Here is a 144,179-nt window from a genome sequence, read left to right as displayed (position 1 = left end):
CTGCAATTTCAAGGGTGTATATGTGAATGTAGCTGAGGAAGTTCTATTTATCTTCAATGAAACTGCAAGGCTAAAGGTTCAAGCATTGAAAATTTACCCAGAAATAACTGCTGCAGTGAGGTCAGAAATATACTTGTCAAATTCCTTCTATGTGCTATCTTGTTTGGAAACTGAGGATCACTGGAGGTTATTTATTTTTCATTAATTTACACTATTCATTTGCAACAGATGGACTGATTTGTCCATAAGACAGCATATTTTTATGCTCTCTTAAATTAGAGGTTATTGTGTGAGGATAGTGATCAAATAATAACAGATGAAGAGGAAAAGGAAAAATTACACAACAGAAAAAAATCTCACAATGCCAGTCCCATGCAATGAAAATTATTCTAAAAGAAAAATAGTATGGAAAATTAAAAGTATATTCTACTACACAGTAAAACCTGAGAAGCAGCGTTGAAGACAGGTAACAGCTTTCACACAATCAAGCTTCCTTGACCTCAGTGATATTCTGCAAGTAAATTACTCTGACCCATGGGTAAGTTATAAATAATAAAAAAGAAATATTTATAGTTTGCATACTGCGGCTCTCAAAAGTCTCCACCAGTCTGGCCAGCAAGCACTGAGGAGACCACAAATGCAATATTCATTTACAGGGCTCATGCTCATTTGCTGCTGTGCACATGGGCATCACTTAGCCATTTAGGCTTTTTGTCCCTGAAGTGTGAGCCTCACAGAAGCCTTGCAGCATTAACTGCTCACTTCTGGTAACAGCTTCCATTAGCGCTGCATTTGTGATGCCATCTGAGACACTATTGATTTCTTAAAAGGAATTGAGTCCTTCTGTCAACAAATCTATCATTTTATTCGATATCCAGCATTGTTCAGCAAACCTGACTCTGGTTTCTCACTTTCATTCTTGACATCATACCACTTCTAGGAAAGTGGACTAGAGATTTCAGGAATGAGCTCTCAGTCCCCAGCTATGAAGCAACATAAAAGCCAAACCAGGAATTTAATAAAAAATACCTAATGTCCCCCAGTATAGGTGATGGTACCTGTACAATCCTCCCTTGGCCAGAATCTTCTCAGTAGTTTCAAAAGACAGAAAAATCAGTACATATTCAAGTTCAACTCCAAGTACCATTCTTTAAATACGCCTTTTCCAACAGATGCATAGCAGCCTGTCCTTATTTTACAAAAAGTGTTTTCAAAAAAGAAAAGCAACCAAAAATTCTTCTAGCCAAACAAGACACCTCCCTGAGCACAGGCTAAATGGAGACTCAGCAGTGTGTGGCAGAGCTCACTTATGCTGCCCAGATGAAAACAGCCAGCCGGGGTAGTTGCAAGAATACCCCTTCAGGAGCACATTTCAGGGCTCAGCTGCACATATTGAACCCCAACCATGGTAGGGTCATGTGGGAACAAATACACCTTTGCTTCCACACCAAGTGGGAGAGAAGGACGGCTTAAAAGAAGCTATGAGTAGTGTGGGGGAACCCCTGCAAGCCTTGAGTGGCCCCTCAGCTGATCCCCACATGTTTGTCACCTCGGACAAGGAAACACATCTTGAACGTCTGCAAGCATGACACAGGATGTGCATGCACTGGTGGGAGGAATGGAGGAAGAAATGTAAGATCATGGAACATAATCCCTAAAGGGGATGAAGTAATGCCCATTTGAAAGGCTATTAGGCTGATGTGGACGGCTAAGAGCTTATATAATGAACAGAATATACAACTAGATATCGCAGAAATTTGATCCATCACTCTGTGGATTATTCCAGAATCACAAACCGAGCTGTATAGTCATTGATCTGGCAATATCATCTCTGGAGAACACCCAATCACGACAAGTCCTGCAACTCACAAATAATGTCTCCTGACAGACAAGACCCTCAGTCATGGTGAAGAAGTCACCAGCTCTCAGTGAACCAGCTGAAAATGCAACTCATACACTAACCTCATGTGAGAAGGGCCTAGATAAAATTTTTGGTTAATTGAGGAGTCCTCACCACGCTATGCATTTGAACTGTCAGATAGATATATGATATAATTATATCATTATGCCTCAGAGGACACTTGTCAAAATACCTACTCTGCATCTTCAAAAAATGCACATTAAAAAAAAAGTTTTTATGAAAGAGGATGGGGATAAACACAAAGTTCTCTCACCTTCTACTAATTTAGAATCCACCAACACACATTTTTTCAACTATTCATCCTGCTTACCTGCCTTAGGTAAGTAACTCCTTTCTATCCATCTTTGGTAATATGTCTGAATGCTTAATCACTTTTCCTATGTGCTCTGACTGCAGAAATTTTGTAACTTCAAGGATCATGTTGGCTCATTTCCCACTCAGCAAAGTGCTTCATTCCTGTACTTTCTTTCAGCAGACTGTAGGAATAATTTTACCACAAGAAACTATTTCCAAGCTGCTCAACTAGTGCTTTATAGACACATATGGTTAAATATATTTTCCTGTCAGAAATAATTACACAGTAAAGAATCTTTCATCAGTACTTTTCCCCGCTCATAATAATCCCAGTTTTTAAATGCTTGTTTTGAAGGAAAACAAACATTAAATTTGTAAGATTTGACATTCAATCTTCAAAAGAGCAAATCAATGGTGGATTGAAAACACTGAAGAAAGAAGTCCTCCAGAAGATTTCCTTGGACATGGTGCCTACACCAAGGCCCCAATGGTATTTAGTAAAAGCCAGCTATTGGCATCAGGGGAGAAACTCATTCTCTGTGTCATACAAATTTCTGTCTCCTTGCCAAAGAAAAACTCCCCAGCTCACAAATTTTTTGCATTTTGGGAAAGCTGGATTGATTTTTTTCTTTCTTTCTCTCTTTCTTCCTGGAGGTCATTCAGTCCCTGAAAGACATACAAACTGCCTCATTAGCACTACCTAAAATAAAACCTCCGTTTCATAGCATAGCTATGAACTACCCTTGCATTTATAATCATCACCTCACAAAATTACAACTGTGGTCTTTTTTTTCCACTCTTTAAAGAAGTACTTATAAGAGTACAGATTGAAAACAACAAGTCTTTCTGAATTTCTCTTAACTATCATCACAAAAACCCAACACACAATAGAAATTCAAACAGAGAGCTCTACAGACTTATTCCATTAACCACAGCTGCAAAAAAAAAGATAATGAAGAAATGCATTTTACAGACTCTATAATTGTTTCACCTTTACTAGACTTTATTTTCTCCCTTACTGTGTCAGATTCAGCTTCATCATTCCATCATGTGCTCAGACTTCCTGTTCCCACACACTCAGCAGAGATCAAAGGCAAGCTGACCTCACTTTTTGCTGTTTCAGTAATTGGTCTGTTTTCCACATTTTTTAGTTGGGGAACATACTGACACACTATTAAAATGCATCCTTTTTGACTGAGTTGGGAACTCAGCATACTTTTTTTCTTCTTAGCAGTAGTTACTCTCTATCTCTTTTAAGATGGCCTCCCCCAAAATAAATCCTAGGATGCTGCAAATGTGTCTTCCCATCTAGTAAAAGGAAAGCAAAGTCCTGAATTACACACCAAATGTATGTAACTCAGTTTTCCCAACCGTACAACAATACTATTCTGTCTATTCTTTCCTATCTATTAAGGGCAAAATTTGCTACCTTTGATATTTATAAAATTTTAGTTTTGACTGAAACTGAATGAAAAAAAAGACAGGGAGGAAAAAAAAGGACTAGAGATTATGTGTTTATATATTGGAAGTTTTCTCTCCGGTGGCTGGCATTTGGGGAAAGCCTTGAAAAACTAGTGGATGCAGAGGATGTTTACGCACATTGATCAATTTCCCTTAACCACCCACATTGCCTGTTGCAACTGAATATAAAACCCAATAAACCAAGAAAAAAAACAGAGGATGATGCTTAATAGGATTGCCTGTATTCATTTTACTATGTGTAGTGGCAGATAAAAAAGCCATGCAATGGAAGCTACTTCCTGTACGCAAACGAGCACAGTTCTCCTAAGCAAATTTTTAGGGAATGTGCCTTGTTAACAGGCATTTAAACATCAAACCACAACTTTTTAAATAAACTCCTGTTCTCACACAGGTGATTTCAAAGTGGAAGGAGACCTGGCAAAAAATATAACATACAGTAACTTTCATAAACAGAGAGTACAGCTGGTTCCTAGGTCATTGTTTCATCAAAAAGGTCTCTCTTTAAATTCTTGTCACATTTAGAATTGAAGAAGAGCAACAGAAAATATCAGGAAGACAACTAAGGAACTTGAAAAAGGAGTGAATGGCTTTGAATATTATTGCAAAATAAAAAGTAAAGTAAGATTTCTTATTGTCCTCTGAGAGTAGAAAACCTGTACTTAACCTCTTGTAATCTGGGAGCAAACCAAGGCTACATTCTCCTCACCCCAGTCATCTATGGGTACTACAGGGTTATGTGAAAGAAAAGAACTTCTTTAAAAGTGTCTTAGGAAAGAGCTAGATGCAGTGCAAAGCTGATATGCAGATTCTAAGAAGCAAAACTCTGACAGCTTTGTAAATGCTTTGCCAAAACCGACTGCAAAACCTCAGGATGAAATTATTTTATAATGAACCTCTTTTTCAAAACTGGAGAAGTTACATAAATGAGCAGACGACACCAAAGAATAAAAGGTATCTTGTCTTGCAGCACAGGGCAACTTTTCAAATTTCTCTTTCTGCCTGACACATCAATGCAAAAAGAACTTTTGAAAAATAAAGCAAGAAATAAGCCGGCATGGAAATTGGTGAGAGAGCACTCAGACACTTCAGTGGCCTTGCACCCTTCCTTGTGGGATGCAGCAATCATCCTTAGCCATGTGCCCTAAGTACAAGGAAAGCAGCAAGCAGAAGGAAAGCAGGGAGCAGAGGAAGAGCACTGGGGTTAGCTCGGTTAGAGCCTGCTAATGTCAAGGTTGTGGGTTCATCCTCATATGAGCCATTCACTTAAGAGCTGGACTTGATGATCCTTGTGGGTGCCTTCTAACTCAGAATTTTCTGTGATTCTGCAAATCTCTGAAGATTTCACTATCAAGAGCTTCTGCTGCCATTAACCAAAACCCACCCATGTCCATGTGTTCTCTGAAGACCCTTGAAGAGTAGACCTCATTGAAAACTCAATTGAGAATGCACCAGAGTTAAGCAAAACCATATCAGAGACACAAGAACCAGTAAACCAGGATATATTTTTCTAGAAAGGTTCCCTTTCTTACAAGTCATTTAAACTTTATTTTAATGCAGGAATGACACTCTGCTCTTATGCTGCCCAGACTCACCACTTAGTCTTCTTTAACCCTTCCCAGTTCTGCCTATCTTCCTCTTCACCAGGCAGTGGGTGGCCAGCCTCAGGCCATGCAGGTAGGTATCACACATCCAGGTACCCAGCAGCCAACCCTCTGAAGCTTTGACTTCATCACCTTCTCTCAACAGCAAACAGAAACACAAATATAAACTCTGTGTATTGGGTTGTAGGCATGGCAGGAGAGCAGCACAAGTGGACAACAGCGCACAACTGTCAGAAAGCACCAACCTACTGAAGGGCACAGTTCCACAGGATGGCTGAAAGGCGTTCCAGTAATTCCAGACATTACTACCTATTTAAAACAGACTCCTCTGAACCTCTGCAGTGCATACTCATACATGGTTGAAGATATTAGTCTTGAAATATTGAATAAAGAATCTCTCATAGCAACTGCCAATAGATTTAAAATGCTGACCATCATCATGCATTTAGCTCATCAAAGGCATTTCCTTTTCTAGCTTATACTGAGTCTTTGCTACATCTCACACATACACACCCCGTATTGTTTGTGCATATGTGTCTATACATACATATACAGGCACACACTTTGTATATAAATACAAAAAAGGGGTCAAGAAAAAACACGAAGGGATTCATTCTAACATTAGAGAAGGCCATTAGATGATTTAGCTATCTACATAATCTGGAACAAACACAATTTTATCCAATTAACGTCTCATACTTGCCAGCCTTATCTTTTGTATAATGAAATAATTGCATTTTTTTTCTACAGCATGTCTTCAGACAAGGCAGTCAATCTTGATTTAAAGCTTTTTAGAAGAGAGATTGAAAATATGCAGATTCTGATGCTGGTTAATTCTACTGCATTATGACCTTTACAAAACAAACTTGGAAAAAAAAATCTTTGGTTGTACTGGCAACATAGCACCACTGAGCACCATAATTTCCCACAAACATTGTTACTAAAATGAAAATGCTAAAAAAGAGAGCTACCTATCTAGAACAATCTCTTTGCATCAAATGGATTTAATGAAGGACTATGATCTATTTGACAGCATTCAAAAACTGTTATTTTAAAATGTATATATGCTGTCATATTTAATAATACTCACTTTATCACAAGCCAGAACACATTACAAAGTTTTAAGCACAGCTTTCCTCAAAAAGTTTTAAGGTGCAGTTTCATCCCTGTTTCACTGAGTCCCTAAAACAGTTATGACCAGTCAATTTGAAACATCATATTGGGTGAAATTTTTTGCACATCATTCAAACGAAGCCTTAAAATATACCTGCACAACAATTTATGTCAAACATCTACCTTGTTCCTCAACATCCCCCTTGAAAATTATGCAAAATTTCACAATTCCAAAAGCTCCTCATGTACTGAGCAACTGTAGGGATTATAAGCATCCTTTCCCCCCAAAAATATGAAAGGAAAAAAAGCATTTGAAAATTGGGAAAGTCGCCTCTGCCTTCCAACAGCAGATGCTGAGCTAGCACCAAGGAAAGAAAAAAGGGGATGGATATAATTTTTATCCTTTTTATATTGGCACTGGAAACACCCAGTCAGTTCATAACAGACTAATGAAACAGAAGGAAGGTAGGCAGCTTGCCTTTGGATGGAATTGTGCATTCCCTACCATGAAAACACAGGAAATCAGATGTCAGCCCTGGCTCTGTTACTGTCAGGATTCCTGCCTCACTGTCTCATTCAAATTTCAATGTTACATTATATCAGGAGGAAAAATAGGCATGGCTCCTCCCTCCTGGCAGAATCAAGGGAAATCCTCAGAGCCATGCACTGAATGCTTAAGCTAAATTTGATATTTGTCAAGGTTGTCAAAAAAATCTCTGCTATGAAAACAAAGAAAACAGATCCTACTTACTGCAGGTGGCAATTCCATACACTTTAGACTCCTTGTGGCCATTTCAAACTCTTCTCTCTTTTTATTAGAATATTACCCAGCTGACTTCACTCTCCCTCATCTACCACTTGGAACTATGGGTTCTGCCAGAGATCTTTGAAATTACCAGAAAGCTAAAACATTAATATTCTTATGCTGCAAAATTATTATTGGTTAACTACATTGTGCACATGAAAAAAAAAAACTACCAAAAAACCTCTGACAGATTAAGATAGAAATTCACATATTTTTTCAGCTTCTTTTTCAAATCACCAAAAAAAAATTACAATATTGAATATTCCAAAACAAGTTGTACAACAGAGGCAGATCTCCACCTCTCAACAGCACAATCAGATCACAGCTGTCATACCCTTCTCTTGTTTCACACCACTCTCTGTTTGGGGGATACCAGAAGATGACAATGACAGCTCCTGTTATTGCACTAAAATTGTTGTGATATTTGATCTACTCCTGAAGGAATCATTTGCTACAAAACTGGGCAGTAATCTCTGGTTGAACTTAAAATTTTACATGGAAAACATGAGACGCAAGCTAAGGCAAGTGCACACATCCGCTCAAAACACCAGAAAGTGAGAAAAGAGGGAGACATATTGTGTAAATGCAGTTTTCTTTTCTTGAAAGACAATCTTCCCGTTTGGGGAGTGATTTGTATATGCTTGGAAAAGAATAGCAAACGTGCTGTGTGATATGCAGCAAATGAAATACTGCAATCGAAACAGTTATAAATAAACTATTAGACTTCAACAGTGTCCTGCCAGGACTTCATAAATGAGAATTCAACTCAGCTTTTCTCCTGAACATAGAGATATTAACCTGTGTCAAGGACAAAGTTTCGGCTTTCCTAGTACAATACCATGGAAAAGCAAACATCTAAAGGTCATTTAAATCACAGGTTTCAAATTTTAAATTGCAAAATTAATCCCTTTATTACAGAATTATAGCTGATCTACAAATCAGTACAACACATTCTACTGAAATGGCTTCATGAATCCAGACAATAAAACATAAACTGCAAAAGCCAGTTTGTTTTACTGTGAAGATCAACATTGTGTTTAACTGCAGCTGCAAGAGAACACAGAAGAATATCTTCCATCTGAATTCTACAACAAATGTATAAATAGACTTTATTCTGATAACCTATGACAGGCATCTGACAATCTGGTAATCCAAGGTTTAATAACAAATTGTCTCGATTTAATGAATTATGTTTTGACAGTTTTCTGCCTTACCACTTGATTTCCTATCATGTGAAAAAATACCTGTATTATACTCTTCGCATCTTGATGCCTATTTTGCTACAGTGAGGCATTAGGTACTGTCAAACTCTATTTTATCGTACTGTTCTAGCATTGAACACCCAAAACACAGCAAGAAAACCATCTGCATTATTCAGCTTGATAATCTAATCATGCATCCATTCCATCCACTTAACAACAGTATTTCAGTCAGGAAGACAGTCGTTCTCCAGACTAGCCTGAACAATTAGCCCCTCTGCAGAGGGCAATTTCTTATTAACTTTTCATCTTAATAAGATGACTGTTTCCTGGCAATGTACAAAAACATAGGTATAACATAACTCCGGAAAGGAGCTGCATTAAGGATGTAAAAGGAAATTTGTCTGGTAATAGCAGCATCTCAGTTGCTAGAACATTCATGGAAAACATCTGAGTAATAAAGGTATATATTTGTTTTCCTGTTAAGAAAGGTAAAGAGCAGCGTCAGTGAATGCCAGAGCATGTCTGCCCTCAGAAACTTGAATTGGGGAATACACTAACTCTTTTCTAGATACATCCTAAGTTAATAAAAGCCCTGCCCTTGCACCTGCCAAAAGCATCACAGGGCAAATAAAAAGGCAAACTGGAAACTTTCTTGCCTATACTGGCTTCTCAGAGAAGCTCACAGGTAGTTCAAGGTCTTATTCAGACTATTAATCATAATCCAATATATCATAAAGACCACATAAAGGAAATATGGACAACATTTTTATTCCCCTGACAGCAATTTTTGTTACAACCCTGGACAGGCAGATGATTCCAGTGGTGAGACACTATTGTACATGGTAAGGGAAAGCAGAATCATCACAGAAATCAGAGGAGGAAAAGATTACTATGGGATGTATCCAGCAACTGACTCAGCTTTGTCTTGGTAGGGTCTATTGTGGCTGGCTCTACACCAGCTTTACTGGTGACATGCAAAAATAACATTCAAACATTCAATACTAATTCACTTCAGGGTGTGCCATGACTAAAGTATGTAACAGTGAGAGTGACAGTAGAATCCGCATAAAACAACATACTACTGTTGCCTCAGTAGCACCAGCTTCTGGGCTAGCAATACAGACATTCAAGTTACCATGACAAATTTTTCATGGTTTCTAGAAATGTACGTGTGAGAAGAATGTTGATGAAGAAGTTCATTAAGTGTTTCTAAATCAGTAAGTATTATAGCTAAATACACATTTCAGTCTTTAAAATACTAGCTGAAAATATTATTTTAGGGGATTCCTCCTGCAAAAAGTCATATTTTAAAGTTATTTACTAGAAATCTTGGATCCCACTCTGAAAGTCTCACCAGGTTTTTAAATAAAAAAAGAGTCACAGCTTAACTCTGCAAGGGTCCAACTTTACATTTGATGGAGTCTGAATGAGTTAACAGCTAGGCAGAGGAAAAAAGAAAAAGAAGTATTCACCACGCAGCACTTTGCAGTCTCAGGCTAGCATCTCAGCCTACAATGCAAGCTGCTATTCACACATCACAAAAAGGCTCTTCCTGTTAATCTGTGGAGCTCACATTCACACACAAATATGAAGGTCAAATATAGAAATCAGTGCCCAAATTATCTTGTCCCAGTCTCAATAAAATTCAATGTATATGTAGCATGAGTAAGCCAGTGTCATCCTTTCTCATGTTTCCCTTTGTACAAGCTTACATATTTTTGTTAATCTCCATTTTTGTTTGTTTGGTTGGTTGGTTTTTTGGGGTTCTTTTTGTTTTTGTTTCAGTGTGTTAAACTGCAAAATGGCAGCACTGCCCATCACACAGGCCTCCAAAGGTCTGAAACACATGCATATATCATGGTAATGCTGCATGCATACATCATGGGTTCTCAGGAGAAGGTATGAGGGAGGCAGATTTGCAAAGGGAAGGCGTGTGCCTAGATTACACTGCTCACTAACATGTCCTCTGGGCATGGCAGTAAAAACCAGAAAAACTGTCAGCAGGCACCAAACTCAGTAGTAGCACAGTGAAAGCACACTTGAAAGAGGCAGAACAAAGGCATAAAGCTTTTTATCAGCACCTAACCAACAGCTAGGACAGGTGTGAAGGTTCAGCACTCAAGATACGCATGGATGTGTAGCATCCCAAGATATACATGGATCTACCAAGGATACGCAGGTACTGAGTCCAGACTGCTGTATCCCTTTAACCTCCTTGCAGCAGGAGCCTTTGAAAAGTTTACCATATTCCCAAAGGCAAGCCAGAAAAAGTAGGTTTGTTCTCAGTATCAGTTGTGCAGTCATGGGAAATTACATCAGAGCACTGTTCAGCAAAGGTATGAAATGGAACCAGTAGAACAAGAGGAACAACATCTTCAAGGCAAAGGGATTGAGTAAATTATGCAATGAAACAAAATGATTAAGCCTCATTTCTTCGCTCTGCTTTCATGTTTTCATGCTTTCAAAGACATATGTGTATTAATTTCATTATTATTAAGTTTAATTTTAAATTTTTCTAGAGATGAAAAAGCTGATTAATTACTGCTCCTTTTATGTTCACTAGTTCAAAGGTAAGCTGACCAATAAGTTTCATAAATCTTAACTATTTTTAAAGTAGCAGGGCTTGAAATTTTCTTTGAAATTCCTTAGGAAACTGAGTAACACAACGGATCTCTATTTTACACAATCCTTACATTCTTTGATCTTTCCTTCCAGGAAATTCCAATTCCTCTTTATGTTTTATCACACCTAATGCTACCAAAGACACTTCAAATGAGAGAGTGCACATTCTAAAAAATCAGCCTACAGGAACTTGATATTGATTTTCTTTATTACAAAAATTAGAAGGTAAGAAAGCTCTTTGTGTTTAGCACTTTGATGAATTTAGATAATCCATCACTGAATATTTATTGAACAATCATTGCTTAAAGTCAAAAAATAAAGCCATTTAAATAAAATAAGAGGAACAGAAAATCCAACATTTAGAATCACCTAAATCAAAATCTAGCATCTAGAATCAATTCTTCCTCTGGTAAACAAACATGAAGCAAATGGGTTTTGCATGTATGATCTATACAGAAAAAATAGCGAGTGAAATGCTTTCCCAGCTCAAACTAACATTCTGGCCACTACTGCAGCTGTGCCTCCAGTGCACTGCCACAAACAGGAATTGCCTCCCAGCTTCACACATCTCAGTGATGATCTTACAACTTCCTCCTCAATTCTCCTCTGTATCTCATTGCACAAAGAGCTAACAGGGAACAGCACATGCTCTACAGCTCGTGGCAATTAAATACCTTGCTCTGATCTCAAGAGCAGGTCTCCATATCTTTCAGTGGAGACTTGATGCTTGTAAATACCTTTAAGAAAAACAAGAATAAAACACACACAGAACAACAAACCGACAAGGAAAAGCAATCAAAGAAACCCCTACCAAAAAAAAAAAAAAAAAAAAAAAGAGAGAAATCTGAAAACTAGAACAAGAAATCTGAAAACAACAAGTCAAAATAAGGAATACAGCAAATGCAAAGTCGCACAAGTATGGGGCAGATATTAGAATTCTACTTGGATCCTGTTTTTCTCTGTCCATTCCTTGTGCCTATTCATTGCAGGGAGGTTAGGGAGGTTGGATTACAGGGCCTTTAAAGTTCCCTTCTAACCCAAATTATTTCATTATTCTATCATGCTGTGATGATGATCTATGTTAAGGATCTCTGCTTATAGCAGAAGTGACCACCATGGACCGTTTTGAATTGAGCTGTCTATCAAAATCAAGCACATTCTTCCCTATTTCACTAACCTGCAACAGCAAGATTTTCTTCTCTGCTCTTTTAGGCAAAATTTGTTATGGACAGCATTGCTGCCAGAATGGCCTCCTTCCACATTTTCATGCTCTGTTATTACTGAACACTGGCACATCACTGATCAGTGATGACTTGACAGTGCTTATACTTACAAAATCACAGGGAAACCTAATTACAATATGTATTTACAAGTGCAGATCAGAAATACTTGTTCCTTTCATAGGTACTGACAGTTCCAAGCATTTTTATAGATCACATCAGCACTAAGGGGAAGCTAAAAATGAAAATTGTGAAAATAAGGGCTAAAGATGATTTTAAAATCTATCAATCAGATAAATCAGAAAATAAAAACAATTATTTCTCAAATTGTTAAGACCTTGTATTGAATACATATTGCAAGTGAACATAAAAAAGCAAAACACCTAATGCCTTACTGGGGGTTCTAGAAAGCCTAAAGCAACAGAAAGTAAAAGTAGGGAGGAATTCTTAGTTTATGCTCCCTCAGGGTGATAAGATGAAGAAGAGAGAAAAAAATTAAACACCTTTATGATTCATCAGAAAAACTCAAATATTTTCTGGGCAGGAGTATTTCTCCTTTTTCATGTTCTCTTCTCCTATCTACTTGTGTATTCAACAATCTAAGTTTATCTGTACAGAGAGAATGTTTAGTATTTCCTGCAACAGAAAAAGAAATCAATTAAGTGATTTCTAATCTTCCTACTTACAGGTTGTGCACTAGATTCCCTTTGATCTGTCCTGCAGTTCACAGATTTACAAAGTAAGGAGGTGAAATCATTGCTGTTGATGGAAACTGGTTTTAATAAAAACATAATTTTTTAAAAAATATGGAAAAAAGGCTGACCTCTTTTTAAAAACTATTGCTTAATTCATGGAGATACAAAATGAATGGACAACTACTAAAGGTGCAAAGAGTAAAGGTGCAAAGAGTTGAATGGAAAGAGTCTTTATGTACACCATTGAAAGTTCACCCCTTAAACTTCTACAAGAATGGTTTCCTCAGAGATGAAGTGTTCATCATTTGCCTCCAGCTTCAGCAGACTGTGAAATATGAGCATCCAAGGTAACAGCAATCTGTATGACAGCATTCCTTTGAGGGATCTGAACACATCTTTTTGCAGAAGCCAGGTAAAACAACATCTCCACACTACCTTACCAAATTGGCCATATATCACAACATTGCAAAAATGTGTTAAAAAATTCTACAGTCTTTCATTTTACATGCCCCCCATCTTTGTCACATAACACTTCCAATAAATATTAACAGACACAATCCTCTTGGAGCAGCTCTGTGATGGTAATTAGTACAAGGCTTCCTATTTCAGCCAGGAAACTAAAGCATTTTGAGACAGTTGGAGAAACTGAGTTTGGGACCTGAGACTTAGAATTTTAATGACTCCAGAGAATTTTAATGGTGAAGGCAAGTTTAATACTCTGCCCACATAAATATATATCCTAAGAACCTGTGAGTCTCCAGTTTTGAAAACCATAGCCATGGTACTTTTAAATTTGGGGGGTTTTCCTCTCTTAGGGGCTTTCCTATACTTAATGTAAGTTCAAAGATACTCTCTCTACACATAAATAAATCCTTCACCTCTTCTGTCTCCACTACAAACCACTTCCCAAGGAACTACTCAAACATTTCCAAGAGGATGCCAATGGAGACAAGTCCCTTGCTTGGCAGTCTAGGCTTATATTTGCTGTTCACTTCCTGTTTCTCATCCTTCTGCATACCAATTTCGGACCTGACCAGCTCAGTGCCACAAGACTGTTAATACTATTTAAAACAAGCCCCAACAGACAAACATTTTGCCAAAATGGTATTTTGTGTGCCCATAAGACAATCCCGCATTTTTCAACACCAACCTCCTAGCAGAAATACTATGTGGCATCAGCCAACAGCTATTATTCATCTGTAAGTCATTTTTCTTCAGAAACATGCATGAACTAGGAATCTAATCCTTGTAAAAAATACCAAAGAGTTTGCATTAAACAGGATTAAAACAGAAGCCCACTGTTTTTTAAGGATGATAGAGGCATGTGTCCCATTTGTCTCATACATTGCTCTCATACAAGCTCTGCCAAATTGTTTTGGGGAGAAGGGAGAAAAGCTTCCCACCACTCATTCAGCTTCCCACTTACATACCAATTTTCAAGCGTAAGAATGAGAAATTAGCAAGTGTGACCCTGTACTACAGTGATGCCATTCAGTTCATGGAGAAAACAACTCAATTTTAGATAAATGCAAAATTTACAATTGCTTCAATTTGTACGGGTTCCTTTAAAATAAAAGGTTAATTACTATAACAGAATATTTACATATTGTAACACAGGACTCTACCACAAAGAAAACCTCTATAAAAGTTGATATGAAGAGGTAAACTGCATTCCTAAAATTTTCTTAAATAAACTTTCAGTAATAAATATTGGTGCCTAACAAGGAGAAGTTCACTGATATAACTGTGACAGTAGTACTCAGAGAGCTGTTTGCACATTTTAAAATACTTAGCTTCTTTCACTCCATACAATTTGTCCTTTTAAAAAGAATACTAGTATAGAATTTAAAGACAACTTTCAAAAGTAGGGTTTCTGTACATTTTGCAAAAGTACACGCTTGTAAAATATCCCACAGGGAATCAATGTGAAGCATGGAGTAGGATAAGGATGTGCAGTTCCACATCAGTAAGCACAAATTTCTAAAGGGACGTGAACAGCACATTCAAATCTGTAAAATCGTTGCTACAGAGACCCAACTTGAATAAATTTTGTGAGAGGTGGGTAAAAACACATGTAAAATGGAAGCAAAGACAAGGTAGCGCAACCATGACTTTGCCTTTTGCCGCTTGAGTGTTCTCCTTTAGGTCAAGTGCTCAAGAAAATGTGCACAATTTATGCTCTCACGAAGAACTGGAGGAGCAAAGATATTCACCTACACATAACTAAATTCTAAGAAGGGTATTGGTATGCTTAAATATTTATTAGAAGTGTCTCTCAGTTAACTTCTTTAGCTAGAGACCCAATGTTTTTAGTTTCTTCATACTTACTTTTCTGCCTCTAACACCAAATTCTAAATACAGTTAAAAGTACATCACATCCAAGTGAAAAAGACAGAAATGCACATAGAAGTAAAATACACAGTGTTAACACTAATCTCTCTCAGTCAGCAGTTCTGCAATGGATCATATCAGTAACTACCTATTAAAAAGGTTCACTACCTCTTGATCCTCCTAAACTAGTGCCTACATATTCTACAGAAGGTCAGTGATTACAGACTTCTATGGGAAGGAAACTGCAAGTTCAAAAATGCACAATACATAGAATCAAAGAATCATAGAATGGTTTGGGTTGAGGGGGACCTTAAAGATCATCCCATGGGCAGGAATGCCACTCACTAGATCAGGCTGCTCAGGGCCCCATCCAGCCTGGCCTTGAACACTTTCAGGGATGGGGCATCTGCAACTTCTCTGGGCAATTGTAATCCTAAGTCAAGCACTTAGTCTGTCATGCTTTGCCAGTGAGGTGGTTAACAAAAAAGCTGGGAGGGAACATAGCCAGGACAGGTGACACACACTGGCCAAAGGAATGTTCCACAACACAGAATATATTGCACAGTTTATAAAGTTAGGGAGTTACCTGGAAATGGGTCTGATAAGTGATTGGGAATGGTCTGGTATCTGTCAGTGAGTGGTGAACAATTGTACTCTACATCACATGTTTTTCCTTGAGTTTTATCCTTGTTCTAACAAAAAAAAAAACCAATTAATTTTATATATTTTACTTTGTTTCAGATGCTTAACTGTTCTAATCTCAACCTACAAATTTCCCTTTTCATTCTCCTTCCCATTCCACCAGGGTGGGGGTGCAGTGGGGAGTGGGAACAAGTGTGTGCCTGGTGCTTAGTTGCCATCTGGGCTTATGATAGTAGTTAAGCCAGAGATATAAAGATACAGAAATTTGGTAAATACTAAAATGACTTAAAAATTAAAAACATAAAGTGATAAAAAGTGATGAAGGGATAAGTGGTAAAAGATAAAGCGCATTTAGCTTTTCTGCTTGCAAACTCCACCTCACACTTCAAGCGTTTATACTGAGAAAACAGCATCTTGTTTAGTTCAGTATTTGCTGGTACTTGAATTTTCTTAGATAGATGAGCAGTATAGCCAGTTTTAAGCCAGTAGCAGAAACTTGAATTTCATCCAAGCAATCATTTGATTTCTGACAGAAGAATCCTGTTCCAAGTTGCTGGTGTTTCCTTACTTGGCACTGCATTGTGCTACTTTAATGTATGCCAAATGTAGAACTCTTGCTGCTACTGCTGGTGTAGCATTTGCTCCTAAGAGAAGAAGGTGCAGCTGCTAACAGGAGATGCTAGCAAAAACCAGGTTCATTATCTTCCTTCTTAGCCCCAGTATTTTCCCATTACACCTTCCTCTTAACTGGAAAATCAGGAAACATTGCTGTTAAATTATCATTGTCTCAAGTGTCTTGCTTATTTTCTGAGAAATGGCATTGCACTGTGACTTCCATTGCTCCTGAGAAGATCTGGGAGAACAATTCAATAATCAAAACATCAGAAAATTACTTATAAACCCACTGGAAACTGCTCTTATTTCAAAATTGGTCAGTAGGACTACTACTTCATGTTCTTGCCTTTGTAATTTCAATATACTTCTAGCTGATATTAGGATCTGAATCTAGAATGAGTGGAGATTAACACAGCATGTCATTTGAAAGCTGTGATTATACATTTCCAGTTGGAATGCACTTTTCCTTTAGTTCCATTAATTCTGCAAGAACAGACATAGGAAACAATGTGATGGTAGGAAGAAAAGAAAGTAGAACTGAAAATAAGAAATCTTATGTTGCAAAGCATATTGCCTAGTGGATATTGCTAAGAATAACTGTCACCTTAACATTCCAGGACTATGTAAAAATCTTTAGGGATTGTAGGTGTTCCAAACTGGTTTCTGGACTTAAAATCTCAAAGTCCAGCTATGCTGGAGATAAAAATGCTGACACCAAAAAGTACAGCACCTTTTAGAACAATCCTGGATATGAAGCCTTACAGTCTTAAAGTTTTTCTTCTTTATAACTCGAAGTATTACAGTAAAATGTGCATGACACTGTTAGTCTCACATTTCAAACTGCTTTCCATTTCCTTTGATTGCTTTGTTGCTTTTAACACATGCCAAAGATGAAGGGGAGGTTCAGAGAGAGAAATAGTGTGTGTGTGCCTGTGTGTGTGGACATATGTGTAGGGAGGATGACAAGTCACAGTTTTAAATCTGGAAATTTCTTCCAGACAGAGGAACCTCTGTTGACATTAAAGAAAGCTGTTTAATAAAGCAATGCTAACAACCAAGCCTTGTGAGAAGGCTTATTCTCTACTAAACCAAAATCTACCACATCATCTGGATTGAGCTAGTGGTCTGCCTGATGGCTCAGCCCAATAAGGAGAAGCTGTCCTAAGGAAAGAAGGTGTCAGGCCATGGCATTAGAAGCTCACCTAGGAATCCTGTTGGTAGTATTCAGTGTGTGTGCTGACAGCACTGGTGGCACAGTGAAAGCATTCCTGCTGAGGAGCTGCTACTGCAGGCAGGCACAATCCCCGTTTCTGGGGGCAATTATGTTGCTTGCATAGCCAGATGACAAGCTGGCAAGCAGGTCACGCACAAGTAGTGAATTGCCCATGAACATGCAGTGAACAGTGAACAGTGAACTGTGAACAGTGAACAGTGAACAGTGAACAGATGCAGTGAGCATCTCCATGAACAGCTGCAGTAGGACATCACAGTTTGAGGAGTACCATGAAGATCTTCTGCAGGGGGGGCTAACTAGGAGTGAGACTTCTGCCTATACTTAGCCCATTATAAAAATGTCCTGTAGTAAGAATTAGCATCTAAAAGGAATTAGCATTTTAAAAACTTGCAAAAAGATTTTTCTGTAGGGCTTGATTCTAGGATGAGGCAAATAAGAGAAGGGAGAAGTAAGGACAATCCACACCAAATGATAATATTTTATGATATCAGCATATTCCTAATTATAGGTATTTAAAATTACTCTAAAGTTGGACTTCTAATCTATCCAGTATATTAAATTTCAAATAATAAGCATTAGATGTTAGGATCAGATCACTAAAATTCAGAAGTTCACAATATAATATGGAAATGCATCTGCATTCATTACTCCTGTCCTGTCCAAAATTGTTGGACTGTTGACCTTTGAAGTACTTAATATTTTAAGATTTGAGGTTACTTTGATATCTGTTAATACCAAAACGATAGTGATTATGAGTGCAATTGGTGAGACATTTTTTTTTAGCTCTGTTGTGCATCCCCTAACAGCTGTTTCTAGGAAAGCTAACTTCTAATTGCTTCCATTAGAAAGGAAAAGGGGAGGGTAAGAGGAAAAACCAATGTAATCGAGGTTGATTGTGAGAATTATTGTAGTGGTATCACCACTGCTGAATTATTGTAGTGGTATCACCATTGCTAGCCCTTGGAAGTGTAATAAGTGACAAGGAATGTTTGGTATACTGAAAATTCTGTTTTTCTATAATCTTATTGTGATATTAGTAAAAGTTGCTGAAGGAACTACATACAAAACTCTTTTAATATGGCAAATATTTTTCTTGTAATCAAAATTACTACATGTTTTGGATGTATCTTGTATTAAACAATTACAGTACCTCAAAACTTAAGACCTCAAACCTCAAAACTGCTTCATGTTAATATTGTTCCTGAAATCACCATTGACAGAAACAAAGTTCTTTTATCTCAAAATAGATTTTATCCTTTTCTTTGCTAGACTTCATCCAGTATTTTGAAAACTATTTTTAGTGTTTGTGGGAGGAATGTTCTACAATCATTCATCCTCTTGCCTCTGTCAGTTCTTAAATGTGTGAACCAGGGGAACTCTGATGTGACCATGCTTCTCAGATGATTTGTTTATGCCTCAGGGTTTGTATACATGTGGGCTTCACGACGTGTTTGCAAGGGAGAAATATTTCCTGCATCCATACATACAAAGAGCTTTTTTGCATAAAAGTCATTTATGATAGCTCCTGAGACTATAACTGGGAGCATGGGGGAGGAGCCTCATTATATCTTTAGCCTCATTATATTTTGAGTTTCTGTTTTGATGTATTTTTAATCCTGTTATTGGTTGATGTAGATTAGTGGTTTTGATTTAGTATATATCTTCAAAGACATTACACCAGTTGGCTCAGAAGCTGAACCATTGCTTGCAGTGAGCTGCTGCTTGTGCACAGCAGTAGGTTTGGGAATGCTAAACTTGTGAATTAAATTAAGGTATATCAATCAAGGAATCATCAAAATATAGAGCTGATACTTCACAGGTTCTTTGCCCCTTAAGTCTTTATATGTAGTTCATCTGAAAAAAACTATGTTGTATTTTCATGGAGGGGAAGGGAAACATCTCCCCCATTTTTAAAATGACAATCTAGGGTATTACAGCCCAGGAATCTCATCTCTGTTCCTGGGAAGACCATGAAGCAGATCCTCCCTGAAGATTTGCTAAGGCACATGAAAGGCAAGGAGGTGATCCAAAGCTGCCATATGGTTTTACTAAGGGCAAATTGTGCCTGACCAGTAAGGTGGCACTCTATGACATGGGAGCAACAATCAACACAGGAAGACTGGCAAATATCATCTGCCTAGAGTTCTGTAAGGCCTTCTGTATGGTCCCACATTACATCTTTATCTCCATACTGGAGAGACATGGATTTGATGGATTAACTGTTCGGTGAATAAAGAACTGACTGGATGGACACTGGCAGAGAGTTGTGGTCAATGGCTCTACATCCAGTTGTAAGTCAGTGACAAGCGGCGTCCATCAGGGGTCTGACTGCTGCTCTTTAATGTCTTTGTCAATGACACAGACAGTGAGATTGAGTGCAGCCTCAGCAAGCCTGCAGATGACACCAAGCTGACTGATGCAGCTGACACACCTGAAGGACAGGATGCCATCCAGAAGGACCTGGACAAGCTCAAGAACTGGGCTCATGGAGATCCCATGAGGTTTAACAAGACCAAGTGCAAGGTCCTGCACCTGGGTTGGGCCAATCCCTGATACCAGCACAGGCTGGGGATGAACAGATGCAGAGCAGCCCTGCCCAGAAGGACCTGGGGGTGCTGGTGGGTGAGAGGCTGGACATGACCCAGCCATGGGCACTCCCAGCCCAGAGAGCCAAACGTGTCCTGGGCTGCATCCAAAGCAGCGTGGGCAGCAGGGCCAGGGAGGTGATTCTGCCTCTCTGCTCTGCTCTGGTGAGAGCCCACCTGGAACCCTGCATCCAGCTCTGGGGTCCCAGCACAGGGAGGACATGGACCTGTGGAGTGAGTCCAAAGGACAGTGAAGATGATCAGATGGCTGGAGCACCTCTCCAAAGAGAATTGGGGCTGTTTATTGTGGAGAAGAGAAGGCTTCAGGAAGACCTCATTGAGGCCTGTCAGTACCTTAAGGGGGCTTATAAAAAGCAGGGAGAGGGCACGTAGTGACAGGAAAATGGACAATGTTTTTAAACTGACAGTGCTGTTTTATCTTGGATGTTAGAAAGAAATTCTTTACTTAGAGGGTACTTAAGCACAAGAGCACAGTGTCTGCCCCTCTTCTTCCCCTCATGAGGAAGATGTAGGCTGCAATGAGCTGTCCCCTCACTGTCCTCTTCTCCAGCTTGAACAGACTAAGTGATCTCAGCCACTCCTCATACAGCTTCCCCTCAAGGTCATTCACCATCTTCACAGCTCTCCATTGGATGCTCTTTAACAGTTTAATGTCTTTCTCATGCTGTGGTGCCCAAACCAGCCCCCAGCACTCAAGGTGAGGCTGCCCCAGCTCAGAGCAGAGCAGGACAATCCCCTCCCCTGCCCAGCTGGAGATGCTGTGCCTGATGCCTCCCAGGCCAGGGCTGGCCCTCCTGGCTGCCAGGGCACTGCTGACCCATGTTCAACTTGCCAGGACCCCCAGGTCCCTTTCCATGGCACTGCTTACAGCACCTCATTCCCAGCGTGTCCATACATCCCGGGTTGCCCCATCCCAGATGCAGGATCTGGCACATCTTTGTTATACTTCATACAATTGGTGGCTACCCATCTTTGGTTTGCTGAGATCTCACTGCAGCGACTCTCTGTCTTTGAGGGTGTCAACAGCTCCTCCCAGTGTAGTAGCATTAATTATTAGCATTATTCTCTTACTGAGTCCCAAACAGCACTGTGCTGGCTACTGAGAAGTAATTAACTCTACCTCAGGAAAAACCACAACACTGACATTCCACATTCAAATTATTTTCTTCTTCTTATCACATTTTGAAATAAATCACTTGATTCAAATTACTTTGCAGTAATTACAGTACTGAATTTCAGTACTGTAGTTTCACTACAATATTGAAATGCCCTGAATACTGGTTTTATGCACCATTATATTACAGCTCCATAGTTGCCATGCACCATCCTCTCCACAGATTTGGTCACCACACCAAGGCCTTTCACTTAATCTTAGGAGTACACATCTTGCCTAGCAAACAGTACTAACCATGCCTGTTGAGCTAGGCAAAAGGAGAAAATGAGTGTGTGTGAAACACTGATCCAATGAGATTAGTATTAATTTTTGACAAGAATTAAACAGCAGATGCTGTCTTTTGCTAGCAATGCAACTTGGCCACAGTTCAGCTGGTCACGTCTGTGGTTTCCCATATGCTGTATTTTAGTTTATGTTTCTGCTGAAGAGAGAAGGTGAGTAATACAGAGATTTGACCTGCATGCCAGCAGATTTGCCCCAGCTAGAAATGGCTCTTTCTATCATCCCTCTGCTACAAAGGGAGGTGCCAGTCACACAAGAGGGAGGAGTTAAGTTGGCTCTGGGAAAGCGGACTTCTGAAAAATGGCCTAAGATATGAATTGATTTTAGCCAGACATTTTCACAGATAGCAGGTGCAACTTTTACTCATGTACTACTAATCAACGTTAAAAGGCTATTTCACATTGGATATTAGAAAAAATTATTCACCATGAGACAAGCTGCCCTGTCTCATAGTGGTATATGGTTGACAATATCAGCATTTTAGGTATTTTAAAAGACATGTAGACATGCCATTTAGGGACATGATTTAGTGGTAGACTTGGCAATGTTAGTTTTATGGCTGGACTTGATGATCTTAGAGGCCTTTCTCAACTTAAATGATTCTATAATTAAATGCAGCTGTCTCATAGTTTAAGTATGATAAAATTCTTAATTATACAAAGCATTTATTATCCAACAAGGGAGCAGAAAACTTCAACTCATCAGTCCAGCTATTAAAAAATAATTATGACCCTTTGAAAAGATCCTGAATTAATTGACAGAAGTTAAACAGGAAAACAATAAGAAGTTGCAACCTACCATTTATTATGCTTCTTTAAAGATTTAGAAGTAGATGCTTTTCTTTTCAAATCCAGTTTCTGACCACAGCATCACTTTCTACATTCTCCTTCATTTCTTACTTTTCTCACTCTAGTTCAGTCATCATCCTCTTTCCTTCTTTCCATTTTCTCCAAGATTTTTAAGCAAGAATCATTACAAGTAAGTAAAAGGAGAATTTACAAAGGAAGCAAAAAATATATAGAAGTAAGAAAGCAAAAGTGAAGGTGACTGCCAGTAAGAGTAGGCTGAAATTTTATATTTTGACTATAGTCCTGTAATATGTTGTAAAACGACAGCAGCATCTGACCAGCAGTGCAAACATGAAAGTAAACCTACTGCATGCATAAAGTCCTACATTTATTTTGAGATTTTTTCCAAATTAATTCTTCAGTGTTTTGAAAATAGTGGCTGATGCTGAACAATTTTATTTGCTTACTGGTTGCTACTGCTTATGGGTTTCCAACATGTTAAACCAGGCATAAAATTATTTTAAATGGCAGATTCTGGCCCACAGCCAGCTTGTACTTTGTCAAGGCTCCACCAATGGCCCAGATATGCAATGCCTTTTACATTCTGGCAAGAAATTTTTCCCCCTCTCTCTCAGGGCTTTGGGAAGTAGCTGCAACATACTGCTTCAGTTCCCAATTGTTTAGAAAACATGCAGTGCCTTTTGGCATTGCAGAGCAGGAACCAGCACAGAGCAGCTACTCCCTGATGCCTGTCCTTGTGGACAGTGAATTAATCAATGTCTACATTCAGTAGACTCAAATTAATTACGTAGTTCTTTGTTAACTGTGATATTCACAGAGTAAATATTTCAATGACCAAGTCGATGTGATTCATAAAATTATTACAGATCATCATCAGGATACGAGATTTCCATCCAAAGCCCATGAATGGAGCTTTGGGAAGTTCGTTCTTGCGAGCCACTTCAGTGGTGCTGCATCTAGCCCTCTAGAAAGAAACCTTTATAATCTCTCTACAAATCACCACTTATGAGAACTTGCATCAAAATAAACAATTTGTTTTCAGTGTGTTAGGAAAGTACGTCTCATCTTCAAAATGAGTTTTTATGCAGGGAGAAAGAGAGATGGGAAGGAAGAGCACAAGTGCTCAACAAGTGACAGATTGTACAATACTGGCTTCAAGTTGGTACATCGCAATACAGTGCTGACTGACACAGCAGCTGCTGAAAAGACACATTTGTAATTGCAAATTCAGAACCAGTCCAGGCTCTGAAAGTGGGCCATACAAGTCATTAATTTCCTCCACTGAAGCAGGTATTATGTCACCTGTGCAACTTCATATGATTGTCCAAACCCCCAGTTTCTGGAGGTCTCTCTGCAGGGCCTCTCCCTCTGCCCAAGGGAGTCAGCAGCTCCTCCCAGTTTTGTATCATCTGCAAACCTGCTCAGTATCCCTTCCAGTTCTGTGTCCAGGTCATTTATAAAGAAGTTGAAGAGCAGAGGGCTGAGGATGGGGCCCTGTGGAGCCCCAGTAGTGACAGGTCCCCAGTCTGATGTCACCCCATTCACTGTAACCCATTGTGCCTGACCTGTGACCCAGCTGCTCACCCAGCCCATGATGTGTTTATCCAGCTGTGGGCTGCACATTAGGTCCAGAAGGGTCCTGAGAGAGACAGTATCAAAAACTTTACTGGCCTGCCTTGGTCAGCTGGGTGGGTTACCTAGTCATGAAAGGAAACCAGGTTCGACAGATTAGGCTTTGCTCTCAAAGCCGTGCTGGCCATGACTGGTGACTGCATTACCCTTTAGTGTTTTTCAGTAATTCCCAGAGTAATCTTCTTCATAACTTTACCAGTCACTAAAGTGAAACTGATAGGCCTGTAGCTTCCAGGGTCCTTCTTTTAATCCTTCTTGAAAAGCAGGACATTTGACACATTTCAGTCAACTAGGAACTCTTCAGATTTCCAAGACCAGTCAAAAATCATTGAGAGAGACCTCAAAATGACAGCAGACAGTATTGAGTATTTTAGTATTCTCAGATGAATCCCATCAGGCCTCATAGATTTGTAGGGATCCAGCTGGAACAGCAGATCTCACACAACTTCAGAGTCAGCTGAGGGTTTATGATTGTCACACCCGCAGTCCTCCATCTCAGGACACTGGGACTCCCAGACCCCATCATCTGGCAAGACAGAGGCAAAGAAAGCATTTGACAACTCTGGCTTGTCTGTGTCCCTCTTCATGAGGTGATCATTGATGTTCTGCAACAGGCCGATCTCATTTCTGCACTGCCTCTGGCTATTAATGTATTTTTTTAAAACTCCTTTTTTTGTTCCCCACAGTTTTATTCAACTCCAGTTGAGCTTTAGCCACACAAATTTTCTCCCTACAATGGTGAGCATCATCTATGTATACTTTCCATGTCACCTGACCTTGTTTCCATTGGGCTTACACTTTCCTTTTTTGCCTTATCACCAAAGGAAAATCCTTGTTCAGCCAAGCTTCACCTGCTTAACAGGTGACATTTGGGATCTGCTGCTCCTGTGCCCTTCAGAGGAGGTGCTTAAAAAGTGACCAGCACAGATGTACTCCAGCACCTTCAAAAGCATTTCCTACAGGCCCTCATTGACTAGTTCCCTGAGAAGCCTGAATTCTGCTCTCCCCATGCCCAGGCTTGAAGTTTTGCTGTCACATTTCCTCCTGACAACAGAAATTTTAAACTCGATTGCTTCATGGTCACTCTGGCCATATCAAGCACAAATGACAACTTCACATGTGGGACCTTCTCTGTTAGTGAGCAACAAAAAATAAATCAAAACCTGAACAGGCACAAATCCAGGAAGGACTCTTCATCTACTGATTGACTAGAGCGGAAAATACAGACCTTGCAATATTACATAAGAATATGAATATTTTGCCTTTTGTGAAGGTATATTCAGCATACAATTTTTTTAAAAGGGCCAACAATTGAGAATATTAAAAAAAAATGAAGCAAATGCCTCTGGATTACTACAAATTAGGAATAAATTTGAGACTTAGATTAATATAGCAAGATTGCTTACAACCTGGCCAAGAATTATTCATAAAGCAAAGAGGTAAAGGCCCAATTCAGAGTTGCTGAATTTCTCCAGTACCATTTTGAGTATTCAGTATGGCTTAAACCAATGTGTCTGTCCCATTCCTGAAGACTCTTTGTACCCTTAGTATATCCCCAGCCATAGTACAGATACTACCGTGAAAAAACTTTGAAGATATACAGTTTAACTGCCATAAGGTGAGTAATAAGAATCTCACACTAAAAAAGAAATGTTCCATGGAATTTTTTTGGCAGAACTTGCTCACCGCTCTACAATAAAAGTGTAAGCACCTCTTAATATTCAAGCTACAACTATACCTTGAGGCTAGAATGGAAATATACCAAATTTGTATGTTGTAACTGGACTGCTGCCAGCTTCAGATGTTGGAAATGGCATAAATAGGACTAAATTTGCTTTTCAAGCATTCTATAGTTCCAAAGAAAGAATATCTGACCAAGTGAAGCTGATAAGGAAGCACATAAAGATGATGAAGTCAGAGAAAGCTCAAATGTTTCTACACAAATATAATCTTGTCCTTGTTGCATCAACAACAAAGCACGTCCTTAGGGTCCCAGCTGCCCACCTCATGGACCTATAGCCAAAAAGATTCAGGAGTCCCCCAGCTACACACAGATTTTGCCCCATAAACAATTCCACTGCCTAATACAGGTGTTATGGCAAATTATCCCTATCCTGTGCAGCCCCTCACCACCATTCCCAATGAACTCCATCACTGGAGTGCTGTCCACTGTCTCAAGGCAAGGAAGCAGCCATCCCTGCTACCAGCCAAGGCAGCAGAGGCCACCAGGGTGTGATCAATAGCCCTGGTGGCACAGCCACAGCCACCACTGTCACACCTCCATAGATCTTGAGGCACAAAGGGATGTGTGAAATACATGCAGCAATGCTGTGGTTCCTGTTCTTAACGCTGGATTGCTAAAAACTTCAGCAAGAACAAAACCTGGGTCCTGCCTCCACCCCAAGAGACAAGACAGCCTTATAAAGAGTGGGTGTGCAGATGTGTACGAGGAAATGAAAACACTCTCTGCTCAATGACATCAGAGACAGATAGAATCGATTCAAGACCAGAGATGTTAAATGACAGAGACTTTAGTTACACATCAAAAGATAATGGGCCAGAAAGGTTTCTGTTTTAAACTATCAAATGGTTCAGGAGCCGAATAATTGAGCTGAAAATTTCAGATAATGATAGCAGCTTCCAGCCTTCAAGGATTTTCAGAATAATTTTAATCCACTGCCCCTAAATTAAAAAAAAAAAAAAAAGAAACAAAAAACTAAAACCCAGCCCCTAAAAAAAAAAAAAGGTGTCTTAAAAGTAGAACACAGACAAATACATTACAAATACACACGTCCTTTCTGCATATGGCCGAGGCATACCTCAGTGCAGAATTTCATACACATGCACTATATGTGGTAATACTAGCAGTGGATGTGGGTAATACTAGCAGTCAGTATCACTGCTTGAGGAAGGATAACTTTGCTAAATTATGTTGAATTCCATTAAAAATTAAAAGTTCTCCACAAGTGACACATATACACTTTCTGCTTTTCTCCCCTCAGACTCATATAGTTTCTTTAAAATAAACAAATAAATGCATTGAAAACCACAAATACATAAGTAAATGTTTTTACAACCAAGTAATAAAATAAAAACTGATTCCCATTAACCAAAAATCCTTTGTTGATACAAGGACATCTTTGTGATCAGTAATTCAACCTTTAGTATTACTATGCAGAATTCAGTAAAGTACTGAGCAGGAATCAGAAATATGTTCATAATAATCCCTTCTATAAATTATGTTTCATGAGAAACTGCATATCCCAAAATATCTCTCTCTTTAACTGATATAGGTGTTTTTAGAGACTCATGCTTAAATTCACTTTACAACTCTTTCATACAGGCTAAATTAGATTTATGAAAATGGAAGAAGCTAAAAACTTGATCTTAAATTACTTACAAAAATCATATTATTAATGGGCTTGATTACTTTTAGTTCAAAAGCAGAGTAAGATTTGTAGCTTCAAAAACACTGACATCCTATTCCCAGAAAATTATTTATTATTAAAATAAATTTCCAATCTAACATTGTCTCTCTCCTTCAAAGTGCTTTCAAACATCCTATTGTTGTGATAAAAAGAAAATAATACAAAAATAGGACTGACACACTTTTGTGACCTTTATTTAAATAATATTACGTACACTGAAAGATCTATTTCAGTAAATGTGAATACCTGGGACCTTTATATTTGTCTCCTCCTAAGCACAAGAGTGAATTAAGGAAAACACAGCCAACACAGCCTTTCAAATTCTCTTTAGATTGATAATTCACTCTGTTTTACAGGCCAGTGGCAGGAGTGCCCAGAACATGAAGCAGCACAGCAGCAGAGTCAATACACATGCCAGCATTGTGAGCCCTGATCTGCCCTGCACTGTGCAAACACTGCCTGCAATCACAGACATTTGCATTTGAAGGCAGAATTTAGCCCACAAGATGAAATGCAAAGGTGGAAATGTTTACAAAAATCCCTCATCGGGCATAATTTAAAGTAGCAAGGAATGATCTTCAGTTCCAAACTAGTCAGGATTTTTGCTTGCTGATTTTTGTTGGTAAAACCTGAAGCCAAACTGGCACTTCAGCCATTACACACATTGAAAACCGTTGGGCAAGTGCAATTGATTTAAAATAGCAACCAGGAAACTACTGACACACAGAATAAAAAAAACAATTTTAATATTTGCACTTTTTTCTGTTAGATTAGTTGTCTATATTTGCTAATCTTCAAAAATGTTATCCCATTTAACCATGTCATTATATTAAATACACATATCTAATTATTTAAGTAATTAAATATCACCATGCCTGGGTTCAATATTTCCATTTCCATTCGGAAGACTTCCTAAAGCTAGACATCATTTCCATTTATGTTCTGTTTTAACGGGATGGGCACTAGAATTCAATTGAAAAGTAAACAAAATAAATGTCTACTAATTAAAATTAAACTATGGCTTGGAAGTGAGTTGGAAGAGTGGACTGTCTACAGTACTAATTTCATGTATGTTCCTGTGCTTATATCTTTTTCTTATAATTTCTTCAATTCTTATCAGTTTATGAAATTTGTACAAGCCATTGAGGTGAACAATCTGTGTAACTGTTCAAGGAAAAGCTATTGTTGCAAATATTGTATATAATATGCTGCAAAAATTATTAAATTATTATTCAAAAGTAGACAGCTTTTCTAAGGTTTGTCATGTTGGAAAGTGTTGGGTTTTTTTAAAATTTTTTGCTATTAAACAATACAAATTTCATATTCCGCTAGGTATTTAATTATTTAATGCTAAATATTATGCAGAGAAAATGAAGAAAGACATCTATAACAAATTATTGATAACCCTGTTATGACAATAGGATGGTTTGTAACTTTTCCTTTTTCCTTGATTATAACTCAGAATCACAGACTGGACTAATATCATCACAGGAAACTCCAGCTTATTGTCTATTTGCATCCAGCATAAAATCAGCTTTATTATAGTACATAAAACAAATAACCTCAGTATTCTGAGTGCTTGAATAAGACTGTCTTTGTGAGAACTATGTAGCCTTACACAAATTATTTATTTGGACTGACAGCAGTTCAGAGTTCTTGCATAAAATTAACTTTCAAAGCTCATGTGATGCTCATGTGATTTAGATAGTGAATCCTCAGTTTCCTGAAGAAACATTACTGAAGATGCCAGGTGTAACATTTAAATTAGCTATTGTTCTTGCTGGAAGTCCAAGACTGTCAGTAGGTCTGTACCAGCAGAGCTGGATACAATACTCCAAACCTCTGTTAACTGCAACACAGCAAGCTAAGAAACCAATTACAGTATGTTTAAAAAAATGAAGACCACCCCAAAATGAAGTCATGCCTCTGAGAAAATGACCCTCCTCAGTGTAAACTAACAAAATTGCAAGAATGCACACGTATTTCAGAGCAACTGCTCTTATGTACTGTTCATGTGCAGAGTCCAGAGTCCAAGCATAATTCAGGAAATAAAGATGATTCATGTATAGTCCATGTACCTTCAACATATCCTCCACTGTGTTGCTTTCACTGACTGCATTGGAACCACTCCATTGGTTTCCCTCACCTTAATGCACATTGGAGTATTTTTTCAAAAAGACCTTACTATTTCTCCATACTAGAACTGCTAGATATAAATTTCTGGTTCTCACCCTGAGCTTTTGAAGTGATTTGCACCTGAAGACTGATCTGTTTCCTGCATCCTTTCCTATGATGTTTTGCATAGAAGATCTGCTTCAAGGGGATGTTGCTAACTGGTTAAACAAACAGAAGTTGTACACACCTTAATCTAAAATTTAAAAAATTATGCAAGCTCTGTGTATTATTCACTATATGGTTTTGCCTAAAGCTGATGCAAATCATAACCCTATTCCCACAGTAACATAGATTAGCTGTAAAGGACTTCAAATAACTTCTAACTTCCCTCCAAATCCACTCTGCTAAGAGTTGGACAAGCATGGATCCATCCAATTAGTTACACGTTAATTTAGCTGGAATCGATGTGTTTTAAGGTACCTAAACTTATGTGCCTTCATATTAGAAGATATTGGCTCAATGCATTTTTGTAGCTAATGAACATGTAATCTGTCATACAACTTATGTATAACTAATTTAAAAAAAAACATTTTAAGTACATTAAAATTTAGATTTTCTCTCTTCTGCATCTGTGGGATCAGCAGTAAGGAGAGCACTGTGTACAGCTATATTCACTTCTGATTAGCCAATGAAGTTCAGGAGAAATCTGCTGCAAAACAAGAAAACCACTTTCAAAAATCAGGCGTACTGCATTGAACCTTATACATAATATCTCTGAGTAGTTAATGAATAATGAAGTGAGCATAAAAATGGTTTTCCTTCACATATTTGTTCAGGAATAGAAAACTAACACAGTGAGTTGGCATTCTTCACCCCACAATCTTAAATCATGCTAAACAATCCTTTAAAGACAACTGTGAAACGTTGATTTTAAAATATTGTTATTTGTCATTTTCTAGCAGGCATTCCTTATATTGCTATCTTTCAGCACTAACATATAAGCTGATTGTCTCATGCTGAAAGGCTGTTATCTAGTCTAATTTTAACTATTCTAGTTTAGTAAACTAATCTAGTCTAATTCAACTTAAGCTAGTCAAATACCTTATACAAATCAACAGAAACACTTGCTTTTCTAAATGGAGTTTAATTTTCCCTAATACCTCAACTTTTTTCTCCAAAACAGCAAACTACATTGGAAGTCAATAAGCAGCTCACCTGCACTTGCATCTTGTACAGTGTTCCCTAACACTTTGCTAAACCTCTGAGTTTTTCACACTAAAATTCTCACATTAGAGAAGCCAGCCATTTTTGACTGTCAAAAAGTGTAATTTTTTTTAAGAACTGAAAATCATACCTCTCTCAAGGTCAGAGTACATATGATTTGCTGTATAAAAGTATAGCAATTTTTTAGTAATTGAAGTGCTCAATAGATTTGAAACTCACCTTTCAAGCTTTATTATTGTAGATAATATTAGAGACAACCCCGAAACACGGAAAATATAAATCTAGATGATATCATCCAGAAGACTGTGACCCTGCCAGCACACAACAGGGCAGTAGCAATCAGTCAGAATTTTCCATGCCAAATTCAAAGCAAAGAAGTACTAAAATATTATTTATTAATTGCAAATGGCATTCCACTGCTAAGCTTCCAGAGATTTATTACCTTCTTGTAAGCACACCTAATACACAGCCAGCTTCACAGCCCATACATCCCTGACCTGTCAAGGAACACTTTTAAAAACCTCTTTCTTGTTCAGTTAATTTTGAAGTATGACAAAGCTCATGCTCTCATAACACACATCTACTTTGTTTCCTAAAATCATATTCTTACTACAAATAATCATTATTCATCCTAACTCGTAAGCACACTAAGTATAATAAATGAAGATATTATTTCATTATTGTTGTTATGTGACTACATTATCCCAATATCATATCCTCTAGCCTGCCAAATGCCATTCTGCTTCACTGGTATCTTTCAAAAAATCATGCAAAGATTTTTTTCCATGGTCTCCTGCTTTAGCATATTCCTTTATGTAGTCAAAGTCCCTGGTTCTCATGGGAAACTTCAGCCACTTTGATGTCTGTGGTAGGAACAGCACAGCAGAGCACAAACAATCCAAGTGGTAGCATTGTGGAAGGCATTGATGACAATTCTCTGCTACCAGTGATGGAAGGGCCAATCGGCAAAGCTGGGCTGCTGGACCTTAAACTATATAATAAAGAAAGTCTGGTTGCAGATGTGAAGGCTGTGGCAACCTTCATTACAGGGACTAGAAGATCATGGAATTCTGTATTGCTTGAGGAGGAAACAGCCCTGGACTTCCGGAGAGTTAACTTCAGTCTCTTCCTTCTTTGAAGAACTTCATGTGAACATGCTCTACAGGGAGAAGGATCCTGGAGTATTCAACAATCACTTCATCTAGGCTCAAGACCAGTGCATGATCAGCAAGGAATTCCTCTCAAAACCCAAACATAGGCAGGAGATATAAAGGAGGTGAAAACAGGGACAGGTCACCTGGGCCGATTACTGTGATGTTGTCAGAATATGTAAAAATGCATCAAGGAAGGCCAAGGCCCATTTGGAATTAATCTGGCCAAACATCCAGGATAACAAGAAGGGCTTTTTCCAATACATTAAGAACAAAAAGGAAAGTGTGAGCCTATTTCTGTGTGGAACAGGAGCCATTGCAACAGAGGCTGCAGAGAAAGAAGAGGTACTGAATGCCACCTTGGCTTCAGTCTTCACTGACAAGACCAGCACTCAGGAATCCCTGACCCAGGAACAAGGTCTGGAGGAAGACTTTCCTTTGATTGAGGAAGATTGGCTTAGAGATTGCTTAGGTAAACCTGATATCCACAAGTCCATGGGCCCCAATGGGAGTGATGGGAGTCCCACAAATGCTTGAGGGAACTGGCAGACACTGTAGCTGGGCTATTCACAATCGCTGAAAAATCGTGGTGATCAGGAGAGTAGCCTGAGGACTGGAAGAAAGCAAATGTCACTTTGGTCTTCAGAATGGGCAAAAAGGGGAATCCAGGGAACCACTGGACACTCAGCTTCACCTCAGTCCCTGGAAAGATGATGGTATGGCTCATCCTGGATACCATATGAAAGACAAGAAGGTAATAAGGAGTACTGAGCATGGATTCACCAACAGGAAGTCATGCTTAACCAAACTGATCACCTTCTATAATGGGACTCTTGGCTGGATGGATAAGGGGAGAGCGGTGAATGTTGTCTACCTGAACTTCAGCAAGGCTCTAGGTGCCATGATACCATAAAAGGCAGAGTCAGGAATACCATCTTGATGAGTGGATGTGGATTGCGAACCGGCTCTTTGGCAGATCCCAGAAGGTGACACAGTGACAGTGATACAGGGTCTGATTGGAGGCCTCTCACAAGTGGTGCCTCCAAGGTTCAATATGAGCCCAATGATTTGGACAAAGAGACAGAGGCCTCCTCAGCAGGTTGCTGACAGCACAAAGCTGGCAGCAAAGGCCGGTATCCCAGAGTGCAGCCTTGACAGGGTGGAGAGATGGGCAGAGAAAAACTGTATGAAATCTGGCAAGAGCAAATGCAGGGTCCTGCACTGGGGAAGAATAACCCCAGACACCAGCTGGAAAACTGCTCTGAGGAGAAGGACCTGGGGTTCCTGGTGGACAACAAGCTGTCCATGAGCCAGCAGTGTGTCCTGGTAGCCAAGAAGGCCAGTGGTGTCCTGGGGTGCATTGGGAAGAACATTGCCAGCAGGCTGAGGGAGGTGATCCTTCCACTCTGCTCAGCCCTGGTGAAGCACATCTGGAGTACTGTGTCCAGTTCTGGCTCCTCAGTGCCAGAGAGACATGGAGGTCCTAGAGCAAGTTCAGTGGAGGGCCACAAACGTGACTTTCTACAGATAACCTTCACCCCCTGCTCCCTGTTGTAGCTCAGCCTATCAGGTGCCTATCAGGACCCTCTCACTTGAAGGCTCCTTGTCTCCTTCCTCATGAGTAAGATTCACATATTCTTCTTAGTTCCCACATTTTTTAAGCTTCCAAAACAAGGAGCTGCATTTCCTTCCAGGTCAGACCTTTTGCAGAAAAAAACTGAATGCAAAACACATTTCATTATGATGTACCAATCCCCTCTTTTCTTGGCAAAGATGGCAATATGCAGAGACCACTATACCATAGTGTCCTGTGTCATTTCTTCATCTACTGGTGCCCATCTAGGTAACAGTCTCAATTTAAGGACTTGGGCTCAGTACCCTGGCCCAGAAAATAACTCAGTTGCATTTGATGATTCAATAATTATTGTCTGCCTTTGTGAACACTGTCCAATTAAACTTATTAACATATATTGGCAAAATACATGTTAATACATACATACAGACTATGCTTTCCCTCCCATTTGTTATGAACCAAGAGCACATACAGATTCAAGTACAACTTCTCATCTAAATGGCAGCAAGCTATTTTATTTATATATGTAATATACTATTCCACTCTGCCTGTGTCCTTAGACATGACATGGAAGTGCATCTTACTTTGTGTTTGCATAGCAAAATGGGGTCCTTATCCATGCCTTAGGCTCTGTGGCACTATTGTGATAATGTGATAATGCAGTAAACACTGCTGTCACTGCCCATGGAAATGCAGTCCACATGTTTCATTCTGTTTCAAGCTGCAATTTGCATGTTGGCCCTCAGCTGCTTGCATTCATTAGATATACAGAGACAACTGAAGCATGAGTGTTAGTTGTCTGGTATGGCTTTTTTAAGCTACAGAAATGAAATAACAGATATTCTTAATGAAAGTTGCTCAAACTTTCACAACATACATTTTCAGTTTAGTTTTATTCTTGCAGGCAAATCCTGCCTAAATAAAATTGCAATGTCTTAGAGAAAACAAATTACTAGTATGGAGGGAAATTATTATCAGCCCCTTTTGCAAAAAAGAAGAAAAGGGTAGACTGATAATCAGTGACAATTCTGGCACTGAGCAACTATGGACTCTGAAAGAACATGATTCTGCTTTCACCAAATTATAAGCCCCTGAGAGGCATATGGTGTGATTTCTGGAAATTCTGAATGCTACCTGTGCTGTGCTCTCCAGTTTTATTCCCAAATGGTTGTGTTGCAAACAAGACCAGAAAATAAAGAGCTTCAGATAATCTGGTGTGCCTGAGGTCTGGCAGTAACACCGCTTTACACAAGGTCATAGCTTGTGAGAATGGCAAAGATACAGGAAAGCTTAACGCTCAGCATTCCTCGGGGACACAACATCCACCCTGAACAGCATAAAGGCGTATTTTTCTATTAAACCCCACCAACTCTGGAGCAGCGACAGTGTAGAAACAGCCTGCGTGTCTACTTCTTTCCTGAGCACTTCAGGGGGACACAGTGACCTTGCAAACCCGGGGTATTACAGATACACTGTGATCAATGCAAGCTTCATCCTCTCTCTCTGCAAAAGGGGAGAGGCTCAGAAGGCAGACCATGAATAAGAATGGTAACTCCTTTTTCCACACTACCCATAGCAAAGCACATTCTCATTCATGAGCTCTGCAGAAGACAAGTTCCAATGCAGTGCAAAACACTCTATCCCACACAGTAACCTGAGGAACTAAATGTTTCTTTTCAAATACAAATCTCAGACAGCATATTCCCACATGAATGAATCCACACGTATAGAGAGGAGAGCATTCTATCTCAGATTTTTGAATTTTCTAGTCATTCTTGCAGAACTGAGAAAGTGCTCCAAATTAAACAGCCATTACAGCCTCTCTCTCAACAGCATATTTTATCCTTGAAACCTCCTTTAGTCCTTCAAATCTACACCTAGATTTTAGGGGATGAATAGTCCCACTAAAACCATAAAATTCATGGGAAATATCCTTTATTTCCCTGAGGGACAGGACCACATCAATCAGCCCATTTCCCAGGCACAGCCCTGGCGATGACCCTGGGTAAATGCAGTCCCTGTTCAGGCATTCTGCAATCTCATGTTGTAACCCCATAAAACTGAGCTCAAATACTGGCCAGTCTGGCTAAACATTCCTATTGCTCATTCTAGTTTTTCACCAACTACTACTGCTGTGTCCTAAATGACAAATGCTTCATCAAATCTCCAGACCAAGACCAAGGCAGATGGAAAGCAACAGGCTTTTTGTACTCCACACACTCTCATACCATTTCAGGGATAAAGGCAGCCACTCAACATACAACTTTACCATTATATCTTGCAACATTTTACTAATTGCCTTACTGTCAGGGAACTCTTCCAGAATTTGCTTAATCAAATTCTCTCACCAGCTAAGCCAGGGGATGTGCCCGGTGCACAGAAGTCAGAGTTGCAAACATTTTTCATTTACTTAACAGAAAGCATTTTCCATGCCAAATCTCTAGCGGTAGCCCACATCCCTTTTGTAGCCTTTAACATTTCTGGTCTCCCTATACAATGAACGGAATTTGACTACTAGCATATGCTCTTTTACCTTTGGGCCACTAATAAGGTGAAGGATGTCATCAATATTACAGCAGATCTGGCACTGGTTATAGCAAATCTGTGTAGATGAAGGAGCAGTCATTAAGGCTTTACAGACACACTTTCCTCCAGAGTGTCTAAAATCCTCCCCACATGCCCTCAAGTGCTGAAGTTCATTTTGATCTCTGATGTAGCTGAAAGATGTGCAAAAGCAGGCACAACATTAACCACAGATGAAGCACTTGAGAAGGCACTGTTTTGTTTATTCCAGTGAGTGCATAAAATATCTAGCATTCATGAATTGCATCAGAATGATGTTTACTTTGAACAGAAATATACAATTATCTTGTTCATAAAGCAGAAACCCTTCTCAGCAAGACAACTCAACTCATGGTATTTCTGCAAAGAAATACTCCTACAAGAATCCCACTGAACCTTTGGGAGGACAGTACTTTCCCTTTTATTTCCTTTCTTTCTTAAGCATATATTTAGCTGATCTATTTCAGGAATGCATGGGCAAATCTTCACTGTTCAAAATGAGAAAAACAATATCCTGTAGAAGCAGATTCAACTTTAATTACAAAGCAATATCAAATTTGTACAGATACAATAGGGAAACAGAATTTGTTAAACTGGCTTCCCTGTGGATTCATAATCTTCCTGTACCATCCAGTCTGCAGGATAAAACACTCAGAATCCTCCTCCAGCAAACGTTTTGGTTACTGCGTAAGCAGGAAATCCTCTGGAGACAGAGAAGGCAGAGGGAGGTTAGAAAATGCAATTTCTTCTGCATCTCTCAGAGAAGTGCCAAGCATTATGTAGGGCACAAACCAGCTCTGCATATTCACCACAATCACAGCTCTTCTTGTCTTCTTTGAGTACTGCAAAGTCAGTGAATTGGGAATTTCAGGAAGAATTTACATGTCACTCTGCCTACCTGCTTGTTCTTTATAAAAACAGAAACTAGGAGAGCGGTTTAAAATCAACTTTGATGCAGTGAACAGAACAAAGAAATTCTTTTCTCAACAGATTATCTCTGTGACCGAGTGTGAAAACACAGAGTTTTGCTTCAAGGGAAAGAAGTTAATATAAATTATATTTTTGATACTGAGACCGGCAGCAAGGGAAACACAGAGCTGTCTCTGAGGCTGGAGAGGAGAGGACATCACCAGCAAAACCAATGACCTGCTTGGGAATGAATACATTACTTCTTGAGCCACACTTGTCAACACCTGGTAGAATTTTAATTGTTCTTGGAATACCACCAAGAACTTGCTTGGCTGAGCAGAAGAAGGGCATCAAAATAATTTTTAGAAATCAGTGCCCTCAAAATTACCAAAAGCTCCTCCTGCAAAGGGTGGGGAGAAAAAGAAAGAAGGCAAAGGCAACTAAATCCACATCTGCATCTTCCTTGTAGTTTTCCAAACAATAAAAGAAAAAGCTTTTAAAAACAGGCTAATGGAAAGACATCAAATGCAAGTTCTTCCATTATCAGAATGCAGAATATTTATGGAAAATCTAAAAGGAAAATACAACTTCTCTTACAGGTTTTGGATTACAATGGTAGCTCTGACCACAAAGAAACAAGAGCATTCACAGAGTAAAAATAGAATGGTGAAAAAGCAGATGTTGGAGCTTTTCAGGACATTCAGTTTGTGTCTATTTTTTCAGAACAGAGGTATCCACTGAACTACTTATGACTCATGAAAGAAAACTATGTACCATTTCCTGGACATGGTGTGTAAATAAATTCTAGAGTGAACACATGTACACACACAGAAGAAACATTAAAATATGTGAATATTCATACCAAATAATATATTAGCAGTGCTGACTTACAGGAAGAATGGGAGGTATAGTTATCAAAAATTACTTGTTTCCTCATGCTTTGTGAAAGCACCTGCAGGATCTAGAATCATTTCCACTATTTCTGAACCACCCTGGTATCATTCAGGATTTCGCAAGACAGTGCAAATAAAAAGAATGGGCAAAAATCGGTACTATAAATACTGTAAGTTTTTAACAGTAAGGTTTTTAAAATCTCAATTTAAAAATGCATAAATACCATTACAGCCTTGAAAAAGGTATTTTAAAAATGTGTTTGGGGTTGAGAGGGATCAGCAAGCAGACCATGAAAAATAAGACTTTTTTATTTTAAAATCAATTAAAATAAATAAAACTTGTAAGAATAACCTAATTAATGAGCAAGAAGGTGTAGAAGTTGAAGTTCTTAAGGTACAAGGTAGTTACTGCAAAACCTGATTAATGTAAAAGAATTGCAAAGAATCCCCATAGAGACAGTTAGAATATTATAAAGGCCTTACAACTGTACAGACTACTACAAGAAAATTATAGGGTGTGCACAAATACACATTACCTTATGCAGACAGTATGCTACAAGAGCAATAAAATATAACAAGGAAATCAAGATAATTCACAGAGAAAATAAATTCCAAAAGATTACTCAAACAAACAAGCCAACCAAACAAATAAAAAAAAAAAAAAAAAAAAAAAAAAAAAAAAAAAAAAAAAGGCAAAACAAGAAGACTCCAAAAAACCCCCAGAAAAACAATCTCTGTCCAAAATATTGCAAAGAACTTCTAGCCATCCCTGTCCAAAGACTAACTCCAGATCATTTTCATCATAACAATGATCTGAAAAGGTATTTTGGGGTGAAAAAAGCCAATGGGACACAAGTAAAAAATTATTTACAGAACCTACAACAATTCTTTAAATAGACCCTGTGAAATAAGTATAGGAATTATGAAACAGTGGAATTGTTTATCAACCAATCTAGGTTTCTGTTTCCAAGACAGTATAATGCCCTCCACTTCCAAACCAAAAGTAGAAATCATAACCTGGAAGTGCCACAGAGAGAATCTGTGAAAAGGACTGAAAACAATCTGGTGGACTGAAGAAAAAGGTAAGGAAAAGGAGGTGTGAATGTCAAGTCAGATCCTGGCCTCAGAAAGAGGGTCTGTGTCTAGGCACAGATCTGATATCTTTACCCATGTCAGAGAAGGCAGTAATCTGGGAGTTGCTGAAAGGCAAGAGTAGCAAAACCACTGTGGCCGCAGAGAAGAACTGTAATTCCTACTTCCCCTTCCTCCCCAGTCCAACCCAGCCTCCTGTAGTTCTTCCTACACTCACAAAATGAATGAGCTCTAACAGAGTCAGGAGAGAGCAAGTTATTTACACAAACCTAGCTGAAACAGAACTCATCCCCTGACACCTGAAAGCAAATGTGAATATAGAACAAGGAGGAGAATGTATTAGATTAATAAAAATTACCTCAGTGGTTGTGATTGTAGATTTAAAATCTATGTGTTCTTTCACTGGAAAGAATTTCTGCATAACAGAATCAAACAAAAGTACAGGTGCAAATGCTGGTAAGATGTAACTGATACTGCTGTCTTTGCTTTTTACCACATAACAACGGAAATCTCTACACAACCAAAGTCTTGTTCTCTTCCCCATGAGCACAAAGGAGACAGAAGGGTCTCTCTATTTATTCAAATAAAGTTGATTTCTGCCTCTGTCTCCTCTGTGGACACTAGCCTTGGGCAGCGTGATTTTCCTCATGCCCATGTATACCAGCATCCTGCTACCGGAATTTCTCTTCTACAGCATTTTTCACACTTAAGTTAAAACTCAGGCCAGCTGCATGAATTACTTTGTGAGATCTCATCATCACAATATGAATGAAGCATTCCCCCATTATGTTTTCACTGATATTACACCATAAATTCTTCTGGGCAAGATACAAGGCTCTGATTCTAAAGAAGGTAAGAGGATGAAAATTGCTACCTCTTCGGTGCGTATAATGCACACACAAATAAAAACCAGAACTCTCCTGAAACAGTGTGGATTGGTAATTTTCCATTTTGATGTGCCACTGTTCTTGCTTTAATACCACGAGCCAGCAGCATGGTTTGGTTTGGGGACTGACAACTGCTCAACTCTATTCTGGTGGCTGTTAAGTACCAATTGAGAGACCATACAAAAAAACTCCAGAAATCCTGTAAATGTGAGTGGATTCTCCAGTCAAAACAGAAAACCTCCCTGGATATGCACCTAGCAACTGGCAGGGGTTCTTCAAGCTGCTAGAGTGATTTTTTCTGAATGGCTGAATCTGCACACTGAATCACTCACAGCACCGTCTCTGAAAGCCTCTGCTGTTTCCTTCCCTTTCCAAGGATGGAGCTAAAGAAAACTCACACAGAGCAGGAGCAAGCAGGGTCAATGCTTGTGGTGCACTCCACCGACTAGCACACTGAATGCTTCAAGATAAATTCTTCAAGTCATTAAAGTTTAGGCTGGCACGGCACAGCTTCAGAGTTTAACTCATACCCCAGCTAACTGCCCCATCTAACACAAGACTAGCTATCATCCTCTGACTGTGCAGTACTTATCTTTGTTTCTCAATTTTAAATTAATAGAATGAATGTGAAAATATGCTGCCTTTTGTTCTGAAAAGTGAAAATAAATAGGATTAGAAGTATTTGTATCTGTAGCATTTCTGTGGCATGCATAGCACTCTACTCCACTCTCATCTGCATTTTTGCAAGTACTCTTCAAATAGAGAAACAGCCATGTGTCATTTATCTCTCCTCTATAGGGCTTGGAGACTGTGTCCATTAAAATGAGAACAGAACACCATTGACTGAAGTTGTGCAGAGCACTTTTGTATTAGATTCTGCTGCTAAGAGCACTCAAGTGAAACAGCACACACATACACCCCCCACACTCACCAGAAAAATCAAGGCTGTCATCACAGAACAGATTACAGATACAAATCCAAGATTACAGCCACATATTCTAAATGCAGATGTTTTGTAAGCACCTACTAAAACCAGTGTGACTTCTGGTTTAGCGAGCAAAAACCATTGAAGATCCTCTCCACAATTCTTCAAATTTTCCACTTAAAATGAAAGTGCCATGAACATAGCTACCATTTCACACAATTTAGTATCAAACTATAAAATACATCTTCAGTCATTAAAAAAAATCTCCATTTTTCTTTCTTTTTCTTCCTTTTTAAAAATTGAGATTGCATCTATACTAAGACTACTAAAACCCTCCAAGCATTTTGGAGTGTTGAAATCCACCACCCATGCGAGGCAAACTGCTAGGACACAACAATACTGTTTCTCCAAACTAGCATTCTTGCTGACTACCTCCCAGGTAATGACTGGTAGATAGGAGAGTCCGGGAACCATTCCCAAAAAGCAGTTCATATATAGACACTCCGTTTTGGAGACAAAACTGTTTGACTAGTCTCTGCACCTGGAAACAAAAGAAATACACACCATTGCAGTCTGAACTTCATGCATCAATATCCTCACAATTTCACCTTATTTATGTTTAATAGATTATTATGTCCTGTTGTAAATTCTTCTGACACTGTCAGGGTTTGGAACATGAGGGTATTGTGTGTTTGTTTTCATTTTGTAATACCATTTCTTTTTAGTTTTCTGTTACATGAAAAACTGTGAAAAGTGGGCATACAGACTGATGTCATGAAAAAGGTTTTACATGGTGTTGTCAGAAGTTCCAGAGTTATCTTTGCAACATTGCCCTTTTACAGCAAGTTTAAATATTGTAACATCAAGAAAAAATTGGTCAGATGGAAATCATCTTGGTTTGTGTTCTTTAAAGTACAGTTCTAATCCAAAGGGATTTGCTATGGGGAAAATATCATTGTGAGATAATTTATTTGAAAGGAGCAAAATTCGTCTTCAATACAAATAATTTACTTCTTCCTGGGGTTCAAGTAAACAAGGGAAAAATAACTGTATTTTTAATTAAGGTGTTGACTCACTTAACATATTTTCCAAAGGGAGCATTTAAGGAGCAATGTTTTTGCAGCCACTTAATACTTATGCACCTTACTGCAATTATTTTGAATCACCAGATTTCCAGCTATTGTAGGAGTTATTTCCATTTGTGAACACTTCTGCTGAAAAAGAACTTAAGGTATACCACCCTTTACCTTCTCATTTCAGACTGTGAACAGCCTTGAGAAATTTTATATGTTTTCTAGCCATATGTGGATTGGTGTGATACATTTCCTATCAAGTTTCCAGAGGGGAAACTTTTCCTCTATATATAACAGTACTAGATCATCAGTGTGTATTCTTCAGTAGCTCCCATAAGCAGTAACCACAAATATGATTACTGCTCACACTTGGCTTACAACTGCCATAGAAAAACACCTGTCTTGAAATTGTAAGCACACTGAAACAGCCAGAGGTGGTTATCAACACACCTCCACCAAAAACATGTTAGACCCTGAAAAGAGGAAAAGAGAAGCACTTTTAGGAATTGAATGCCTGTAGCTGGGAAAGATAACATAAACTGACAGTGGAGAAGTGAAAAAAGAAAAGTGTGATGTTGCTTGAAAAGTGTGATATTATTGTTGTTGTTATGATTATCATAATCATTATTTTAATAAGTATTATTATTTCATGCCAGAAAGAAGATTTAATATTAAATTGCTGAATTATTAAAACTGTGTTTTCACTATCAGACAAGGAATTAAAAACACAGTGAAAAGAAGGAACAAAAATGTGACTTGTAAGGTCTGTCAGAAAACAAGGCTAGGGAGAAAAATGAGCAGTATTTAAGCAATCAAAAATAAAGGAACAGACCAGAAAACTCAGCTAAAGGGAGAACTATAAGGAGATATATTCTATATACAGCAGGGAAAGGCACAGCCAAATTCGTATGCTGACAGCTTGACTTTACCAGGACGAGGAGAGAAGGATTATCTGGACGTTATGAACATTGCCAACAGGTTGACATTATTCTCACTAGGGAATAGAGGGGAAGTGCAAAAAGCAAGAGAGAACGACAAGAAGATGAAGAGAGCCATTTCAGTATGTTTGATTTAATAAGCCAAAATACCCAGAAGAACAAGAACCTGCGCTACAGAAAACAAGTATTTTATCACAGAGATAATTACTTCCCAGTCTTCCAACCCACCCGGTAGTTTTTGAGGAGGAAGAGAAAAATCAGCTGTCATTTTTCCCATTCTTTAACCTAAGTGTTTAGAATTTGAGTTTTTAATATAATATCTGTTACAGGGGACCAGTGAAAACCATTCAGACTCTCTTTCTCACTTTCCCATAGGAAAGGCATTAATCTCTCCTTTTCTTAAAGCTCAAAGTTCAGGAGCATTGATACATACTGTAAAATAATTTCTAACCTCTACAGGACATCCAATCTAGAAAAATAAAACCAAAAACATGAAAATATATTACTTCCTTACAAATTAATTATTTTGGCTACTTAATTCTGCCATATTATTCATTCTTGGCTGCTTCATCTATTCAATCTGAACCAGTGCACTGAAGATGCTTATACAGACTAGGGTGTCTCAAGGTACAAGAAAACCTTGGGGTGAGGTGCAAAAAGCCCTTTCAAAACAAAAAAGTGCATGAAGTTCATGCAAAGCATTCTGTATCTCACAGGAGCCACTTTTCTACACACGGGATCAAAATTATCATTTGGAGTTCACAGATATAAGCAGTGCTGTATTGTGCTTAAAGATTTTCCAATTGCCTTTTATTCTTACTTCAGCTCTACCTCTACTGTTCAGGTAGTGTCCAAACATGCCTGATCATAATGAATGCAAAAATTTTTATGCAAAGCTGAAAGGAAAATGAAAGGAGGGTAAAAGTGAAAAGATTATACTTTATATTAAGTTACTTATCACCTAAATTGTTTCTTTTTACTGCAACACACCTTAATCTTAACCATGGATTGGGTAAGTCTTTAACTACACATGCCTTTATTTACTAGCAATCAAAATATGAATTGCAATGTCAATCACAACACAAAGTAAACAGGCAGTTAAAAATTGAAGGCGAGATTATGGTTTAGGACAAGAATTTTTTAGATTTTGATCATTTATCAGACAGCATGAGATTGTGGGGGGAAAAAATCATCATTAATAAGCTTTAGCCGGCAGTAAAGCTGTTCATCTGCAGTTTAGTATATGTTGGATAAAATCTTGTATAAAGCAGCTTTGTGAGTATTTTCACTTAAAAAATAGCAAGAGAGAACAACAAAGTTTACTGTTAGCAATATTGAATTGTTAGCAATATGGAAGTATTACACATAGGTATGAACCTTTTCTTTATCAGAGACAAGGAAACATGTTAAGCAAGAACCAAGTTTCAGGAACACATATTAAAATCTATCAAGAGAATTAATTTCTTATTTTTTAATGAAAACTGCTAATACCCTAGTAATCTTCTAGCACCACACTCTACTCCTGTTTCCTTTTCAGCCTTGGAAGAAGCTAAGAGCACACCTTTAAGAATTGTTAATGTATAAAAACAAAAACAAAAAACAAATTCCAGCAAACAAACAGAATATAAATACATTGCTGCAACTTTAATCAAACACATGCAATTACAACAGCAATAGCTTTAACCCATAGGCTTAGCTTCATTAGAGAGTGTTCTCATGTACAACTCTCACCAAGAGTACCCCCTGTAACTGTACAATTAGAGGCTCAAACATGAAGACAGGAATACAAGCCCTAGTGAGCAGTTTCTAAAATGTGTCAACAGAACACAGAGAATAATTCTTCCTAACCTGCATCTCCGTCCTTATCTCATCTTACTATTTTGAACCACTGTAGTATCAATCCAGCAGCTCAAGGCGCTTGCTGGTTACGCTTCTGACATCGCTTACAGGATAAATATAAATTCACTAAATCTCCTGCCTTCTGTCTACATAATCCCTTAACCTCTCCCTTTCCACTGCTATGATTCGCTGCCTTTTTTACATCTCTGGCCTCTCCACTATTTTCATTCTGCCTTCCCTTTTCATGCTGCCTTCCCTTTCCCACTTATTTTTTTTAACTCATTGACATTCAGCATACCTTCACAGTGAGACTTGTGGTCACTGCTCTTTTACTTCACAGCCTGCTTCAGCATGTTGTTTTGGGTTTTACATTTTATTGAGGGATGGGAATTTTAAATAGTGTTATCTGGTTAGCAGATTTCTATTAAATTTAGCTTTTGCCTGTAAGACACAGACCAAGCAGATAATATTAATCAAGTAGACAACTTTTCAGTGATCAATGTGCTACAAAAAGAACTAGACAGAACAGTGTATGTCACATTTAAAAGAAAATTAGAAAAAAATAGTCAAGCAAATAAATTATTAGCCGAAGTACAGGCAGCAGTATTCAAACTGCACAGAAGCTGCTCCCAAAATTAGATTAGCAAAGCACAAGACCATTCTACCCTATTGAACTATCAGCAGCAGAAGGAAGTGAGCTTTCTCAGATTTTATCACCTTCATTTTAAATTCTACAAAAAAAGTTAAAAAGTCTAAGAACAGACCATGAGTAAATCAAAGCTTTATTCTGCTATATTTTCTCCCTGATTCCTAAACCAGTTTCTAAAAATAACATTTTCTCCTTGTTCAAATCTGGACACACATAGAAATTCAAGTTTTTTCTTTTAAGCAACAATCAAATAACTATTTAGATACAATTCAAAAATAGAAACCAGTATTGTAGCCAAATGATATTTTTGGGAATATCAAAACAGATTTCTGTACAGGAAAGGTCATTCAAAGCAAACCTGTGACATTTAAAAGGCCCCATTACAACACAATTTTACACATGTGCTGGGGTACAAAAAGACCCAGTCATGCAGTATTTCTACAAATAAACACACAGACAACAAAGTTCATCTTTCAATAATAAGCTCCAAATGAGAGGAAAAGCTTCAGTCATGCCAAACTTATCTCCAGTTGTATACAGCTGGACCTGAACACCTCAAGGAGTAAAGAAAACTTGAATTAAGGAGTGAGCAAGTGGCATCGGTTAAACCAAGACTTGGTCTAGGTATTGCTACTAAAAGGCTAAATTGCTGCATTAAGTTATTGCTTGAAGTCAGTAAAACTGGAAGTTTTCACCCATTATGTCATTGAGTCAAGAGAAGTATCTCATTAATACCTCCAGAACGGAGGTCTTCTCACCGCTCCAGACTCATTTCCAATAGTTTTGAAGACCTACTTCCCCCGCTGCCCTCTTTCAAGCCTTAGTTCTGTGCTTTATCAGGCAGGCTGCACAAGCAGGTCACCTCTTTCTCTTGCAAATGGAAACAGACAGTGGCCACTGGCCCTTCAGGCTGTTTTTCATAACCCCTCCATTTCAGCTGTGCTGCAGTCGCTTCAGCATACTGCTGCTATAAGACTGTCTGACTACAGGTTACGGAGACAAACAAAAATCAAACAAACACAAAAACCTTCACATGGGAAAATAAACATCATGGTAAGAATTAGTTAGGTGTTCCTCAGGTACCAGCCCATTCTTGTGTCTGTCACCATTTCATCTGTTTTGCAGTCACAAAGTCTCTCCGATGAGGAGGACGGCACATTGAGTCTTGACCTTTGAGCTGCAAACCTAGCCTTGAGCAACTTGGTGACCTACATGGCAGCTGCACAACTCGATAACTAGTTGGCTGGAGTCTAAAAATGCATGATTCACTTCTGATTCTCTGATTCTCCCCACACTGCACCATATGCTGTCACTAGACTATTTGCTAAAAAAATGTAATTTCCAAAAGCAGACGTTACTAGCTTGGTCGCCTGATGAAACACTACTTTGAAAGAACTTTAATAATAAAAGAAACATGTATTTTCTTTTCCTACCTAAGCACTGAAATTTACAAAAGAAGGAAAAAAATACACACATGTGCATATGCAGTTTTTAAGTATGTGTCCTCCCACTTATTTTTCCTAAAACAAACTCCCAGTGTTTTAGATGAGTAACATACAATTCTGGTTGTATATTTTGTAGGGCCAAAGATTTACAGTGCATCTGAAAATTAGCATACACCTCTGTCCAGAAGTGGTACCAGGTTCCTATGATACTAATCTATGTGTACAAGCCGACTGCTGGAAAGATATACTTGAAAAAATAGGGTTTGGTAAAACTTGGTGTGCTAAACTGTATCGAATTATACCTATACACCTCATCATCTAGACTAGCTACGCATCTCCCCTCCCTTTTCCCTGAAAATGCACAGCAAGAATTTCAGTCGTCACATTCCTTACTGCATCCTGTGTCCCTAGGAGACTCTGATGGCATTTCTCAGTGTTGTAGAATTAGGATTTCTTATCCTCTTAATGACCAAAACACAGCTGTCCAACATGTTCCAGCCAGCACAACCCTGGCATCTCTACTGTTAACCCAGCAGCACATCATCTGGGCTATTTTGTCCCATCAATATGCACATATAGATCTAACAGGCAAGTGGGAGTTCCTTTCATTAAAAAAAAAAATTAGTATTGCTAAAGCTCCTAGCAAGTTTTGTCCACATTATGAAGTTCAAATACAGGTCTGACAAAGAGACTAAAGACAAAAAGTTGAGTGGTTTGGGATTCATTAGTTCATTCTAGTGTCTAAAAAGCTATGTGCACACAGAAGGATAAAGAAACAATCTGAGCTAGTCCCACATTTTAAATGCTTTTGTCAGTGTACAGACACAGGAAAACAAGTTCTAAATGAGATTATAACAGAACTCAATCTTCAGAATTATCTTTAGAAATCTAATAGTTAAAATATTTTCAACAGTGATTTTTCTCTTGCCTGCAGAATGAGCCACAACAATGCAATACCATACAACTTGTTCTGAGCTCATTGCTTCACCTTGCCTAATATAACACCTAAAGTGTTAAAGTAACTATTTTTCTACTCTGTAGGCATTGAAGGGAATACTCTCAGCATATGTAAATCTATTGAGTACTTCAAGCCCAAAGAACTCATAACATCGTCTCAGAATCTGACCTTAAATTCATGATTGTTTAAAGAGACTAATTTTTAAAGGTGCCAAATAAGTTATGCAAAGCTTCCATTAACCTCAAGAAAAGACTCTGAAGGCCATGTTGCTTCTAACTCAATAAATCTTATAACTATGTTCTTCATTAATGAGAGCTCTAGAATGATACATGTACAAAACGTTTTCAGTAATTTCCTGTTACTTCCAGGTCACATGCCTTTCAAGAGTAACTAGTAGGCAACCCCAGACTGGGAGAGCAGTGTGTGCAGAGCAGCCCTGCAAAAGGGGTCTGGGGGTGCAGGTGGGCAGCAGCTCAGGGTGAGCCAGCAGTGTGTGCCCGGGCAGCCAGGAGGGCAAACCCCACCTCAGAGTGCAGCAGACACAGCATCACCAGCTGGGATTGGGATCATCCTGCTGGATTCAGCCCTGGTGCCCCTCACCCTGAGTCCTGTGTGCAGTGCTGGGCCCCACACTCTGAGAAGGGTGGGAAGAAGGTCCTGGAATGGTCCAGAGGAGGACAGCAGAGCCGGTGGAAGGGCTGGAAGGCACATCCTGTGAGGAGGGGCTGAGGGCTCTGGGTCTGTCTGGTTTGGAGAGGAGGCTCAGGGGTGACCTCATTGCTCTGTACAGCTCCCTGGGCAGGGGACCTGGAGAGGGAGTGCTGCTGTGTTCCTGGCATCCAGCAACATGGAATAGGAATTGTTCAAAGCTGCATCAGGAGAGGTTCAGACTGGATATCAGGAAATATTTCTTTGCCAAGAGGGTGGTCAAACACTAGAGCATGCTTCCTGGAACTGATGCCTCAAACCTGCCAGTGCCTTAAAAAGAGACACTTCAGCAATGCCCTTAGTAACAGGCTTTATGTTCTGGTCAGCCCCAGAGAAGTCAGGCAGTTGGACTAGGTGATTGTTTTAGGTCCTTTTCAACTGGAACTATCTTACTCTATTCTGTGTTAAATAGCTCTGTTGGAACTAACAAAAGCATAATTTGGTCCCAGCAAAAATGAAACTTGCATTTCATGGCACTTGGAGTTTTTCAGCAATAATGGTCTTAGTATAAGATTACCAACTCGATTTAAAGGCGTAGTTCTTTCTGTCAGAGAGAAAGAAATACCAACTGTGAGTGACAAACAACTTCCTAAAAGGCCACTCACATCTTCTGATCTGGATGCCAAGTTCATCTCTGTTATTCTGTGAACACTATGGAAATTTCAGAGGGTAACCTGATTTTCATGCTTGCCATTAAATCTGTAAGAATCTGTAAGTCTTCCATAGTGTAACCAGAGTTACAGTTCCTGTTAGAACAACTGAAATATCCCTGCTTTCACGCATTACAAACATTGCTGCTACACCACAAAGGCACAGAGCCCTCAGTGTTTGCATCTATCCTTATTACTTGAAGGAATAAAAAGAGGGACTAAGTAATTAGGAAGAAGCACTACGGCGAAGTTGTTTTTTGTTGTTTTTTTTTTCCCTAACCACACAGCAACTACTATCACTGAAAAGCCTACTCCAAGTTATCTTTTGTCTTAGATGGAGAGGAAGAGGGGGCAGAGCTTGATTTTGAACTCTGCCCGCTATCTCGGTAACGGCGGTTCCCGACGCCGCACGCCGCGGGCCTTGCTTCCAAGGCAGGGCTTTCCCGGCGTCGGAGACCGAGTCCTCCCGCACATCGGCTCCGCAGCCTGCGCTGCCGTCCGGGCGTCCCGTTACCGCCTCGCGGGACGGGGAAGTGGCCGCCGGGATTTCCCTCCTCGCCCGGGCCACCGCAGCCCAGAGCGCTGCTCTCGCCCGCGGGGACGCTGTGCCGGGAGCGCCGGAGCCTGACGGATCCCGCGGCTCCGGCAGCGGCCGGGAGGGTTCCGCGCCGTGCAGTGCATCGCCGTGGCGCAGCGCCGGGAGCCGGCGGAGCAGCCGCGGCTGCCGCCCCGCAGGTGCGCGGAGCCCCTGCCGAGAACGGGGCGTGCGGGGAGCGGAGCTCCCACGGCGGCCGCGCCGAGCCCAGCCGAGCCCAGCCCAGCCGATCCCAGCCGAGACCCCGCAGATCCGAGCCCAGCCCAGCCGATCCCAGCCGAGCCGAGCCCAGCCGAGACGCCGCCCGGGCCCTGCGACCCGTCAGCCGCCGCCCCCGAGCCGCCCCGCCGCCGCCGCCCCTTTCCGCGCTGGCACCTGGATGTGGCAGGAGATCTCGGAGTCGTCCAGCAGCCGCACGGTGCATTTCATCTCCGCGCTCAGCGACCTGATGCTGGAGCTCCGGAACCGGATCATCCCGGCAGCCTGCCCGCCGCTGCCGCCCCGCAGGCAGCCGCAGGGGGCCAGCCTGCAGAGGCGCCCGGCAGACCACGGCACGGCACGGCGCTGCACGGCGCTGCACGGCGCCACACGGCGCGGAGAGGCGCGGCGGCAGCGCCACCCTCAGCCCCGCGGCGCTCCGCCGCCGCCCGCCATCCGCCCGCCCGCCGCGGCTCGGGCCGCCGCTGCGTCAGGATGCGCTCCGCTGGCCGGCCTCAGCATCCTCCTGCGCCCGCCCCCGTCACGGCATGGCACGGCACGGCACGGCCCGCGGGGGCACCTCTCCGCCCTCACCTGCTCCTCCCGCTTCTCCGCCCCACCGGTCCCGGCTGGGCTCCCTGCACGGCGCCGTTTCGTCGGGCTGGCAGCGGCCGGGGGAAATGGATAGTGCGATGGTTTGTCTTCGCCGCCACGGGCGTGCCTCGCCTGGTTTTGCATCCACCTGGGCGACTGGTACTCGCGTGGGAATGCCCGATGCCCCGCAAACGGGGGACAACCCCCAGGCTGCCGGCGGGGAGCGGAGTCCCCAGGCTGGCTGGCCACCTATGTCTCCGGCGTATCCCAACACAGCCTGAGGCAGGAGGAGAAGCCTGTGGAATACATATATCTAGTCATATAAAGAAACCTCACCAATGATGAGTGTACCCCAATGAAACAGAAGAAAACAGAATGCAACTTACTGTAAGAGTGCAAGCCTTGGAAATTTGTTTCCTCGGGGAAAAAAAACATTACCCATTAGGGAGCAGGAGTCATACCCAATTTGTTGTCTAAGTGGGAAAGAAAATAAAACATCCAGTGGTTTCACTATTATGTTCTGCATCACAAAAGGATGTACACATTTGTGTAAAACCTTGCTGGCAGAAAGCAAGCACCAAACTTAACCAGCCTTGAAACAGGGGATCAGCACTGTGTTAAAAAATTAGCACTTGCCTTTGAAATATGAAATGAAAAACAGCCAGGGCAAAATGTGACATGACTGGAAGTTTTTACAAATATAAAAGAAGCACTGACAATCACACAGAAGATGCATTTCTGTTATTATTGCCCAGCTGTCTGTGATTACCTCTAAATGTCATATTTTGAAAATAGCTCTGTGAGTGTGCTGTTTTTTAGAAAATCCCGTGTAAGAACCTAAGTGCTGCTAGTGTTGTAAGCTCTTCCTTTGGCTTTCTGCTGGACTGCTAACAGCCGGAAATACAGGCAACCACAAACAAATGTGAAATATATAATGCTCACTACCATGCTAATAAATATGCAGAGTCCTTTAATGTGGAACATAAAAGAAAAGCTGTAAATATATGCTTCTCAGAAAATGAAATAAATGCTTTCAACTGCATAGCAAATAGTGAAGCAAACCAGTGAGTATTTAAAATAGATTATTCACCTCAGCAGCCACAGTCAGCCCACAAGTTATGGAAGAAGGTCCTTATCAGCTGAGACACCAGATGTGGACACCCACTCATTAATAATATAATAACACTTTATGTCTTACAGTCCTGCAACATGCGAACTCAATAGCAGAATTTAAGCCCACATGCAGATTGACTCTCAGGTGACACATTTTCCAGCTTCTCATAGAGAAGGAATCTTCTCTTTCTAAGCCAAGTATTTTACCTTGCCTTCAGTCTCTGCAGCACAATTTTCTCCACCCAAAAGGGGAATTATAAGAGAGAACTGAGCCAATGATGAAGATTTAGTGAGCAGGTCATAGTCTACAATTGCCTGAAGGGGGTTTTGCTTTACCTTCAGGACTACATGGAGGGGGATGGGCTTTCCAGGAGCTCTCAGAGTTACAGCAGCAGTGATGACTACAACATGAAATCTGCACCCCCAAACAAGTGTGAGCACAAGAAGTGTGAACTAGTGTGTACCAACAGCAGCACAGCTGCCTGAGAACAGAGCTCAGCAGAATTTTACTTGCCTGTTGTAAAAACCGGTCACTCCTGTCTTTTTTGTTCACTTTATTTGCCTCTTTAATATCTGATACCATGTTGACCTGAGGTGCCTGTGAAATCTGTGAGACACGGAACCCATTTCTATGTTTCAGCTACCACAGCAATAGCTTTTATGCCACAGAATGTGGCAGCCATCTAACAGGAAGACACCAGAGAAATGAAACAATTAAAACCAAATACTCCATCCAAGAGAAAAAAATCAAAGAACAACCAAAAAACCCCAACCAAGCAATGAAAGTTATTTTTGGTTGAAAACCAAACACTCTGCCCAGTTTTAACTTCACAAAGTAAATCCATCAGATGAATTTTCCATCATGTATCAGGACTACCTCCCCTTCCTCATTCAAAAAAAATTCTAGGCTTTTTTTTCCCCTTACAAATAGAAGGCTCCTAAAGTTCTCTTAGGATCATAAATTATGCAGAAAAACCCCACAAACTTACCTCTAAACATATTACAGAGCACCCTCTTTTGCCAGAGGCCAAGCAGTCCTTATATAACTAGCGTTTGGAAATACTACCTGAAAAGTCAGGTACTTGAGGAACTGACATTTAAAACACTATGGTAAATATAGGAAAACACAAAGCAATCCATAGATAAATTTAATTCAGTTGCCATAAAATGCTGAGCTGACGGAGTACATAAAAAATATGCTGCTTGAACTTGCAGAATACACTTTTGACTCAGGGGAAGGTTATCAGCTAATGTTGTTAGACCATGTTATGTTATTGAGATGTTTATTGAAGCTCTCACCTGGCTTTGTACTGCAGACATTGGAAGTTCTAGTGGGAGATCTCAATACCAGGTAAAGCCAGCTGCAAGAACAGGATGGTGGTGCACAGACACAGGCTTGAAATGCATTTTAGATTCACCAGTCTCAGAACCACTCCATTCAATAGCGATATTCCCATTCTTTCTTGCCTAACTGGTCACTGAATAACTTAGCTTTAGGATGAGTGCATGTGGATGGCCTAAAGGACAGTAGCCTACTTACCTAGGAATTGCTGCCAGATACAAAGCAGGACAGCAGGGAGCACTAATGAGCTTGAGTAGCTGATATCTGGATGATTCTGCACGGAGTCAAATTACAGAATATAATTGTCAAGGATTTTCCCTTCAGTGGCTGATAGTAACAGCAACTTAAGCTCTTTCAATTATTGTTTATAATTTAACCAAATATATAGACATTTGATTTGGATTTGTTTGGGGTTTTTTCCAAATACTTGAAGATTAATCCATAAATACAACAGCTATGGCTATAAACACTGCCTGCCACGGGTCAGACCTTGAGTTCCAGCATGGGTAGGCCAAACACACAAATCACTGTCCCCAGAGGGGTCCTTCCCCAAGGCCTACACCTTCCCATTGCCTTGGCTATGGGTCCCTCACAGGGCTCTCACAGTCATTATCAGGCACAGCAATTAGCCATTGCTCTGAGATCATGGTGCCATAAGTAAAGAGCCATTTTTTATGAAGTCTGTGACAGTTTAGATTTTACTCACTTCCCTTCTACAATAGAATTAGGAACTCCAACACTTAAATATTTCAGATGAAGAGAGATGGTCTAGGCATTTGGCTTCTCCAGAACAGATCCTAGAGAATGGGAGGTGAGGGTTGAGCTAGCAATGAATCAATAGTTCAGGGAGTAGATTCTTGCAGTCAGGGAAGTGTGCCTTTGTGCGTCAAAGGTACAAAGTCACACACTGTATGATTGTAAAATATATCCAGTAACTAAGCTGAAATTAGCAGTGAGGTAATTGAAAGACTGGCATACCAGCCAGCATGCAAAATATGAAAACAAGTAAGAGATTCCACACATATGGGATCTCTTTTGTTTCAGTCTTAAGTAGTTGTCTAAAAAAAACTCTTCAGATCAAAAAACAATTGAAAAAATAAAAGCAAAAAACTGGGGAGGTTGCATTTTGAAATGAAAGGTTTCTTACATGTAAATATTACACCAGTAACTTGAAAACTGTGTATAAAATATTCATGCATATATTGAAAAAACCCTAAGATTATTAAAATATGCATAAATGACAAAGAAAAATATATTTAAATAGCAAAAGTTCTATTGTTCACTGGGGGCAGAGTTGAGTCAGAAGGTGAACCGTGAATTCACATAGGGTTTCTACATTCTTTTGCATTACAAAAGTTTAAAAAATCACATATTTGTTGCATGAATGAGAAAGTAACAAGATACACAAAATGCTACATTATTTGACAGCGGTATAAAAAGACTCAGGATTTTCATGCTTGTACTCTAAAGGGAGCTGTCAATCCTAAAGTCCACTAAGAAGTGCAGGTCTATCAGTGACATATTTGCTCATAACTGCCCCAGTGAAAAAGACCTGGAGTGTTATCGAAATCTGTAGGACTGTATCGTAACCTGCATGGCCCGGATGGTCCGGTCAGCCTCCACATTCCTTGGGTGCACTTGTGCATCCCAACCATGGCTTTCAGGGGGAGAAGTGGTGCGTCAGAAGTAGGTATTTTCTTCCACTGCTTAAGTTTAGCAATCTCTGTAAAGATTCAGAACAAAGTATGGGAAGAACATTACAGATCTCACTTTCAGTAGAGAATGATGGGTTGAATTTACTGTACAAACTTTTCAGCATATTTCCTGCAGATGTCATCTGGAAGATCAAACTCCAATCAGCATTTGTCTGAGTTAAACTGGACTGCACAATACCACACTTGAAATTTGCTGATGGGAGCAAACTTTACATTGATTTTAATCTACATAGTACAACTACCAAAAAGGCAAATGTCAGCTTTTAGCCTTTGGTTTGAAGCATACAAAGTCAGTGAGATGATTCTCGTGATTCACTGAGTCCTGGGACTTGCCAAGCTTTTCTTATCAGTAGGATCAAAATGTTTCTTTGATATGCTCTTCTCTTTTCAGGGAATATATATCCAGTTATTCTAATCTAATTCTAATCCAGTGAGTCTAATATCCTTCTCTGGAAAACTACAGCAGGCTGTGTACTCTCTGTCTCCCATGCTGCATCTCCAAGAAGTGCTCTCAGGACCAAGTTTGTTCCCAAAAAACTTCATTCACTACGGGTTCTCTCTAGCTGCTTTCACACAATCCATGCAGTACTCTTACAGGCTTGATAACAGCCCCAAGAAACCTGCAGCTACCACTGCTGAAAGATTTACAGGTTTTGCACATGACACAACCAGGGGTTTCAGAGGTCCAGAGTTAATTCAGTACCTAGAAGAACCTGATTGTCTAACACTGAATGCAGAGTGGCTGCCACATCCATATATCACCTTAGTCTATGATGAATTTAAAAAAAAATTACCATACCAATGATTTGGGAATCTGAAAAAAGGCACTCTCTAACTCTTGATCAAGCCACAAAGCACAGCTCTGTTCTCCTGACCATATTTATGCACAGACAAAGAATACAGCAATCTGATCAATGAAAAACTTTGGTTTTAAAGTAGGTAGAGATATATATCTGCAGACAGTGTTGGCAATTGGAGAAAGGAGATATTGCCTATCTATAGCTTGAACAATTCTTCCTTTTATAGAATTTGTCTAATTAAATTGTTTAGTAAGACTCCAATTCAAATGCAATCTAATGTTACAACAAACAACCACATTTTTTCAACATTATTATTGCAGGTAGGATTAAGTTTGATCCTTCCTGCAACAATAGGAGTCATCATAAAATATATAAAAAACTACATTAGCATCAGTTACCTGGTGGCCAGTCCAGCAAAATATTCAGAGCCAGGCTTTGAAGAGCTCTCAGCATCCCAGAAGCCTTGCTTAAGGAGTGCACAGAGAAACAGTCCCCACCGCACACCTTTCTGTGTATCCTTTTATACTCTTCTTGTTACTGGGTGGAATTTGGATGCTCATGGACAGAATTCTCTTGCAGTAACATCCTGTTTCCATGGCTGCTGCACGTGCACTTTGAAAGAGCTCCAAGTGTGTAGACCAGTTTCAGCTGGTTTTATAGTTCCTTTTCTTCTTTTAGGGCTATTCTGACTTTTAATACTCCCATCATATAATTTGAATTTTACATCATTTATCTGCAGTGGCAGTTATCTAACTTCAAATGTGTTTATAGCACTTTTCCACTCAGAAATAGTCCTCAAAATTGAGGTCTGTATGAGGAGTCATATTTTACACCATGTCTAATTTGCATAAATCAAGGTAACGTCCAGCAAAATAAAACTTCTGCTTTGCAAAATTATGTCAGGCTCCCAGTGCATTCCCAGTGAACAAAGTAAGTACTACAGGAAAAACATGTATGATATACAACATGTATTTCAAATTTGTTCATCTTGTCAGCATCTAATCTGTATCCAGAATCTGTTATTAAAGTAATTAGGACCACGATTTTTAAATAATAATATGCAACAATATTCAGTTTCTGATACATCTCCCTCTATAGCTTCTGGCTTCTGTTATTAATTCCTTTCCAAATCAGTGTACAGACTGTTGCTTTATATTGCTCTGGCTCTTTTAATTATGTAAAAGCTAATATGGACAGGATTTGAAGTTGCAACAAACCTTGTTGTCGAACCTCCTTGCACATGAAGGACTCTGTGGCGTAAGAGCTTAAGTGCGCTCGTAAGTGATCACAAAATGGAGGCTTGGCTACCCAGGAGGGAGGTGTGGACTAACTACAAGGAAAAAAATCATCAGAGACACTAAGACAGCATACTTCAAAAGCCCTCGATAGAAAATGCTCAGAAATAGTAATCTTATTACCTGCTTGCAGAAGCAGCATTTTAAGGTACCTATTCTCCCTGACACTTTATAGAGCCAGCGGGTGGCTCCATCTTACTAATGCTTTGAGTGCTTCCAAAATTAATGGTTCTACATCAGTGCGCACTGTTGGTATTGTAAGTGATGTTGAAATATAGACTGCGTAACTTTTCCATCCTGGGTCTTACGAGACAAGTACAAGATGAGAAGATAAAATAATTAATCTGTTGCAAAACCTGTACTTCCAGTGGAGGCCAGAATCTTTTAAAGCAACAAAATACTCCTGTAGAAGCAACAGTTATTCTCACATGGACTGGAATAGAAACAGTAAACAGTAAAAACTCTCAGAAACAGAAACAGTAAAACTCTCCCAGATGCTCTTTTCAGCTCTGCCAGATTCCTTTTTGAGGAGACTAAAGAAAACAGTCTTTCTGTAACTCTGTGGGCTTCTTTATTTCCAGTTTTTCCCTACAGTAACACTGAAATTATTCCTGACTGCATGTGACTGTGGCCTGCAAGCAGTAGCTGCGCACTACCTCTGCTAGCAGCCTTCCACACCCAGGCAGAAAAATCCATGTATTTTCCTAGCTGTGCTCTGAGTGTCACACATAACCCCCTGCCTCTCACTGTCACTTTTGGGTCACACTGCTGCACCTCTAGTTCCTACTCTGGACTGAAACTATTGTAACATTCACATTTTTTATACTCTCCCCATGGCAGATAAATAAAATGTTATTTTATAAAGTAAGTGTTTCAAAAAAATTTGCTTTTTTGAGCACTTCTCTGGAGTATTAATGCTAATCCACTGCTTTTGGTCACATCACATGAAGAAATTTTTATGTGGTAAAACACTGGGATTTATTATACAAAATTGATAGAACATTCATGCAAACCTGAATTGTTAGTGAAAGATTTAAATATGATTGCACCAATAAAATCAAGTCCATAAAATGAAAATATTTTCAAAGTCTAAGGAACAGCCATGCAAAAAACCCAAGTAATTTTCCATTTCTTATCTACATTAATTTTATTGAAAGTCAATCAGCTAGCTGTTATAAGAAACTCATAGTACTTCCTTTGCTGTTGTTAGGAAAATTTAAATCATTTAACAATAGCTTCTCTGTTTAGAGCTATATGTATTTAAACTTTAGATAAATGTTTTCATAGGCTTCTCTGTACAGAAATTAGTGAGCTAGGACATGTTCAGGTTGTAGTATGGTATGAAGAACTGCATTCCTGTTTTACCTATAACTAGGTTCAGAAGATTTTGTCATTCCTATAGCTTTGGAACCAAACTGAGAACATACTTGTGTCACAAGCAACAAAGAAAAGCTGCTCCCATTCCCTTTCACCTATTTATTTGTTTGTTTGTTTGTTTGTTTGTGTTTGTACTGCAAACTGGAAAAATAAGAAGAGTTATTTACAATGTTCCTTTTTTATTTTGTGAACATCAGCTCTGAGTTTCAGTATTAAAAAAAGGGATGAGGTAATATATAAAAATACTTAATGTGATTTTAAAAACATTTAACAGCTTTAGTTTGATTTATTCACCCCAAATGTCTGAAACTTTGGCTCATTTACCAAACTGATGATTTTTTTTCTCAGTACTGGCAAATTCTGGTGGGTGCAGAAAGCCACTATGCACTAAATTCTCCTGAGAAAGGACTTCAGACAACGTATTGACTGACTTTGCATAGCATAGAACAAATTCTGAAAATTGTTGGTAATGTTCCAATCAACAAACCTGTAATTTGATGATTACTCACTTCACGATGAGGACTAACTGTGACCAACAGAACACCACAGTATAGTTTCTTTCAGCTATACTCCTCAGAGTGAACATATTGTATTAACACTCTCTGCCTTGGATTTGCTATCAATGCATATTCAGGATTTGATCTGAACCCCGAAATGACTCTATAAATTTGGGCCTTAGCAGCTTGAAGAACAGTCTTACTCCCCTTAAGATTCAGGAAGCTCAGATTACTAATGTATCTGAGCCCTCATTTTCATAAGAAGTAGATGTCCATGACAATGGATGCTCCTGCAAAGCTTTAAGAGGCCTGTGCACTTTTACAGTAGTTCACATTTTATACTGTGATAAGTTTCCATTAGGAATTATCATGGGAATGTTTTTTTTTCTACTTTGAATTTGGCAATATTCTGAATACAACAGACATTTCCTAGTATCCACAGGAAGGTGATAGATACAGCGAAGGCAAACAGAAATAACTCCAGAAAAATGAAATTCTCTCATTCATATTTCATGTTACCCTTCTCTAAAATTAGGCAGCTAATTTAAGTAGACGATGAAGTTTTACTGAATTCTATAAATTCAATATTAGCCAATTAGTCAAACCAGAAAGGCTCAGAAAGACACTGAAAATACTCCCAATAGCCGTAAAATATACCAATTGCCATTTTAAAAAGTATTTAAAATACAGTATCTGGAAAATTCTTTTGGGGCTGAGAAGTACTTGATGGATTTTCTGGTAGGTATTCTTGAGGTTTTTTAGCTTTTAATTCCAGAATGTTCATCCTTCACCATTATATTGTAATTTCACCTATTATTAAATAAAATAAATATAACATCAGAAGACCTTTACATTCCATTGTCTCCTATTTCAGCTAAGTGAATGTACTCTGGAACTCATGACACCATACAAGATTTTTTTATACAGCTACATCAGAGATTCGGAATCAATTCTACATTCTGACAACATTAGAAATAGAAATAAATTTAAATTATAAGGAGAAGGCACCCATGCCACCTCCAGCAAAAGATCCGCAAAGAATAAGCATCAGGACAAATTTCCTAGGATGTACATATATCACTAAATGATGAATACTAATGTGAAACTCTTCCATGTTATTAAAGAAACAGTCAGTGTAAAAATATTTAATAGTTCTATGACTACAACAAAGTGAAAGGGAAATCCTCCCTCACATGAAAACAATCCACATATTTTATTTGATCTAGATCTTAAGCACATCTTAAATGCTTAACTGATGCTGTTAAGTCAACCATTTGGCTGAGTTTTATCCAGTCATCTCTCCAGTTGACTAGCAATATGAATTATATCTGCACAAATCAGATCAGCCCCACAAGCAGAAAGTCTGAATGTAATTGCCTGTTTCGCATTGCCTATAGGCTCTTGTGTTTGCACAATTCAATCAGCTTTCTCCAGATCTTGTTCTCCTTCCTGCAGCAGCATCTGCAGAGCACACTGCTGTCTGCACAATGCATGCAAACTCTGCCAGTGCTTGCTCATGTTATGTTTTCCTGGGATTTAGTAAAAGAGAACCCCTGGCACAACTTCCTGCACAAAAAGGATATAAAATAGCTATTAGATAACATCACACCAGTCTAACATGGCTCTTTTAGCAAAATGCAAGGATATGAAGGATGAAAAAGTATCAAATAGTGAAGCTTGTTAAAGCTGGTTACAACAAAAGACATTGAGTGTGCACTGTAGGCAGGTTAGTCAGTTGCTCTTCATGTTAGCAAAATCTGGGGAATTGTTGTGACAGAGCAATTAAAAGTTCTAATTTTGGGAATGCAAATAGTAATTGTGATGCTTCCAGGGTCAAAGTGACCACTGGTATTTTTGAACTTGTTCATTTGGATCTCCCAGGAACTCTCATCCAAATTAAGCATTTTTCCCTGTCTCAGAATTGATAAGCCAACAAATCGAAAAGATGTATGCAAATTCAATTACTTTAGCACAATCATAACCTATTACAGCAAAATACATCCAGTCTCATGGCGCCTTAAAGAAATCATTGTAGTCTGTTAGTAATCTGAGAACTGGCCTGATTCAGTAATAGCTTAATAATGTTGAAGGTTCTGGTATTCATTAAGAATTTCTTAATAGGTATGTGAAATAGGTATATGAAATTCCAGATCTCAATTAAATGGTCGGAGACAGGCAACAATTAAAAAAAAAGATACATGTATCATTCATAATGTTATTTGGAGTGCCATGCAAAGCACTAAAATTTTATGCAGACTGGGAGACTTAATGTACGTTCTGAGAATTTATTCCAAGGCTTGATTGATGTAAAAAATATGAAGGGGGCACACATCGTGCCCTCCTGAAGCCACTGGCACCGGGTGGAGTAGCTCTTACAGGTGCAGCAGATGCTTCTCCATTGCACAGGAAAGCTTCAACGCTGGTCGGCAGCATCACTGCTTTTGATACTTGCAGAGCTTTGAAAATGTTTCTAGGTCATGTTTATGTACACAGTAATAGCAAGAATACTTGCTATATAAGAGAATTTCCACAATTTTCCACAGTCTTGCCCTTCTTCTCTGATGAGGCCACATCTGGAGTGCCATGTCTGGTTCTAGGCTTCACAGAACGAGAGAGTCATGGAGCTCCTGGAGCAGATCCAGCAAAGGGCTACAAAGATGATTGAGGAACTAGATCATTCTCATGTGGAAAGGCTGAGGTCCCTGGCCCTGTTCAGCCTCAAAAAAAGACAGCTGAGAGGGGACCTCATCAATGTTTATCAGTATCTGAAGGGAGTGTATCAACAGGATGGATCAAGACTCTGTTCAGTGGTGCTGAGCAATAGGACAAGAGGCACTGGGCACAGACGGAAACACAGGAAGTTCCACTCAAACATCAGGAAGCACTTTGTTCCTGCGAAGGTGACCGAGCACTGGAACAGGTTGCCCAGAGTGGTTGTGGATTCTCCCTCACTGGAGATACTCAAAAGCCACCTGGACAGAATCCTAATGTGCTCTACAAGGTCCTGCCTGAGCAGAGTGTTGAAATAGATGACCCTACCAGTGGTCCTTCCCAGCCTTACCCACCAAGTAATTCAGTGATTTAAAAATATGACTGGATCAAGGCTTTAACAAATACTAAAATGGCATTAGTCACTGCATAGCTGATGCCTTAAATAAATCCCAAAGGCAGACCTTTATCACCAAAGGGTAATATAGAATTCAACGGGCATAAATGCACATTTTAACACGCACTGTAGAAATTATTGTTTCTATTAAATTCGCCTGTGTTGCTGAGGCTGCAAACAGGGAATACCGTGCTAGGAACTGCTGGAAGAGAAACGCCCGACCAGACTGAAAAGCCTGACACAAAGAGGGCTCGGGAGAAGATCAGGTAACTTCCAGCACAAGGAGCCACTGGGGGGAAAGAGAGCGGGGGACACGGCACAGGTGTCTCAGGGTCCCGGAGAAGGGGAGCGGACGGTCCCGGACAGCCGCGCCGGGCGGTGGCGGGGCAGGGGAGGCGCTGGGGCCGCGCTGGGGCCGCCCTGGGCGGGCCGCACCCGCCTCCCGCGGCAGAGGCGAGGGCGGGCCGGGCCGGGCCGGACCAGCGGCGCAGCAGGGCAAAGGGGCAACGGCAGAGCGCGGCGGGCCGCCATGGTGCTGGTGGTGGTGATGGGCGTCAGCGGCTCAGGGAAGTAGGTACCGGGCGGGGGGCGGAGCAGCCGCGGTGCTGCCGGAGCCCCGCGGGGCGGCTCCGGGTCCGGGTGCGGCTCTGGGTCCGGGCGTTAATCGGCCCTTTGTGCTTCCCCGCAGGACCACGGTCGGGTCGCGGCTGGCAGAGAAGGTAGGGGCGTGTGGAGCCGCCGCCTGGGAGGTGTGCCGGGGCGGGCAGGCACCTCCCCGCGCCGGCCGACGGCCTTCCCCCGGGCTGCTAGCCCCCCGAACCGGGTTCGGCTGGTGCACAGACTTCGGCTCAGTGCCGTGATGCAACAGCTGTTGCTGCTATCAAGCTGCCTTAGTGTTTTTTGTTGTTTTGATGTTTTTTTGGTTTTTTTTTTTTGCTAATCATCATGCTATAAACGGTGATTCATACTGTGGTGCAAGAAGCCTGTAATTTCCTAGGTGTCGTCTTTGTAAATTCTGAAGTCCTTGTTGCTTCACCTGACCTAGCTGAACAATCCATAATTAATTTTTTTTTCTTAGTTGGGATGGAAATTCTACGATGCAGACGATTATCATCCTCTAGAGAATAAGAAGAAAATGGAAGAAGGGATACCACTAAACGATGAGGTACCTTGAATAAGCTCTGAAAAAACTGTTGTCCACACATTTATCTCTGTAACTTCATGCACATCTTGTTGAAGTAGATTGTGGTGTACTACGTAAATTAGTCTGACTGTAAACACAGGTCTGCATTTGCTAAGGTAAGGGAGGCTTCTTGTGTCAAAAAAGATTCTTCATAAAAAAAGTAGTTTATGAAATGCTTGTCGGCTCGAAAGTGGTATGCTGCTGCTTCAGGATTTGTGAGAAATCTCCCCCTCTACAGTCCACACACAGTGTTGCAGTTGTGGATTTGAATCATAGAATATCCTGAGTTGGAAGGGACCCACAAGAACCATAGCTTGGTGGCCCTGCTTAAAACAACTCCAAAAATTTGTTACCCTTCTCTCAAATCACTTTTCATAATTTATCACCACTCGTGGTTAACTTGGGAGGTTGTGCTAGGGGAGGTTCAAGTTGAGTATTAGGAAAAATGTCATCACTGAAAGAGTGGCTAAGCATTGGAATTGGCTGCTCAGAAAAATGGTGGAGTCACCATCCCTAGAAGTGTTTAAAAAAAAACGAGTAGACACTTGGTTATGAGCTATGATTTAATTAGCATGGTGGTATTCAGTCAAAGGTTGGACTTGATCCTAAAGGTCTTTTCCAAGCCTAATGATTCCACAATTCTGAATTGCAGCATGTGCCTGAGAGCACTGACCAAATGCTTTGGAACTCTGTCAGGCTGGTGCTATGACCCCTTCCCTGGGGACTGTGTGTTCCAGTGCCCAACCACCCTTGGGGGTGGGGCCTTAGTCTAATATCTAATGTAAACCTCCCCTGACACAACTTCAGGCCATTCCCTCAGGTCCTGTCACTGGTCACCACAGAGGAGAGATCAGTGCCCACTCCTCCTCTTCCTCTCACAAGGAAGTTATAACTGCAGTGAAGTCTGTCCTCAGTCTCCTCTTCAGGAAGAACAGATCAAGCGACCTCAGCAATTTCTCATATACCTTCCCCTCAAGGCCCCTCAGCATCCTCAAGACCCTCCTTTGGATGCTCTCTAATATATTTATATTCTTCTTATATTGTGGTGCCCAAAACTGCACACAGGACTCAAGGTTGAGGCTGCCCCAGTGCAAAGCAGAGCAGACCAATCCCATCCCTTGTTGGGCTGGCAATGCTTGAAGTACAAATGGCATAATGGTACAGCTTGAAAAAGGATTTTTCCATTTGCCATCAGTTAAAGTTAAAGCCACTTTTCCTGTACAGAATCAGGAAGAATTAAAAAAGTTAATGTCCACTACTTCTAGAGAAATACACACTTATGACTATAGATAAAGACTTTTAAACACAGAATATAAACTAAACAATCCTGGTGAACATATGAAATCAGTCTAAAAGCACACGGAGCTTAGAAACAGGGCAAGATGCAGTAATAGGATATTGTGAAAAAGACTTCAAGAATCTAGCTGTAATAGAAAAATTTTGCAAACCTCCTACCTTTTTTTTTTTTTGGCAAGGCTTCCACTTTTTTTTTTCCCCAGTCCCTCAAATCTTCTGGGAGATGTCCTTAGCCAATTTAAACCAAAAAAGAAAATTCTAGATTCTGGTTAAAAACTTAGATCTTTCATTAGTGGTTGAAGCCAGAGCAGAGTCTGGATCCATCCTGTTGATACCCTCCATTCAGATACTGATAAACACTGATGATATCATCTGTAGCAGCATTATATGCTTGAATGACTAAAGCACTGGGGTGTAGCGCTCAGCAAGAGGAAAGCATCTCTTCTGAAAAATGAGAGGTGCAAAATTATGAGGGTGTTCTTGAATGCCTAGGGGAAGTTACTGTGTAATGACAGCAACAAAAAATTGTTGCATTTATTTGTCCATGTTATCATTTGTTGTGCTCCCCCAGCAGTAACAGCATTGAAACATTAAATGGGAGCAGTTGTTTAGTGCTCATTAGGCATGACTGAAGTTTGCAGCAGCTTAAAATTTCAGATTAAGTAAGCATCTGACTGATCACTCATGTTTGCTTAAGTAATGGGCAAAAGTTTCGAGAAATTGTGATTGTGGTTACATTTATTTGTGAGTGCTACTGACATAATTATTGCAGATAACTAAATTTAGATCTGTTTCTGAAACTTCAACTTGGATCCAAAATGGGGATGGGGTGTGTGTATGACACTATATCAGGGAAAAGAAATAACAACTCTAGCTGTACATTTGAATAGTATTATAGAAGCAAGAGGTAAGTTGACTGTCCTTCAGATATTTACAAGGTGCATGCTGCACTTGCATACATATTACTTCCATCATATACTTGTAAAATAAAAAGTACTATTCCACTAGAAGTGTCCCATTCATAATATGCCTAGCACTTCTTATTAGCCTTCAGGCAGTGGGAGCAAATCTATATAGGAACAAAGAGATTCAAAACTGAACTTGCTGTACAGTTTAATGCTAATACTTACCTCTAGTCAAATATCTGAGATGCTAGAAGCAATTGTTTCAAAGTAATTTCTGAAGAACTTTTAACTAACTTGCTTGCTTTCTAGGACAGGATTCCTTGGCTTTGTACACTGCATGATATACTAAGGAGGTAAGAGAATATCTAGTGTTCAAATGTTTTAGCTAAAGACAGAAGTACCAGAAGTGTTTTTCCTCACTGCATTGCAAAGCAGAAATGTAAGTGGTAAAGAAATTCTGCAGATAGTAAAGTCATTCTATTTTTACTAATCTAAACTGTCATAGTAATTGCTGATGGTGAGCTAATCTCTGAGAATTAAAATGGGAAATTGTTGCAAATGATGGTTGTTTTCTACTATCTGTGTAAAAATAATTGCAAGGATCCAGTTTATTAATAGGCCTGACATTAGCTACTTACAAAGAACATAACCTCAAAATACACCAATAACAACAGTAGGATAAAATACTGTTATTTTGAATAAGATACAGTGTCAAGTTTGTTTGACATTGTTTGTTTGCTTGAGTGTTGCTCTGCTAATTTGCAGATGACACCAAAATGGGAGGAGTAACTGATGCAGAGGGACCTTGAAAGGCTGTAGAAATTGATTGGTAGGAACCATTTAAAAATGCAAGCACTGGTATGGACACTGAGGGACATTCAGCTGGAGAGCAGCAGAAAAGGGCCTGAGGGAGCTGTGGTGGACAGCCCCAGCTGGACATATGCCAGCAATGTGCTCTTCTGGCAAGGCAGGCCAGCCAAATGCTGAATTCTGGGCTATATTAGACCAAATATTGCCAGCAGGTCAAAGGAGGTGATCCATCCCCTCTCCTTTTGCACTGGTGAGGCTACACCTGAACTGCTGTGTCAGTTCTGGATTCCTCATTATGAGAGAGGCATGGACATACTGGAGAGCATTCAGCAATGATGAAGGGATTGAAGTGTGTCCCAAACAAGGAAAAGGTTGGGAGGTTGTGTAAAGCCTGTTTAGCCAGGCTTTACACTTGCTTGTGCACATTAGGTGATCATACCTCACTGGAGCTGAGATACCTAATTTCTCACTGAGAAATTTGTCTGGATTGATTTGCTGGATCCATTGCTTCATATGTTATGTGACAGCTCAATGCCACTGCCCAGCTCTGGAAACCTTATAAAATCAACTATATTTTAAACGAGCCTAATGCCAATATTCAATTAGTAGTACTTATTAGTAGCTGAGGCTGTCACTGACTTACTTAGATGATAATGGTAGGTATTAGAAGTTCTTACTTCCCTTTGAACCAAAATCTGATGACCATAGAATGATTTTAAATAGGTGTATACCTGATTTTAATTTTATTACAAAATATATTTTCTTAGGCAGGAATTTTATTCACTTTTCATAGAGACAAATAATTCTGGATTTGCTTTTTAGTGGAGCAGGCACATACAGAGTTAAATGCTTTATTTGAAGAAACCTTGTCAGCAGAAAATACCTACAGTGAATACTGTGCATTCACTGACCTGCAATCCCTTGTTTAGGGTGAAGTTAATATAGATGCAATGCTATCAACGAGTTGCAGGAAACATAAACTACAGTTAAATCTGAGACAGTGACAGTAGGTGTTGAAAATATTGTGTATTTAAGAACACAGTCTGTATTTAAGTGGTCTGTATTGCTTATCAGCCACTTACCCTTAGAGAGAAAGTATAGTAATTTTATGGATAAGGGATAAGTGTTTCTATGGATATTTATTTCCTGTTCTCAGCAATTGAGGAAATGAGCTTGACACTTCCTTGTGCTAGAATTGAATTTAATTTAGGAAAAGACTGGTTGCTTAGAAAAGGCTATAGAAAGAGTCCCTAAGACTGAGATTTTATCAGAAGGTTGGCTAGCTTAGCCTCACTTTCAAATCACATCTTTACCTGGACTGGAAATTTGGTTTCAAAATCCTGTCAAAATTACTCAAATACCACTGTCACAATGCCACTACTCCCATGGCTGGCCTTCTTGAGGAGCTAGGGCATGTCTACCTTGTTTAGCAGAACTAACAAGTCATTTTTGTTATACCACATGTAGATATGTAAAGGTTTTTGGGGTTGGTTTTTTTTTTATTTTTGATAGAGAAGACACATCTAGACAAGATACAATTCTGGCCTGCTCTGCACTGAAGAAGATGTACAGGCGTGTGTTAATTGGTGGAGCATCTGCAATTGAAAGCAACCAGCCAGAGCAACCAGGAGAAAACCCACCACTGAAGATCCTCTTTGTTCATTTGGATGGACCTAAGGACATAATTGCTGCCCGCTTGGAGAAGCGGAGAGGTCATTTTATGCCACTTGAACTTCTCCAGTCTCAGTTTGATACTCTAGAGCCACCCAGTGCACCAGAAAACTTCATTACTGTCAGTCTAGAAAAACCTCTCCCAGAAATACTCCTACAGATTGAGACCGCCATTCTTCAGGGTGAGGCTTTGCCAGAGTAATTTTCTGAATGACACATACAGAAATTCCCTAAAGGATAGCAGGGCAAAGAGACAGAATTTTAATTATCAAATTGATTATTAAATCAAACCAACTTATTTTTAAGAGCTGGTTTACTACTCTTTTTTTTTATCATGGCTCTGTAAAAGACATTTAAAATGTCTTTACATCTTTTACATATATAAGATGCAAGAACTGTTAACTTTTTAAGCCCTTCACTCTATTAAGTTAAAATTCTCCTTTTAGTAAGAGCTTGCTTTTGAAAATTCTGGCAAGGGTCACACAGAATAATTTATTTTCTTAATATTTACTCTGTCAGACACTGAGATGGACACATCTGCTATTACAAGATTAAATAATTTAGAGCTTTGTTAAAAATAACGTCATTTTCCTAGAAGAGGCAGGAACATGCATGATGAAGTTCCATACATGACGCTACCCCTGTCTCACTGCTGGATTTTCATCGAGTTGTAAGTTCTGTGTTTGTATTCTTGTTGACCTCAGCAGAGCACTGATGACTTCATGAGAATTTTTGTGATCTCTTACTGTATGCATTGGCCACCAAGCTGAAAACTGTGAGAAAAAATAGGTAGTGGTGGTGATGCAGTACACAAAATTTAATTGAATGGAAAGCTTTAGAAATAAAGTATAAGTGGCATTGAAGCAAAATGGAAATTTTCCAGGGTAGAAATCCATTTTGATTTAGGTGAAATGTACTTTTCTGTGTAAAGCCAAAGCCAAAAGGAAAGCTGCTTCAGTGACAGACAAGAGATAAGAGACAGCAAAAGAGAGATAAAGGAGAGACAGAGACGCTGCGGAACAGGGCAGGGACACAAGAAATTCCTTCTAATAAAGAAAAATTAACAGCAAAAGTCACTGCGAAATTCGTAAAAATGAATATGTATGAGCCTATTGTGAAATTGTATGCATATGCATTTGAAAGGGGGATAAAAGGAAGGGCTGGAGTTCACAAAGGTACGCATGCCCTTTTAGGGAGAGCGATCCCTGCATGTGTCCAGCACTGTAATAAACATACTGGGCTTTACGACTTTCGCAAAGTTGTAGAGTTTTTTTTCCTTCTCCGCGAAACAGCATCATACTGACTCTGAACTTAGAGCTTTCATGTACAAAGTGTACACATTGCAGTCAAGTGTGTGTCAACCAGTAATTTAAGGTACTGAATTGAGTGCAAGGTTCATAGACTTTCCTTATTTTTGAAAACTTACTTTTTGCAGTTGGACCTTCTTCACTTCCCAGTGCTGGTGGGCACCTCAGTGCTTGTCAATGCAATTGCTTTAAAGCTTCTGATCAAACTATTCCTAATACATATCTTTTTTGATGAAGATGAGAAGAAAATTCCAAATACCCAATCAGTCACCTAGCTCACAGAATTTAAGTTTAAAGTCCTTTTTTACCACCAAGGTGTTTTGCAAAAAGTACTTCATGTTGTGTTATACAAGACATGCCTTTTCAGCTTTATGTTATAAAAATTTCAGATAGTTTGTATAAGAAAGATTTGAGTCTTGTCCAAATGGAGACATTTCTATGTGCTGTCACATAGGGATTATTTTTAGTATGTCATGCATATTATTTTTTTTATTCCTGGGATGATAGATGAACTCTTGTAGAAGAATGCCTCATGTCTGAAAGCATCTTTAGTGCAATTTTTACCTGGGTAAGTAGTTGAAAAACTTTAGTCATGGTTCTCATTATGTATGGAAATAGTAAAGGCTTTGTGGTTTACTAGACAAGCTACTGTGCTTAAATTAGTGCAATAAATGGGCATTATCTTACTGAAAGCAGCAGTTTTTAAGTTGGGATTTTAGGCATTAACCTACCCAGACATAGTGTTTTCCTATTTCTTTGTGACCAGAAGGGAGAATACCAGGCCGTTACCAGTTTTAGTCTACTAGGGTGCTCTCACCTCAGAGCCTGTTTGTTCCAAGAGCCAGGGTGCAAGGTGAAGACATAGAGGCAAAGTTAAGTCCAAGAGACAGGGATGTCTGTATGCTTAATACCCTCAAATTTCAGAGACCCCTTCAGACCAAGTGGCTTGTCAGATCTGTACAAATTTTGTAGCTATGAAAATCACAGACACAGCACCCTCTTGTGGCACCTCTGCTGTTAATGAGATCTTAATCTTTTCCAGTACTCCATTTTACAAACAGTTGACTAATGTACCCATTATAAAATACAGATTTATGCTTACTTCTTTCACACACAATAAAGCCAGACCAGGACACTCTATAGCAGCTGCATCCTCACACACAGTTATGATCAGGCCTTCAAATAATTTTTTTTAAAGGGGCATTTTTAAGTGTGAGTTCTAAGAAGGCCAGACTGATATTCAGATCTACTTGTCCACATTTATAGAATACTCTCAAAGTGGCTTCACCACTTTCACCACCAACAAAAAATTGTACTCAACAGTTAAAAAATAATTCTCTTTCAGAGAGTTTTATGTAAGCACCTTGGATTTTGGAAAGCTTCTAAACAAAGTTTGTACTTACAGGCAGTTCGTGCTTCTTCAAATTAGGTCAGGGTATTTCTTAGTCTTTGCTTCTATGTTGGGAATATTTCCTTCCCTTACCTTTTTAATTTATTCGCATTTTGCTTTTACCTAAAAAATACTGCAAAGAAGGTTGTTGTCAACCTAATCCGTTGTCTGTTACCTGCTATTCTGAAAAGATAACAAAGCATTATTTCTGTTCAGTTATATTCTGTGCATTACAAATTAATAGATTAAGATGTGAATTACTGCAATACTAACAACATAAAACTACTCTCAGATTTTAATCAAGCTGTGCACGTGTGCATTGGAAGAAAAAGGTAGCAGAACAATCCCTACCCAAACACAATTCTACAACATTTAATTTACTTGATTTTGCTTTCATTTAGGTTTTTTTTGTTGTTGTGAGGGTATATTTTTTGGTTCCTCTCTGTACAATAGTTACAGGGAAGGAAGGTCATGCAACAGATGATGAGGATGAAGGTCTAGGGAAAGGCCAGACAGGCCTACAGCTCATAACAAGAACAGTCCCATGAGAAAGAAAATAATGGTTGTAGTGGTAGATGGTTCCCGTCCAACATGCTTGTAAGAATATTCCCCTCAAGGAAGTTTACTGCACCCCTGGGGTCAAGGTTAAAGGAAGTCACCAGGAAATTTCCCAGCCTGGTACAGTGCTCAGACTACTACCCACTGCTGATCCTCCATGAGAGTGGTGATGAAGTCACAATATGTATTCAGTCCAAAGGCCACCAAGAGACTTCAAAGCCTTGGGACAATTGGTGAGGGAATCAGGGGCACAGATTATTTTTTCCTCCATTATTCCATGTGCAAGTAGTGATTTAAAGAAACAAATGGATCGAGTCTATTAACATGGGCTCTGAGGCTCAATGTCACTGCCCAAATTTTGGGTTGTTGGACAGTGGAATAACTAAGATAGCACCATTCTTGCTTGTATCAGATGGGATCAGAAGCATCACCTCTCTCAAAAGGAAAAGAGGGTCTTTGATAAAGGGTTAGCAGTCACTGATACAGCTTTAAACAATTTATAATTGGGAGGAGGGAGGTATCATCCTATTTAATAGGATAAGGTGTGGGATGACTTGCCATGCCACAAGTCAGTTAGCTGAGTTATTTAGGTGAGTTATTAGTCAGTTAGGTCAGTTACTTCCATCAGTTAGGTGGCAGAGCCAGCAAGAGACACCCAGAGTCTGGAGAGGGATTGTAGGTCAGCAGGAGAACACCTGGAAGGCAGCACAAATGGATTCTAGCCACTTCAGAGAGAAGGTAGTTTTCTGGGGGACCCAACTTAGATGCATCTATCCTATCACATCCAGCATAGGGAATAAAGTAGAGACATATGCATGCCGCATGTCTACGATCTTACTGGCATCATGGAACATGGTGACAACTCCTATGACTGGAGTGTTGGAATGGAAGGATACAGTCTCTTCAGGAAGGACAGGCAGGGGAAATGAGGAAGAGGTGTCAACCTCTCTGTCAGTGACCACCTGGAGTGCATAGAGCTCCACCTGGAATGGACAAGGTGCTAACTTAGAGCTTTTTGGTCAGGATTAAAGGGAGGGCAAGCACAGGTAACTTTATAGAAGAGGCCTGCTACAGACCACTTTACCAGAAAGACTAATGAAGCTCTCCATAAGCAGAGAAGAAAAGCCTGACATTCACGCCCTGGTCCTTGTGGGCAATTCCAACCGCTGCAACAGGAAAGTGTTGATTGGTTTGAGAGGGTCCTGCAGAGATGGGGCAGTCAGTCCTGTTCTGAGCGAACTTCCTTTTCCTTGCCAAGTTGTTAAGCTTGTAAGTCTGCCTCGAGACTCATGCTTAGCGCACCTGTGTCAACGGTCAAGTTCCAGACACCTCACTAAAAGGGGTTCCAGGACACCACAGTCCATTAATTCCCTCACATCCTGGAGGGCTCTAAATAACTGACTATACACATGTGAACAATACAGCATGAATGGCACAAAAAACCCTATTTTACATGAGAGGCATATACCAGGTAAACCATAAAAGGAAGGGGATTGGTCCCCAGCATTCTCCCTGTCGAACCCAGATCCAGACTATCCACAGCAGCAGGACCAATGCAGATCCAAGCACTGATGTTTTTCTTTCTCACTGTCTTTTCCACCTTTTCCTCTCCTGTTTTACTCCAGCAATCATATTCTACCACTTATTCAACATAAGAAGTTTACTGTGAGATTTGGGAGCTAGTCTGAAAGTTTGTTGTAGAAGTTGGAGAGCTTGCTAGGCAACTTTTTACAGCTAAATAGTAGGTTAATTTCTGGAATTAAGGCTACTGTATAGACGTGTGGACCTTGTTGAGACAGACAAGAATTTACAAGAAACCTCACACACACTTCTGGGTTGTGACAGCCTGTTGGAGGCTCAGGACAGTAGAGCACATATATTCCAGGAGGTTCACTGATGACAACTGCCCTCTCCAACTGATAAAGGAGCCAAAGAGGAAAGGTGCTAGGCTGAATAATCTTCTCAGTAACAAGGAGCTGATGGGGAATGTGGAGCCCAAAGGCAGGCTGAGCTGCAGTAATCATGAAACAGTGGAGACTGAGATCCTTGAAGCAACAAGGAGAGTGGAAACAAGATAACTACGTTGGACTTCAGGAGAGGGGAATTTGGTCTCTTGGAGGATCTCTCTGGTAGAATACCATGGGACAGAGCCCTGAGTGTAGAGGGCTGGATGACATTCAAAGATTATTTCTTCAAGGCTCAAGACTAACGCATCCCAACAAAGAGGAAATTAGAGAAGAACGTCAGGAGGCCTGTACGGATGAACAAGGAGCCCCTGGACAAATTTAAAACACAAAGAGGTAACTTACAGAGCATGGGAAGAGGGAAAGGTAGCTTGGGAGTAATACAGAGAAACCGTCCAAACAGCCAGGGAGATGGAATTATTGCTGTTGTTGTTACTATTAGTATAATGAGACTGAGACAGAGAGAGAGGAGTAAACCCCAAGAGAAACAAATGATGCACAGTACAGTGGCTCAGCACCCACTATCTGATGCCCAGCCTGTTCTCTTCACTGGCAAATACTCCAGCCACACTGCCCAAGCTCCAGAAGGTAAAAGCAGGGAGATGGTTAGGAAGGCTAAAGCATAGACAGAAGTAAATCTGGCCAAGAACATCAAGAGTAACAAAAATCTTCTTTAGGTACATTAGCAGTAAAAGATTAGGGAACACGGCTCCTTACAGGAGGGATTTGGAAGACCTGGTTATGTAGGACATAAGCTGAGGTACTCAATTTTTTTAACTCAGTCTTCACCAGCAAATGCTCCAGCCACAATGCCCAAGTCACAGAAGGTGAGAACAGGGATTGGCAAAATGAAGAACTGCACTCTGCAGAAGATCAGGGTTGAGAACATTGAAGGAACCTGAAGAGGTACAAGTCCATTAAACTGACACAAAAGAGCAATAAAAACCAGATTCATTTCAACTTTTGTTCTGCAATCCCTACTTCATCTAAGCTAAAAGTCTTCAACATCATCCATCTCTTATTCTCCTCTGTCCTCCTCACACCGCAGGAGTTGTTAACCAGTTTTAGCGCAGAACTGGTAAGTATTGCCAGAACTTCAGTTCACTCAAATGCTTTTACGATGGACTGTCGTCTTGATTTTTAGGTAATGAACAACTGCAAACACACTGAAACAAGATGCTTAAAGATTTTTTTAATTCATTTATTACCTGTGCACAAGAGAAGTAACTACCAAGAGAAACTCAAAAGCTATACAGTATTTTTTTACTTGGTGGTTAAAAGTAATTAGAGTATCACATGACCATGAATAGAAGTAATTTCTCCAATTACAAATCAGAATACATGTAAAAATCTCAGTGGAACAAGCCAAATAGCCATAGAAGCAATTCCAGAGCACAAGGCTGTGGCTCTTTAATTTGGACAATGACAAAAGTAATTTACAGTTAAATCTGTGAATATCGAAATAATGTTATAATGCAAGTTTCTGTGCAGTTAAATGTAAAGAGACAACCAGAACAGTAATTCTAGCATATTTTAACTAAAGTTGCTTAAGAATTTTTTCTCAGATAGTTACCAAAGATCCTGGGCAGTTCGACACCGAATTCAAGCCCTATGATGGTTTTTTTTTTGTCCTTTTTTTGGGGTTTTTTTTTATGTTTGGTTTTTTTGTGGGGTTTTTTCTTGTTGCTTTGGGGTTTTTTTTTGTTTGTTTTTCATTGCTTACAATTTCACTCTATTATATTGTGTACATGTCTAGAAATGAGCTGTCTCTGTTGTATATATTGTGTTTATACCTTAGACAAATTAAAGCAAAAGATGGTATTTAAGTGGTATAAATCTTCCAGCATTTTGCTAGTCAAGAGAATAAAACATGCCAAAATCACAATAAGCAGTATTGGTACTCATAGCTTCAATTAATTTGTTTCCTTTTTAATATGTAATCTACATAAATTACTATTGAAGGATACTGTTTAAGTAGTAAATAAATTGGCCATTTGTAGGTCAGACAAAACTTGTTCATCCAACTGTGAAAGCTGATACTGTTTCCAAAAAATCACAAATAATGCTGAACAGAAGAACTGATGCACTCAAAAATGAAAATGCATTGATTCCCAATGTCTGAAGAAAACTACTGCACTCCACCTTCAAATGCATCAGACTGGTTTTAGTTATAACAAGACAATCCCAAGAGTCAGAATGAAATAAAGCAATCTGAAAGATTAAAGAGCTGTTATCAAAAATAAATTACATTTTTCAAGTTAAAAGAAACACTGCTATGAAGGCTGAGAGCCAAGCAGCCTTTCAATAGCTGCATTGATGTCTCCTCCTGTTGCTATTAGTGCTTGTAAATTTGCTTCACGGTTCAGAAAGCCCATTGCGCTCAGCTGTTCCAGTTGTTGCTGAAATCGAACTTCTGGATTTTGTAACTGCTAAGAACAAAATTTCAAGCTATAAAAGCATAATACATATTTAGCAAAATACACAATTTAAACACAGGTGGGTTCTGCACCACTCTGTCTTTTCTAATTTTTGACTACATCTTTTTCAAATTCCAAAATATATATTCAGATAAATTCAATTAGCAACTAAAGAAATTTTTTCAACAAGTCAGCAGCATCAAATTATCTACACCTACATACCATTCCTGAACTCCAGGAAAAACTGACTAATAGTGGAGGAGTCACATTAAATTGGGTGCATGTATGTCCATGAACCATTTCTTAAAGATATGCATATAGCTGTTTTTTTAAAACAAAACAGAGTTCAACCTAGCAATGTGGAACAGCAAAGATTATGTTGTTGTCAGCAACCTTGAACATCACAGGCTTTATTTTTCTTCAACATAAAGATCACCACTTTTGTAACACTCTCAAGTATCTGTTGACTAAAATTACCAAAATCCTTACTGTTAGAAAGCTTGAGTCTAAGGCAAACCTCTTAGCTGTGCTTTATAGGAAGATCCTGATTACACAAACTCATGGCAAAATCCTGAATTGTCTTAATGATATGACCTTCAGAGGCATGTTTTTAATCAGGACAGAGGATGTATTTTTTCAGTATTTACTTGCACAGCTGCAATAGCACTTTTAAGCCTCTTCTACTGACCTTTGACCAGAAGCATCCAGTGGGCTCTCCCCTCAACTACCTGTCTTCTTTCCAGTGTTTTACAATTAAGAATAAAAGCAAAAATATCTAAATATAATGATGTACATTACCTGAGCATTTGCACCAGCAAGTGCCTGCAACATCTGGTGGACAAACTGTTGGTGACCAGATTCAGCAGTTCCTGAAGCTGGACTTGTATTTTCAGTGGAAACAGAACTAGGTACAGTGGATGCTGTAGGAGTTCCACTGCTTCCCCCTCCACCCAAACCAGGATTAAACCTGTATAAATTACAGAAAAAGAAATACACCACTTGAATAATAAACACTAGTTTGTCTCTTTTCATTAATTAGTGGGTACAAATTCTGTGAAAGAGAGGATAACAATTTGAGTAAAGTACTGAGAAAAAGCCCAGAGTTATCACTGTTTAGAATTGCACAGCAGACAAATATAACAGGTTCTAAAAAAAATTTGGTTAAACTAAAAAAGGCAAGAGGATCAATCTTTATAAAGACTGTATAAATCTCTAAATCTAAAAAGAGTAACCAAAACAAGGGAAGACTTCCTGTCCAAATTTGTAAGATCAATTCTTACCCTGGTATAAGCCCCGGTGCTTCTGTTGCTAATGTCTGCAAGCCCTGCTGAATCTGTAGCAGAGCCTGCATTGCTCTGGGGTTTGACATAGCTGATAACGTGTCAGGATTCTGCATCTAAGAGAAGGAGAGAAACTCTTCAGCATATATAGATGTTTCAAGGTAATTTTTTTGTGAGACATTGCTAGATGTCTCACAGAATCTGACATAATTTCAGAACTTGGCTTTTGATTTTGTAGTTGAATGTTACAGGAAATCCTTCAGTTATTTTTCTTCTGTGAGAAAACTTCCATAGAAGGTGATGAATGAACTCTCTAGATGTAAAAAAACCTCTTGAACAAGAATTATACAAGAAGTATTTTTCATTACAGATTCCAATCTTTCAAAGGCCACAAGACTGTGGTAGTACATTATTTTAGAATTAGTCTCCTACATCATACTACTGGTAAGCAACAATGCTGAACATGATGAAACTTGACCAAAAAATACCTAAGAAAAAGTACTAAGTTCCTTTTTCCTAGCTGATTTCAAATCACAGCAATTTGGTTGTGACTATTTGTACATACCTTATCTGTATTGCTCTTACAGTCTGAAATGTAAACAAACATACTGGAAAATATACCAACAGGCAAATGTATAATATTCAAGGGTTCTCTGTCTACTGTGACTTCAATTACAAATAGGCTTTCACATAATCAAAAAATTTAGAAGGCAAATCCTTTTCATTTCTGAAATGAAACATCCAAAACCCTAATTATTTTAGACACAAACTCAAAACTGGTGGCTTATGTTCACCTTTGCATAGAGATGCAACAGGTACACGAAAAGCAATGTTTCAGTTACAAATAACATGGTCTTGGTAATCAGACCAAAGAGCAGATAGGCTTACTATTCTTGGCAGCTTTCCCCTGGCAACTAGACCAGATTACTTTTGCTGAAAAACCACATTTGATTAATGTGGAAATCACAGATTAAGGTGAAACTTCCCCTACTGCAGAGCAGAACTGCAGCAGAGGACATGAAGAACTCCGATCTGAGTGCCTAAAGAGACTTCAGAAGAGCAATTAATATTCTCCATTAATCTCTTGGACTTTTATCTTCATGATAGCTAAAAGTCAACAAATCAATGTATAGTATATGGAAAAGATTACTCAGATTTAAAGAGATACACGTTTTGGGGTCTCCAAATAAAGCTGCTGCAACTACTTTACAGAAATATTTAAATCTTGATTTACAGTCTGATATTTGAAGCTGTCTTACATAAATGCTGGCCCAACTATTCTTAGAGCACTTAGGTGACCTAGATCTCATCTTTATTAATATTATTAATTCCAGTAGCAACCATTCTTCCCTAATTCTACTGGGCAATTGCCCTTAACTGCAAAAGATGTCTTCCATTATGCAGATTCCATGGTTTCTGTCTCCCAATCCCATAATATAAACACAGGTGGATAAGCAAGAAAACACAAGTTGAAATATTACCAACATTCTGAAAATATCCAGCTATTTCTCCACACCTCACCTGTTTGAAGAGGCATGAGAAAAGCATACTGAAACTTTAACTAGTATTGTGAAAAGTACTATTCTTTTTAATTTCTGAAACAAATTTTGTCACAAACAGGTGTTTTCTGGCTATGCAGTAAGAGCATTTATTCCTTCTAAGCAAAGAAGCAAGAACAAATCTTAGTGGTTATGCTAGTCACAGACAACAGGTTTAACTTTTGAAAGAGATGGAGACATTAACAAGAATATTATTAAGGGACAATCTAACTTAGTATCAAAAGCTAATGAGAATATATTACAGACTCTAGCTATTAGCCAAATCAAAGACAGGCACCAGTTTACTAAATATACTGCTCATTAACTTGAAGACCTTTATTAAGAGCTAGTATCTCATCTTACTTGCTGAAGGAAAGTTGGAAGTTGTTGTCTCATTTGTTCTTGAAGTTGAGGATTTCCAACAAATAAAGGATTATTCAACATCATCTATAGGACAAAAATATTTAACTTCAAAGATCAAGCAGTAAAAACCAGTGGAGGTTTTAACACAACTATGGATAATACAGTAATAGTCTATGAAAATTACCTCACAGAATAATAATCATCTACTCCTTTGTCCAAAACTTTCTGGGGGAGTATGTCTTTTTTGTTTGTTTTTGGTTGGTTTTTTTGTTTGTTTGGGGTTTTTTTGTTGTTGTTTTGTTTGGGGTTGTTGGGTTTTGTTTGTTTGTTTGTTTTGTTTTTTGTTTTGGGGGTTTATGGTGGGGTTTTTTTGTTTTTTTTTTTTTTTTTTTTTTTTTTTTAATTTCACTTTTGCTTCATTGGTTCTTTTTTCTTTTAAGTGAATGGATTTCCAGATACAAATAAGGCTGTCTTGCAAAGTATTACAAGAAAATACTTTTCTGTTCAGCCTTCACTACAAATCTAAGTAATAGCTTTGCTGTAAATATCACCTGAAGTCAAGGATATTTCCAAGTGAGTATTTAACACAGAAGAGGTAATATTTTTTCAATGAGAGTTCAGAATTTGAGTTTCAATATTACCACTTTAAATAAAAATTCAAAGCACTTCTACAACACCATTCATAAAACAGCATCTCCACTTTTAAAGTGAGGCACAGGTCAAAAATAAGAAGTTAAAAACAGAGTAATACCTAGGTAGGGCACTAAGTCCCCTCCCTTCACTTCCCCCAGACTAGAGGGGGTATTTATTTATTGGTAGCTCTACCTTAATTCATAACCAAAGCACTTTTTTTGTCTGTTTCAAATGCTGGATCACATGTTTAGGGTTGTGCGAAACGTACACAACCCCATAATGATTTCTGAAGCATATCAGGCATGATATCCAACAACAAACCAAAGCAACTCAAGGCAACAAATTGTTGAAAGTAAGCAGCTAATAATTTCAGTAATTACTTAGGAATTAACACTAAAAATTGGCCCATTTGCCACAGGCAATTTTTGAGCTTTTGGGTTTTGTCTTTTTTTACTTTACTACACACAATATATTACTATACCAAATGCAATTTACCTGTACTGCAAGATCAGGATTCTGGCTTAACGATTGCATCATGCTTCTCATGTAGGGTGCAGACAACATATTCTGCATAAGTTGTGGGTTTTCTGTTATCTGCTGTAATAAGCTCTGCATTCCTGGGGTATTGAACATACCAGCTTAAAGAAAAGGTAAAGGGCACGTTAGTAAGCATTCTGATTATCATTAGAGAAAGTAGGCTATCTAAATCCAGAATATAACCACTTGGCTTTCATGAGTTTAAGACCCTGAAACTTACCTCACAGTGCTGTTCTACCTACACAGACACATCTACCCTAGAAGTAAAGACAGATGTTGTACCCAACACACACTCCCATCAACTATTCACATTATTACCTGTTTTCCCATTTGCCTTAGAATAGAAAAAATACTACAATTCATCTGCAGAATCGCTACCCTTTATTATTTTAAGTATCATTATCACTTAAGATTATTTTTCCTAATTTTTTATTTTTCTTCAGAGGACTTTAATAATAGTAAAATGTTCTACAAAAGTAAATAGCAATAAAAACTGAATCAAAAACTCTCTGCCTAATGAAAGAATAATTTCAGTAAGTTTGCAAGTATGTGCAAATATATACAGTTGGAGTAACAAACACACCTCCAAGCCCAGGTCCCAAATTTGGTCCAGTTGAGCTCTGTCCCGTTGTGCCTGAAGTGCTACTTTCGGCATTACTGCTGCCACTGCTCTCACCAGTAGTGCCAGTATTTGTTGTGGGAGTCTGTGAGCTGGACTGAGGAGCCCACGGATTTGGCAGAGGATCTCTATTTTCTGTACGAGATGGCTGACTGTCCCCTCCTGCTGATGCATTGCTTACTAAAGAAGCAAATGGGTTACCTCCAAACTACAAAGGAAAGCAAACACTTATCATGTACAAATTTATAAATCATACATGAAAATAAACGTTTATGGCTTCTAATCAGTTATACTCACCAGTCTACAGTAATTAAATGTAAATATTGTGAAAATACACTAACATTGAGAGATACTAGGACTCCCTCAAAAATTAAATAATTTCTTTTCAAAAATAGTGTTGCTACTGCATTGTATTTTAATCAGAATAAAACTGTGTCTTGCATACTGGTTTCTGACTTTAAAATCTTTTATTCTTCTCACCTTCAGTTAAAAGTTACTAAACACATCCTTAAAAGGATTTTACTGGACCTCCAAATCTTAAGGCAGTGAATAAAAGGAATTAAAAATTAAGTAACTAACAAATCTATTAACTTTAAAATAGCTCCTCAATCACACAAAGTGATAGCTGTATTTCTTCAGGCTCAGAAGAACACGATTTTTAAAGCTCTTTCAAGAGTAAAAGGCCACATAACAACTTCAAGTTTCAAAAATTGTTTTGTCAAATAAATATCTGGAAATTTGAATTACTTAAATTCTTTTATTAAATATTAAGTATTTCCTTTCTATGTCATTTGTAATCTTTTCTCACCTGTTCCTGTGCTGCATTCAGGATTGGCTCCTGGATGTCTGTGTACATACGCCGCAAGGCATTGTATCCCCCTGGCATACTTTCAAGGTTGCTCAAGGCTCGGTCCTGGTTTCGCATCATTTCCTGCATCATTGCAGGGTTTCTAGCAAGTTCTAGTGTCTAGAGAAGTGGAACGTTTAATCTGTATTAATAAGAAATCCATTCTAAAGTCAAAACGTCAGCATTTGGTAATATCTCAGTTATCCCTGTCTAAACCAGTTTAAAATTACGATTAGAGCTGAATCAACCTGTCAGCACAGTATGAATCAACACAATTCAGTATTTAGCCAGCATTCTACCATAATTCTTACTATTTCTAACATCACTACAGCAGGCAGCCTATAATATGAAATTTAAAATAAATACATAGAATTTCAAAAGCATCTATTAATCTCTTTGGGTTTTGGTACATTTTGCCACACAACATATCATATCTATCTTTTAATTTAAAAAGCATTTAGAAGTACCCACAGTGAGACACAATGAAAATATGCAGAATTTTGGAGAATTACTACTTATGGTAAAATTCCTGGCTAGACAACAGGTTTCAAGGCCAGACAGCCACATCCAGTTCTAGCCTCAGAAGACATGTATTCAGTGGCTTTCAAAAACTATGCTGCAGATTTTCTGAAATATCAGTCTATTCTGGACATTAACAACAAGAAATGTAGACCCTGGTTGTCTATGGCAACCTTTTATGGATTTCGAGTAAGACTAAATACTTTAAGAATGTTTACACGCTCCACCAAGTATGTCCAACTCTGGCTCTGTTGTTTACATAACAGCAGAATCACAAGTCATGAACTAATAGATCTTTCTACATACCTGTCTCATTATATCTGGATTATTCAGCATGTGACTGATTTCTGGATTTCTCTGTATCAGTTGCTGCATTTGAGGGTTAGCCATAATTAACTGCCTCATCAGGTCAGGATTTGAAAGCATGCTCTGAACAAATGGATTCTCCATTATCTGAACCATCATTTCCGGGTTGGACATAAGTTGTCGTTGCATCTGACTTTGCAGCTCCGAGAAGTTTGAAGTATTTAAGCCTAGGCTACTCAGGCCTGCCAAACCTCCAAGGCCACCTTCAAGAGGATTGAAAAATGTGACTGACTATACTTCCAATCACATCCAGATTTTTTCTAAATACAAAATACTTGAACATATCTCATACTTCAAAGTAACAAAAATGAATGGAAAGTCCCATCTTTTTCAAGGCTGTTCAGGAGTTACTCAGGGTATGCTTCCTTAAAGAACAACACATAACTAAAAATCCAACAAACTTTATTTTTAAATAAAATTTGTTATAATTCTAACAACTTTTCTTCTCATTTTCCAAAGCCAAGATACAAGAAATCTTTGAGTCTGGGGGCTTTAGGTCCATGTCCCTCCAGCAACATTTAACAACTGCATTTGTAATAATCATTTATCTTTCTCCTCTTGGTTAAACTGTAACTAAGAGTGAACTCCTAATATGAGCAATATTCCCAATTCTACTTAAATGTAAAGCCTGTGTTCCTCCTGGTAATAACGCAACAAGAGCAAATTACATTTTGAATTTTTATGCTTTGCTGAATCCAGATAAAAAGTTTCAGAAGGTACTAAACAGACCAAAGAACAATTAAAACCTAAGAAATCATCTGCTTACTATAATTGGCTTTTCCAATTCTACTTCTTCCCCACTCACAAATGCAAAAAAAAAAAAAAAGACAAAGAAGAATGAAACAAAACCCCACCACAACTATGGAAACAGATTATAATTTTTAAGTCAACAGACTGCAGCCTCTTCATTCATAGAAGTGAAGACTCGTAATACTATCAGACTTGAAACCTGAGAAATAGTAAATCGTAAGATTAGCAGCAATTTTGTTGCTTTTATTGCAGATCTTGGCTTCATGTCACAAGTCCAAACTTCTGTGATTCATCTGTATTCAGATAACAGGAATTCAGATGCACTTTTAAGTAGTACAAAGACATTGGAAGGCATTTCATTACCCATAGTACCAAAATATAACATCAGTAGCACCTTACCACTGAAGGTGAAACAGTTCAAATCTTGTAGTAAAGTCTGTGGTGAAACACTGGAACAGTTTATCCAGGGAGGTGATGGATGCCCCACCTCTGGAAACATTCAAGGTCAGGTTGGATGGGGCTCTGAGCAACTTAATCTGGTTAAAGATGTCCCAGCTTATTGCACAGAGGTTGGAATAGATCACCTTAACAGGTATCCCTTCCAACCCAACTATTTCATGATTCTCTATAAAACTAATGAAACAACTCTCCTCTGGTAACTGACTGATCAGAAACCTTCTACAGCCAATTCAATATATAACTGTAATTAATTTTTTGGCTGATATGTTTGTTTGGGTTTTGTTTTTCAAGTTTTGTCTACATTGTAATAAAGCTTTAGGCACAATTAGCGGAATCCAAGAGAAGATACCCACCATTCCACCTAACAAATATTCTTACCCAAGCCAAAGGGATTACTATTTGTCGACGCTGGTGTTGAGGTGCTACTGCTTGATGTTGATGTGGTAGCAGTACTCCCAGTGGTGTTTGCCTGTTGAGTTGGATGGTCTTGTGATCTAAAAAAGCAATTTTAAAACTTTATAGGGTGTAACAAGTTATTTTAAGAAGTGCCATTCAATGTAGCTAAAGTATTATACTTCAGAATCTTAAATTACATTTTGATTCTTGGTCATAACCCGGGGATAACCCCAGCTATCCCCACATGGCCTCCTGTAATAAATCTTTCTCAGACACCTGTTATGTCATCAGTTTTTCAGAACAGTAGTTTTAAATAGTGAAAAAACAGATAGGTATCACTGCAGCCATTACCACCTTCTCATCCTACCCCATGACGCTTGCCAATTTATTGTTTTCTCTGTCCTTACCTTGCTTTAAGGATCCACGTCTTATTTCACTATACTCACATACTACTGATAACATGCCCACACCTTCAAGAAATAAAGCCTGACAAATTTAATGTGGAATTTATTTCATGCCACATCTCTAATAGGATGCTTTATTGAATGCGAAATTCAGTTAATGTCACATTTTATTAGAAGACAAATCTCAAACTCTCAAACCTTTAAGACTTCAAAAAAAGGCTGATAATGAAATCCCATGACACTAAAGCCAGCATAATTTAGCACAGGCACTAAAGCCTGCCCAGGCTGTGTACTCATCACACTCTTCTAGTGCAGGCAGAAAGACAAATGCTGCCATGCAGCACAAGAGATCAAGGAATTGAGCTTGAATAAAGTTAACCTGACCTCTCTGTTCTAAAGAAAAGAGACTGCTTTGAAATCCAAATCAATTCTCCACTGTGGTTTGACAATCAATAAATGCCTATATTTGCAGTACTACAGAATAAAATATTTTTTAAAATTATGAATTCAGACATCACAAAAAGATTTGAGAATTTGGCAGTACACTAGACTCCATACTTCAGTTCACCTTGAAGGACCTTTCTCCTATAACATAACTCTGCACTTCCTCCACTCAAGCAAACATCAGGAAAAAAAAACCCAACCATACAAAAAAACCCCAGAAAGATGCTTTAACAGCATAGATTCTCCTGAGGTTTCTAAGAGTTCTTTAACTTAATTATCAGCAACTGCAAACTTTGAATACAAGATGACTATAACTGGCCAAGCAGCTGTAACTTGAATGAGAAAGATTATAGACTGTATACTGATTGTGATTCTCCTGCTAGAAATATTGAGTTTTCTTTCATCTAGAAAACATACACATCTTTCCTCCATAAGTGAAACAACAAGCATCAAATCCTATTTGTATTTTTTTTTTGAGAAGCAACTATGCTGCTTCATGTAATAGACATGAAAGGTTCTCAAAAGTGTGACAGAAAAGTAGGTGACACTGAAAGCTGAAGTACAATAGTGCTCCCATGCAAAGTGGGGCATATTCTTTGAAGATAACGGTTCATGTGAGTTTCAAGCCTGTGAGCCTCCAGTCTTTCAGGGATATTCCTGTCAAGTGCACATCGCCTTTTACACCCATTTTGCCATTATGTTTCCTCCCAGCACTTGTGAACAAATAACACCTGTTGACCTAGAACACTATTCAGAAATTCTATTTATCTTCACTGCCCATTGCTAATCACTCACTGCTACCCTGACACTGTAGAAGAGAGGTTATAAGCGTGCACTGAAAGTCTGTAGCAGTCTAGAAAATGTAGCACAGTAGAAAAAGTGATCTTTTTTTTAACAAGCATGTGGCTGGGATATATGAAGATTCCTATTTTGAAATTACAAATCTAATAACATAGTTTACAAGGGAAAAGAACACTTTCAGATCTAGTTTTGGAAAATACTTTTACTTTTTCAGATACACAGCAGCAACAGTAACAGCAAGAGTCAACAGAAAAGTAAATGGCACAGCCTACCGAAGTACCTGGAAACAAATCAATCTTGATACTCATGGCCAAAAATCAGCATGTTCCAGGCCACACCGGCAGGGTCTAAATCTTGTCTTTCCAGATAAGCATAAAATATAGATATTTTAGCAAGAATACAACTGAGATATTTCAGGACAATGCTGATTTACATTCTCTCCAGCAGGTTTTACCATGTTTTTAGTTTATTCGAGCCAAGTTAGTAGGTGAAAACTTCAACGCATCACTTGAACACAGCACATGTACATGCAAAGGATCTGTAGTTCTTAGTTCATACGTCATTTTCCCAATGATTAAAACATTCGGCAGATAGTAGAAATGTAGGGAGAATTGTAAGGGGGCACAGTATTCCCCAATGAGTTGCAGCTGTGTTAACACCTGTAAGTAATTAAGAGCAAGGGACATAAAAGGGTGGAGCCGGACAAAGAGTCAGAAGACTGCAAGAAGAGCTAGCAGAAGGCTGCCCAGAAGATGACTGCAGAGGAATACTGCAAGAAGCAGGAGAAGGCTGCTCAGGAAAAGACTGCAGGAGGAGATGAAGAATCCCAGGACCCCAGGAGAGGGTGAGGACCAGGAGAGTCCCAGAGAGGGCTGCAGCGAGGACCAGGAGAGTCCCAGGAGAAGATTGTGAGTTCCCCTGGAGGGGATGAATAATCCCAGAAGAAGACTGACCCCAGGAGGGTAGACCCCAGGAGAGGGTTGGAGAAGCTTTGGACATGCCAGGGCTCTGTGGCAGTCTGGCAGCAATATCCTTCATTGGATCGCTGCTGGATTAGCTGCAGATGTTCCTGGCTGGACGCTTCAGGAAAAGCCCCTGGAGGGGATGGACATGCATTGGGAAAAGCCCCTGGAGGGGCTGGACTCTGTTGTTGTAATGCTTACTGTTATATATGAGTGTACTTGTAATGTTTACTGTTATGTTACTTGTAATAAATACTGTTATTAAACATGTATTAAACATGTTTAATACAACATAGAAATACAGCCCTCTAAAATGATTCAAACAAAAAGCAGGCATGAATGAAGACATGAAATGCAACGCTGATAAGACAGATGCAGGAACACTGAAAATTCCCCAAAAGCCACGTGTTTGACATTTGCACTCCTGAGGGTTCCTCTGCTCAAAGTGCAAGAAGGTCCAAGAGGCTGCCAGGGGTATTTCAGTATGTATAGCTGTCGGGACCCAGGACACACCTCTGGCTGTCCAGGACACCAGGACCCCTGCTAGGGGTCTCAGAGACCCTGTCACAGAGCCCAAGACACCTGTGGTTTTGATTATGACCCATGGAGCAAATTACCAACCTTATATGAAGATCAGCAAGCCACAACAGTTTAGGTAGAATAATAGTGAAATTATCACGGGCTGGAAAAGAAGATTTTGGGTTTTTTGGTATGGGGGTTCAGGAGGCAAGATGGAGGGAACTGGGTGTGTCCAGCCTTTCTCCTTCTTCTTCTTGGCCTTCATCTTCTGCTGTGATGTTAGCACTTGGGGATTGGTTTAGAATAGAGGTGCACTGTCTAACATGGGTGATAGGTATTGGAAGGTAAAGGTAAATATGATATACGTAATTTGTGGTATAAGAGACGGCGCAGCCTTGGGGGTGGGCGGAGAGCGTCGTGGCTGCCTTGCTGGTCAGACCTCTGTCTGCCAGGGAGAAAATTTTGTAGATAAGACTTAATAAACAACCTGAAGACCGAACAACAGAGAGTCCAGTCTCATTCTTCAGAGCCTGGGGTCCTTCCCTGGACCACCCAACTCACCTCGGGGGCAGAGAACAAGCAGCCGACCCCGAGACATGGCGTCCCTGGGTGGGCAGCCAGGGCAGAGGCGCCCAAGGGGCACCCAGAGAAGACCCGAAGCAAGCTCCAGATCAGCTTCGAAGAGGATCCGAAGAAAAACTTCGAGTGGGCAGCTCCCAGAGCTGGACTCGTTCCCAGGAGGGCTCCGATAAACCTCCTTGGGAAGCAGCCAGAGCAGCGGAAAGCAGGCAGCCACTCAAGGTCAACTCGCACTCCCACCTTCGCCGAAGAAGAATTCGTAATAGGACAGCCTGGACCGGACCCAGAAGGCGCACCTGGGATCCATCCTCCTGTGAGTTGCAGGCCGGTGAGCAGGACTTCCAGACTGCCCTGACAACCTCGCTTTGGTAAGAAGGTTCAGAATTAAGAACATGGGGGGGACACTCTCCCAGGAACAACTGACCATTCTATCCGCCCTACAGGGCGTGGCACAAGCATAAACCCCTTCAATCTCTAAGAAGGAGCTCAAAGATCTTTTACTTTGGGTCAGACGCAATTATCCTTATACAGAGACGCGTCTGTTGTTTGAAGTCGGTTTTTGGCAAGAAATAAATAGACATCTTTACTTCTCAGCAGTTAAAAGGGATGAAATAGCCACAAAATTGCTAGCACCAGCTAGGGTCATGCTTGAGGCAATCTCTAAAAGAGCTGTCAGGCAGAAATCTGTCAGATCTCTGACAGAGGCAAAAGGAAAGGAGCAAAGCCAGAGAAGGAGGTTGGCTCTGCTCCCAGCTGCCCAAAAAGAGGCAGGCCCCGATAAAAGGGGGGAAAGGATTTCACCATCTGCCACTCTCTCGGGGGGGGAACTGCGCGCGCCGTCGGGAGTCACGGATACGGCGTCAGAGGGGCAAGAGAGGGAGTCCGGGGAGGAAGGAACATCAGAGGCGGAGCGGGACAGAGACAGTGACGTCAGCAAGGGGGAGGTGAGAGGCGTGCCCAAGGCTACGCATGCCCGGAAGAAGTGGGGGCGTGGTCGGAGGCGTGTCCGTTCCCCTGTGACGACACGGGCAAGGAGGAGGCGGGCTCGGGGTTCGAGTTCGGGGAGCTCCACCCCTTCTCCAGTCTCGGTTCCTCCTTCAGGCCAGACCTCCGTTGCCCCAGGGAGGCGTTCGCGTGTCCAACCTCAAATGCCAGCACAGCTAGAAGCAGCCCGATCCTTGCCAGCCCTACAGGGCATGACAAAAAAAAAAAAAAAAGATAAAACGGCCTTGAAGCTTTTATCCCCAGTGAGGATAATGTTGGAGGCAATTTCGCGGAATTCCGCGGGGTCTGCCAGCTATCAGCAGGCAGGAAGTATTCTCTCAAGGATGGGGGAAGGGAAGCCATCCTGCCATCAGCAGGTGGTAGTTGCCCTTACCGACCAGGGAGGGGCAAAACTAACGCCTGGCAAACAGGTGCGGGAGGAATTGGCATCATCTCCAGAGTCCCCAGGGTCCCATGGGTCCCCAGAAATCCCAGAACTTTCACAGGGAGGAGGGCGGAGGGGGTCGGGGAACCCGGGTGAGAACTGCTTCTCGGCGACTGGCGAACCCGTGCCACGGCGGCGCCGGCCGGCCAGCAGCCCGGGGGAGCCGCAGAGGCGGCCGTAGGGGTTGCGGAGGGCGAGGGGGCCACGGCGGCAGCGGGGGGAGTCGCAGGCACAGCAGCACTGGAGGCGACAGCGCGCACGGCGGTGCACGCAATCGCAACAGCGGGCGGTCAGCGGGCGGTCAGCAGCCGTCCAGGGCGTGGTCGGCGGCGGCGAGGGCAGCCCCGAGCGGGGCCCGGCCGGGCGGAGCGGAGCGCGGGACCGCGGGAGCGGGAGGCACGGCGGAGGCGGGCGCATGCGCGATGGCGGCGGCAGTTTCACGCAAGGGGTGTCAAAGACGCACGCGAAGGGGACAAGCCGCCCGACTGCGATGGCGCGCGAGCAGCGGCCACCCGGGGAACGCGCACGGGAAGTCGGAGCGGGGAGGGTTTTTTCCCCAGTTCGCAGACGCGGCATGGACACCGGCCGAGCGTTGGCACGGAGCCAGATCGGGATCGGGGCAGCGCGGGTGTCGGTCACAGGCAGAGACGGGGCGTGGTCAGGGTGCAGAGGGTGCCCGAGGTACCGGCCCTGCTCCGATCCCGTGGCGGCGGGCACGCAGCCAGCCCCAGCAGCCAGCACACGGGCAACCACAGCAGCCAGCACACAGTTTCAGCCTCCATCAAAATCTCAAGTTGGAGATTTTTCGCGGGTGCAGCACATGTTGTGTGAGACACACCGAGCTCCTCAACAGTCCGGTCCCACAGAAGCGACGGAAACAGCATTTACCAGATGATCAGGCTTCAGATGCAAAAGATAGAGTCAAAAGCTGTCCAAAATCAGTGTAAAGTGAGAAAGCACCGGGCTTTTGCCCAAGATACAGGAAAAAAAATGGGAAACCTGTGCAAATCAATGTTATTCGAAATATGATGTAGATGGAAATCTTCTATTGTGAAAAATGCCTCTAAGGGAAGGAAGCTACCACATAAAGATAGAAGTATTAGTAATGATTCAATTACCTAAAATATCTCTGAAGACAGAGCATTTGAGAAATATCAATCAGATCCTATCTGTGGGATCATCAGCTGATTCTCCAATGGTTCAGAGTTTTGTTGGCATTGAGTTTGTAACCTTTGTTATTTTTGGATTTTATAGGTGATACTGATAAATAAGGATTGTTATTAATGCTATATGAATACTTTAAAAAGATCGTCATAACCCCTTCAAACACTTCCTGTTGATAAGTTGATTATATAAGGAGAATTTTCAGAATTTATGATAAGAATTATTTTCAAGGTGTTGTTGTAATATTTACAGCCAGCTTTAATGTGTTTCATTATCTCTTTGTGTCTATCCAGACAGAAGTTTCGGAGGAATTCAATTACTTAATGGTTTGATTGATTTTTAATTCTAAGGTTTCCTACTCATAATTGCTGTTTTTAAGAGTCTTGTTTTAAAATCTATTAAGTGATGTCCATCAATTAGAGTTCGAACTCTGGCCAAGTTCTAGCTCTACTTGAATGGAATGATTGACAATCAGCCCAGATGTTTTCTGCATCAAAAAGTATTCAAGTCCCTTTGGCTTGCCAATTTGACCATATATGATAGCTGAGCCTGTTTTCAAAGGCAGTTTGGAGAAACATGAATCCGGACATGAGTTCTCCAGTTCTCTGTTGTTTTAAGGTTCATCAGCTGTCGCAGACTCTGGGATGACAGTTCAGTGTTGCAGTGATTGATAATTGTATGATTTCAGATGTGTTATTGGTTATGTGTATTATCTGATTGATTTCTAATTACTGTTATCTTACATTTCCCTATGCAATATTGCATAGAGACTGAAACAGAACAGATCAATGTTTTATTTTCAAATCAGGACCCATTCTTCACCTCCAAGATTTTGAGATAATCCTCCAGTCCTTGCAGGGACATGGATTTGTTTGTGTTTTAGCAGGTGCAAAAGTCCAGGTAGATCTCAGTAAACAATGTGAAACTCGATCAAGTGCATGAGAATGCTGACAAGAAGCACGGGCAAGAAAATGCTGACTATTCCACAAACAAAAAAAAGACGCACAGATGTGGACTGCACAGAGATTCCAACCCTTGTGCTTCGCCCACAGAAGATTGTGGACTTTGGGTTGCTTCATGGATGAGAGTCACACAGTGATACCTACTGGCATCACTGGAACTTCACCCAAGAGACAGGACTTTTTAATAATTGGTAAGGACGGAAGCAGCATCCTTGTCATTTATCCTTCGATTGTTTCGGCAAATCAGAAAGAAGAACTGACAGTTTTAGCCAAAGCTCTTCGACCACCACTGACTGTTCCAGAGAACACCCCGGTAGCCAAAGCTATCGCTTTGCCACCACATGCAGCGGAACAAGTAATGCCGGTGTTTGATCAGCAGGACTTTCCCTCTGGAGACCATGTCCATGGAATTCTCAGTTCGTCAGAAAGTGTTCGTCATTTGGAAGAAAACTTCAGGCTCATGGAGACTGCTGCACAACCTCAGGAAGATCAACAAAGTCATTGAGGACATGGGACCGCTTCAACAGGGACTTCCTTCACTCTCAATGACTGGCCACTTGTGATTATTGGTCTCAAAGACTGTTTCTTCAGCATCTTGCTCCATCCAGATGATGCTCCTCCACTTGCATTCTACGTCCCAAGCATCAACAGGGAGGAGCCTCTGCAAAGGTACCGACACAACAGGAGCTGCAAGAAGCTTGTGACTGTGTGATTGCAGAGGTGCAGAAGGCAGGACTGGAAATCAGTGTTTCCAAGATTCTGGAGATCGCACCATGGAAATACCTAGCGTGGAAGATCTCGGAGCGAACAATAAGACCACAGAAAATGGAAGTTGGCAATTTGCATGAGCTGCAACAGCTTTTCAGAGAAATCAACTAGATGAGACCAACCTTGGGGATCACAAATGATGACATCCCAGAGGCTTGATCTTTTGAAAGAGGACAATGATATCAAATCTCCCAGAACTCTTACACCTGAAGTGCGGAAAGAACTCAAGAAAGTTACAAAGGTCTCCAAAGACGGTCCTCATGGACCTGGAGATGGCATCCCAAATTATCATTAAAAAGCAAGGGCAAAGTTGCTGACAATGTCAGGCACGAATTTTTCTACAATTCATTTACCATTGAAAAAAAAAAATTATTTTGACTGAGCAATGCAGAAATCAAAAGACTTGTTAATTGCGTTGTTAGACTATCCAGGTGTTTGCACGATTCATTTTCCAGGTCACAGATTGCTGAAATCAAAAATTTGCTACAAGGAAAAACCAAGAGGCGAGGTCCGAGGTGGGTGTCAGCGAGACACGTGAAGCCTTACCGGACTCGGACACAGGAAGATATGGATCCTGGAACACAAGAAGCGAGCACGCAGACAGAGGGAGAAGACAAGACCATGGACATCTTCTCGAAAAACACATAAAGAGTTTAAGGACTTGGGGTTTCTTTCAGGGGCTTGGGTGTCACGGCATGGCAAAGCCTCTCACAGGGAGTGAAGCCATGAGCTTGAGATTCGATCAGGTATTGCTCATGTGCCTCATTCTTCCATTTATTGCCTTAGGCAATGGAGCAGATTTGCCCATGGTCCAGCCAAAACAAAATGTTTGAGAAGCTTTGGCCAATGCAGCAGGTTTAGACAGCGTCTGCTTGACAGATTCGAGGCCAGGGAGACCATTCTCAACATGCTTGGTGGGCTTGCCGGTGAATGAATGGCCAATTCCAAAAAATACTCCTATAAAGATTTCATGGGTCATTTCAAATCCTGTGAATGAGTGGTGTCTTTGGACACAGTTCCTCCCTGTGGCTCCTTTTTGAACTTGAGGAACTGGAAATTCCTCGATCAACAAAAATGAATTTTTATATAAAATTTGAACTTCCGGAGGTGACACAAACAAAAAATAAGACAATCTATGTCACTCCAAATCATCCTTTTTATAGAAATGCATCTGTTTGGTGCAAATGCACCAAGGTGACAACCAAAGCATCATTCCAGGTTCCAGCACAATTACCATAAGGAATCTTTTTCATTTGTGGGGACAGAATTTGACCTGGTATACCTGCAAATGTCAAAGGTGGTCCATGCAGCATTGGGAGAATTTCATTGCTAACACCCAATTTGAGAATTTTGAAAGAGCAAACACATAAGGAGAAAAGATCAGTGGAACAATATAGTCCAAATTGTGATGATGATGTGCACACATGGGGACAAGGCTCAGAGAATTGCAGTTGCAATTTTCTCACCCCAGATCGCATCGGGGGTGGCCTTGACTCAACTGAATCGTATGGGTTGCTGGCTGAGCAAGCATGCTCGAGCTGTTTCTCTTACACTGAGTGACATGTTAACAGACATCAACAGCGTGAGACGAGCAACACTCCAAAACAGGGAAGCAATTGACTATCAACTGCTGGTGCATAGACACGAGTGTGAAGAATTTGAAGCGATGTGCTGCATGAACATTTCAGACCATTCAAAATCGATTCATGAAAACATCAAAAGGGTACAAGAAAGCATTAACAAGCTTGGGGAAGTCACTAGATCCTGGATGAATGATGTGGTTGGATTTTTTAACCTTTCACTATTGTGGAAGGAGCTTTTGAAGATAGGTTGTTACATTTTGACAGGGCTTGTGGTTCTTCTGCTCATTTTACCATGCATCTTCTAGTGCATGCAGCGGGCCATGAACAAAGTTGCAAAAGAGGTGTTTTTGGTGCAAAGAGAGGGGGGAGATGTCGGGACCCAGGACACACCTCTGGCTGTCCAGGACACCAGAACCCCTGCTAGGGGTCTCAGAGACCCTGTCACAGAGCCCAAGACACCTGTGGTTTTGATTATGACCCATGGAGCAAATTACCAACCTTATATGAAGATCAGCAAGCCACAACAGTTTAGGTAGAATAATAGTGAAATTATCACGGGCTGGAAAAGAAGATTTTGGGTTTTTTGGTATGGGGGTTCAGGAGGCAAGATGGAGGGAACTGGGTGTGTCCAGCCTTTCTCCTTCTTCTTCTTGGCCTTCATCTTCTGCTGTGATGTTAGCACTTGGGGATTGGTTTAGAATAGAGGTGCACTGTCTAACATGGGTGATAGGTATTGGAAAGTAAAGGTAAATATGATATACGTGATTTGTGGTATAAGAGACGGTGCAGCCTTGGGGGTGGGTGGAGAGCGTCGTGGCTGCCTTGCTGGTCAGACCTCTGTCTGCCAGGAAGAAAAATTTTGTAGATAAGACTTAATAAACAACCTGAAGACCGAACAACAGAGAGTCCAGTCTCATTCTTCAGAGCCTGGGGTCCTTCCCTGGACCACCCAACTCACCTTGGGGGCAGAGAACAAGCAGCCGACCCCGAGATATAGCTACAGTAAGTCCAAACTATAAATCCTCTGAAAACTGCGCAAGTCAAAAGCATCCTCCTAGCAGTACTCATGGTGCCTCTCTGTCACAATTAAGACTGTAGCCAAAAAAAGCAACAAAAAAAATAGCAACAGCAGAATACTCATTCAGATGCAAAAGGAACAGAACTGCAGTATTACCTAATACTCTATTCAAGACTGACATGGCTTGTATCAGCCTAAATTTCAGGTGGAGGAGGCAAAGGGCAGGAAAGCGAAACCTCTGACAGTACAAACATGTATTTTGACTCCAGGACAGAGAACATAATCCTTCTAGGGCATGAATATAGAACTGAAGGTATTAGTTTCAAAAAGTACCTACATTTAATGCTAATGATACTAATTTCAACAAGAATTTTATTTAATGCTAATGTTAGTAGCCAGCCTTTGTGTCTTGGCAAGGCCTTGAAAGGGAAAGCCTACTTTTGTTCTCTCCTACACTTCATGCTCTTTCCTCCAACATAAGACATTTTCACATCAGAGGGGATCCTCACCATAAACAGAAAAGACATAAGTAGAACAGAAGTAAAACCACTTTCACTCTAAAAGAATGAACATGTTATTGACTAATATCCAACTGCTTTTGAGCGATCTATTGCTCTACTTGTTGGAAAGATTTTTGCGCACTTCACAGGAAGTGCACACACCATAGCTAACTGATACAGCTTTCTTACCATCATTCTAATGCTTCTTCGCCAAAGGAAAAAAACAAACACCAAACAAAACAAAACGCAAAAACTGACCAAAAAAAAAAAAAAACAACAAATCAAACAAAATCCCCAAACTCCTTAAAATCGAAAGTCTATTTAGACAGATAAATTCATTATACTAAAGCAGTTCCCAAAAATTTTCTTTCTTTGTTTTACCAAAATAGTCTTTACTCACTGTGTTGGTAAAACAAGGCAAGAAAATTCACTGCAGAGAAAAAAAAAAAAAAAAAAAAGAAAAAGATTCACTGCAAGTTTTCATACGGGAAAAGACAATCTGGATACAATTTATTAATGGATAGTAAGAGATGATATCTAACAACTGTGAAGCCAAAACACAGCTGGAACAAAAAAAAAAAGCTATATAACAAAAACCAACTAACCAAAAAAACCCTCCAAAAAAACAACCTAAAGAAAAAGTAAAATTTATTTAAAAACATAAATCAACATAAAATATGAGATGAATTTTAAAAAACAGTGTAATTTCATAACCTCACTGTTGTCCCGCAGCAGCTGAAACTAAGGAGCTGCTTAAGATGATTTAGTCAAATCTAGTTTTGCCCAACAGAAAGCTATTAATAATGCAGAGCACTTTAACTTCTCTAGAGGTAAACAGAAGATCACTTGTTATTAAGATTACCTGTTCTGTGTTTTGATAACCAGGTGAACAGTGAGTCCATCATGAATTCCATGCTGAGTCAAAGTATCTTGATCTTTTAAAATTTTTCCAGCAAATATCAACACAAGCTGATCAGTGTGGGACTTGAAACGCTTAGATATTTCTTCCTTGAACTAAACAAAAAAAAGTAATATTATACATTTATATAATTAAATACTCAACTGCAATTTTTAAAAATAATTTAAGAACAACTTGTTTTTTACATTTGCTATATTACCTCACTTGTACTGCCTATTCTGTATTTCACAAACTAGAAATACTTTTGTTTCCTGAACTTCTTTCTGTCCATAAGATGGGAAATATTTCTTTGTCATTCAGAAAAGGAAATCTGAAGAATTTCACATCTAGATCATGAGTTCCATAAGTCATGATGACAAAAGTCTGATTTCTCTTGAAGACTACTGTGACTTCAATCAAGCATGCATCCATGATGTAAACACATAGTAGTATATACAGTACTTAAACACACCCACATGTATATACATAGTAAAGTATGCCTACAATTATATACTAGCAAGTACACATATACAAATGTGCATACCACTGAAGCCATCCACTGCTGAAGGATTGATGACACAATGCCATAAAGAGGATAAATCTGTCTAGACTTTTGCTTGAACTAAGTATACTCTCTCCTTAGATGTATTTTTGCTGCCTTCCTTCCATGTGTCAAAACTAGCATTCCTTTCCACACAGACAACAGTTATACTTTAGGTGGCTCTGCTTTCTCATTTAATGCATGACACGGCTACATAAAATGAAGTTACAGCCCAGGTCACAGTGAATAAACACATTTTTCATTCATTGAGAAATCATTACCATACAAGACCTTTTACAAAAGAGATTGCTTACTAAGTGTTAACTGTCAAAAACACCTTAAATAATAGATCAGCTTCATACACTTTCTTTTTTCTTTTTTCCTGAGGCAGAGGAAGAAAATCCTCTATACATATGGAAGAATCCTAAAAGCATTGTTGAAAAGCAATGTAAAGATCATCTAGTTCCAACTCCTCTGCCAAGGGCAGGGACACCTTTCCCTAGACCAGGTTACTCAAAGTCCAGTCTGGCTTTGAACACTTCCTGCAATGGGGCATCCATACCTTCTCTGGGCAACCTGTACCAGTGTCTTCACAGTAAAGAATTTCTTCTTAATATTAAGGAGGGTGAAGTGATTACCCTCATATCATCACTCCATGCCCTCGTAAAAAGTCCCTCACTATCTTTCATATAAGTCCCTTTTGGCCACTGAAAGGCAGTTCTAACGCCTCCCTGGAGCTTCTCTTCTCCATGATGAACAAAAGTGTCTCAGCCTGTGTTGACAGGACATGGACTCCAGCCCTCTGATCATCTTAATGGCTTCCTCTCAGCTCACTCCAACAAGTCCATGTCTTCCTCTGCCAGGGTCCTCAGAGCTGGATGCAGCACTCCAGGTGGAGTCTCACCAGAACAGAGCAGAGGGGCAGAATCCTCCTCGCTCACCCTGCTGGCCATGCTGCTTTGGATGCAGCCTGGGATACAATCTATTTTCTGGGCTGTGAAAACATATTGCTGGGTCATGTCCAGCCTCTCATCCACCAGCACCCCCAGGTCCTTCTCCTCAGAGCTGCTCCCAATCCACCCTGCCTGTATTTGTATTTGGGATTGCCCCAAACCAAGTGTGGGACCCTGCAATTGGCCTTGTTGAACTTTATGAGGTTCACATGAGCCCACCTCTCAAAGCCTGGCAAGGATTGGCTTCCCTCTCCTCCAGCACCTCATTCATCCCACACTGACTGGCACACATCGTTGGGGTGCACTCAATCCCAATGTCTATGTTACTGACAAAGATGTTAAACAGTGCTTGCCTCTGTACCACTCCCTAAGGACACCACTCGTCACTGGTCTCCACTTGGACAATGAGCCAGTCACCACAATCCTTCAAATTCATTATTCACTGAGTAGTTCATTTGTCAAAAACATCGGTCTCCAGTTTAGAGAAAAGTAATGTGGCACAGTGTCAAACAGTCTACGTATGTGCAGGTAGATGATAGCACTCACTTTTCCCTAATCTGTCACCACTGCAACACCACCACAGGCAACCATCACATTTGTCCTTAGTGAAACTGTGTTGACTGTCACCAATCTTCTCCTTACCTTTCATGTTCCTTAGCATAATTTCCAGGAGGTTCTGTTCCACAATCCTGCCAGGCACTGAGATAAGACTGACCAGCCTGTAGTTCCCTGAGTCTTCCCAATTTCCCTTCCCAAAAATATATGCATGTTCTGCTTCACCTTTTCCAGTTTGTGGGAACTTCCAAGGAGAACTGCTACAACTTTTCAAATATGATGGCTAGTGGCTTAGCTACTTTCTTGCCCAGTTCCCTCAGGGCCCATGGATGTATCTCATCAGATCCCATGGGTCTTGAACCGGATCTTCTACAGGGGATGGTTCTTCATTCTCCCAACCCCTGCTCTCACCAACTAGGGCAGTGTGGCTGAAGCATTTGCCAGTGAAGGGAACAGGATGGGCATCAGACAGTGGGGGCTGAGGCACTGTACTGTGCATCATTTGTTTCTCTTGGGTTTTACTCCTCTCTCCCTCTAGCTCATTACTATGATTGTTGTTATATTTATTACTGTTGTTATTTTAAATATTAAACTGTTCTTATATCAATCCCTGAGTTTTACTCTTTTTTTTTTCTGATTCTCTTCCCCATTTCACTAGGCAGGAAGAAAGTGAGGAAGCAGTTGCATGATAATTGCTGGCTGGGTTTAAGCCATGACAGATTATGATGATGGAAATTCAGGCAGTTTTAAAAAAAATAATGTTGGTGTTGTTTAGGTCTTCAGTTTGCACAACATAACTAAGTAACAGTATCTGTAAATTACAGTTAAAATACTTCATCCACTGGGGAAACCAAAAGCCAAAGGAGTTCAGCGTCACTGGCTGGAAATGATGAGCATTTCTATCCAATTCTCCTAATGCAGTGACTCATCCTTTTAATGATCATGTAACAATTCAACCAACAATGTCAGCTCATTTGCTTTATTGTTCTAAATGCAAGTTTTACTTCATTGCAATAATACTACACCTTGTGGTACTACAAAGGTATTCAGTCACATCTGGGCATAGAAAATAACTCAGAAGTTGTGAAAATAATGTTTCAACATACTTGAAACCTAGTGTATTCATGGAAACTAGTTCACTGTACTCCTCTAGTAATTGAATACAGTAAAAATAATGTAAAATCATGTCAATTTTTTACATGATTATTACAAAAATACGTGGAGAGAAACACAGTGGGAATCAGACTAAAACACTGGACTAATGTTCACTGGACTGAACCAGACAGAGACCTGGTTTTCCTAGGGAGAAAAGCAAAAAGCATTCTTAACCAGAGTGAGTTGATTCAAGGTAACATTCTACTCAAAGCATGACAACTTGAAGATTTGAAATTAATTAGAACAAATTCAAAGCTTGTGTTGTTGAAGGACTTTGCCCAAATTGCCATTTTACCTCAAGTTAGCTTGTTTACATAAACTTTTTTTTTGCTTTGAAATACAAAAGCAATATAGTTTTTCATATTGAGAACACTCACTGGCTTTTTAGCAGCACACCAGCACTTCTTGTCTATACTTTCAATTCCATGCCAAATACCCTTATCTTCATAGCAACTTTAAAATAATCACTATTAAAAAAGTTGCCTTTTTTTGTTCACTGTTAAGACATATGGAAAAAAAACCCCAACTCTCTGAAGCAATCTAGGACTTTCCATACACCTGCTTAACTTGATTGCCTCTCAAGTTTTTTTCAAGGTACAGATGGACACCATAAAATGCTAATATCTAGTGTTGAACAAAATGCATACTGGTACCTGACAAAGTAAACATTTTGTTACCAAACAAAGCAAATATCTGAATGCACTTGAAGCAGAACAGCTGACTAAACCAGATATTGTTTTACACTGTCACTTTGCAGAGCAGATCCATAACTTAAACATTAACCTATTAACATCTGACAACCTGGCCTTGGAAGAATCTGGTAAAGTGTTATTCCAGGTAAAGTGAAAGTATTAACATTCAAACCCTCCTTTGACATATTACAACCATATAATGTTTCAAAAGCTTCCGTTGACTCATTTTATGATACCAAAACCAGCAACCGTAATAATCTTATTATCCACTCACAAAACAAAGTGTTGTGATAAAGTAATAAAAAGAAGAAAACAAATAAATTAAAAAATACTTTCCCAAATTCTCTCAACCTCAGCTTAGTAAGTCATACTTAAAAATTAAATTACAGTAACAACGTGGAAGAGGTCTTGGGTAATCAACATCCAATTAATATCTGATTTTTAACAGAAAACAGATCCCTAAAAACTTCAACTACTTTGAAAATATTAAGCTACAATTTTATCTAGATGACTATAAAAAAAAGTAAGGTTGCTGACTCCCCCTACAGGAAACTCCTGTTTGAACACAATAGAGGAGGCCATGGAAGTAAATGTTTGTACATAGAAGGCTGAACTGCAGTTTTCATTCTCAGCAGTCTCTCAAATAGTTCTACTACAAAGAAAGATTTTGAAACAGCATTACCTTGTTTGGCACTGCTGTTTCAAAACACACCCATAATATTTAAACTTTCAACTTTCTTTCCTAACAATGTGCACAGTTAAGCATATTGACTCAACTCCAGTCTGTTTTACACCCACACTGAGCAGTCTCAGAAGTAAACTTTTATGAGCTACAGCTTTCTTTTATACAACAGAATTAATGGCTACAGGTCGTCTTGACCCAAGAAGTAAGGAACCAAACACACTCACGACCACAGCTGATAGCTGTGGTTTCCTTTTGGGATGAATCATGACCTGGACATCTTACGACTGACTTAAAAGTGAGTCAGTAAACACAGGGTTTCATTGCACAACTCCAGGACACTATACAGGAAGGAAGACAAGAATTCATCATTTCAAGCAGGAATACAATCACTTTTGACTCACAACAGATAAAGCATAGCTAGAAAGAACATACAAAATAAGGCTTCTATGTAAGAGTACTGTCCTTCATGTCTTAATGGAGTTACTATCTTATGGTAGCTTTGCCAATGACCCATGCTTGTTTCATAATAAAATTATTTCCTCAAGTGTCTGCAATCAAATCAAACTCACAGAAAAACCACATTTCAAAATGCAAACTCATATTCTTGACGAGCTTAAAAGGCTAGCAGCCCATAAAGGGCGAACTGCAGCAGCGCATGGTAGTGTAAAGTTCTAGCCATTTTCTATCCCCTTTAGGGATTCTTCAACAAGCCACTACCAATTCTCCAAGCCTTTGTCCCTTTCTTGGCCTGGCTCAGGTCAAGAAAGGGTTTATATGGAAATCCAGGGCACTGGGAATATTTCTGTCTGCTCTGGGGTGCCCTGACTGCCAGGGGAGCACTGACTTTGACCCTCATTCATGGAGAAAGTTTCCTAGACTTCAAGATAGACTAGAATCCACAAAAGTGTGAAATAGATTATAGAGAGTAGTGTAGGTGTATCACTTGGTGAGAAATTTAGGTTTTGGGATTTTTAGTATGTTGTGGATGCAAGTAAGATGGAGGGCACAGGGTGTGGTCCTGGGTTTCTTCTTCATGCTGCTTCCTTCTTCTTCTTCTTGGGTTTGGGTGGCATTTTGTAATTGGGCAGAAACACCTGCATTGCAAGCTCTTTGGGATCAGTTACTGAGTTAAAAGGGAAAATAATCTAGGTGTCAGCTCTTAACTGGATAGTTTAGTCTTAAAAGACCTTGTAACAAGAGATTAGAAGGCACAACATGGCCAACAATGAAAAGCTGCCCAACTCACAGCAGTGAGACTGTTTCACTGATAAGAAATAATAAACACTTGAGTCTGAACATGATCTACCATCTCAAGTGCCTTCAGTCCAGACCCAGAGAAACCAAAAACTTGTACCGGCCAGGTTAATTTTTGCAGAAGCCAGGAGGGGGGGCATGGCTTGGACCCAGAGGTTATTCTATACCACCTCTTGTCATTGACAGCAACCAGGGAACTGGAATCTCTTCCAGGAAAAGGGGTTCCTTCTAGTCAAGAAAACATGGTGGAGGGAGATGTCCACTACTGCCAGTTATCAAGGGAGTTTTTTCGTGTCAATCACTGATTTTCTTGCACCTTTTGTCATTAGTATTGTTGCTGTTAGTATTTGTTTTCTTATGTCATTGCTGTTTGCAGTAAATTGTTCTTATCTCAACCTGTGATCTTGACCTTTTGTGCTTCCAACTCTCTTCTCCAGCATGTCTTGGGTTGACTGACAACTTAAGAAGAGTGAAAAGAGAAAAAAGCCTTGTAAGTTACAGGACACTAAGATTCAACTTAACTCATTGAGGTTTTAGTGCTGCGTAAAAATAGAAAATGCTTCAACTCCTCTGTTTCAATGTTATTTTCATCTTGAAAACTCTCAACTGTATTCTACAACTCAATTTATACAACATTCAACATTATTCAACAAACAAATAAAGCACTCAGGCTCAGGGGGGAGAGGGAAAGGAAAAGGTGGCAGAGAGAGAGAGAGGCAGCATGGTTTGAGAAGTATCAGTGGGGTCACTGAGTTAGAGAGTAACATTCCTTAAAAACAGCTGTTTTTTAGAAAAAAAAACACTGTTTAGGAAGAGCCAAAATCGGCATGTTACCAAGATTATTCTTGCACCTAATACAAAACACAGCACCATATCAACTCCTAAGAAGATTAACTCCATTCCAGTCAAAACCAGAACACCATGTAACATATCTTCCAAATTCTTAAGATTTTACTCTAACTTTACTTCCAGACAATGACCCTTTTAACAGAGACAAGGTTTATGGTCACTTATTGAAATATTGATTGGTTTTTAAAATCTTTACATAACACTTTTACCACAGCTAATTATTCATTAAGGTTTTCTATGCTGTTGGCAATTTTGAACTGTACACATGGCAATTTTTTAAAACTGTGTGACACCCCTGACTGAGGGTGAAGGATTTTAGCAAAACAAACTCACAGGACAAATGCATCTGACATACGTAACATTTTTTTAAAATAATTTAAAATATAAATGTCTTACTATTATGCAGAGAGGTATCTGCACAAAAGACACTTCAACTACTACTTAAATAGGTTTTCTTATTTTACTGTGTTTGCCAGTCATTTATCAGAAAACACCTGTTGAGGACTATGGCCACTGATACCTCTGAGTTACATCTAACTAAGCCAACAAAAGGCAATATACTTCTACTTCGGAAGGTTATTCTATAAAATAATCACCTACCATTGCTCTAAAACAATTTTGATATCACAAAATGAGGGGGGAAAAAAACCCAGGTTAAGAAATAAGTATAATGAGAATATATCACAAGACAGACTCCATAAAAAATCACACAGATGTGTTACAATGCACTGAGACGCCAGACGATGGAAAACCTAACACTAAATGCTTAGTGTATTCAAGTGCCTTGAGACACCTGAGAAAGAACAGAAACATGAATCACAATCCTGGAAACAAAGAACAGACTGGATTCCATTATATAATTTCAACCTATTTGGTTTGTAGCATTCAGTAATCCCTGGATTACAGAGAAACAGTGAAACAGAATTGGATCATGTTAAAAGAATTGTTCCTATAAAGTACAGTTTCTTTAAAGGGAAAACATTACATAAAATACTAAAAGCATATGCAAACCGGGAAAGACGCTCCACTACCAAACTATCCAAAGCTTTTAACAATTTAACATTTACACCTGTGTGATCTTTATAAAGCAGAAGACTACCAGTTTGGGATTGTGAGATCCAGGCACAAAAATGAAAAGCTGGGTTTATGGATTTAAAGTTTCAACCATAAACAGTACTGCAATTTCCATCAAAAATTTAGAAGCTCTCCACTTGACAAAAATCAGTAGTCTCAACACAATGGATACATGTACACTTAAAATTAAGTAACTCAGGGATTTTTATCTGTAGTTTAGTCTAGTGCAGAAAGCACATTTGTGTTCACCTACTTTAGAAAACACACTAGAAACTGTTAAATATGCTGTTACTGAAAACTGTATTCCACACTGAAGAGATATTGTATTTAAAGGTTGAAGCTAAACAAAAAGCGGGGGGGGGGAACCCCTAAACCTGCAAAAGGATCTAATCTGTTTTCTGTGGAGCTAAACTCAATTTCACTAACTCTTCGTGACAGACATTGCTCTGAAATTTTCATATAATCAAAGGACTGGCAATCATTCTCTGCAAGAACTTTAAGCTTCTGAAATTATTAGCACAGATTTACTGTATCCACTTGTTGGCCCAGAAGTCAATAACACACAGCTAGACATGTTACTCTGTCTCAGAGTTGGAAAGCTCACAGAATGGACAATTCAGTATCTTTCAGTGTGCTACACAGGCACAGACAGTAATTCTGGACCAGTTATAATAAACTCACAAATACAGCAAATCTCAACACAGGGCACTAAAACAACATCAAGAAGCGTCAGCAAGCTTTAACTCTTCTAAAACTCCCTTATTCTAAATGATGAAGGTAAAAAAACTGGTTTTCCATGTAACCAGTGCCAACACCTCAATACTCAAACAATTCAAGTCATCCACTAAGACTTGAGTCGCTCCTAAAATGAGTACACCTTTTCTTTGTATACAGGCTTTACCAAACACATTAAGACAACTCTGCTAAGCAAGAAATTGCAAAGACTGTACTGCCACAAACTCAGAAAATAAACTGAAGGAAGAAAACACAAGACAAGAGACAAACCGTTTTAGTGAGCCGGAGTATCAGCGCTGTCAGGGTCAGCTAGTCAACATATTTATAGGTATTAATCTTTTACCCATCATGTATTCATTAAGCCTCTGCTCTGAGAAAGACCAGTATCATACCCAGTCAAGAATGTAAATATTTGGTCCTTCTCCTAATACTGAGCCAAACTGTGCTAAGCACAATCAAATAATTTTAAAAAAAAAGACAGATAGACAGCAATTTAAATCAACTGATGTCCCAGAGTAGCTTTGTACTTGGTTGTTTTCCATACCAACCTGGGTACTCACTGTTCTAGCTGCGCAACACAGGATCACAGTAACAAATCTATTCTACTGAAGTCTTCCAATACAGGAAAAAATCTTGACAGAAAAGTTGCAGACATGGTTTACATTAATGAGGCAACATAAAATTTAATTTTTTTTACCCTTAAATTTGGCCCTGATGACATAAAATATTTTCCTAGAAAATCGAGGTTCATGTTCTAGCAGTATTCTGAAATGACCATAAAGAAATAACTCAATTCTTTAAGTTCTAATGTTAGCTATAGAAATATACTGAGGGAGTTTCTTTTTCTGTTTTTTTTGGGTGTTTTTTTTTTTCAGCTGACAAGTTACTGGCCCACCGATCTCAACTGTACAAAACACTTGCTGATCACAGATGCATTTGAACAGATGTGCAACTTGCCTGGTATTTGAGATTAACCTATTTTCAGGGCTGGTTCTAGAAACATTGCATCTACTGTTGATGCTTATTATTATCAACAGCTCACTTTTGCAGTTAAAGAGAAAAAGCCAGTATTAGTCACACTACAGGGACAGTGCATTTTTTAGTGCTGTTACACTGCCTGGGACTTCAATCCAATGGTCAACCCAACAGGGCAATCTTGCTTCACAAGAATCAAGTTATAACTGCAGATCTAATATTTTAACAACAGTCCCAAGAGAGACAACACTCACAGTTTAAGATATCTGTAGACAACAAAGACATCTGAAGTAGTGTCCTCTGTTAATTCCCTAAACTTGCATAACTGCTTTCAGTAAAAATTCATGCTCTTGATAGGTTGTACAACCATTTCAGTTTACGACAACTGTTTATTTGAAAACGTGGCAGCTCCACCAGTATTCAAATATGAAACAAACCTGTTAAAAGCCAAATGTATTACAAAATTCACAGCCAGAGTAAATCTGTTTATTATTTCCAAAGGACCCAACAACTAACAGCTGACTGCTTTACAGGACAAACACAATCCTCAGGTTAGATTCAGTTTATGAATCTCTCTTTTGAAATATCCTAACAAAACAAAAACCCCAAAACTGCAAAGACTTTTACAAAAACTGCATTGATGCTGCTCACAAATCTATGGAGAACAGAGAAATGAAAAGCACCCCTTTCAGACTGAGATTGCTGGGAAAGCAGTGGACAACATTAAAAAGCAAACACAGACATTTTACTTTGGGGAGAAATGCCTAGATCAAGCTTGCAGAGAGAGCAGCTCACAGCACACAACACTGCAGCTGCCAAAAGACTAGAGAAGACAAGAAAGCAGCTCCAATGTATTGGCAGCTGGAGAAAACCACAATGAAACTCAGGTCTGGGACACTTCTAGCCCAAACAGTGATGTACAAAAGGAAAAAAAGAAACAAAACAAAACAAAAACAAACAAACAAACACCCAAACAAAAACAAAAATAAAAACAAAAACAAACAAACAAACAAACCCAACAAAACCAAACTGAATGTAGATTACACTTAAGAAAAAAAAAACTGAAAGAAATATTAGCATTTTCTCTATTCACAGCAGCTAGGTGAAACAGAAGTCTGACGGTCTAGTTGAAGTGCTAGCACTACATTTGAAGTTTCAGAGCTTTTACTTCATCTTTTGTATCTCTTCTATTAACCAGACAGTGTCCTTCAGCTCACACTTAAGGAATGACACCAAGTTCTGTATCTAGACACTAGCGGTGTTTTCAGACATGTAACATTTTTTTGATGAAGTCTGCAATACCAATAACGCACCAAAAAAATTGTGGAATAGCACAAAATTGCCATTTCATGGAGAAAACTGGGAAATCCTACGGAAAATTAAAGAAGTTCTGAATGTAGCAATGTCTATGTGCTTTATAAGCAGGACGCTGCATTTTTACATTTTGATAGCACCTTTTCTATGATTTGCTGCTTTCTAATTTAAATAAGTGAAATTTTAGTCAACACTTGCACAGCAAACTTTCTACAAAACTAGAAGACTTGCAAGAAACAGTGCAGATGAATCAGCAGGTGTCACTAGTTCGAGACAGAGGCAGCTGTGGCACAGGCTTTCACAGGGAGGCACAAAATCCCTAATACCTTGGTTATCTGACATAACCACGCCATGCTAAGTACCATATCCGTAACTAGCACAAAAAGTACAGGAGACTGCAGATTTTACACACACAGTGCAAGGCTAGAACTTCCCAAAGTTGAAGGCTGACTTGCTGTTTCTAAAGACAGTGTTAGATCAAAACAAACACTGGAAACAGAGATACAAGTGACTGCATATGTTTTCAACAGTCATGTTAGCCAGCCAGTGAGACAACTACCACCAAAACCAGTCAGCTCAACAGGACAACTCACAGCTAGAAAATGAGAGAAGAGAAGGCTTTGGGCCTAATTGTGGCCTTGCAGTACCTGAAGGGAACAGGAAGGATGAGGTAGGACTGTTTGCAAGAACGTGTGCTGACAGCACAAGGGGCAATAGCTTCAAAGTGAGAGTGAGTTTAGATTAACAGTTACGAAAAAATTCTTTAACGTGGAGGTGGTGAGGCACTGGAACAGGCTGCCCAGAGAAGCTGTGGATGGCCGATCCCTGAAGTGTTCCAAGCCAGGTTACACAGGGCTTTGAGCAACCTAGTCTAGCTGATGGCGTCCCTGCCTACGACAGGGGAGCTGCAAGATTTTTGATGTCTCCTTCCAACCCAAAGGATTCTGCGACTCAGTGACTTCACGAATGAGCTACATGCACCTTCCGAGCCGGCCCTCTGCAGCGCAACAGAGAAGTCGGTGAGGAGGGTACGAGGCAGCACATTTCCCCACTACCCCCGCTAGCCTCCGATGGCAGCAGTTCTCTCCTGGGCCGGGATCGGTGCTGGTGCTTGCCCAACAGCGCCCGGCGCGACCCGGGCGAGCAAAAGCTGCTTTGTCACCGGGCAGGGCCCTCGCCCCGCGCTGCCGGAGGCGGGAGCCGCGGGCCGGCGTTCCCCTTCCGGCCGGCGCTCCGCTCGGTCCCGGCCCCAACGCGGCCCCACCAGCCCCCTCAGCCTGCTCGGCCGCCCCTCACCTGCCGGATGCTGCTGGTCTCGGAAACGGCGAACTCCTCCTTCTCCTTGGGAGTCTTCACCGTAACTGTGATGATCCGCGGCTCGGAGATACCGGCGGAGTCGCGGGTGGGGGAGCCGGGGGAGCCAGAGGGGCCCCCCGCGGGCCCCTCCGCTCTGTCCGACATTGCCGGGTGCGGGCGGGCCGGGGCACGGCAGGGCAGGGTGGCGCAGGGCGGGGCGGGGCCGGGCGGGGCCGGGCAGGGCCGGGCAGGGCTGGGCCGGGCAGGGCTGGGCCGGGCAGGGGGTCTGGCTGCCGGCTCCCGGCGGGTCCAGCCGAGAGCTCGCGCCGCGCCCGCGACACCGGAAACGGCTCGGCCCGGCCGCCGCGCGCCGTGATGACGCAGCGCAACGGGGAAGGTACTAGAAAGGGGCGCCGCCCGTGCGCGCGGCTGGCCCTGAGCGCGACGCGGAGTGCTGAGTGTGACGGCGGGGGCCGGGCCCGGGCCGTGTCCGTGGAGCGGAGCCTTCCCGCCGCCCTTCTGGCTTTGGGCTGTCCCGTCCATGCCCTTCGGCCATTGCCAACCTCCACGGACATCACTTTGTGAGGCGTGTCTGGAGTGCCGTGTCCAGTTCTGGGCTCCTCACTAAAAGCGAGACAAGGGGCTACTGGAGAGGGTCCAGCAGAGGGTGACAAAGATAATTTGGGGTTTGAAACATATCTCTTATGAAGAGAGACTGCAGGAACTGGGCCTGTTTAGTCTGGAGAAGCCTGAGATGGGATTTATCAATACATGTAAATATCCCAAAGATGGGTGCCAAGAGGATGGTGCCAGACACTTCAGTGGTGCCCAGTGACTGGACGAGCAATGGCCATAAACCCAAACACAGGAAATTCCGCCTCAGCATGGGAAAGAACTTTACATTTAGGGTGGCAGAGTGCTGGAATAGGCTGCCCAGCAAGGTCATGGGTTCTCCCTCTCTTGAGGCATTCAAAACCTGTCTAGACACGTTCCTGTGTCACTTGCTCCACCTGACCCTACCTTGGCAGAGGGACGATGATCTCCAGAGGTCCGTGCAGAAGGTCACCAGCTCCCCAACTAGGGTCTGGGACTGCAGGTTGCCATGCAACTGTGGTTTGCTGGACGTCCATAAGACATGAGGTGTTACAGAGGCCTCTAGTGAGATGCAGGGGTTTGGTGTTGGAAAATGCAAGAAAACTAACTTGGCATAGTTTATGAACTTACATCAATGAAATAATTCAGTACCTGTTGCTTTTAAGTTACTGGCCCCAGCTAAAGAGTAATAAATACTAGACATTTACTACATTAAAGGTATTGCTACAGTAGCATTCCATAGCAGGAAATCACATCTTACTCAAACTTGGACCAAAAAACCTCAAACACAACTTAAAATTGCATTACCAAATTAGGCATTCTTCCAAAATATTCTTGCCTCTCAGGAAATTCAAGATATCTTTTCCTATTTTGAATGTAAAGTATGCGTGTGGCTGAACTGTAGAATCAAATGTCCTTTTTTGCTTGGATGAGAACAGATGTTTCCCACAGTATTCTGAATCACAAGATGATTCCCTGGTTTCGTCTGCTCTTGGGATAACCTCTCAACACCCTTTGTGGATTGGTTCAGCTAGTACTAAAAAAAAGTGTAACACAGCATGGCAGGCTCCAAAACGCTTAACATTTTTACTAAAGGAATTGAAGACCTTAAAATAGGAATACCAGAGATTGGCTGAGGGGAATTCCAGGTTTTGCCTGATCTAGAGCTTTTGTTTGTTGCAGATAAGAATGATTCCAGGCATATTCAAGTATTAAGCCTTTCTTTAGTCACACATGTTCCCCTTGCCCATTGGTTGTGATGCTACAAGACTTCTGCTGCAGCAGAACACTTGGGCAGGTGTGTGTGCCACACTGTCTTGTTGACTGGCAGAGTGAGGGACATCACACAGTAAAATCCTGCACTGCAGTCAAGAAGGGATTTCAAGCAGAAATTAGATCAAAGAGCAAGGAGATATTCCTCATCTCAGGCTATTCACATTTTATAGGTATAGCTCATGCTGACTGTATCATTACATGAATAGACTTTGTACCACAGTAGCTCAGCTTCTACCTGGTTATAGCTAGCAGAAGTTTACAAATTAGAGGAATTTGTGTTATTTACTGAAGTATACTTGTTGTAAGTGGCAAGGATACTAAAAATTTATAGTAAATAACTTGGAAGTTATTGGAAGTTCTTAACTAAACAAGGAGGGAACTTTGACAAAGAATGTTTTTATATTCATGTTAATTTTGGTGCAGATAACAGGAATATGGGATCTCATTTGCCAGAACTGAAACAGTCCAGATGGAAAATAACCTAAACCAGAACAACGTGCATATGGGTTCTCATCAGATAGTTGAGAGCAAAGCTTAAAAACAGTGCATGGAAAATGAAAATGATACAGCAAAGAATTTTGAGTTCTTAATCCTCTTAGCCTGACAGATTTTTAAAAACACTTCTTTCTTTCCTCTTGCTTTTCCTTTTCTTTCCCACTTTCTTCCACCTGTGTTTTTATTTCCCCTTTCTAAAAGGGGAAAATAAACACCTGTGCAACTTTTTTTAATTAGTTGCTGATATTAAAGAACAGAATTCAGCATGTTTATTAGACCAGCTTAATTTTTATGCCACTTCATTTTGCTCACCTATGGTTACTGGTGTTTTACTGCAGAAGTTCAGCTAAATTCCCAACTTTGACTAGGCAGCATCAATTCGGCATTTTTTTCCTAGTTGATGTAACCAATGCAAAGCCATCTAAATTAGCTACAGACTAACAAACAAAATGAAAATGGACAAGTAGTGACCAAACAGTATTTTGAATCAAAGTGAAAGTAGTGGCTCACATCAAGTTGAATCAAATTAAGAATTTTAGCCAAAGGTTTTGAACCAGTTTGACTGAATTCTGTTTAATGTTTTACCTGATATTAGAGACACAATCTTGACTTTAGATGAGGCCTCATGTGGTCCAATGACAGTAAAACTTACATACAGTATCTCCAAAGTTCTGCTGTAAATGGCGCATAACATTCCTTGTATTTCTGAATATTCAAACCAAAACATAATACACACAGCTGTGATTTATTTTTAATGTAAAAAGGAAGAATATAGACTTCTGCTTTCATATGTCATTAAAGAGATATTCTATATATTTTTTTCCATTCCTGATTTGCCAGAACAAAGGTTAGGGCTTTTGATTTAGACTCAGTTAAAGGGGTTAAATTAAAAAAGCTTCATGCAAAAGTGTAACCGGGTAGACAGCAATTATCTACCCAATTACTGTCTACCCAGTTACACTTTAGGGGGCTTTACACCCAGTTATGGTTTATAGGGGCCTCACTGTGCAGATTCTCTGCCTTTAGTACAGCAAATCTCAAGCATATGCCCTTGTTTGGTCTCAACCAGAAGGCAGCATCCTTGTCAGGTCTTCAATAATTCTAATAAATGAAATTATCTTGTCTCACTTTCAGTGGGATTTGTTTTTCAGTGATTGCTTTTCTAGTTCTTACAAAGAATCACCCATTCAAAAGTCCAGGAAAAAGAATAATCCTTTTCACTATCCCAATCCATTAGCAGGTGTTTTCCCTAAATTTTGCCCTAACCTGAGTAATTTTTGTTAGTTTGATTCATAAAAATAATATTTAAAGTTTTATAGTTGTCTTCAGTCATATCCATCCCAGAATTCTTTTCTCCAGTTCCTCTCTATATGTACACTGTGCTTTGGTCTTTCCAACAAGCCTCCTTGTCCCCCTAGACTCTGTTATGTGGAAGTTTTTGTTTCACTGGGAAAGTTCCTGTCATTTCAGAACTTTAACTGCGTATTTAAAGGTAGCACTGAATCTATGCAGTCTAAACTCAGTGTTCAGTAAATGAGAGCCTTTTGCTCTTCATCTTTATTCTGGCTTTCTCACCTCACCTCACCCTTAGTTATGAGGGTTTGATTTTTTTTTTAATTAACCTTTTTGAAAAAGAAAGGTTTTATTGTGTTGCGACACAATTTACAGCTTATTTCGAAGTAAATAGAACAGATACAAAATCGTGTTGAACATTTGTACAGGAAATCAAACTAATAACAAAGCTGTCCATTGCCAGTTTACATACAGTCACATTCTAAAGTGACTCATTGTGAGAAATAATATTGAAACAATTGCTGAATTTTCCAAAGAAAGCATAAGAGGGGTATCCTTCCTGAAACAAACTGCAACAGCCACAAGAAAAGATTTGTCTTTGTGAACATTCAGTTATTACAAATGTAAAAGGAACTAGATATGAGAAAATACTTTTTTTTCCCCCCAAGAGACATAGAAAGAATTTAAGAGTAAGAACAACATAGAAGAGAAGAAAATCAGCTGATTGAAGAATTTCTGTGTAATTCAGACTAATTCTGTACTGGACAGGCTAATACAACAAGTAGGGAATTGGGAAAGGAGTTGTGTTGCATAAGAACTGTATTCAGCATTATCCAAGTTAGAAATGCATGTGTTTCTTTAACACTTAAAAACTGGTTTTTAAAATGGCACTTGTAGCCATTCAATTTTGGTTTCATTTAAATAGAACTCCTGTTAGTCCGTAAGCATAATACAAACAAATTTTTAAGTATGTCAAACTCAATAGCACAAGAAACAACACAAGTTAGTTCTACAGTGGGGGGGATGACAGGGTGGGGGGTGGGCAAAGCTTTAAATAAATGCCCCGAAATAAATAGAACATCAAACTAAATCTGTTTAATAGGGATAGGTGGACAAATTAAAACTTAAGGGAAGAAAAATTTATAGAATAGCAGGTAATCAGTCTTTTGGATTTTGACTTCTATTTTATAATATAGAATAATCAAATGGCTCTCTCTGAAAATTATCTAGCAATTTAATGGTACCTTGAAACAGACTAATTAGTTTTTGTGAAAAGATAAATATCCCAGATTTCCTAATTCAAAATTTGTTACAAATACAAACATGTTGGAAAAGAAGTCACATCTCCAAGTTACGGGCACCACAGATTTAATTAAATAAAAGTCGTGTTCTTGTAATCCTTGTAAGTATTTTCTGTATTGCCGGAGACAATGAAAACACATACCACCTCTCCAGATGAAGGGGCTTTACTTTGAATCAGACTCTAACAAACCAGATTACTTCATTCCATCCAGTAGTGTTCTGTCTGTCAGGATATAATTATGCACACTTTATCCTGTGTGGTCACAGGGTCCACAGTTCTGAACAGTGGCTTCAGTACCATCAAATACAAAGTTATCGTATTTGAAAATTATTTTTAAAGAGTTGGCCAGAAAACAAACAAACAACAAACAAATAAAGGTAGGACAAGCAAATTGGTGAGGCTATAATAAGACTTTCAGCATTATTATGAAATCTGAATAAATATGGACTGTTTGTTACACTGTCTCATTTATTTGAAAAGTCTTATTTCACTGTTAGCATCTTCATTAAACTAGTTTTCAGAAGTCAGTAATAAGTTGTAACAGCATTACAGGTTCATGATACCTTTATTAATAAAGAATTTTGTCCCACTTTCATCTCCTGCTGCCCACCAAAGTGAAGTGCTCTCTTCACACACACTTTGCTTGGAAAAGGCTTAGTGCTACAGTGTTTGGGAAAAAAAGTCTTCTTTAGACTTACAGGTATTTTGCTTTGTCTACTCTTTGGTCTCTTCTCTGGTTCTTTCCCTCTAAAATCTGTGTTGTCTACATTTTTGCCAGGTAACTGACAGAGGTTTTCTAATCTGCTTCTAATCAGCCAGCTCCTGCTCATAGTTTAACATTCAGTAATGTTCAACTTCAGCAACTATCACTAAGTAAGATCCCAGGATTTAATACCACATTCAGTGCTGCACAAACACACAAACAATTCTGCGTTTTTATAGCTACATTGCGTTAAGAGTTAACATAGGACAAAATAAATGCTTGAGCTTTGTGTTTGTAGTATCAGAGGAATTGTTTATTACTAGGCTGGCTCTGGAGAATGGCACTTTCCTTAACACTTAACAGGCATGGAAGAGCTTTTTCTGTGGTAGTTGCACATGTTTGCATCTGCATTTTCCAGCTGAAAGTCACGTAGGTATAATCAAGACACAGACCATAAAATTTTAGAATCACAGAATGCTTTGGGTCAGAAGGGACCTTTCAATGTCTAAGTCTGTTATGTACTGTCTTGGCAGTCCAATGCCAAGGGCAGGGACATGTTTCACTAGGTCAAGGTGCTCAAAGCCCAGTTCAACCTGACATTGAACACTTCCATGAATGGGGCATCCAAAATGTATTGTTACCCAAAACCTATTTCCAACCTATTTGTTTTCTTAAATTCTACTCAGATTTTCTCTCATTCAAGAGCTACATATTGTTGGGAATATTTCTGTACATTAAGTTCAATACTGAAGTAGTTAAAAAAATCCGTATTTTCTCAGGTTTAATAGAAGTTCCTTCAAAGCTGCAGTATAACAAGAATACAGACCTGTACTTTGCTGTATTTTTTCCTATTACATATAACTGAAATTGGAAATCTGATTCACCAGTCGGAAGAAAAGATTTGCTTGTTAATAATTACACAGTACTGCTATTCACCACAGTGAATAGCCACCTTAGCCACCACAGTGGCTAAGGAAAATTGCCTTCCCTCCCTGTTTTCAGTCTGTGTTACCATTGTCTAGATAGTATCTAAAGCAAAACCCAAAAAATTTCCACAGGGAATTGGCACTGTAACAAAATCCAGTAAAGCAGTGTAGAATTATTTTAAATTATTTTATTACTATTTATTTTCATGGCTTAAAGTACACTGAGCAGACTGACAGAGTGGGAATTTTCTGATACTTCAAAAAGTAATTTTACTAGTAGTTAGTAAAGACATGAACTTTGTTAACAGCTGTTTTCACTTGAATTAATCAGAAGTAACTTCTGCTTCCTCTTGACTGGATAACAACACCAATACTGTTATATAAAATGAAATTATCAGCAGATAAATAACTAAAAGTTAGAACTTCTCTGAGTGCCTGTCATAGGTAGGCAACATGGTTTTACTTCATGAACATGGTAAAAAGTTATCAGCACCTCACATTTTGCCCTTTCTATTAAAAAAGTTCACCATCTACAAGAACATAGGAGGTACTTGCCATTAATCTCATCTGAGAAGGTGCTGTTAATACAAGGCTCACCATTCTAACTTGTCATGTATCCTAGTAAGCAGTCTAAAAACAACTGAACCATGACAAATATGAAATTATTCATATATTGAAAAACAGTCAGCAACTATACTAGTGCAACACACAAAAGACATTCAACAAATTTGACTGCAATATACAAACAGGGATTTTATTATTTCTAAAGCCCAGTAATTATGGTTTTATTGCATTGTAGAGCAACATGTTTCGTAATGTATTAAAAAGAAAAATAACTAAATGCGGAGTACCTCTTATAAAACTTGCAAATATATGCATTAGAAAAAAGTTGGAAATTTACAGGGACCTTTTCCCTTCTTCCCACTGCTACAATTTGCCAAGGATTAGTGTTTGCCCACATAGATACATATCCTAAACTACATGCTTCTGTGTATACTAGACACAGAATAGTCTTTCCCATCCTCTTTTATTATCCAGTCTCTGGAATCTTCATGTTCACACTTTGATAGTGTACTTTATAGTAATTAATGTGCAGGCTCATTATCTCACCTAGAGGGAAAGGGCCAAGCCCTAATTCACTCTGGGAGTAGAGGTATATGATCAGCATCTCTCTGTAGGAAGGCATGGCACTGAGTGGAAAGAAACAGAAGCATCCATTGGGAGGAAGAACCAGTCTTGCTGAGCCTTAAAAAGAAACACCAACAGGCCAAGAAGGCTATATTGGGTATGTGAGGTACTGTGGTGGCATTGAGAGGTATGAGACAACAGAAACAGTGATGAAACTGAACCTTCTTTTCTCCTCCACATGAATAGCTTTGTTGTACATCTGGATTCTGGCAAGAAGGACATGAAACAATTAAAAACTTATACTAACAGTTGGTTGTTGTGGTTTTTTTGTTCAGTTGGTTGGGGGTTTTTTATGTCAAGGCACAGAGCCATAAGAGAGACCACTTCTTTTTCCCCTTCAAGTGTGTAAATGCTCTTTCAGCTTTAGTAAGTAAGTAGCCAAAATAAGTTAGTAACTGGAAGTGTGGCACTTTTCATTCACAACCTCCCAGAAACTTTTAAGAAATCAAATGCATGGCATATAGCAAAGCAGTTAGCAACAACAGATTTCAGAGGCTTTCAGAGAACAAAATTCCTTTGCCTTAACCGTAACAGTTTGAGGTTGTACATGCTGAAATTGTTAGAATCTGGAGAAAGCAGAACAAGAATTTAAACCATTGGCACACCACTGCTACAGCTATGGCCGTAAACAAATCTCTCTCACTTAAAATGTGGGTAGAGGTAGAATATATTCCTGAAGAACAGTTAATACAGTAAAAATATGATGTTTTACAGCTATCTGACATAGTTCTGTGTGTTCACCACTTCAAACAATCTATCGACAATTGCATAAACATTATCAGATAATATGCTTACATTTACTGGATGACAATAATTATTCAGATGACTCTCCAAGAAGGCCCTTCAATTTCTTCTTCAGTTCTCTGCTGGTTTTCTTATAGAAAAATAAATCTTTTTCCAGTTGCTGGATTTTTACTTCATACCCTTTCAGGGTTTCTGCAATACCTTCACTATTTTGTTCTAGGAGAAATAAAATCAGTTTAAGAACCAAGTATCTGTGTCAAAAATCAAAATGCCCAACTAGGCAGAGTATCTTGATGGCATTTTGCTTGTAATGTGCATGTTTTAACCAACATGAAATAAGATCAAAAAAGCTATGCCAATCCCACCTTTTAGTTGTAATAGTATTTAGAAGATCAAGAGCCAGTATCTCACGACTTTTCAATATCAGTAAATTCAATATGAAAATACAACAATTCTGATACTGCTTTAAAAAAATAATCTGTTTTAAATTCGTACGGACACCATGTGTCTATCCTTGACATCTTACATAGCAATAGAATTAGTGACAGCCAAAATATATCTCTGAACCTTACTCGTTTTTTCAGCTGGAATACAGTATTTCACTGTTAATGACCAAAGAAAATACTTCGCGTATAATCCCCACCCAAAAAAAAATACCTTTGAAATTATTCAGTATAAACTGTATTTTTTTCTCATGTTCTTGGCGCTGTTGAGTCAGCTGCCTGTCACACTGCAACTTGATGTGTTCAAGTGCAGATTCTAATTCACACATCATGTTTTTCTGGTGTATGGACTTCATTTCCTGTTCTTCAATCTGCACTCGTAATTTTCGTTCAGACTCACGCAGGCCAACAATCTTAGAAAGAAACACACTTATTTTGATTTATCAAGAGGTTTTAAGAAAATCTTTTACCCTGCAGCCTACTAGATTAAAACATACAAAAGCACTGGATCTCTACCAGTAATTAAGCTTATACTGGAATAGACTTGCCACTGCTACAGGTTGACTCTTCAGAACTAAAATGCATACATTTTGATCACAAGGACTAGTGGATTTTTTTAATACCCTATGCAAAATTTAAACTGAAAGAACATTGCTTTCCAGACTTCCAACTTGCATCCCACAGACAACTCTTTTACAATTATTACCAAAGGTTCACCCAAGGTCATAAAGACACCATGTCATAATGCATTTAATATTTATGTTTCCAGATGTCAGTATGATTCCTAAGCACGTAGCTGCACACACTGCAAAGTATCAGTTTATACTGGTGTTGTGGTTTGATATGCCTAAAAGCCGGGCACTCACAAAAAACTATTCACTCATTTTCCCCTGCTACAGTTTAGCAGAGGAGGGGGAAAGAAAAACTAAAGGGCTCAAGAGTTGGCATAAGGACCAGGAGGAAACACTCTAAGAGCAAAACAGGCTCAAATGGTATAATGAAAAAATTATTAACAGAATTAAAAGATGATAATGAGAACTAAAAGAAAAGTTTTAGAACATGGTTTTTCTCCCCGTCCAGCCCCCCCCTCCTTCCCACTGACAGCACAGGGAGACAGGGTATGAAAGTTTTGCTCAGTTTTTTCACTTGAAATCTTTCTTCAGTTCACTTAGGGAGAAGATTTTCTTTTCCTATGCTGTGAAGTCATGGGAGTCATTGTCTCCCATGGGAGTCATTGTCTCCCATGGGAAGTCATTGTCTCCCATGGGAGACAATTCTCTGTGAACTTTTCTAGTGTGGTTCTAATTTACACGAGTAGCAGTCTCACCTGACTTGCTGTTAATATGAGTCCCTCCCACGATTAATGCAGTCTTCCCAAAACTGCATAGTGTGGGTCATTTTAGTTCATGGGGTGTAGTTTTTTAAGGATAAACTGTTCTAGTTTGAAAGCAAGGGCTCTCTTTCTCTATCTTCTCTCTCCATTCAAGTTTCCAACTAAATTACAGCTTTTCAGCATCTACTTACTCCAGCATGAGCACCTTTTCTCATGGGCTGTGAGTGGATCTCTGCATCCCCCTATGCACTTCACGGAATTACTTGGAAAGTTTGTTGTATTATAGTCCTCACCACGGCTTGTAGAAGAATCTCAGCTCTTTTTGGAGCACCTCCTCTTGGAGGAGGTTTTCCGCTAACCTTAGTGTCACCATGTTGCTCTCCTCATGTCTCTTCACCTCCTTTTTTTCTGACTCAGAAGAAAATTGTTGTCTGCAGGTTTGTTTGTTCTCAAGTTCTACCCATTGAAAAGTTCTTACGGGGTTTTGCAGTGCTAAAAGGCTGATCTCATCTTGGCTCAGTATTGGGGAAATGCTCGCCATGCCCCTCACTGTTGGCCACATGGGCAATGCCAGCCACTGCAGTGCTGGCACCATTCAGCTCCTCTCTTGATGCAGGGCACCAGCAAGGAGACACCATTGCCACTGTCCCTGCCCTTCTGCCCACAGCACAGCTGGCTAAAAGTGGCCAGGCAGGCACAGTTCCCTGTGGACTGTGCCAAGATGGCTGTGGCTGTGCGGGAAAGAGAGGCTGCTGCTGCTGCCCCTGGCTTTCTGTAGGTGGTATGGCAGGCTAGAAGTGGCCAGGCAAGCACAGTTCACTGCTGGCCATGCTGAGGTGGCAGCGGCCACACGGCCATGGGAGCCATGGCCACCCCGGCACTCCCCCAGCCCTCAGAAAAGAACAACTGCGGCATTTTTTTTCCTACTTAAATATGTCATCGCAGAGGCATCACCAACTTCTCTAATTGGGCCAGCAACATGTCCATTGTCAGAGCCTTCAGAGATTGGTTCTGCTGAACACAGAAGAAGCTTCGAGCACCTTTCTCTCCCAGAAGCTGCTTCTGTGGCTTCCTCTGCCCCCTCTAAAAGCCAGGCCATGTTAAACCAACACAACCAGATTTAGGAAAAACACAATAAGAATAGCAGCCTGAGCTTTACGAAGCTTTCTGAAATTCTACAGTCAGGAAGAATTTGAATACAACACCACTATTTAAACACGTTGTTTCTCCTTAAGTTAGCAACACAGAGCACTGGAAAAGGGCAAGGTAATTTCCAGATTTGGAGCACGTTTCTAGCTAATCTATCAAAACAAGATGTACAAAGTTAACTCACAAGTATCCTATTTAAGTTAACATAAAAATTAAAAACAATTTAATAGCAGATCTATGTAACCTGAAGATATATTAACCAAAAGCTTAAGCTTCTTAAATTTATTTTGATTTCCTACCACCATCTCAATATCTAGAATAGTAATAGAAAGTGGGATAAAATAGTATTCATTAGCCAAAACAAACCTTGTTGAAATAACTGATGATGATAGCTCTGAGTTCAGCAGCAGACAGGGACACTAGTTTCCCTATTACATTATGCTTGCTCTGTGAAAGATTCTGAGAAGATGACCAAAGTAAGTGCTGGCGATTATGAATACTTTCATTCTTGTAATCAATTGCAGCTACAAGGGCTTCAATTCCTTCTTCTAGCTGGAAAAGAGTATGTTCTTCCTACAGAGGAACACATGAGTGAGATCTTTACAAAAAGAAAGCTCAGAATTAATCTTTCAAGACATCTTTAACTTCATTCTCAAGAGCGAACCTAAACTTTATGGCAAGATGAACTAGTTGTAGCACAGACAGTGCAGGGGAAAACAAGACGTAGAGTGCAAATCTAGAACATTTGTCTTTTCCTGTCACAATACAGAGGTTGATCAATTGGCTCATCACAAAACTAGAAGTCATGTTTCTCTTTTTATCCTTTCCTCATCCGCACTACAGTTTGACTTCTGCTATTTTATTTTTTTTAATGTACTAGTTTCCTGTTGGATTAATGAATTAATCAGTCAGTCAGTAAGGAGTTTGGTGCCCATGATTTGTGTATGGAAGTGGCAGAAATGCCTGGCCTGAAGCACAGCAGACTTTGATGAGTGAGACAAGTAGGGGTCCTTCTGGAATGGTATCACTCAGTCATAGTCTCATATGGCTTCTCTCAAGATCTAGAAGTAATCAGTGCATTTTATATGAATTTATTTTATGTTCAACATAATGATACTGATCAACTCCAAGTAATGGGCCATCCAGGTAATATGACTTATTTTCACTGCAGGACTATGTAGTCCTTCAGGTAAAGTTTGCTTTTTTCACAAGATTCTATGAAAAAAATCAAGGGGCATGACTATGTGAATACCTCGCTTGTTCTGTATGCTAACATTAAAATACCTCCCTGTGATAAACTGATTAACTTCTGGTTCCCTTACTTCTCATTATATGACTCTTAGATCAATAGAGTTTGGCAAGACACAATCTGACTTACGTTCCTCTGATCTTAAACTTCATTCACAAGTACATAATTGGTGCCATCATAGCACCTCTACTCTAAAATTGCTATTTACAAAAGTATCCAACTTCTGCTCCTTATTTCTAGCTCACTCGATATTTGGAGACATTTTAGGTTCTGACTGGAATTCTTTATTATTAAACAATACCTAAAACCTGTATTTATCTCAGAGGTGTTTACTTACTTCAGTTGACAACACTTTACCATCTTTCAGTTTCTCATCCATACTATTTCTCCTTCTGAGCAGCTGATCCCTTTCCATTTGAAGAGCCTGAATTTTTTCCAAAATGTCTGACTTTTCAGTGGTGCTGCCCTGAAGCTGCATACTTTTATCACACAGTTCCTGATCCAGAATACTTAAGCGGGTAGACAATTCCATACTATCTTTGTTCAAAGCCTAAAAAAAACCACAACAACCACAGATACAAAAATGAGATATTCCTTTCAAGTAAGAAAAAAGTAGATGACACTGTCACATTCTGAAGTGAAAACAGTGCTTGTTTCTTGTAATGGGACCTCATTTACTTTGAGTGGACAGATAGCATAAAAAAAAAAAGTTCAACATGTAGTTTTCTACATAATGAAAATTAAAGGCACTAATCATTGTATGTGGCAATGATACTTTGCATTCACTCTTTCTACTGGAAAGTAAATATTGCAAGACATTTCCCTGCTGTGTTCTCTAGAAAGCAGAAAAATTTGGTCATATTAATAAATAATATATCATAAATATCCTATAATTTAATACTCTTCAGTAACAATTCCACAGTTAAGAATTGTTTGGTTTTGGGTTTTGTTTCATTGTTGCAATTTTGGGGGGAAAAAGTGAATTAAAATGATTGTCTGTGTTAATTACAATTTAAATGCCAATTGGTCAAGCTACATAATACCTGCATCACAGTGGTATAGACACAGGAGGTCCCTTGAGCCTCCTCTACTATCTTATCTGCCCTCCCCCACCACCAGTCTTTGAGTTAGCCTTATGACTGTGGTGAGGTTTGTGGGTTTTTTCCTTGAATCACCTGGCTAGATCTCAGTTTCTTGATTTCCAGGTAGCTTTTCTCTTGCATATATGCTTCTTTTTTTGCTACAATGGCTTCTCTTTTCTTTAAGTCTTCTTCTAGTTCTGCTAACTGTTGGTGCTGTTGAAGAATTCTTTCCATTTCTTCATCCAGCCACTTCTTCTGCTCTTCTAATCTCTGAAGTTTCAAGAGAGATCCAGAGAGCATTAACCAGGACATTTTGACTCAGAATGTTATGATTATGCTGTACCTTTCTTCAGAATTACTGATAAAACTGTAGAAGACATTAACATTTCTAATGTTAGTATTAATTCGGCCACAGAACCCTTACTCAGAACAATACAGAAACTGGACTGACTTAAAAGGGGCCTCAGCAATATTACATTGCTACATCTCATATAAACAAACTTGCATCAGATGCAGTATCTTTTCTAAAGAATATCTTTTTTAAAACTATTTACATAAACAGATGTCATCTACCCAAGCACAGCAACTAGGTTTAGATGGTACCATGAAAATTCAGCTAGCCCATCCTCATTGCATTTTAATGCTCCAAAACCAGCTCTTTGTTGGACCTGCAAGCACGGTCCATTTTAAATTTATTCTGAAGCCAGAGTTTATCAGAGGATATATTCCTCTGATAAAAGTTTCTTTTATTTAACTTTTAAAATTTCTTTTCACTTTTAAAGACTTAGGGTAATTCATATTTCAGTGCCCACGTCTGAAATAATGTAGGTGGCACTGCTAGAGGATTCATACTTTTCTAACCCTGTTATCAAAAATCAAAACCAGAAACCACTGTAATTTATGTCAGAGTAGAATCCAAAACAAAATAAAACACCTGTACAATGCACAGAACAATTAAAACACTGCACATCAAGGTCACTCTCAAACCTGCTGGATAACCAAATGTGCTGAATTCACAGGTTTCTGAATCAGTATTTTTGACAAATTATAGGGGAAAAAAAGAGAAGACACTAAAGGTCCTCCCTTCTTTCATTCAAAAAGAGTACAGTACAAGAGCTGCTAGGTTCTACTCCCAATTTTTGCTAGAGCAAAAAAAAAAGACAAAACTATGATGGAATACTCTTCATACAAATAGTTTACAAAAATAGATGACTAGAGATGAAGAAAGATTTTTTTTTTATTTCAGGGGTCACACATATTTGGAATAGATTAACTACCTGTAGTTTCTGTGGAGCTCCCACTGAGTTTTTTTCCTTCTTTTTAAAAGCAGCAATTTCTTTATCCTTAATTTTAAGGATCTTCTGTTGTTGCTCCATCTTAAGCTGAAGTTCCTTTGAACAAACAAAAAGCACCATTCTTCCTACATCAGTCAGTCAAATACATTTCATGTGACAGTCCCCCCAAGATATAATCTGAAATACTGACTCTAAATTTATTCATAAAATTGAAATTCAGAATTAGACACTAGGTAATGAAATGAAAAGAAAAAGCTGAAAGAGAAAGACAAAATGGAGATTAATGTAAAATTTTTGTAGACACTTTCTTTGGTGCATTTATCAAGAAATTCATTAAGGCATTATTGAAAATAAGGGAAAGCCTGGTAGTGTAGTTCATTGGGGAAGCAAGGGCAAAAATTATTCATCCTAATCCTTGTCATAGGGAAACAGGAAGAATCCTACTTTAATTTGTTGCTGGTCCTGCTGAAGCTCTGCTTCCAGTTGCTTCTTCTTTTCACTCTCCTCACAGAGTCTCTTCTGCATCTGGGATTGCTGATGCTTCATCTGAGCCACTTTCTGCTCAAGTTCTCTTGCTTCTCTCTCACTTTGGTTAGATAATGAAGCCAAATTCTTGGTGTCTTGCTGCTTCTTCTGTAAGGTCTGAACGTTCATGTCAAATTTCAGCTTAAGAGCAGGAAAACTTGTAACTAAAATATGACTCAGCTTCATTCTTTATTTCACTGAATTCTTAGCGTCACCAAGATTTACTAACTTCTGCCCAAACAACCACTTGTTATTACTGGAGTTTTGAGCTACCTGGTGGAGTTGGCACAGGCTGAATTAAACATGAAAAGGTACGGTTCATGCTTGGCAATACAGTAAAAAGTACTAAAATCTAGCAGACACCACAGTTCTGGGAAATTTGCAGAGACACAATGGTGTCAGAATGCTGGTGCCAGAATGCTGGTGGTCAGAATGCTGGTCTTGAGCTCAAGTCAATAAGCAAACTCCCTCTTTCTGCATGGAACCTTTCTGACTTGTCATTCTACGATTGAGAGGCACAGAGCACCTAAGCTGATCCTATACAGAATACTAACTTAGGTACAACAGAACTTAAAAATAGAAGGTCAGTGCCAAACAAATATGCCTGTGTGGGCCTGATCTTGCAAGGCATCACAGGGATTTGCTCAGACCTACAATTTATATAGTATTTCCATAAAACATCAATTTTATTTACAGCAAGTAATAGATTTGTAATACCCTGTCTTGGATAAATTCCTCCATTGGACTATATACAATGATGTATGGAAATATCATATCTCCCAATACTTTCTTAGCCTCTTACACACCAAGAAGGCATTTTATGTTTCTAACCAAGTAGATGTTAACCAGAATTTTGAGTGTAATAGTATTATGTTTCTCACTAGCTACTTCAATCCGACCAGCTTCCAGCGTGTAAAACAGGTAAGAATTTTACCAACAGTGTTAAGGTTCACACAGTGAGACAGAGATTTGCAAATCATAATAATCTGATCAGAAATACCTGCACTTTCAACTTAGCTGCCTCCATCTTCTTCTGGCACTCTTTCTGTAACATGGCTTTCTCAGGAATATCTCTCAGCTCTTTCCTGTCCAGCTCCTGAAGCTGCTTTTGTGTTTCAGACAGTTCTCTTTTGGCCTGCTCAATTTCTTGCTCCAGTATACTTATCTTCAAAGAATACTGCCTGCTTACTGACTGAGCATCTTTACCTTAAAGACAGCATATACAAATAGTTTAAAACCAACATGATAATCAGTTGAAATGTAATACTTCTGGAGTGGAAATATTACTTACTTCGTTCTGGCTAAGTCAGTAATTTCTGCTACATTTTCCAACACTAAAGGAACCTGCAGTTCCCTTCTAACTCTGAAATGGAGATAAAGAGAGTCCTAAATCTGAACATTTCATGAGTCACCTCATGCCACCAAATGAAGTGCCATCTGAGTGCCAGAGTTAAATTCTTCTGCCTACTGTAGATTTTGGCAAAACGGCTATCCTATATTTCATAATTTTGTTTGGGTTTTTTTTTTTTTCCCAGAAGAACATGCCATTAATTTATTACTCAACTTTCAGCTTAATAATTAGTATATGATCTTGGATTGTTTCTACTCTGTGACTTGTCCCATTCAGGCAATCTGGGATGGCACAGAACCTTTCTCAGACCACCTCAAGAGAAGGTAAACAAAAGAGAAGAGTGTGATTGAAGGGGCTGAGGAAAGAGATCCTTCCTGTCATCACAAGGCTAGTTTCTCTATCAGGACAGATGTGTAAGGGATGTATGCTAACAAGGACACCGATTTTTTTCCTTTATCCACTTCTGACTCCCATTTCTCTACTGTTATAGAATATAGAAGATACAACGACGTATATTTTCTCCAATCCCAGATACTATGTCACAAATACACATCTACAAAGAGATAGCACTGACCATACATTAAAAATTACACAACTGTTGGATAAAAGCAATAATCAACAAAGCACAAAAAATATTTAACATAGTAGAGTAGGCTGTAATCAAAATTTCCAGTGTGATCACAGCAAGTAATTAGCAAAATCTATGGATTTTTAGGTTGTTAAAAGTATTTTTGTCTAAGATAATTATGTAAAAACTAAGACATACAGGACTTTAAGTTTTCAGTGCCTTTTCCTTTGTTTCAGAACATCTTAATTCCCTACAGTATCTAGTATTCCTACAGTAGACAGTTACCTGTTCTTACTAACTCCTTGATAAGTTCCTCTTTCCTTTTGATATTAAGTGCAAGTTCTCTTATTTTTTGCTCAGCCTTAGCAAGTCTCAACTCTGAATTCTTTAACTTCTGCATGTTAAAAACATGGATTTTCTGGAGGCTGTCAATCTCTTCACCTTGAAAAAAACAAAGCAAAATAGAGTTATAAAATCTGGAACAGATGCTGTATTCAAAAGGTAGCGCTCTGCAGTATTTACTGTGCGCAGTTCTTCCATATGAAGTACAAGAATCAAAAGGAGAGAAGAAAGCAGGGTATTCTTCCCAGTCATGTGTGTAAACAGGAAAAAAAAAGGATGGTATGCACTTGCATTTCAAGACTCTAAGTCTGGAAAATATTCCAGAAACCACTACAGTATTTTTGGTAAGATAATCCATTTTTTTTCATTGAAGCAGTACTAAAGATTTATATGTGACTAGTTTTTTGATAAGTGAACTGCTTTGTGGCTAGTAGGTATTACTTAGAGGTTACTAAAATCAGTTTCAGAATGGGAAAGAAAAACAGAAATTGGAAAACTTTTATTGAATTATAACCAAAAATATTTGTAACAAATGCAGATATTTTGCTGGGAAAACTAAGTACATGTGCTAAAGCCATTACTGCATATTCTGATACTGTAGTAAGAGTTGCTCTAATGACTCCCATCATACCTGTAGTTGTGTCAGTTTGTAGCACAGATTTATTGGACAAACCAGACTTGTCTACTGGACATTTCATGTCACTTACATCAGGAAGGAAGCACAGAGAAGTATGATTTTGTGTCCATGTTCGGTTTATGGAACACCTATGAAAGAACAATAAACATGCTACTCTGCAAATGCACAGGGATTTTTTTTTCTTTAAGCATCATGCAAAGTAGATGATCTTAACAGAGAAGAAGCTCAAACTTACAAAAGCATTCTTACCTTCTTCCTCATCCTCACCACTCCCACACACACCATCACCCAATCCCCCAGTCTTCAAAGTAGATTCTGACTCACATGCAAAGATGATGCAATCTTTGCTAAACCTACATATATTAAACTTATTTTGCACTATGCCCAGTTGGTCCCACAGGTTCACTGTAAGTATCATGGAAGGATTAGGCACTAGTACTACCTTTGCTATACAATTTTCTGTAACAAAAGTTAAAGAACAACAAAAAAATTACTTATATGAGGTTTTCTCTTCGCTGCCTGTATTGTCTTCCTCTTCATCACTCTGATCAGAGAGGTGGCAGTGAAGGACTTTATCTTGATCTTCTAACTTGGTCAGTATAATCTGCCTGCGAATATGGAATTCTGCCATTATCTGGGCCAGAGACAAGATGGGGGGGCTGGTATACCCCTGTCAAAAAGCACACAAAAATAGTGATGGGTACTTGCAATAATTTAGCAATTCATTACTCATATTTTAAAAAATGTTTCACCACCTGAGCTTGTAAGCAATTACACAGGTTTTGTATAATAACTCTGAGTACCTTTGTAACAAAACATTTTGCAAGAGCCTAGAGGAGTCGTTCCAAATGTGAAAGAGGGTACTGGTAGCAATTCATTATCCCATGTACTCAACATATTGGTAAGAATAATAATTCATTTCTTATAATATTTCATACTTGAACCCTCAAAACCCCTAGAAAACCAGCTGGGGGGTGAAAACATGGCAGCCATAGCACTTGTAGGTGGGAACTTTAAGCCTAAATATTTTGGATAATTGTGGCATAAACAAATGTTACAAAACTAGTTTTTCAGTGGGAAGTTAAGCAGCAGTATCTGAGAAAGACATCATATGTTATCATGTCATGTCTAATGATTGGCCTATAATCATCACAAAGTAAAAGGGGGAAAATCTGGTTAGACCTTACCTTTCGGATCTCTGTCTCTGAAGGCAGGTTTTTTGTTGCTGGGACAGCGTAGCACCTCCTAGCAAATGCCATGACAGTTGGCCCATCTTCATAAGCACTTGGGAAATCTAAAGCTTTCACATCTGTAAACTTCTCTAATTTCAATTTTAGCTGATCAATGACTATGTGCTGTTCCACCATTTTCTCAGTCTCATGGGGGAAAAAAAATAAAGCAAAAGCAAAACTGAGCTCTGTATCATATTCTCAACTTCCTCACAAAGGTCATGAAGCTTGTAAATCACCCACTGTGCAGGGCACAGGCAAATTCTGCAACAAACTGAGAATTCTATGACATATCATCAGTCTCAGAATCTCCTGCCCCCCTCCCACTCCCCAGTCCAATAAAGTTTAGACACATTTTTGTTCAGAAAGACCTACCTGGGTGTCCTGGGTTGCAGAGAGAGTGCCAGTGTGGGGTACAAGCAAATTCAGTATTCTATACCATTTCTGACAAACTGTTAATGATGGGTTTGCAGTAGATGACCAGTAGATGCCCAACAGATGCTCAGCTGACACCTCAGGCTACAAGATGGGTGTTAAATGAGATAAGGGAGAAGAGCCAAACCCTCTGAGGAGAGGATTGTTTCTTTTTCTTCACGAATGACTCTGCAGTGCTAACTCCTTCTGGGGAAACACCAGCTCAGTCCCCATCCTGAGGGGGTCACCTCTGCCAAAGGCCCATAATGGCTCAACAGCACCACCATAATGGACAGCTGTAACAACTTAGACCACAAATAATTCCCAAAAATATCCTATGACTTTCAGGATTACATCATTCCCATTGTGCAATTGTCCACCCTGGGAGAGGAGCTGAATACCTCCCCTGAACCTGACCATACATAACTGGGGACTTGGAACCCCCATCACACCTGGACAGATCCAGACAAGGCCCAGAACTTCCACAGGACCACCTCTTTTGACTGCAACCATCACTTCAACAGGACTGCAACCACCACCTTGGCCAACAGGATGGCAGGTTGTAATCTGACTTTGTGGATCTAGGCCAGTTTTAATGTGTATCATTACATTTATATTAACCTTTCTATTAAATTGTGACTCAGACCTGAAATCTCTCTCTCTCAGCACACCCGGTTTAGTTACGTTAGCCTATCCAGGCATCTAGTGAGAAGTGGATGACATAATTAGGAGCTCATTCGTGCTTTATATGTATGTTTATGGAGAAATAAAATGAGAATTAAACAAATATTTTCAAATTAAACTTATGGTCTGAGTCTTATTAATTAAACACGTATATGGGCTTCCTCTTCTACTTGGTACAGTTCCACTTTAAAGATTATTTGTATTAATAAACTAAACATGTACATGATCCCAGGTTCACTTCCTACTTTTTCTTCCACCGAGCCTCAGGTTTGTTGTTAATGCTAGTTTGGAGACCTTAACTGCTTCTCCTACAGCATTCTCCATACATTGTTCAAAAATACTTACTCAGTACTTAGATAACTTATGTTATCTAAACTGATTCGTCCATAAGGCCAAGATTATATCCGTTATTCAACTCACTCTATCATTTTTGACTCTTTTTGAATATGATTAAAATCTGACCTAGCAACAACAGGGAAGTTGAAATATAGCTCACAATACATTCTGCATTTTTCTACTTTGAGTAACACATTTTTATTCATTCTTTATGTTGTTGTCTTAGATTGAAAGTTCCTTCCAAACACAAACAATGCTTTACAAGTTGACATTGTGTTGGAATACAGTACATATAATTCCTATGTCATAGAAAATAGAATATATATATGAATATCATATTTGTTATCATTTTGGAAGAAGTAACAGCCCAACCAACTGATCCACCTTGAAACTATTTGTCCCTGATACAATTGCACACACAACTCCACAGTGTAATACCCATTGCATAAATACATATGTGTATAAACATTTATTACCTCCTACCTCATACCTGCTACTCTAGAAGTCCTTATTCTATCATGTACCATTAAATTACATATGCCTGTGAACACAATGTAAAACATTTGACAGAAGCACTTGCTTTACATTGTATGTTTTTAAACAGAAGTGGCAGTTTAGTGAACTAAATGCCAAAATGGTGCCTGAAAGCTCTCAAGCTTCCCTCCTGTCTCTGATACTGGAAGAGCCTTCTATCTACACTGTGACAGCTACCTTGTATCCTCCAAAATTTATATAAGCATTATCACAGTATAAGTTGACACTATGGTGTGCAGGCTAAAAAACGTCTAGCCAGAAGTGACAGAAAAGAAAGAAAGTGACAGAAGGAAGAAAAAGATCATGACTAGTTCACTTACCTTTAATGCACTCACTTTCCCCAAGCCATCAGAAAGGAAAAGGAAAAGGAGAAAAAGTATGATAAGGAGAAGAGCACTAGCTATCTATGTTTTGCTTTTCTCTTTTAAAAATTCATATAATAAATTATCTGTAATCTGCATGTCTGGCAACACCAGCAGAATATTAACTATTCTAGGTGCAGTCTTCTCAACCTTGAAATGTTATGCATGTATTAGCCACCATAATTTCATTAGCAAATTCAAGATCTACAGAAGGAAAGAGGCAAGCAGCCTTTTTGTCATTACCTCTCTTTCCATTGTATCACTCAGTTTTCTCTAATGGTAAATGATCAGAACGTCAGGATGGAATTCTGTCTTATAAAGTCAAAAGGAGCCAATACTCTAATTCTTAATAAAGCTATAACAAAATAAGCTTCTACACAACTTTTCAATTTAAGCATTCTATAGGATCCAGATAGTCTTCTTTCAATTCTAAAGCATCCTTCAAAGTCTTTCAAATCCTAATCTATTAATTGTCCTGAATCTCCTTAACAATGATACAAATCTGGGGAGAGGGTTGTGTGTTATGCTTCAGGAAGCATGGAGAGCATGAATAGTTCACTTCTAGTTATGCAGGAGGCTTTTGGCACAGCTAGGTTCATATATAGTCTCCAGAAACCGTATTACTGTAATACATCCACTAGAAGAACCCAACCCATTCTGTGAAACAGCTCTAATTAAAACAAAATGTCCCCAGTATTGACTGGTAATAAGTAAAAAAAATTCTGAGTGACCGCTGAATGCATTCACATGGTAGAAGGATGGTTCAATGCAGACAAATGTGTACCAGTGGGAAAATACCTGTAATCTTTGTGTTTCTTGAGCCTCCTTTAAAAGTTCCTGTTGTTCTTTCTTTTCTTGTAGTAATGTCTTTATCTGATTCTGCAGTATCTGCACTTCATGATTCTTCTGGTTAAATAGTTCTTCGTCCATAACTAGTACCTGCTACATAATAAAAGAAAAATTCAGCTGGGCAAAAGGGACATTATTATTCCTACAATAAAATAAAACCTCATTTGTTGTTAAAAGACATGACCAGCACTGCAAAGTCTTGAAGTATGTATAGCAAATTGTCTAAGTGGTTATCTGCAGTTTCAGCAGCTTTCTTCACTTCTGTTCCATCTATTGATTTTGTTCTGACAAGTTTCATTCTTCCCAAGGAGATAATGTACTCATAACCAAACTTAATTTATTGAAGTATACATTAAATTCAAGTGTTATCTTTAGTATGCTGTTATATGTAGCTACAAGATCACAGCATCTTGTGATTAATATACTTCTCTAATGAAAAAATAAGAACATCTGTCCTCAATCTGCAACTTGGATAACAGTTTAAAGATTAAAGAAAACACAAGAATGCTTGTTCATATGTTCTTGTGAATGAATTTATACTGATTGATGGAGACTTCCAAATGTTCTTAGTCTTCTAGAAAGCCTGCAGAAGCCAAAGACAAAGTACTGAAACATTACATCAACCCACAAACCTTCTCATTCCTGCTCTTCCTATTTTTTTCTCCAAGAGTCCTGGTGGTGGACATATGAATGAGTTTGGGTGTTAGCTACAGCCAATTTGGTATTTTAATATCATGTAAGACAGCATTATCCAAGCAACAATAGCTGCTAGCAAAGAAATGTGTATGTACAGACAAGAACAGGTCCTCTGCTAGTTATTAAATCTGTCCACATGCAAACCCTGCTCTGGAGTCTGTAGTGTCTCATTTATTTTAGCCTTTCTCTAACCATCTCTTCTGGCTGTGGATGGCATATTCCCTGGGGAAGGGAGTTCAAGCTAAGTTTAAGCTCAGCTTTTACACTGTTTTGAACCAGGGAAACAGAGGTTTAAAACAAGTCACAGAAGAAAATCAAGAAGGAAGAAAAAAAGCTGTGATTTAGATTGCTTGAGAACAAAGAAAAGTCAAAGTTTGTTTATGCAATTGCCTGATAACAATCTATAGCTTTATCAATTTGTTTGCAAATTTAAAAATGGGTTGATGTTACAAATTTCTAACTTATTGGAGCACTGCCTCCTTCCACATGTGACCAAACTCAAATTAGTTTTTCTGAGGTGTTCATCTGGCATCAGAACTTCACTTAGAATCCAAATGGTGTATAGTTGTTTCAAGTAATAAAATGTTATTTTATTACAGTTGTTTTAAGTAATAAAATCCGTTATTAATTTTGATTTGAGATGATTTTCACTGTACAATAACCTGCATTTCTTTTCTTTTGATGTTCACCGTCAACATTTTAACTCAGCACATCCAATATAAGTATTTCCTAAAGGCATATGGGGATGTTTCCAAAAAGAATTATTCATTTGATCATGTGTCAGTTCTGTTAGGAGATATGCTCTCAGAAGGCTGAGAGCTCTTCTCCCCACGGGTCGTCTCTAGGACTATAATCTCCTGTGAGAGAAACAGCTGATCAGTACTAGTGATATGACAGGATCCTCATGGGGTATCTGCATGCTAAGACTCCCAGATGTTTTGAAATTTTCACCTTATTTGGCAAACCATAAAGAAGTACGATGTCACCAAAAAGCAAAAGTTGATGTTTAACACAAAAGCAAATATTAGAAAGTGATTAGACAAAGAAATCTGCAAATAGTTTAGAAACTCTGTTAGCTAAAGGCATGGTAATGGAAAAGGAAATACAGGAGGTTTTGTGAGACCATAGCTGAAGAAATACAGTTTAGGAAATTGCTAAGGGATAAGAGATGAGACTATAACTTTGTGCTATTAGACAGACTAGCATATTACATACATAGTATTAAATAATATTAGACAAAACTTGCAAAACTTAGTCCCTGGGTAAATTCACTGATATCTTTGAAAATATCAGTATTGTAATTATATCTGTAATGCTTCTGACGAAGTAATATCTTCCCAAGATTCAAAACAATTTCTGGGTTCACAGGACAACTGCTGAGGATATGGACTTAAGTACACACTTCCAAGAGAAGAGAGTTCTCTTTCTCTTTCTCTCTCTCTTTCTCTTCTTTCTCCCCCTAACTAAGAGGAAAACTAACTTTCCTAACTAAGTACACTCCCTCACTTCTAAGCCCCCAGTCCCAAGGAAGAGTAAACATAAGAAAACTTGTGGGTCAAGACAGAAATTGCACAGTAAGTGCAGGTGAAGTGAAAGAACAGAGAAAATAACACAAAGGTAGTTAATTAATGCAAAACAAATCACTCTCTGCCTCCAAAGGGTAGACTGATACCCATTAGCTCCTGCACAAAAAGACAGCTAACATAACTAAACCCTCCTCCCCCTTTCAGCTTCTGAGTATGTCATATGACGTGAAATATCTCTTCGGTTGACTTGGGTCATCTGCCTGGTTGTGCTCCTCCTGTCCCTGGGCACAGCGGCCTATCTATTCACTGGTGTCACAGACAGAGTCAGTCCCTTGATGCTGTGCAAACACTCTGCAGCAAGAGCTAAAAAACTGGTGTTTTATCATAATTGTACTAGTCAGAAATGTAAAACATGGCACCCTGCAAGCATTTATGAAGAATATTAACTCCATCTTGGTCAGACTTAGTACAACCCCCACTTCATACTCCACACCATTTATGTCATGCTCAAGCCCCACACTATCCAATGCAACCTTATTAACCATCCTTTCTTCCCTTCTCATCCTTTGACTTATGCACAGATATCATTCCTTTAGTCTATAGATTAGTCCTGTAAAATACCCATAAAATGTCCACTGAGTTTATTTAGTCCATGATGTGGGTTCTGTCTGGTTACAGTGATCACTCGGGACAGGAGCCCAGGCTATGCTACAAGAATATTTCTATGATCATCCAACAGACCAGCACAGTCCTTCCATGGTGTCAGAGATGGAAATGTTATCACTCATGGCTTAAACATTGTCATAATGATTTTTTGCCTGTTATGGCAAAACTGTACAACAAAGCTGCACCAACAAATCCCAGAGTGAATGCGCCTCCTGATTGAAACTCTGTGAGTTAAACTGACTAAGGCTATTCTAGAGAAGAAAAGTGAAAAAACAAAGAAAATTGGTTAAATCTCAGGCCTGGGAAGTAATGGAAAAGGTTGGGAGAGCATTCACAGAAGAGCCAAGCCCAGTGGGTTCAGGGTGGAGGCCATGGTCCCAGGCTTATCTGTTGCCAAGTTTGCCGGAAATTCCCCCCCCCAAAGGGTGGGGGAGGAGGGTTTTGGGTGCATGTGAAAACCTCTGGCCAGAGGTAGTGAACACCCATCCTCCTCTGTGCAGATTAGCTCAGCTGTGGGACCCCCCCACTCCAGGAAAGTCAAATCTATGGGACATTCACATAAGCGGGAGCTAAGGGGGCATCAAGGTTCATCAAAGGCCCCCTGAAAGGTTCCTGAGACCCTGTGCCAGAGGACTGTTCATGATACAAAATGATGCAGCTGACCCGAAGTCCTTCAATGGACAGTGTCAAACATGGCCCCCCCTCAGGGGAGGCACCTGGGCATTCCCACTTGGCCTAAATGTATGATAATCCATTGGATACTATGCTTCTGGCCTCACCACCAAGAAGACTAGATGGTGAGGATCTATGAGACATCATTAAGATGCATGGAGGGGTGGTATGTTTCTACTTAATCTGTCTCTTGTCATTCTTCCTGTCCCTCCTTTCCTTTTTCTCCTTCCTTCCTTCCTTCCTTCCTTCCTTCCTTCCTTCCTTCCTTCCTTCCTTCCTTCCTTCCTTCCTTCCTTCCTTCCTTCCTTCCTTCCTTCCTTCCTTCCTTCCTTCCTTCCTTCCTTCCTTCCTTCCTTCCTTCCTTCCTTCCTTCCTTCCTTCCTTCCTTCCTTCCTTCCTTCCTTCCTTCCTTCCTTCCTTCCTTTCTTTCTTTCTTTCTCTCTCTCTCTTTCTCTCTTTCTCTCTTTCTCTCTCTCTTTCTCTCTCTCTTTCTTCTCTTTCTTTCTTCTCTTTCTTTCTTCTCTTTGCTCCTTTGTGAATAGAGCAGATTGTAACACATTGTAGAAGCATGGGGTTCAAACCCAGAGAGCTGTAAGTCCACTGCATCAGTAACAGAAAGAAGAAGGGGTCTACTGCATCTCAGGAATTGGTCGACAGCAACTGGAACAGTAATCTTCCTGGAAGACCCTTTTAAACCACTGCCTCTTCCCCCCCTTTTATGTACAGACTGCTTTATGTGCAAAGTTCCAGGACCAAAATAGGTGCACCACCCCACTTCTCATATCCATTTCACAGTCATGCAGATAGAACTGTAGGGTGGGATTTGTCATGGGCCCATGGTTCCCTTTCCCTTAAGCAGAGTAATTCCTGGTCATGGTAGTCAATATGTTGGCCTGCCCAAGCAAGGGGGTAAAGAGATTACCCACATTATCTTTTGAGTTGCTAGATCTTGTGTAACAATCTTTCCACAGCTGAGATGCAGGCCCATATCAAGGAGAGGGAATAGAGATTTTCAGTAAATCTCTAGGGCTGGCAAACTTTTCTATACAAAGTTGGTGCCACAGAGTAAGCCTAATTCAGCCTTACTAGGTTCCTGTCATATGATGTCTGTGTGTTCTGTATAGACTTCAGCCACTCAGATTGTGTGGACTGTACATTGTTTGGATCTTTTGAGGCCTGATTATTGTCCATGTCACGGAAGATCACCTCCACCACCTCTAATTCCCTCAGATATTAAATATATTCCTCTGTGGCAGTCCACATTGGATGACAATCACTGGATGACAATATCTTCCATAAGAGAGTACTTTGTCTTCATGCTCAATAGGAGTCACCTCTGGAAGCTGGAGATGGCTGACCCTCTTCCAATCCCTCTGTCAGTCCCACAATCTCTAGCAAAGAATCCTAGCTACTGTGTTCCCCTACCTTTTAGTTCCCGACTGTTAGCCCTACTATTCCAGCTCTGGAGCAACCAGGTAGCAATTAGTTCATCTTGTCAGGCAAAATCTTTACACATTATCTTGCAGCTAGGCCATGGATAGGGACCAGGTAGCTTCTGCTTCTCATTGATTTCCACCTCTTTCCTTTCCTGTCCTGCTGTGGAACCGGCTACCTGTTCTGATTGTTCCTCTCACCTCCTCTGAGCATGAGCTGCCTCTTCTCTTATTAACTTGATCTCTGCTTCCACTGTTTCTTTACTACAAGATCAGCTATTACAGTTGACGGTTCAGTCTCTGATTTAGTGTCTCTGTGGCCTCAGACCAAGACCTCTTCTGAGTTTCAGACCACTACAAGTCTGTTTGTGGGCTTTTAGACCAGATCCTCTTGCATTTCTAAGGGCACTGGACACTGACTTTATAGGCATGGGGCACATCCAACACAGCTATAGGAGTCACTGTGTTTCACCTTCGCTTCTTCAAATAATGTATTAGTTGGATGGGTTAATGAGCCTGTTCAGATATGAAATCACAAGCTGTCAGAGGCAGCAGTGGCCCTGTGCTCCTGCCCAACTCCTCCACACATACTGACACCCCAGGGATCAATCACCTTAGAGCATGTTCCTCGTATGCTCAAATCATGTGGCAACCCCAAATAGCTGTTTAACCTTATGAACAATAATCAAAGTTGGGATCACAACACATTAGTATGAACAGTCTGATTACATAAGGATACTGAAGGAACTCAGAAGCCACTACATCAAGGCTATAAAAAGCTGTCCTGGAAGAGAGGAAGGGATAGGTACCACTTTTTCCCCTCTCTCTGCAAAATGTCTCTCAGGGAAGAAGAGGGGAAAAGCATAGTTGCTGATTTTATCCATGAGGTGGTTCTTGGAGTAGTGGGACATCCACAATTGTAAGACCTGAGTACCAGATTAGGCTGATGGACAGTGGTTTTGTCATAGCTCTCCCAAGCAAAGGAAAACAAGTGACAAAGAGCAAACAAAATAGCAAAATCTGAAAATAGTCATTAATGATTCTTGGAGGCTGTTTTACAGCTAGAAAGGAATCAAGCATCTAAATATTCAAGGACACATACAAATCAGCACCCAAAGCAAATATGCAGCTTCATGACCTGCAACAGTCATTAAACATCTTAACCAAACAGGTATTAACAAGTTTACCCTAGCACACTACAATCAAGTCTGTTATTATCTTGAAAGCCTTGAGCCACAGGTTGGGTTCCAAAATAGACTGTTGTGGGTTACCCGAGGAGGTAGCTAAGCACACAGAGCTATCTCTTCACTTCCCCCTACCCCCATTTCCTAGGAGGACAGAGGAAGAGCAAAGGGAAAGTGAAAGCAAGAAAATTTGTGAGTCAAGATAGAAACTGATCAGTAAGTGATGATGAAGTGCAAGAGAGAAAGAAAATAAAACAAAAGAGATGATGCAAAAGCTATTGCCCAAGGCTGACTAATGCTCAGACAGTTCTGGGCAAAATACAGGTAAGTCTCCCTAAATCTCCTCCTCTCCCTTTTCATTGCTGAGCATCATGTTATGCGGTATGAAATCTCTCTGATTAGTTCAGGTCATCTGCTTTGTTTCATGTTTGTGTCTCCAACTATTCATGCATCCTCTGATCTATTTACTGGGGGGGGGTGCAGGCAGAAAAACAGAAGGCCTGTCACTGTACAAAACACCGTTCAGAAAGAGCAAAAACATTACTATCTCATTACCATCGTATTGGTCACAAATCTAAAACACAGCACCCTCGGGGATGCTATACAGAAAACTAACTTCATTTCAGACGGACCTAGCACGCTAGCATAGCTAAAACCAAATATCTAACAGATAAAACAGCTCAGCCTCAAGAATCATCTTGAAACTGACTAGAGAAAATATAACATTACTTCACTCATCTCTGTTGTCACTGATTGTGTATTCAAACATCCATTACAAAACACCTACGTCCCAGGGATTGGCCAAATGAAATTCTACAAAGCTGGAAATTAAACTTAATTGTCAAATTAAGTACAGATGACAATTTTATCCATCTTTCACAATATAGTTCAGATTTTGGCAGATTGCTTTTTTACTTAGTCATTTAAATAAACAGCTTATAATTAAATACCTGGCATTTCTTTAGTTCCCTCTTCAGCTGAAGTATTGTAACGTGATGTGGTACTGGGCTGGTCTCAGTGCCTGTGTCAGCCTCCTGGATGGTGAGAGCTTCCTTCCTTACTTTCTGTACCATAGTGATCCAGCTCTGCAACCTGTCCCGCTGACTTCTTCTTAAGCTAACATCATCATACAAATCAACCAGAAAAGGTAAGCCTTCATCTATACAATTTCTGTAACTGAAATATTGAACCTGAAGGCGAGTGAGCTGTTCCTCAAGTGAACTGATACGGGCTTTTTCTTCATTTAAGTCATGTAACTGCTGATTACGGGCCTGTTGGCTCTGCAAAGCTTCCCGAAGCAATCTGATTTCAAGTTCCATTTCATCAATTCGGTCTTTTTCTGGGTTGTAATTTACTACTGGTTTATTTCTAATGTTTTTTGCTCTGTTGGCATATTTGAGAGAATTTAAAGATTCATCAAAGTCCAGTGAGGATGGACTTATACATGTTATCATAACAGTCTTGGCATTTCCTCCTAGGGAGTCTTTCAGAATACGAGTGATTTTAGCATCCCTGTATGGAATATGTACACTTTTTCTTTTTGGGTCTCCAAGGGCACTGATGACATTTCCCAAGGCCAAGAGACCACTATTGATCTGGACTGATTCTTTGAAGCGTTCACCAGTATTTCCAGTCTTTGCTACCCTCTCTGATCCTGCCAAATCCACAAAATGAAACTTTGAAGCAATCGAATCCTGTGCAGCATTCTGATACTCTGCAGACTGCTTCTGATGAATACTGATGGTAAAAATGGCATGAGATCGACTAGAGTGCTCATTCATCTGCGTTGTGCCTGTGTGACGAGCTGCATTGCCGCTTTCTAGCAGGCTTATTACTTCATCTGCACATTCTACTTGAAATTCCTTAGCACCGACAATCACTTCAAACACCAAACCAGATGAAAGTAAGAATAACTTAATAAATTCTAAATAGCAATAGTTTACAATGATAATTCTTCAGCAATAGTTTACCGCAATACCTATAATAGTGTATTAGAGAAACATACAAGCCTGCTATGGCTATGACCTACCTATGAAGTCAGAGCATATAGCCATAGAAATAGAAGATACAATATGTGCAAAGCATGAGGTACAACACATCTGAAACCTGCAGATATTTAATGTAGGGGTCTATTGTGCCATAATATTTGAAACAGTATCTTAGACACAAGACACAACTCATTTACACATTGCACACTGCACATCACCTTTACAATTTACAGTGTGGTGCTACCTAGAAAAAAATATGAACAAAATCAGCTCAAAGGATATTCTGCCAGTTAAAAAAAAGACTAAGAACTATAAAGTTTTTAGTAAAACTTGTTCCAAGCCTGTACTAAGAAAATAATTTCTATTCTGAATAGCGCAGATAGTTGGGCCTTTGGGACAGGTATCTGTTAGTAATCTAATAAAGTGTAAGTGTACTTCTACCAAGTACTCTTACTAATAATCTTTTTTATCATATTTTTCTTTTAATGAGAAATGGAAAGTGTCCTAGCACAAGAAGCTGACTCTAACTGTACTGAAAATAAATAATTTGAAATGTATTGTGGGATCCTTTTGAAGCAATGATATTGTCTGCAAGATTTGTGCTGAACTAGTGCTTTCTCCCAGCTACAGACAAAAAACCCATGACAGCTTAATATAACAGTTTAAAAATACTAGAGTAAACACAACAATTAGAATATAAAGAAAAATAAATCCAAACCTAAACCAGATTAGGTACTTTCAGAATAAAGTAACTCTGATGTGGATTCTTCTAGCATTTTCATGGGGTGAACAGGATACCTACAGGGCAAGTATTAATGTCAAAGCCTCTAAAAATATCTGCTTCCCCTTCTCTTAATGAAGTGGTCTCTTCCACTCATTTCAATGTAAAAGGAGAGCAGATATTTACAATATAATTGACTTAACAATTGTAATTTTGAAGGAAGAAGCAATGGTTTAATCTTAAAATATCTATTCAAGTGAATAATCACATACTATTTTGTTTCTAGACAGAACTTGCAGAAACAATAATTGTGTTATTTACTTTACCATTTGTTGCCACTTCCATCCATATAATAGAACATCTATATTACTGACAAGCATCTAAACCCCAAACTGTTTCCAAACAGCTAAAATGAGCTTATATTCTGAAACTTTAATAATTTTTTTCCTTTTATTCATAAGTAGTGAATAAGCACTTTCAAGAGAAAGCAAGAATAATTTGGACACAAACTGAAACACAAAACACCAAATTTGAGAGCTGGAATCCTACCTGTATTTCCCTTCTCATCTTCTCGAATATGTAGATATTTCACAGAGGTCTCCAAATCCAACAAATCTCTAAGTTCTTCCTTGTAAACCTCTATATAGGATACCTTCACACGGAAGTTAATATTACGATGTTCAGAAATATGATGAAATAATTCCTGAATAGCCCGCGGGATTATGCCCCTTTCATCCACTGCAACTGATGCTAAAATATAAGCACAAATGTAACAGAAAACTGCAGTCATTCTGTAACATAAATTACAAAGACTGAAATTTGAGAGAAGCCTGCAATATTTAGTATGCAACACACTAAGGAATCTGAAGAGCTCATCGTTCACAAGGATTTTTGTAATTTTTTTTCGTGTGTCTGTCAGAAGTTTTGTTTGCATCCAGTACTAGGATACAAATCCAGTATTAGGATTTAAATTACATAATTTTATAGTTATGAAAGTTATGAAAAATATGGATTCTGCTTTAAAACTATACTCCTCAGAGTACAGATTTCTTCTTTATCCCTACTCAGTATGGTTAGCAGTGACATCTCAAGGGTCTGAGAAACTATAAATTCTACTTATATAAAGCAAAATCATCACTAACATAGCAAGACAAGATTTATGACCAACATTAACAGTAATTTCCTATTTTTTCATAAACATGGAACACTGGTGCCAAACTCTACTTTTTTTTTTTACATAGTCAGCAGAGGACAATGTTTCCATTAATCATCTGTGTTCTTCATCCAAGACTATGGAAGCTGTTTGCCTATGAGACAACATCAAGAATCTCTTTTACCAAAAAACTAATGGGTTGCTCACACCTAAGTATTAATTTAGTAAATATATTCATTAACTAAAAGGGTGTAATTGCAGAGCTATGATCAGCCTTAGACTGTGACATCCACAACCAAAACAATTTAGCTAGCAATGGTACTTATAGGAACATTAAATAACTACTAGTGAAGGGAACAGAAGTGAAGTTACAACAATAAGCAGAAGAGGCCAGTGGTATGAGGTTCAACAAAGCCAGCTGTGGGGTCCTGCTCGTGAGGCACAACAATCCCCTTAAGCACTACAGGCTGGGTGGGGGCAGAGTGGCTGGAAAGATGCTCAGCCAGAAGGGACCTGTGGGTGCTGGCTGACAGCAGCTGATCATGGGCCAGCCATGTGCCCAGGTGGCCAAGGAGGCCAATGGCATCCTGGCCTGTACCAGCAGTTGCGTGGCCTGCAGGACGAGGGCAGTGATTGTCCCCTTGTGCTGGGCACTGGTGAGGTCACAACTCCAATGCTGTATTCAGTTCTGAGCCCACCACTGCAAGGACATTGAGGAGCTGGAGTGTGTCCAGAGAAGGGCAATAGAACGGAGGTAGGGTCTGGAGGAGCAGCTGAGGGAGCTGGGGGTGTTTAAGCTGGAGAAAAGCAGACTCAGGATAGACTGTAGTGCTCTCTACTACCACCTGACAGGAGGGTGTAACTGGGGGGAGGGGGGTCAGTTTCCTCTCCCAGGTAAAAAGTGACAGCACAAGAAGGAATGACCTCAAACTGCACCTGGGAAGGTTTAGATTGGATATTAGGAAAAATTTCTTCACTGGTGGTCAACCAATGGAATGGGCCTAGTTGTGGACCTGGAAATGAAGGGTTAATGGTTGGACTTTAAGATGTTAGGGGTCTTTTCCAACCTACACAATTCTATGATCCTATGATTCTAAATAAAAGGAAGACTCTACCAAGATATTTACAATACTCTATTTTTATCCGTTTGGAAGAATTAAAGCATAAATTTCTCTGATGTCACAGAAATTTCTCTCAAAAGCCCCAAAAAAGCAAACAAATCCAACACAGAATGAGCAAGTAAACAATTAAGTGCCTAAAGAAGACGTTTGCAAGGTAAGATAAATGTAGCAAAAATTTTCAAAACCACTATATATCAGAAAAAAAAGTTCTAATATAAGTTGCACGTTAAAATGTGGAATGTGAAAGAACACTTAACAAATTGGGTTTTTCTTAGATATTTTTGGTATAGTCTAATTTATGGAGAAGTTTTTACAACCTTAATTATCTCATAAACTTTGGAAGTTTGGGGTTTTTTTACTACACGTTTTTGCCTTGGTCCTTAAAACTATGCAGCATTATCTGCTATGTAATAAACTTGCATAAATGCACCCTCTACCAATTAAAAAATCTCCAAAAACCAAAAACCTTTCTATAACCTACCAATGTGGTCACCGCCAATAGTGTAAGTCTTCCCAGAACCAGTCTGTCCATAGGCAAACACTGTAGCATTGTATCCTTCAGTCAGAGACACTAGAAGAGGCTTAATACAAACAGTGTAAACTTCTTCTTGGGTTGAGTTTTTGCCAAATACAAAATCAAAAGTGAAGACATGGTCCTTTCCAATGATAACTTGTTTAGCATTTGGCACTAATCTGACACACACTTGGTGGTTATGAAGTATTTCTTTGGAAAGCAGAGGTCTGACTCGGACTGCAACTTTAACTGGGATCTCCTCCATGCCAGACTCCACCACTGTGCGTCCCACTCAGTATTCACACGGTCAAGAAGAAATCTGTTACCACAGCTCTGTTCATTTCATTCACAGCTGTCTGCAACTAAGAAAAAGTTTTCCATGTTATATAATACAAAAAAAATGTATCTCCTGAAGTGAAAAGCTGAGATTTCCTAAGGAATATGTAAGCACCATTACAATCTTGAAAATTACCTGATATAAATGCAGCTCTATTAATAACTATATAATATAATCAATTAATAAATTATTTTTGCATCTATTTATTTCCAGGTTAGCAGACTTAAGTCTGAAAGTTGCCTGATTTCCTATTTGAATATAACACAGTCATACAAAGCAACAATATTGGAAGAGTTTTAATAAACACTGTTGGGAAAGCAAAGGCTTACAATGGATCCTCTCATTTTTCCGTTCCTGCATTCATATTGGATAGGCAATACAAATCAGTCAAACAAAACCTTTTTCTCCAGAAGTTGTATATACCCTCTTCCACTTACTAAGGACCAAACAAGGCAAGAGAGACACTCGGGTGTCGACGCCCGCGGCTGCCACAGGGCAGAGGCAAACATACAGGTAACCTTTTCGCTTGCAGGGATGTTCTGCGTGCGGCCCAGCGGACTCTCCGTGTTTGCAACGTCTCCAAACCAGAGGAGCGGCCGGGATCGTATCACGCGTGAGTGTCGGGAGCCGCTAGAGCTGCGGAGGCCGCCACGCCGCGCCGGGCGGTGCCGTGCCGGGCGGTGCCGTGCCGGGCGGTGCCGTGCCGGGCCGTGCCGTGCCGGGCGGTGCCGTGCCGGGCGGTGCCGTGCCGGGCCGCAGCGAGGGCAGGCGGCGGCGGGCGGCCCGCGCTGTTTGCGGCCCCTCGCTAGGCAACGGCCGCCGTGCCGGCCTCCCGCCGCGCGCACAGCGCCCCCAGCGGCGGGACCGGCGCGAGTCCCGGCCCTTCTTCCCGCCCTGCCCGGGACTCGGCCCCTCGGTCCGGGAAGGACGGTGAGGTGTGTGTGTCCAGAGAAGCGCAACGGAGCTGCGGAAGGGTCTGGAGCACAGGTGGTGTTAGAATCTGTTATGAATAAGAAGCTTGACTACGCCAATATTCAAGCAACAATCAATTTATTATTTAATATGGTAAAATATGAGCAATATAGCGCTGGGTACAGTGGGGGAAGTTTTCCCTCCAACTCCACACCAATAATTGAGGGTTACAGGTATTTGTAGGGGTAGTCATCAGCTTTTTCAGCAGTTTCTATTTCCAATTTTTATTCATCAGCAATTTTTATTCCAAATTATTACATCACAATTCTATACACTATTGTGATTTTAGTTTCTTTCAGGATGTGTTTTTAAAGGAGTATCCCCAGATGGTGGTGGAACAGTTTCCGAAAGAAGAAAGACGAATCCCATCTGGTGGAGTCCAGCTCCTCAGATGTGGGTCCACCTTTTAATTGCAGAGACTATAAATCTAATAACAGTGATGTCC

At 39.8% G+C, this 144,179-nt stretch overlaps 4 protein-coding genes across 5 annotated transcripts in view; 1 reads left to right on the top strand and 3 right to left on the bottom strand.

Moving 5' to 3' along the window:
- Nucleotides 1-50,439, bottom strand: part of FRMD3 (FERM domain containing 3) — a 70,798-nt gene extending 20,359 nt beyond the window's left edge. Inside the window, exon 1 of the mRNA XM_030969445.1 lies at nt 50,270-50,439. Within this exon, the coding sequence (XP_030825305.1) occupies nt 50,270-50,368 (99 nt within the window). The 5' untranslated portion in view covers nt 50,369-50,439. The remainder of the gene's footprint in view (nt 1-50,269) is intronic.
- Nucleotides 50,440-62,382: 11,943 nt separating this feature from the next.
- On the top strand, nt 62,383-69,225 carry IDNK (IDNK gluconokinase). The gene is made up of 5 exons (XM_030969378.1): nt 62,383-62,501; nt 62,620-62,650; nt 63,010-63,096; nt 65,625-65,668; nt 67,638-69,225. Exons 1-5 carry the CDS (start codon nt 62,461-62,463, stop codon nt 67,996-67,998), a joined length of 564 nt encoding a protein of 187 aa, XP_030825238.1. The 5' UTR covers nt 62,383-62,460; the 3' UTR covers nt 67,999-69,225.
- A 4,504-nt stretch (nt 69,226-73,729) lies between these two features.
- UBQLN1 (ubiquilin 1) lies at nt 73,730-108,169 on the bottom strand. 2 transcript variants are annotated; one of them, XM_030968456.1, is made up of 11 exons: nt 107,849-108,013; nt 95,735-95,886; nt 83,722-83,837; nt 82,075-82,337; nt 81,211-81,369; nt 80,367-80,610; nt 79,742-79,884; nt 78,614-78,697; nt 76,713-76,828; nt 76,231-76,399; nt 73,730-75,441 (listed from the first exon to the last, which is right to left on the bottom strand). In XM_030968456.1, the coding sequence occupies exons 1-11, from the start codon at nt 108,011-108,013 to the stop codon at nt 75,289-75,291; spliced, it is 1,764 nt and encodes a 587-aa protein (XP_030824316.1). In that variant the 3' UTR covers nt 73,730-75,288. The 2 variants fall into 2 exon arrangements, with proteins under 2 accessions (XP_030824316.1, XP_030824315.1); XM_030968455.1 differs by having other exon boundaries at nt 73,731-75,444; nt 107,849-108,169.
- Nucleotides 108,170-114,648: 6,479 nt separating this feature from the next.
- KIF27 (kinesin family member 27) lies at nt 114,649-143,442 on the bottom strand. Its single transcript, XM_030969317.1, has 18 exons — nt 143,200-143,442; nt 142,393-142,787; nt 140,187-140,387; nt 137,879-138,807; nt 130,701-130,844; nt 127,531-127,719; nt 126,838-127,013; nt 126,338-126,471; nt 125,650-125,805; nt 124,446-124,651; nt 123,365-123,562; nt 122,903-123,016; nt 121,719-121,895; nt 120,881-121,093; nt 119,661-119,867; nt 117,027-117,225; nt 116,421-116,585; nt 114,649-115,831 (listed from the first exon to the last, which is right to left on the bottom strand). Exons 2-17 carry the CDS (start codon nt 142,688-142,690, stop codon nt 116,440-116,442), a joined length of 3,687 nt encoding a protein of 1,228 aa, XP_030825177.1. The 5' UTR covers nt 142,691-142,787; nt 143,200-143,442; the 3' UTR covers nt 114,649-115,831; nt 116,421-116,439.
- Nucleotides 143,443-144,179: the final 737 nt, after the last annotated feature.

This window comes from Camarhynchus parvulus, chromosome Z, assembly GCF_901933205.1.
Source record: "Camarhynchus parvulus chromosome Z, STF_HiC, whole genome shotgun sequence".
In the NCBI taxonomy this organism is placed as follows: Eukaryota; Metazoa; Chordata; class Aves; order Passeriformes; family Thraupidae; genus Camarhynchus; species Camarhynchus parvulus.
The sequence above is the reverse complement of the archived record's forward strand: the minus strand, read 5'-3'. Positions and strand labels throughout refer to the sequence as shown.

Bases quoted from the DNA above. Each gene is read 5' to 3' on its own strand.
- KIF27 (XM_030969317.1), bottom strand. From the start codon at position 142,690: ATGGAGGAGATCCCAGTTAAAGTTGCAGTCCGAGTCAGACCTCTGCTT. The intron at 127,720-130,700 runs GTATTTTCCCAC...TTCCCCCATGAG, and splicing joins AAGAAACACAAAGATTACAG to ACTGAGAAAATGGTGGAACA. The intron at 123,563-124,445 runs GTATTTCTGATC...ATGAACGTTCAG, and splicing joins CAGCTAAGTTGAAAGTGCAG to ACCTTACAGAAGAAGCAGCA.
- IDNK (XM_030969378.1), top strand. From the start codon at position 62,461: ATGGTGCTGGTGGTGGTGATGGGCGTCAGCGGCTCAGGGAA. The intron at 62,502-62,619 runs GTAGGTACCGGG...GCTTCCCCGCAG, and splicing joins GGCGTCAGCGGCTCAGGGAA to GACCACGGTCGGGTCGCGGC. The intron at 65,669-67,637 runs GTAAGAGAATAT...TATTTTTGATAG, and splicing joins CTGCATGATATACTAAGGAG to AGAAGACACATCTAGACAAG.
- UBQLN1 (XM_030968455.1), bottom strand. From the start codon at position 108,013: ATGTCGGACAGAGCGGAGGGGCCCGCGGGGGGCCCCTCTGGCTCCCCC. The intron at 95,887-107,848 runs GTGAGGGGCGGC...TTTTTTGTTTAG, and splicing joins AGACCAGCAGCATCCGGCAG to TTCAAGGAAGAAATATCTAA. The intron at 76,400-76,712 runs GTAAGAATTGAT...TAATTTATACAG, and splicing joins GCACCGGGGCTTATACCAGG to GTTTAATCCTGGTTTGGGTG.